Source organism: Pelobates fuscus, chromosome 4 (genome assembly GCF_036172605.1).
Source record: "Pelobates fuscus isolate aPelFus1 chromosome 4, aPelFus1.pri, whole genome shotgun sequence".
In the NCBI taxonomy this organism is placed as follows: Eukaryota; Metazoa; Chordata; class Amphibia; order Anura; family Pelobatidae; genus Pelobates; species Pelobates fuscus.
Window position 1 is genome coordinate 39,860,994 of NC_086320.1, and position 144,179 is coordinate 40,005,172.

At 40.2% G+C, this 144,179-nt stretch overlaps 1 protein-coding gene across 10 annotated transcripts; it reads left to right on the forward strand.

The window, feature by feature from the left end:
- Window positions 1-2,071: 2,071 nt before the first annotated feature.
- ENPP2 (ectonucleotide pyrophosphatase/phosphodiesterase 2) lies at window positions 2,072-115,835 on the forward strand. 10 transcript variants are annotated; one of them, XM_063451112.1, is made up of 28 exons: window positions 2,072-2,186; window positions 24,901-25,003; window positions 43,749-43,904; window positions 45,657-45,782; window positions 45,936-45,996; window positions 48,235-48,332; window positions 49,166-49,245; window positions 53,477-53,596; window positions 54,521-54,576; window positions 56,887-56,952; window positions 57,630-57,702; window positions 61,676-61,784; window positions 72,596-72,715; window positions 76,666-76,697; window positions 77,313-77,440; window positions 77,833-77,917; window positions 78,007-78,094; window positions 79,986-80,158; window positions 81,757-81,805; window positions 86,467-86,523; window positions 86,809-86,961; window positions 93,500-93,636; window positions 96,190-96,325; window positions 96,694-96,771; window positions 99,786-99,918; window positions 102,174-102,327; window positions 107,091-107,141; window positions 115,201-115,835. In XM_063451112.1, exons 1-28 carry the CDS (start codon window positions 2,166-2,168, stop codon window positions 115,369-115,371), a joined length of 2,814 nt encoding a protein of 937 aa, XP_063307182.1. In that variant the 5' UTR covers window positions 2,072-2,165; the 3' UTR covers window positions 115,372-115,835. The 10 variants fall into 10 exon arrangements, with proteins under 10 accessions (XP_063307182.1, XP_063307183.1, XP_063307180.1 ...); XM_063451113.1 differs by lacking the exon at window positions 2,072-2,186 and adding an exon at window positions 24,425-24,661 and having other exon boundaries at window positions 43,782-43,904; XM_063451110.1 differs by lacking the exon at window positions 2,072-2,186 and adding an exon at window positions 24,426-24,661.
- Window positions 115,836-144,179: the final 28,344 nt, after the last annotated feature.

Below are 144,179 nucleotides of genomic sequence, written 5' to 3' on the forward strand. Positions count from 1 at the left end.
CATAAATAGGTTATGGTCCAAGGGAAGCTCTTTTTTCGGACTCCCTGCTCACAGTTGCTTAAAATTGCAGCATGGTGATGATAGCACAATTGCTAACAAATGGATAGATTTCTTAAAAAGTCTGCTTAGCCAGGGTACTAAAGGAACGCGTGGCAGACATAATTCCATTTGCACACACATGCACTGGCAATAAAGCCAAATGTTGACATGATTCCAAGCAGTGCCAATCATAGCAGAGGGGCTGACTGTAGGAGCAAACCAGGGCTGGCATCATGGGATTGTTGACCGCAGTGGAGATGGGGTAAATATTTTATTGATCATATCTAAAGCAGGTATGCCCAAAAGGTAGATCCCCAGATGTTATAGAACTACAGATCTCATGGTGCTTTGCATTCCTTTAGAATGCGTTTAGAATGACAAAGCATCATGAAAGCGGTCGTTTAAAAACATCTGGGGATCTCCCTATTCGGTACCCCTAATCTAAAGCAACACAAATGTATCTTTAGGATTATATATTTGGTGCTCAGTAAAATGGTATCAGTTGAAGTGAACTTTTTCATGACTGCTTCTAGTTTATGTTCAAAGTGTTATGTGTACTTAATGTGCTATTCCAAGCAAGGTTCGTGCATTACCGAGACATATATCCTGAGAGAAACAGTATAGAATATTTAGAAATTGTAGCAGTGGGAGTTCTCGTTTCTACCATACAAAGTAGATGTTGTGAGTTATAGTTATTAATATAAAAAAGTATTTTTATACATCTCCCTGCTTGTTCGGCGAATATCCCAGCTAGCAAAATTGGCGATGTACAACACAGTACGTGGTACATTGGAAACTAAAAACAGATGCTTATTATATTAAACCAGTAATAAATGGAGAACTGGCAAAGGATATTCACCCATAGCAATATTACCCTCCTTATTACTAGATACTTACCACAAGCATATTCTCCACTGCCATATTTATCATCCCTATACCCACTCGCTGCTTTCTTTATTGCTTAATCTGCCCATACACATAGCCCCATTCCCAAAGCCATAAACAGCACCACATTGCATTATTTCCACCTTATCCTTATTCCTCATTCCCATGTGCCCACCATATCTAAACTCATCTTACAAGTCTATTGTTTGCTTAGCCTCATATACCCTACCATAGCCCCATAGTTGAAGTGTTCCACTGCTAGATCCTGTACCTATATCTCCTACCTCATGCCCCTGGTAGCCATATTCCCCAGGCCATCTGCAAAGCAATAGTTCCAAATAGACTTGTGCATGGTGAAAAAACAAATTGGTTTGTTTGAATAGATTCGTATAGGGGAAAAACATTTTTGGTTGGTTAAAATTTTGTTCATATGGCATTTCGGATTGGACGAATTTTGTTCAGAAAAATGGGATCCAGGGCGCCCGTAGCACCATAACCAGTTGTGGATCTCCACTAACGTCTAGTTTAGAGAAATGATTGGCCAGACTGGTACCAAAGAAACAAAAGATAAGGGAAATTATATATATATATATAGCTTGTGCCAAAATGTAAAATTACAAGTATGTGTTCATTGCATTCATACCTTCACTGTATGTATGAGTTCACTACATGCATGTCTTCACGACCCCTGCTGCCTTAGACACATGCACATAAAGCTTTCAGCCAAAGGATTCATCTGTGGTGCCAACCCTCATTAGCACTTTCCTTCCCATTATCCCCATTCTCCTCCCCCTGCCCTGCCTTCTCTCCCCCTTCTATGCTAAATATCACCATTTCCATGGCTCACTTAGTCAACAATCATGTGGGCTCATTAACAGTATAAAATAAAACACAGAAGTAATACATTATCCTACCTAACTTAAGAAAGGGTAATTACAATGTTAGAGCATTTGAATGCATTCTTTAATGTTCATATGTAAAAGTACTTTCTCGAGAGGCAGTAGCTCTGTTGTTCGGGGAACATCTGCCAATAGAAGCATTGTCTTCAGGGACAGCTGCCCTCCTGACTTCATCAGCATTACGTAAATTAGCTAGCTATCCACATAGAACAAACAAGCCTTGCCAAGATCACTGACCATCTCCCAATCTCCAAGCAGTGCTGGTTTCTTTGACACGGAGAGCAACGTATTTCTTTCTTTAAAATTTTTTTGACTGGAACAGAAAAATACATCAAACAATTCATGGAGAACTGGACAATAGTGGTACGGTAGGCTCCTTTCATTTTCTACAAACTCGAGTTCACCAATGTGTTGCATTAAGCATAGCAATACGCTAGTACTGTCAGTGCGAAATCGGATTTTCCTTAAATATAAAAAACACATCTTTGTAGAATGCTATGGTTATATACAGTGTATATTTCACATTATCAATCAGGATTACTGGAGTGGATTTTGACATTGTAACTTAATTTGCAGTAGATGCATCAGTTCTTGCAGCTTTGTACCAATGCAGATTTATTTTTAAACTTAAATAACCGTAATATTAACACTGACAATTAAATCTATGAAAATGTAGATTAATGCTATACATATTGATTGGTAAAACGCGAGTCCTATTGTATTGTACTGTGCTCATATAGTTACTGTATCTTAGTTTTTAGTTGTTTGGCAAATGATAATTCTTTTGAACATTCTGGACATTCTTTTTTTAAATATTATATGGTTCAATTCCAAACGTAAGAAATGGAGAATTTGGTATTCCAATACGGACAACTGGCTGTTACCTGTAGCATTTAATATTTTTTTACATGATCTCTTTAACAATGCATTGAGTATATTTTTCTATCACATTAGAAAACTACATGAAGGTTTACATACATACAAACAGGATCACATCCAATCCAGGTTTCACTCTTTTGGAGGGGTAATACCTCTAAGATGCACATTTCTCTGTAACGTCTAATGAACGTCCTTTTTCGGAAGCTTAAAAACCAGGCTTAACAGCAAATTACCAATGTCTTTGGAATTTAGTTTACGTAAATGATATAATTGTGTTCTAAATGACTTACCCAATTTTACAAAAGGCTGGTTTTAGGTCAGGAATCATGTGAAATGTTCTGAAATAAAAACTGCCATGTTTGCAGCCAAATCTCCTTAACCAAAAGAGGCCGGGTGCTTCCAACGTTTATGCTTTAGCAGTATTGTACCTAGGATTTCATGGCACCAGTGGCTTGTCAAGCCCTGATATTATTGTATATGTGATATATCCCAGATATGAAATGTTTGGAGGAGTCAGTTGATCATTGGACAGATGTCTTCTGCTTTGAGGTAGGGTAGGCCTTCTGCCCACTAAGGGATGTAAAACCTGCCTTCCCAAAGTGAGAACAGAAGTAGCTATAATGTGTCATTGTCATTCAGTGATTCACTGAGTTCCAAATGCTAATTAGAAAATTAATGTGATAAAGGGAAACACACACTGTGTCTTCTTTGTAGTCCCCAGCAGTGTTTTATTCAAGTGTAAATTTGGTGTTGCTCAAGTGAAAATTAAAGAATAAATTGAGTGTTTTGGGGGGGGAAGAGAGGAGATCATCTTCTCTTCTGATCTCGGATTACTAATCAGTTGTGCAAACAGAGGTATCAGTTTGTTTCTTATCTGTCATGGTGTACTTAAACTGTATATGGCCTCAGCCAGCCATTAAATCAATATGTGGCTTACAGCTGGGTTGGGGGCAGTACACTTCCAGTAATTTCTGCTCAAATTAGTGTTTCTCTGGCTGCAAGATGTAAGCCACAACATAGCAATCCTTGCTCAGTTACAGCCAGTTCAGGATCGTGCTCTCAGCATTTCGAGCTGTGCATTACAATAGAGTATCTATGCTGCATCTATTGCCTTGAAGGAGAATCAACAGGCACAAACACACACCACGCTTGTTATGTCAGTTTTGGGCCTTTTTTGGCACTGCTCCCACCTCTTTTGCCCTTTGACCTGCAACAACTAACAAAGGAGTCCTTAAACAAACTCAAGGTTTCACTGCTAATGTCTACACACACACACAAACACCCCCCCCCCCCCCCCCCCAAAAAAAAATACAAAAAAAAGTTACCTTTTGACTTTCTAAAAAGAAAACAGCCTATTGCTTTGCAAAAAGTTGCTCAACCTCTTTAGGCTTGGAAAGAAACTAGGAAGCTAAACAGCCAGGAAAACATCTTTAGTGACGCTTAGGCATTAATATTTCTATAACCAGTCATTTGGGGTTTTAGTGTCGTGTTGGTGCGCATGCAATATTTAGAGCCCGTAGGACCACTCAGGTTTATTCTCTAAACACCCTACAATTGCAAATTTAATCCGAATGGCAAAATCGAGCCTAAAAGAGCCAAGCTGAAATGAAAACCAAGTTATAACACCTCACATTACATATTTTGTAACAGTGCCATTTCATAACTCATATTTGATATTGAACAGACAGCACAGTTTGGGGCTATGGCTTTGTGTGCCGGTTAAGGTTGTATGTTTGGGGTTGAGGGGTTGTGTGCACAGTTAATATGGCATGGTAGGATTAATACAGCAAGCATGTGGTTAATAATGTGGGTGCAGGGTTAATACAGCAGGTGTGCAGTTTATAAATATAGGTATATATTTTGAGGCCATACAATTTATCCTTGGGCTGAAACCCCTGGTGTTACCACCTTTTTACCAGTGCTCCAGAGGTGTATGTCCAAACAAATAATTTAGTTCTCTGCAGAATTTAGACATTCACATACTAACTTTTCTATAGAAGTGACAGTACAAATCTCTCTCTCGCTTCAGGTAAACATTTATCCAGTGATAATCAGGATGGGCTGACATTGGGAGATTCAGTAAACTGCTCAGAGTATATCTAATTTTCTGTAAACTATATGGTAGCAAATGATCCCAGCCAGCTGTTAACAGGGCACACACACCTGTGTGCACACACAAGTGACCAGGCAGACACATCCCTGCCTTTAGTATAGGACAGGATCCTTCAGCCATATACATACACCTTGGGTCAGACAGTGTTTAAAAAATGACATCTAGTCTCTATGGTCTTCCTTGCTTCACTCCATGCACAGAAACAGGGAAGATCATAGAGTCCATAAACAGTCTGACCCAAGGTGTATGTATATGGCCGAAGGATACGGTCATATTCTAAAGTTAGGGATGAGTATCTCTTTTTTTTTTTTTTTTTTTTTTTTAAACAAATATGTCACTAACAAATGTCTATTTATTTTCAAAACTTAATGAAAGGATTTTTATATTAAGAAATAGCTTTGAGGTGACACTTGTCCTTTAAGCTCTGTAAACTTTAAAAAAATATATATTTGCTTTCAAAACTTAATAAAAAATATAATTCAATTAAGGAATACTTTTGAGGTGAAAGGTATCCTATAAGCAAAGTTCTGTTTCGTTTTCCAATCAAATTTAACCACAATCCATCAGCCAAAAGATTTCAACCGAAGGGCAAACAGCAGACACCATGACAGAGAAGGACAAAATGGCTGCACTGAGATATGGACATGTTGTGTAAACAAGAAAAGATAAATAAATATAAAGTCATAATGAAAGGAAAATATACAGGGGCCAAAAAGAAAAGAAAAGAAAATCAAACAAACAAACAAACAAACAAACATAATAGTGCTGCTTCACATTCCTACATCTAAGAATAATTCACCAATAAATACGCTAATTTGCTCAATAAATAAATACGCCAATGTAAATAAAATAATTTGATCTTATCAGGAATTATGTTTTAATTTACACTACAGACCCCAATTTCATTTATGTTATATACTTGGTTAGACAGAAATGAAAGTTCTACATTCCCTCAAACAAGTAGTGCTACTGCTTACAAGTGTAAATAGTGCAAAAGATAAACATAAACACACTTTGGTTCACAGCACTACAGGGCGATGTCAAACTTCACTGACAAAAGAAAATGAAACACAGAAGATTCAGATGTGCCAGTAACACTAAGAGTACTGCCCCCTGACCACACTTCCTATCAAACTCAATATATTTGGTTATATAAAATATTGTGAGAAACGTACACCAACTTTAAAACCCAATAAGGCAAGCTTGTTACTCGAACAACATATCTCCTGTATCGAAGACTAAGCTTCTAATGTTATCCTTAAAGGAACACTATAGTCACCTAAATTACTTTAGCTAAATAAAGCAGTTTTAGTGTATAGATCATTCCCCTGCAATTTCACTGCTCAATTCACTGCCATTTAGGAGTTAAATCACTTTGTTTCTGTTTATGCAGCCCTAGCCACACCTACCCTCGCTATGATTGACAGAGCCTGCATGAAAAAAAAACTGGTTTCACTTTCAAACAGATGTAATTTACCTTAAATAATTGTATCCCAATTTCTAAATTGAACTTTAATCACATACAGGAGGCTCTTGCAGGGTCTAGCAAGCTATTAACATAGCAGGGGATAAGAAAATCTTAATTAAACAGAACTTGCAATAAAGAAAGCCTAAATAGGGCTCTCTTTACAGGAAGTGTTTATGGAAGGCTGTGCAAGTCACTATACACCAAAACTGCTTCATTAAGCTAAAGTTGTTCAGGTGACTGTGGTGTCCCTTTAAGTACCAAATTCTGCCAAGTCTCAAACTCCTTCAAGATTAAATACAGACTAACAGGTCGTTGATTCATAGACTATGACAACCTGCAGTGACTCGGTTTAATGTGCCCTTACCTGCAATGTCAGGTGTTGTATCCAAAGTTAATTTATACAGGGGTCAAGTCCTGGGGAACAAAGTGTGGGAACACACCCAAGATCCACCTCCTCCCCCACAAAAAAAATGATACGCTTGTATGCATATATATACCTGGGTGAAGGGGTGACAATGTGTGGGGGCTGAAAGTGATTGGGGATGGTGACATTGTATGGAGAGGGGGTGATATTGTATGCAGTGTGTGTATGGGGATGATAGATTGTGTGTGAGGATGACAGGGCGTGTGGGGGCAGTGACAGGGTGCGTGTATGGGGGGAGTGACAGAGTGGGTGTGAGGGGGCTGTGACAGGGTGTGGACTGGAGGGGGGCAAAGGTGAGTTCTACTTACCTAAACCCGTTCCTTACGGTCTTGCCACCTTCTTCCAGTGGGTTCTCCTCAGCTCCTGGTGTTTCAGCACCAGGAGCCAGTGCCTTCTTTACTCTCATGCATGCGCAACCTCAGTTTTGAGGTCAATGGAGGATCCCACAAGACTGTAGGATCCTCCAGAGATAAAGTCAATTCTCTGTGGCTGAGGGGGATTTCCACTTCTAGACACCAGTAGCTCTGCCCAGTATCTAGAAGTATTATGCGAAGGATAGATACTGATAAAACAGTAGTCCCTACTTTTATTTATCTATGCTTAAAAAAAAAAAAATACATGCATTTGTTGGGTATTTGCTGAATATATAGAATTTTTTTTCACAATTTTGTGTGTTTTGCTGAATATATTTTCTAATTGTAAATGTTAATTCCCTTTTCATATCTGCATGTAAAGTGTTAAAAATAATCATGAAAAATTCAGGTTAAAAGCAATGCAATGGGTACATGTATATTATCTTTGGATTTTTCCCTGTGAGTTAGGAATTTATAATCTTTAGGCCACTAAGTATTTTAAGGAACTCAGTATATCATTTTACATGTACTGGCATGCTTTGTCCTTTGCCCTCAGCAAAAGCTACATTATGACTGATTTGGCATAGATAGAGTAGAGCTCTCTTTAAAGGCATACTTCAGGCACCTAAGATTCAATAATGTATCTGATATAGCATTGTGAACTGTATGTTAGATCTCTAACCTCATGAACTGTATGTTAGATCTCTAACCATCTTTAAAACCCTGGAATGACTTTAGCCTGCTGACAGTAGATTGCCAGAGTCTGAGGGCAAACACTAAAGTCAAACAACAACTTCCTCAACAAGACTCACTGCTTCAGCCACAAAGTAACATTTAGAGTTCTGGAAATCCATCCTGTTTAACATTAGTTATTAAAGAAATACTAGTGTTAGGAATATGAAACTGTATTCCTAACACTATAATGCCCCTCTGCCCCTGCGCAGGTAAATAAAGGGTTAAAACAAAACTTTTTAAAACCTACTTGTTTCCAACGCCAAGGTCTCTCAGGGCTGGTTTGGGCTCCTCCTTCACTTACATCATTGCGATCCGGAAACCCAATGTGCATATGCACACACTCCTATGCACGCACAGACAAATATGCAGACACATTTAAAAAGCTACGTCAGTGATTTAAAGTGGTCATGGTAGTAGAAGTCTGGATGTGCAGCATTTCTGTTTAAGACGCTGCGCATCCAGAGATACTTGCACTTGTGTGCAGGAGGCAAGTTACACACCCAGCACACGTGACCTTGGAAAAGAGTTCCAGGGTGCCTAATGCCAATTCAGTGCATATTTTATGTATTTTTTTTTGTCCACACTGCACGTTGACGACTTATGTTACAATCTTCTCCCTTGTAGGCATCGTGTCGGCAAGGGGAAGCGCGCTTTCCCCTCCCTCTGTGCGGTCCAACTCACCTTCTTCCATTACTTTTTTTTACAATTTAAAATCCCTTCCTCTTGCACTCTAAGATGGCAAAATGGTCCAATTGCAAGATTCTTTACGAGAAACCTGTGATTGGACCACGCAAGGCACTTGCTGATGTCAGATGACCCTTGCTGATACCTGCCCCCATCCCACTTAGTATGCTTATGCCTCTACCAAATGTAAAAACGATTACATTGAAAACATTAAAAACTAGTGACTATGCAGTCATGTAAGATATCGGGGGAACCTGTGGGGGACTTTAATTAATGATCCCATAGGTGGAGGCACGGGGGGGGGGGGGGGGGAGGGGCTTTCCAACAAAGCTGCCCAGTTGCTAGTTTTTAATGTTTAGTAAATTTGCTCCCAAATGCTTCATGGCATGTTTTTTTTTTTTAAATCGTTGCTTTATAAATATGCAGATTCCTATACTTTGTATGAGGTTCGGATGTGAAAAGCACATATTTTAATCCAGAAATACTAAATGCACTCGGCCAGTTAGCACAGATTCAGTCGGTTGGACAAATTCCAACCTGAATAAGCTTTAATTAACATAAAAATGCCCATTACGGTTGGAATTGTCATTTCCACCTCAGTCTTTACATCAGGATAAAATCTGATGTATAGTGAAAAACCGTGTCACTACGAATAGTCTGGAGTACCGTTAGTTATGAAGCCGAGATGCATTTATAATGACACTTTACATTAATGGCCTCTGTATGTTTCTGTCAAATTACCAAGCCAGCCATGTCCCATTCTCTCCTTGTAGCCTTGAGATATTTCACTTTCCATGTCACTCTATGTCTTCTCCCTCTTCATATCACTTTCCCGCTGTCTGTCAATCGCCCGTTAACCCTCATCATTCTTTCACGATCCACTTTACTTCTCCTCCCATTTCACTAGTTCATCCCCTCCTTGTCTCTCTTGCCAACTCCTTTCCTTAGTCCATAGCCTTTTACCTCCATCACTCAGTAATTGATGTTTTTCTAATTATTAGGCCCTCTTTGGCTGATCAAACTTTGTCAACGGGTGAGGCTTTTTTTCAGTTGTCTAGACAGCCTGCTGATTAAAGTGACGAATTCCACTGGTTTATGCTGTACTCAGAGTCCACTACACTGACAACCTTCGGGATCGGAGATCTATAGAATTCTGAAAAATGCTTTATAGCAACAGACTGGCTTGGAATACAAAGTTAACTTCCACCCAACATCCACATATCAGAAATGTAGCTGTGAAAATGAAAATGCTACAACCGCAGCTTTGCAGTCATTTCCTTGGTAGAAATTCAATATGTGTTTAAATAATTAGCTGTAATGCAGAAAATGTTTACCTTGTTTTTTTTTGTTTTGAATTCTTTATTTTTGGTGTGCAGGTGGTTACAGAGCATATTCAACACGCCACAACAGCGTACATAGATTCATACAGGATATACTGTGGTAGGAGTAAATGCACAATATTATTATTTTTGCTTAAAACAGGCCTAGTATTGACTGTTGCGTTCGGTTAAGTGGTTTAATCTAAACATGAAGCCATAATGAAGTTCCTATTAGTGTCTCGTGTTTACCAGGCAGATCCTGTGTCTTTCCAGTGTAATATAAGCTTGTATCCTGCAGTAATAAGTGAACAACTTGCGTCGTGTAGTAAGCTGGCTACATGCCTGTTATTGGGGAAGTGGTACGTGTTCATGACGTATGAGCAACCGGCTTGGTAATCGTTAGTTACCAGGAAAGGCCTTGTCATGGTTAAAACTGCACAGTTTAGGTAACCGTGGTAACATTCTGCGATATAACAAAAACTTTGCATGTGTGTGGATAAAAAGGAGAAGTTGAAGTTTGTCGTGTCTACGATTTTGCCCATTTGTAATAAACTAAAAAGTAAAAAGTAGAAAGTAAATATTGGTATAGCTACGGCCGTGCATGTATGTGCCAGTTAGGGTATACATCTAACCGTGTAAACGTTGTTACTTGAGAGATAGTGCTTTACCAAATTAGGCGAAAATAAACAATTTTATATAGGTTAAGGTTAGTAGGGTTTCCCGTGCAGTGCTCGTCAGTCAAATCAAGGGGGTACCTGTCGTGTGCATACAGGTTGAGAGCTCTAGAAGTGCAGGCTAGGGTGTTTTTAAGTGGTTACTGGCGGTGTGTTAAGCGGAAGTCGGGAAGTTATTGCGGGTACCACTGTATATTATTACTTAGAAGTAAGGGAACAAAAAAGAAAAATTAGGAAAAGCGCACGAGAGACAATGTCAACGGACAGTTCTGGTTATTCTCTCTGCGTATGAATGTTCTCAGCCGTTGGGTGGCAGGCTATGTTGTTGCCCGGGAAAAGGGGTGCGGGGAAGCGTCCCAGTAGGTCTCGCCCTTATTCAGGTTGCGGCGGCTGTATGCGGCCCTGCGGGCTGTTGACGTGGTACAAAGATCGGTGCTCCTGCTGTAATCTTCCCCAGGCTGCTTGTTGTACTGGCCGGTGGAGTTATGGCGGCCATTGCTCGCTGTGGCGGTCTCAGGTCCTCCAGTGTCCTTGTGGCCTCCTGCAGGTTCCGCACCACCAGAGGGCCGTTTGCGCCTTCTATATGTAGGGCGCGGCCTGGGCCCCATCGGTACTTGGTTTTTTGTTGCAGCAAGAAGGTCGTGAGCTCAGTGTGCCACTTGAAAGGTCAGCATAAAAGGACAGAGTCATGTCCTCAAACGGATAAGTTGTTAGGCCCTTGGTGGCTTCAAGAACGGCCCTCTTGTCCCTCATGTTTTGGAAACTAAGGATTATGTCCCCTGTGGCTGCTGGAGGTGCTGTAGCTGGTCGCGGTAAACGGAAGATGCTGTCTAACGTTATGGATTTGGCCACTTTTGGGGTCAGAAGTGTGGTTAGCAACCGCCTGATGTAGTGTGGAAGTTCGGCCTCTGGCACGGAATCAGCGACCCCCCTGAGCTTTAGATTACTTTGACGACGTTTGTCCTCTTGAGTAGCCAGTTGCTGTTCATGAAGTGAGGTTAGTTGCTTTAGGTCTTGTACTGCCGCTTTTAGCTCCTCTATCTGGTGTGTATGTCCATTAGAGGTGCATTCCACCGACCCGAGCTGTGCTGAGAGGCCTTTCAGGTCATCCCTTATCATGGCCACTTCTGCAGAGATTTTGCTATGGTGGGCGGCCATGAGCTCTTTGATGGCCTCCATGGTCACCGGTGTGGTAACTGGTGCGGGCACCCGCGGTCTGTCTGGCGGTGATGGGGCTTTTGCCGGTACGTAGCCCCCGTCTCCCTCATCAGACGAGCCGTCTGTAAAGTCAGAACATCCCCCGTGCAGAGACGCCATTGATGCTCCGGCTGTCTCATGGGCCTGCTTCCACATGTCCCCGATGTTCATTCCCAGACGGGGCTTGTCGGGTTTTTGTTTTTTCATTTTTCTGCCCATGTGGATCGGGTAAGTAGTGGGGCTCTCTGGGGAGCATTTGGGTCGTAGTTGGGTCCTGTGTGCTTCGGTTTACCACGCTTGGAGTCAGGAGCTCCGCGGCCATGCGACTGTCCTCGTCCGTTGCTAGACCGGAAGGGGAATGTTTACCTTGTTGACAAAAAATGTATGCAGTCACATTCTATTACGATAAACAAGAATGGGAACTACTGTGCTGCATTATACCTCTCAATTATACTATATTGATAGAGACCACTTGAAGAAATCTGTCTCCAATTTTTGTTGTTCAATTTACCTGTCAGAACGGGCTTTGCTATTTGTGCCCCTAGAGGTGTAATTATGGTGTGTGACAACAACAAATCAGGCTCTGCTTTGTACATCATCATGAGTCAAACGCTATTTGGCCTGTGATCATATTTACAATTCTTGCTAATTCTATATGCTTTAGGCAGTTTCTTTATAGAAATTATTTGCAACATTTTGACACAACCTTGTGGATGAGTTCTCACTAATTATGAGATGTAATCTGTATAATCACAAGTTCTGTCTTTGTGTAAATTGTGTGTGAGAAATGTTTGTTTGGGTTGTTTATAGCCTAAAGACCTGTTGTATTGCTTTGTGCTCTTTAAGTCTACCTAAAAATCTATAAGCAAAATATAATTTTGTGGGCACTCGAAAAAGTGAATTTTTAGGAGAGTGTTATAAATCCAGTCCTTCCAGAAGTAAAATAAAAAGGTTTAGTACTCTTAGAGATGAGAGTTTGAATTTCCTGACATTCAAAGTGAATTTTAAATTTCAGGCTAAAGTGGCCAAATTGCAAAACATTTCGAAGCCAGCTATGCTTTAAGTTCCGCTGTTTAGGATTAAGTTAAAATTCACTAGGAATTCACATTGCATTCCTGACGAATCACACTTTAATGAATAACGCTCATGGCTTTTGACTTTTTTTTATAATGGGAAAGAAAAAACGTGTCTGGGTAAATGGCTCTCTAAATAATATTGCTTATAGTTCAAAAAGAATGTGGGTAGCATCTTACCAGTGGCAGAACTAAAATCAAGAGGGTCCTGGTGCAAAAATGGTTTTTGGTCCCCCTCTATCACAAGGACGGCCAAAATGGAGATCTCTATCTGTCGTACAACTCCCACTTTGGGAGCTGGGGATGTATCATTTGCCCATCCTTGCATGGTTGCATTTAGCACTGAGCAGTGAATGTAAGCTTTTTGTATAGAGTATGTGAGAATGTAGGGGTGTATTTGTGTGTTTTTATGTGCTCTTCGCATTGGAAGACAGTGGTTGACTTTTATGTATTGTTTGCTTTTTAATTATGTTTGTGCCTGTATGTAGTGTAGATATTTGAATGCACATATACACACACGTACACGTACATATATACACACAGACACACACTCATACACACACAGCTACAAATACTGATACATATGTAGATACACAGGCACACATATACACACATGAAGATACACAGATACACATAATGACACTCATACAGATACAAACACAGACACACATACATACAGAGACACAGATAGATACAATGATACACATACAAACGCACATGCAAAATATACATATTTTTAGCCACATTTCAGCTTCCTATCTTTTTGGTGTAGGAGGGTGGCCTCCCTGGCATCCAGTCTCCTAGATGAGGTTAGATGAGATGAGTTAGTGTTTTCCTGGCACTGGAGAGTCCCTTTAACATTGCAGCACTAAGTGCAAAAGGGACACTGTACTTACATCACTTCAAGTGTCCCTTTAAATATTACCTCATAGCATTATGCAAGAATTGTTAGTAATTTTGGGCCATATGTGAACAAATCAGTGATATCCTATGTATGCACAGCCCTGATGGCTGTGTTGCCATGTAGCCTGGCACTCATGCATCAAAAGGGAAATCACTAGTGATAGAAATTGTAGTGCTAGAACAACTGAACAACTAAATGCCAGTTTGTTAAGCCCCACACCCCCTTTTTTTTTGGCTTTTCTTAGTTGTTTATTGAGCAGTGTTTCCATACAAAAAAAAAGGGCAAGGGTAAGTCAAAAAAAGGCACTAAAAACTATCAACTTATATTTTGTAAATAAAGCAATAAAAAAATATGCAAGGATTATAATAGACGCACTCTTATTTTATAAGATGTAAAAAATAATATTATGTCAGTTTTCATTAAATTTTATTATTAAGTATATAAACCATAGCTTAAATCTCTAATAAAAACAAAACCCAAACTATATAATTGTAAGTAAACCAGAAAATGTTTCTGCAATTTTAAAAGGTTTTGCATGTGAATTACTATGCAGGCATAAACATGGATAATCGTAACTGTGAAAAGATGTGTATAACGCAACTTCTGACAAGTACTGTTAATCCCTAAGTTATCTAAGAGCATCTACAGCTAGAGAGATAAACAAAGATGAACTGTAGTGAAAGCAATCATTATATCATCTGTTTAGATGATTTTTTACAGGGGCCCCTATTCTGTATCAGGAGACAAGATTTTCTGTTACACTAACAGCAACGAATGCTTGCAAAACTAATGTTCACAGTGGTTTTATATGAAATTAATTGCGTAATTAATAGGAACATTTAATATCATTTATAGCATTCAATATTGTGTGGAGAGCCGCAATGCTCGTTCTGAACTCCGGGGGTGATTTATCAATGTGTCATGATCTGAAGACTAGTGCAAAGTTTTCAATTCATCATTGGAATGTTCCATTAGTTTGCATAGTGTTTATCCAACTTTTTTTCGTGACAGTTCGATACATTTTTCCTGAGTATTCTGATATTGCACAATTCACCGTCAAAAATAAATAAATCTAATCATTCTTGAGAGATGAAAGAGGTGGAAATATACTGGTTCTATGTGCTCTAAAAAACATCGGATAAAGGTTGGGTAGCATTTACGCCTCATAGTTGGGCACGCCAAGGAAAGGGTTTGACTTCAATCCAGTCTTCTTATAACTGCTTTTGAATTCGTTGTGCAGTGATTGTTTATGGGGGAATTTAAACCTTGAAATCGGACATTATTTTGTACCATAGCAAAACAAACGAGCTTTGTTGACCTATTTTCCTTTAATACCCAGTGTCAGGGTACCTGTAGTCTCTACCCTTGAGACGGGTAGAGACTTAGACGTTTTTCCATCCAGACGGCATGATTCTCCCGTTCCTCGCGGTCCCCTCGCGCATGTAAACGCCGGCCGCGAGAGAGCTATGCCTTTTTGTAACGTGATGCTCAATAGTCGACGTCATGACTCTATTCTTGCCCGACCTGTCAGTCAAATCCCGGACACGAATCAGGTCTCGGCGGAGGCGTGATTAGTCTCTAGAACCAGGGTATTTAAGGGAGCTCTCAGCATTTGCTCATTGCCCTGTCGTGGTTCTAGCCAGCCTAGTCACACAGTGCTCCTGTTTTCTCTTGTCTTTTGGTTCTGACCCGGCTTTGTTATTACTTACCTGTCTTCTCTGTTATCCTTGACCCGGCTTATCTCTCGCTTACCTGTCTTCTCGTTCCCTCGACCTCGGCTTGTCCCTGACCATTCTATACGTAGTATTACGTTAAGTCCGGCCATTCTAAGGTCCGGTATACTTATCTGCTACTCTTTGTACTCTGCGTGTTGGATCCCTGTCCCGATCCTGACATTACGACAGGGCCAATGGATCCTGCAGGTACAAACTGTCAGCTTGGTTCTCCTGATCCTAGGTTTGACGCCATGGAGCATAGAATGGATCAGATGGCACTAGCACTACAGGCGTTACTATCACGTCCTATTAATCCACCTGAGGAGATGCGTAATACTTCTATTCCTCCTGTGAGTTCAGGGCTAGAGGTAGCCACTGTAGGTGCTTCTTCCCGAGTTACCCCACCTGTACGTTATGCTGGTTCTCCTGAAAGGTGTCGTGGCTTTTTGAACCAGATCAGTATCCATTTTAGATTGGCCTTTACCTAAGGGTCTCAAGGCCATTCAGAGATTTATTGGTTTCTCTAATTATTACAGACGTTTCATTAAGGGTTACTCCTCTATTATTGCTCCTATCACCAATATGACCAGACAAGGGGCTGACACTAAGAATTGGTCTACTGAAGCACTTCTGGCTTTTAAGACTCTCAAGGAGCTGTTTGCTTCCGCACCAATTTTAGTTCACCCTGATACTACTCTGCCTTTCCTACTCGAAGTTGACGCTTCTGAGACGGGTATAGGTGCCGTCCTGTCCCAAAGGTTGGGTGTGGATAAACCATTACATCCATGTGGGTATTTTTCCAAAAAATTATCGGGCACTGAGAGCAGATATGACATTGGTGACAGGGAACTCCTAGCGGTTATCATGGCTTTAAAGGAGTGGAGACATCTATTGGAGGGGACTTTGCATCCTGTTACCATTTTGACGGATCATAAAAACTTATCCTATATTGGGGAGGCTAAACGATTATCATCGAGACAGGCCCGTTGGTCTATATTCCTCACTCACTTCAATTACATACTCACGTATAGGCCTGGTTCTAAGAATTCTAAAGCTGATGCCTTGTCTCGCCAATATGAACCTTCTGCCATATCTGAGCCGGTTTTATCCTCTATAGTACCTAAGTGTAATATTATCGCTAACACAACTCTCAAAATCCATTCTCCGCTTCTTGATCAGATCAGGAGCTTGCAGCATCTGGCACCTAGACTGACTCCTGCGTCTAGACACTTCGTTCCTCCTGAACTCCAACTGGAGCTCTTACAGTGTCTTCACGAGAGTAAGGTGGCTGGTCATCCGGGCGTTCGCAAAACATATTCCTTGATCTCTAAGGATTTCTGGTGGCCTTCTTTACGGAAGGATATTAAGGATTTTATCGGAGCCTGTGAGGTCTGTACTAAGACTAAACTACCTCATTCGCTTCCTTGTGGTCTCTTACATCCCCTGGAAGTTCCAGAAAAACCTTGGTCCTGTTTGGCGATGGATTTTATTGTGGATTTGCCTGTTTCGAAGAAGCACACTGTTATTCTCACTGTGGTGGATAGGTTTACCAAGATGGCTCATTTCGTGCCTTTACCTAAACTTCCGACTTCACCTGAATTAGCGGAGATTTTTGCTAAAGAGATCTTTCGCTTACATGGGATACCTTCCGAGATTACTTCTGATAGAGGTTCCCAGTTTGTTTCACGTTTCTGGAGATCATTCTGTTCTCAACTAGGCATTAAATTGAATTTTTCTTCTGCTTATCATCCTCAGTCTAACGGAGCCGCTGAACGTACCAATCAAAAGATTGAACAATATCTGCGTTGTTTTGTTTCTGAACACCAGGACGATTGGGTCGGTCTGATTCCTTGGGCAGAGTTCGCACACAATAATCTTGTTTGCGATTCAACTCACTCTAGCCCCTTTTTCTTGAATTATGGTTTTCATCCTTCCATTCTTCCCTCGGTTACTTCTTCCCAGGGGGTACCGTCGGTTGATACTCATGTTGCCAATCTGAAGAAGTTGTGGGATCAGACTCGACAAATTCTCCTACATAATTCTATACTGTATAAAAAACACGCTGACAAACGCAGAAGGCCGGCTCCTACTTTTGTACCTGGTGATAGGGTATGGTTGAGTACTAGAAACATTCGTTTGAAAGTACCGTCTATGAAATTCGCTCCTCGCTACATTGGACCCTATAGGATTCTGAATCGAATTAACCCTGTTGCGTATCGCCTAGCGCTTCCCTCTGCCTTACGTATTCCTAATTCCTTTCATGTTTCCTTGCTAAAACCCCTGATCTGTAACAGATTCTCCTCCAAGGTCTCCTCTCCTCACTCTGTTCAGGTTGAGGGTCAGGAGGAGTACGAAATCAACTCCATCATCAATTCTCGAATCTCCCGGGGGAAAATCCAATACCTGGTTGACTGGAAGGGATATGGTCCAGAAGAGAGGACCTGGGTACCACAGGAGGATGTCCATGCTCCTCGTCTTCGCAGGGCTTTTCATTCCCGCTTTCCATCTCGTCCCGGTTCCTTCCGCCCGGTGGGCGTTTCTGAGAGGGGGGGTACTGTCAGGGTACCTGTAGTCTCTACCCTTGAGACGGGTAGAGACTTAGACGTTTTTCCATCCAGATGGCATGATTCTCCCGTTCCTCGCGGTCCCCTCGCGCATGTAAACGCCGGCCGCGAGAGAGCTATGCCTTTTTGTAACATGACGCTCAATAGTCGACGTCATGACGCTATTCTTGCCCGACCTGTCAGTCAAATCCCGGACACAAATCAGGTCTCGGCGGAGGCGTGATTAGTCTCTAGAACCAGGGTATTTAAGGGAGCTCTCAGCATTTGCTCATTGCCCGGTCGTGGTTCTAGCCAGCCTAGTCACACAGTGCTCCTGTTTTCTCTTGTCTTTTGGTTCTGACCCGGCTTTGTTATTACTTACCTGTCTTCTCTGTTATCCTTGACCCGGCTTGTCTCTCGCTTACCTGTCTTCTCGTTCCCTCGACCTCGGCTTGTCCCTGACCATTCTATACGTAGTATTACGTTAAGTCCGGCCATTCTAAGGTCCGGTATACGTATCTGCTACTTTTTGTACTCTGCGTGTTGGATCCCTGTCCCGATCCTGACACCCAGCACTTAAGTAGAGTGACTAGCTGGCTATTGTCACTGGTGACAGGGGGGTGATCTAAACACTCTGCCTGGGGTGTTGATATTATGGGGTGCATAAGGAAGCCTACAAGTTAAATAGGTTAGGTAATTTGTTCAAATCACAATGTATTGGTGTATACACAGGCCTACATCAGTTCATCTGTAGGACAAGATTTTATTTTATGATCACGAGGCAAGACGGGCCATGGTAAAATAACTTTATTCAAAAGCATGATTCTAAGTATGCATTGACAATTGTTCCTATCAGGGTATGTGCCACTGATAACTGGTATCTGTGTTTTTTTAGTGCATAAACCGGACACGAGACCAAAACAAGCTCACTATAAGAACTGGTATATTCAAATGCCAGGAATTAATGTAATGAATAAGACACATTCTAGGGCACATAATTAACTATAGGGCATCAGTTAGAAAATGGAAGACACTTAAATATGAACATGAGAAACCATATAGACTGGTATAATTCCTGCTGTACCAAAACATGGGTTGATTGACGCAATGAAAACTACCTCTATAGAATGACATTGGATAATGGCGCCATAAGTGGACCTAGTTTGGCAGCGTCCGACGTCAGGTGCAGGTATTGTGACACTTTTTTGTTTAATGTATAAAAAAAAAATGCTTCAAATTGTGAATGCGTCTTTTTTCAAAATAATATCACTTATTGGTCATATTTTATGTATGTGATCACTGGTAAAATTAACAGGAGAAAATGAAATCTGTAGTGTGACAGAAGAACGGCACCGATGTGTAATGTTAGAGTAACAATTTTATACATAAAATGGAGCTCAAATCTAAAACTAACATAAAAGTACAAGTAGTCGTTTTTATACATAATGCCCATTATTTTAAGACCAGTCATTTCAAAGTGAAAATTGTCAGATAGCTTATATATGGCTCATATTATTAATTACAATCAATCCAATAAGACTCACCCTTACAGCAACCTTTGTAATTATAGTTTATTTACTTCAAAGGTAAACAAGTGCTTCCATTAAACTGTATACTAACTATTTAAAAGTATATGATATAGGTGGCAAAATGGTGCCTGTAAGATAGAGACTGATTCACAGGGGTGAGGTGACCATTTGATTCAGCATTAATTATTAAGGTTTCACCTTTGACATTTAGTAACAATTGTGTGAAATATTAGTTTATCCTAGTCTGTAAGATTAGGCTGGCAAGCTCTATCCTCCAATCAAACTTCATTAAATCTCTCAGAGCCTCATTTCATTCTACAATTTGTCGGCTTCATATATTACTTCATGTTTACCCCAACCACTTCGTGTTACCCCAATCACTCAAAGTATAATTTCAGGTGAAGTACGGCAGCATTGGTGGACTTAATCTTACCCAAGTCATACGCCATTTTTAAGGCTTTTGCCTCCCATGAAACCGGGCAGTTTGTTCCTGTTGCCAAACTCTCATGACCTCACCCTTTGTTATTTCAGCAGACCACCCATGTCATAAAGGAAGCTAATGACATACAACTCTTTTGACATCGCTTAGAATCCCTGAGGTGATTACATTTAACTCGGGTGTCTCTGCATGTTCATAACATACCATTTAGGTTGCAGAAACCCTAAGGCAAAGGGATTCCCTTCCCAAGTGTTGAAATCGTTTACGCCTATCCACATACTTTGTCAAAATTCCACTCTTCAGTGTCTAACTTGTACCTGGATAACTGCACAGTTTTTGTACAGTAAAAACCATACCTCATAACCTCTTTCCTCCTCTTCCCCTGCACTACTGCCCTCATATTTCAAATTCCCTTTTAGTTATTTGTCTTTTTATATAACTATGGGGTATATTAACCATAGCTTACCATATGTGAGTCACTATATTGTATTTACTTTGCATGATTTCAGTGTATGTTGTGGTATGTAGTTATAATGTAGATAACATCATGTGAATTTTAAACTCATGTATTGTATGTACTAAACACATTTTCATATTTTACTGGCTAGTGAAAAAAATCAAAAAGTGAATACAATTTATCTATATATTGTATTATTAATTTATTACTATCTAACGGCATGTAGTGTTTTTTCTTCAATTTTCTCATATATTTAGAATTGTTCAGCACTTTACACTATGCTAACAGGCTATAAATAGGGTTGCGTGAAAACTAACATCTATTTGCAAATTGATGGAGATTTTGATAAATGCTGCTTAATGCCAGGCTGTAAGAAAATGTAACCATATATTTTTATCTTATAATCATTTACATTTATTTACTATTCGTGTTGTCTAATTGTTTTTAATGGTCCAGATAAAATACATTCAATCATTGTATAAACTTAAAGTAATAAAAAAACAAACCTATCCCTAGATGATGAGTAACTGTCCTGGTATGACATGCAAGGCAAGTCTTAGCATATTGATATACGTGTTGTGTAGGGTTATAATAAGTCTTCTGAGTCCAGAACATTTAGTATCCATCAGTTTTCTGCCATTTCCATGAATACTGTTGCTCATAAACAATCAAATGAGGGGGAACCTGTTAGCAGTCACGTTCATTATTAGTAAGCTCCACCTGTCTGAAAACCAGACCTCACGCTCACTCATTGTGATCACAGACATTACTCTTTTCCCACCAGGTTCTTTAGCTCTTCTTATCTAATTATGAAATTATATTTACCTCTTTGTGCATTGTACTTTCACATGATCAGAGAGATCAGAACAGCAGTTCCAATGATTTTTTTTTACTGACTTGTAGAGGATTTAAAATGACGCTGTAAGAATTTACTTTGAAATGGTTGGCTGCTAAACTTACCCAATTTGTACACGAGTTCATGCCAAAAATTTAAAGTTTAGAAACTAATTTGGTTTAACAAAAACCTGTCAATCCTCTGTGGTTTAGACAATAGAGATATATATGCAACACATGGCTAACTGCAGAACTGAAATTTGATTTAATAGACCGTGGCTAGAAATCTAGATTTTGATATACAAGTGAAGGAGATGGTTAGACTGAAGAGGATGTGTTTACATTACTTTATATAGGAAGATCTCCTGTGTAATTACTCACACAGTCCTCAACCATCTTGTGTGTCCCTGGAAAAAGAGCCATAAATCCCAACGAACCCTCAAATAAATTTACTTTATTCTAAGACTGCATGATTTGTGTCCTGGATCCCCTATAATCCTCAAATGCCATAACTCCATCCTAAAACCGCATGATTGGTATCTTGAATAACACTTACATATCTTCACTCCATCCAGACACTACATGACTGGTGTTCTGGATCCTTTAGAACCATCACATGTAATAACTCCATCCTGAGACTATATGACAGTTATCTTGGATCCGTTGGACCATTAAAAACCTCACTCAATCCAGAGACTGATGTTCTTGATTCTGAGGCAGAGACACTCCTGCCTGCAAGAAACCAGGCAAGGACAGACAATGATAGAGATCATGGCTAAGCTGCCTCCTAAACTACATTTTATCTCAGGTAGACTGAAGAAAAGGAAATATCACTAATTTTAAACAATCAAGGGCCTGAATATTGGTCCTTCAAGCAATTTCCATGAAACTAGTGTTAAAAAGGTAGAATTTTCATTTGTATAAATTGCCCAATATCATATTTTGACATATTTAATTATTTTTGAAGATGGTAGACTTGTACACAAATACATCTCAGCTGTGCTTGACAAATCAAACACCGTAAATCTAGGGCAAATGAATCGATTTGTTTGTGTATAGATATTGTAAATCTATGGCCTAACAAATTGATTCATTTGTAGATGACAGGCATTGTATTCGTTTAGCACAGCTGAAAGAGATTTACAATTACAATGATTTATATGCCGCCAACTAGAAGATTTTAAGAATTTGATTAGTTACCCAAGTTCCACATTAAAGAGAACAGTGTAACGAGCAACAGGGTACCATGATAGGGTGAACAGTGTTAGGGGAAATGAGGCTCCAGGCTAGTGGGGGAGATTTTAGGGTAGCAAGGTCTAATGTGAACATTAGCAGAGGTTGATGGTACAGGTAAGAGGGTCATGGCTTAGATGCCAGTTCAGTATAGGTTGTAATAAGTACCTGGTTAGGTTTTTTTTAAGTTAAAATGGGCCCAATGTTGGAGTTACCAGTGTTAGCTGGAGCAGAGTCAGAGGTCAGGTTTAGCTAGGTACTTGGAAGGCAATGACAGGCTGTCTGGATAGCACTTCTAGTGTTATTATTATTTATATAGCGCCATCAGATTCCGTAGCGCTGTACAAAGGGGTTGCCCTATGCTCACAAAAACCCTAAACCCTAGAATCGAATCTAAAAAAAAATAAAAAATAATCAAGTAATATAAACCACTGAGCAACATAAGACCATGAGACATAAGGTTGAGGACCTACTGTTATGTATATATCGCTCTTTATACTAATATAGCACTAATAGGGGTGTAGTTATGTTAGAGTTAATTGATCAACCACTTACAAAAATTATAAAATATCTTGCAAGACTAAAAAAAATCCACATGGCATACTCTAACTGAAATTTCCAAAGCAAGCAATGAAAAGATGCAATAAATGAAACAATAAAAATATTGTAACTTGTTGAAGCATTTTCCTAAAACACTTTTTGGTTAGAGTAACCCATACTGTGCATGCCACAAAGGGGGGTCATGCCGGGATTGAACACCTGCTGCCAGCATGCTGTGTTTGTTGACGGCGAAGTCATGGAGGAGACAGGGCTTCCTCCGCGATGGACCAATTCAATACTCCTTGTAGAGAAGCACTGGGGACGTCATGGTCATGCTTGCCAAGCACATTCAAATTTCCCCATAGCAGAGCATTGAGTAGCATGTGACTGAGAGTTCCTTGGACTGTGCAGCGGAAGCGCCTCTAGTGGCATTCAGTATTACAGCAACAAGAAGAGGTACTAAACCTGCAATGTTTTACATTGCAGGATTAAGGGGAAAGGGACCACCTAATTGAGATAAAGTGGCCTTGGTGACTATAGAGTTTATATAACATTAGCCACCCAGAACTATTGTTCTAAACTGGCTAATAACATCCCAAATATGTTGCCAGAATTGTTACACATCCAGCAGTAGAGGGGTTAAACTCTGTATATCAAGTGTTGGACATACATACTCCAAGCACTATGGCCACTTCAAATTACTCAAGTGTTCATGGTGCCTGGAGAAACCCTATTCATAAATACATTCCTCTAATATCAGGCAGTCCTGTGCCATTATTCACAAGGTTTCTGTGTATATAATATTTTTATTAAAAATCAAAAAGAGAAAATGCCTTTTGAACACGCCCATCCTTTATTCAAATGGTATGCTGATCAGCAGGTTGTGGTAAAGAGCAGTGAATGTAAAATACAAATGGTGTCCATTCTCTAAATGGAAATGAACTAAATTTTGAATGGTAAAAGGGAGTCTGTAACAGTCAAACTGTGGCAAAAAAAAAAGCTTGCCTTTCTCTTGCCATCTGGATTTCAGATCACTACAATTCAGAGTTTAGTGAATAAACCCCTTAAATCGAAAAAAAAAACTTAGTTAAGTTGTAACATTTAAGTAACAAAAAAATAGCTAGATTGGAAAAAGTCTTTAAAGTCAAATTGAATCACGGTTTGCTTAATTTAGCCTAAACGTTGCCATTCAGATTCCAGTTTGCTACAATTCTAAATGTAGCAAATAAACGAATTACAATATGTGCTGAATATGAAAATATCACAAAAATCTCTACCTCAGCTATAGCCCCTGGGTGCCTCTGCTAGCCATCTTTTTGCAACTAGATGCATTATTATTCACCACAAATTCGTGTTTAGTGAATAGGACACCCCCTTGCAGAGCACACTGGCTGGCAGTGCTGGGGAGAGAAAGGGAAACACGCAAAGTGTAAACTTACTGGTGTGTGAGCAGAGTGAGCTTGGAAGGGGGAGTTGAATGGTGCTTAGAGCAGCCTCTTACACTGGGAGCTGTGATTTGTGAGTCCAACATGATGAAATCTCTCTTTGGACAAATCAAATGAGCCTGTCAACTTCACCAGGTGGGATTACTTGCAGCTAATAGACTGAACCCGCTGGGTAAACAGAACAGAAGCTTTCAAACTAAAGAAAAAAGAGGATCTCTATTGAGTAGCTCAGAGAGGCTCCAGCAATATGGCAATGAAAAAAATATTCCATTTATATCAGGTAGGCAACTGCTTGCTTTTCTGTAACAGACACACTTCCCTGTTTCTCTGCAGACAGTTTATGTATCCTCTTTGCATGGAGAATCCAGACATTGCATTTTGTGATAATCTGAATTTGCAGTCTGTGACAGCAGATCTTGCTGCTTCCTAACACTGTACGCCTATAATGCACAGAATGTTGTGACATATTACACTACTCTCTAATGGATACAATTTGTAACATGCTATTTCTATTCCCAGATCATTTCCTTGGTAACCTTTAGCATTGGAGTAAATGTTTGCTCTGGATTTACTGCAAATCGTTTGAAAAGATCAGAGGATTGGGATGAAATGCCCCCATCAGGTAAGCAAGCTAGGAATTTTAACACATGCTCTTTGTTCTAGACCTAGATACTAATTTTTGTCAATTCTTGTGTTTTATTTATAGCTTCCACCTTCCATTTTTTAGTATGACTTTGTGTAAAGGGGCAGAGCAGTGTCACTTTGTGTTGAGTCAGTAAAGAGATCACATTTCTCTAGAAGGGTGACAAATTGTTAGAACTACAACTACCATAATGCATTGGTAGACTCATGACTGCAGCTCTGAAGTTGATATTCTCTCCAAGAACTTAATTTACTTATATTTCTTGCCACTCCAGCACTATGCTGCAAGTTGTTTTATTATTTTATTTTGATCCAATGACCTAGAATTGATGATCATTTTATGATTCCTATGGTTTAGTTCTGTATTGTGACAAATTCCTTGTTACCACCACTGTCATGCTTATTTAAAGGTGTTACTTTGTGATCAGTACAGTTACATCAATTATCAGTGGTGTATGTTTAATGTGTTCCATCATCTGATACAATTACATCTCTGCATTAAATGGATGCAGCACTCTGACAATGTCACCCTAAACAATGATGTTAATTTTGTTAAGAATACTTTTCTTGTGTTAATGTGTGGTAACAGTCAATTTGCATTACTGCATATCTGTGTTGATTAACTAGGGGGAAACTCTCTGGCAAGGTGAGATACATTTACACAAAATCCCCCAAAAAACTCTCAGTTGTAAAATGGGACAAAGACCACAAAATAATTGTGTAAGACTTGATTGTAATATTTGCATAGCTTTCAGTATCTATGAACATAAAGTGTCTGCATGATCCGACAATTTCCATTCAATTCAGTTGTCCATCTGACATTGGATTAAATCAGTTTTATTTTGTCTGGTTTTTGAATCTTCAAGGAGGAACCTTATTCGGTATTCCTCTTGATTTCTAAGTCAAGACTTTTGGTATCCTTGGGATGTACAGCAATAACATTTATAATAATGGTGGTACTATAGGTCTAAAATAAATGTAAACATTCTTACTAAAAATTGGGACAAATATGTATTGTATGGTTTGAGTCTATCATGGTTATTCAGTAAAGTGAGAATTTGAAGTGAATTTCAAATTTACAGACAAAACAGTTGAACAGGAACAATACTTTAATTCCTTAAATGCTTTATATTTGGAAATTCACTTTAAATTCTTACTTTTGTGAATAACCCTGTATACAAATCATGACATATATTGGGTTGTTTTGGAGCTGCAGGCTTTTTCCATAGAAATACATACAGGCTTTGTACCCTTCCTCAGTTGTCTGCAAAGTGTATTATGAAAAACTAGTTCCACAAAAACCAAAATTAGGAAACCCTCCTCCCCCTCGTTTTTAACTCCCTGAAGCAAGTTATCCAGAATCTCTGTTCAGTACATGCTACAGAATAAAATGTAACTAAATGCATATATTGCTCCCATGGTGACGTCACACAAGCATTGTATGTGTGTTTTAAATGTGTGTTTTTTGTTGTGAATGTATTATGTTGCTGTTCAAATAAGTCCGTAAACTTCACAAACTCCCCAATAATTTGCTATCAGAGGTGTGTCTGCCATGACATTTGTTAGAAAAACATAATTCATTAGAAAACTCATTACATCATAACTATTAATGTCATTATTTTTAAAAACCCCAACATAGTCCACATCACTGTACAATGGATGATCATATAAGCAAGTAAATGCCACAGGGGAGTTTGGGGATACAGTAACAAGGTATTGAGGTACCATCTGAAATGAGTGCTGGATTTGGTAATATTGATATATAAGACAGATGTTGACTGAAACATAGAATGTGACAGCATTCGGCCCATCTAGTCTGCCCAATTTTCTAAATACTTTCATTAGTCCCTGGCCTTATCTTATAGCTAGGATAGCCTTATGCCTATCGCATGCATGCTTAAACTCCTTCCCTGTGTTAACCTCTACCACTTCAGCTGGAAGGCTATTCCATGCATCCACTACCCTCTCAGTAAAGTAATACTTCCTGATATTTTTAAACCTTTGCCCCTCTAATTTAAGGCTATGTCCAATTGTTGTGGTAGTTTGTCTTCTTTTAAATATAGTCTCCTCCTTTACCGCGTTACATAGCTGAAAAGAGACACTTGCGTCCATCAAGTTCAGCCTTCAGCGTTGATCCCCTTTATGTATTTAAATGTTTCTATCATATCCCCCCTGTCTCATCTTTCCTCCAAGCTATACATGTTAAGATCCTTTAACCTTTCCTTTTAAATTGTATCCTGCAATCCATGAACCAGTTTAGTAGCCCTTCTCTGAACTATCTCTAAAGTATCAATATCCTTCTGGAGATACGGTCTCCAGTACTGCGTACAATACTCCAAGTGAGGTCTCACCAGTGTTTTGTGCAATGGCATGAGCACTTCCCTCTTTCTACTGCTAATACAGACCTGTATACAGACGTGTTATGTAAGTGTTCTTTTTTTATTTTGGGTCTTCTTAGGAACGGAATAAGCCTTTTAGAGGAGCAGTGAATCTCATTATTCCCCTTAGATTGCTTTTAATAGTAATTTGCTTCTTTACTTTATTTCCACATCTTTGTATTATTTTAATTGAACATTTTTCTAAGGTCATGTCCTCCCATGACATCACAGATTCAACGAATAAATCAATTTGCCAGAAGGACACTTGGCATGCATGCATTGTAAGATGCCAAATCACTTGGCTGGCCAAGGTCTTTAAGGGTGTATATTCTGTTCCTTATAGAAATCTGACCTATATTATCCTGGAAATAACTGGAGTTAAATACTAATTATTTCAGGTTAGCTACTCCAGTTATGTTCTTGTAGTGAGAGGTGGAGTGTCCATGTTTCAGTTTTTTTATGTTAGAACTGTACTGTGGAGAGTTCTGAAAATGGGAAGCTTGCAACATTCCCTTAGCTATCACATATCTGACAGTTTATATTAACTGAGCTGATAGCATAAGCCAAGAGTTTTATTCACCCAACACCACAAACAGCTGAGAAGAGATGCGGAGGCCGTAAAATTGGCATTGACTTAGAAAATCCAAATTCAATATCGATACGCTGGCAAAGAAGACCTTTAACTGAACATTTATCATTGCAATGCACAACAAAATCTGACTGTGGTTATTAACTTAACAAGGAATTATCAGAAATACAAACATGAAACAATATTAGGCGAGCTGGGAATATAGTTAACATTAGGCTTAACATTTTAAATCCTCTGTCAATTCACAGCAGGTTAGTGAATATTCCTGCAAATTATTTAATGATTTAAAAGGGACAGTGTCTGTTCACTACTGCTGGCTGTTCTAACACTGCCTCACAATTTAAGCCTTTAGGTCAAGGGATCCCAACCCAGTCCTTAAGTACCCCCTACCAGTCCAGGATTTAGGGATTACCCCGTTGTGTCTAAAGTGTTTTGTTTTTTTTTCTTCTAAAAACACCTTGGACACAACTGGACTGTTAAGGGGGTACTTGAAGATTGGGTTGGGAGCCACTGCTCTAAGAGTTGTCGTTTACTCCCATCTCTGTCCTCCTCTGCTTCAGTTACGGTGAATGGGTTAATAGTGTCAGTGTAAGATAGTGTCAGTTCCACTGAATTGCTGTAAGCAAGGAACATATAATTGCTTTGGACTCAGATACGTGGTTTGTGGGAGGGGAAATAGGGAAACTGTTGACAAACCATCAACAGATCAGTAATCCACATCTCTGTGCCAGAATTTTTTTTTTTTTTAGCTTTTCCTTACTTTCCATACACTTTTACACAGTAATCATAGTTCTTTCAGTTATCCTTTTGTAGAATGTTCCATGTTGCAAAAGGCCAGCAATAGTCAAAGTTCATGCACTGAGTGCACTACTGCAAGTTACGGAGAACATGTATATTAAATGACATTCACAATATTTTAGACAATGTATCGGACGTCAATATATTAATAATAAATTAAGAGATTTTCCTTGTTATGTTCCTTGTGATACTTGGCAAACTGATAATTCTCACTGGCATTTCAAACCTCAAATTGGAAACATTCTATTAATCAACTCTGAAATTTTTCCAGGTCAGGGATTTTTAGACATTTTTTTTTAGATATCTTGGTGTTTTCCAAACAATTCCTGGAGTAGTAAATATCCACAAAATGAAATCATAGAAATTTGTAGATGAAATTATTTTGAAAATGTCCTTTCACATGCTCCTACATAATCATTCTAATGTTTTAGGTGTTTGGGGATTTATTTATGTATGGGTTGCTTTTAAACTCCTCAGTGAATTGAAACCATTTTAAGGAGCCTTTACTACAAATCTAAGCAGACTCCAATATTTCATTTATTTGACCAGCAATTCCAATGCATTTGGCTACCGTTAGATAATAGGAATCTTGTGTATTGACTCCTGGATTGCCAAACAGGCCTTGTACCTGGCAAAAATTATGGATCTTATGATTGGATATGAGCTCTAGTTTTTAAATGCATTATGTAGAAAATACTTTATAATATATGCATTAAATGAGTACTCCTCATTGAACTTCATACTGCTTCTGCAATTGTGCAAGTAAAGGTCGGGCTACTTCCTCACTGAACAAGAAGTCAATCCATCCGTTGGAATTCTAGTGTCTAATTTTATTTTTTGACCCTCATAAACTCATTTTATAACGGGATAACGGGATATGCAGTGCATCATCCAACAGCAGTTCAGCAATTAATGTAGATGAATAAGATGAGAGCAACCATACAAAGGCTGCAATATGCTTACTGACTGCTCCAGTCACAGTGTTGTGAATGGACCATTGCACGGTGTTTGCCTTAACTGCTGACTACGCGTATGTGCAACTATGGCTTGTTTTGTTAAAGAATTAAAAAGGAAGGTGAAAAGTGACAGGGTGTGCACCGACACTGTGTGAGAACACAGAACAAATATTTGTACAGTCAAAAGAGGATGTTTAAATGCCTTCTTTGATGTTAGAGGGTTAATGGGCAGATTTCTAGAGGTATGGAATGACTTTTGGAAATGTCACAAGCAACTACTTGCAAGAAGGCCGAAACTAGAGCTCTCTTTGCGCTTTAACTTACAAGGCCAGAGTTGTTCCCTTTAAGGATTTTTTGATCGTTATTACATTACTATTCCTTAATTTTATTTATTTTTGAGATTTCATAATATAAACTTTTAAGAAACACAACACGGGTGGTAATGAAATACTCTATTTATTGTCACTGATTATACACAGGGGCCCAGGCCAAGTAATCTAAGAAAGTGTTAGAGGAGCTATCTACAAGGAGAATACATATCTTATTGCAGCTGTTCTACCCGAGGGCTATTACCTAGTCGTGTACTGCTAAAATGGAAACCTCCCCCTGGGGTAAAGAAGCAAACAGGGCTCAAAAGCAAAGGTTGTAAAAGGCTATGAAACCTGATTTTGTTGACCTTGCCTTTAATGGTTTTGCTGGTTATTTGCTCAGAATGTTTCATGTCCTTATAAATTAGATAATTGTCAGTAGCAGACACTGTGCTTGTTTGATAGATGGAAGTTAAGCAAATGTTCCATACCTTCTTGGTTTTGAGGTTTCCTATTCCAGTCATAAACATCAGGGAAAATAATGGCTTCAGGAGAGCACTGAGGTGCTCGGCTTTTCGTGTCAGAAAAATCAAAAGTAATTGCGCTTTGGTTTATGCCCGTGATCCAAAATGAATGCATCTGGTTTGTACAATATTTGTTTATGTTTACCTATCTGTGTGTAATAAGACCTTAAAACGTAGGCTTAGAAAAATACCATAATACAGATTTATTTTATAACAACAAAAAGTTACTTACCAGAAAATTACTTTTTTTTAAATTCATTTAATTTTTATTTTCTTATATAGCAATTTATTTCCAGAATGGGTTCTGTATTGAAACTGACTGTGCACTAAACATTTTATGAACACCGTTCATTTCACTAACCGTGTTTTTCGCTAAAGTGAAATTTCACTATAAAGAAATGTAAAGTAAATTTCATAATTTTATACACAAAGTAGCCAAACGATAGATTATCCAGTTCAGCTTTCGTAACCTTAAATTTGAAATTCACTTTTAATTCACTTTAAATTCTCACATTCGTGAATAACTGTGAATTGAAAAATTGTGGCAAATCCATAATAACTGCACTTGGAAAATGATTCCAGAGTATTTTGGTCGGTTCTACCAAGTTGTTTAGCAAATAGCTCTATATTTACTAAATCACTTTCCTCTGTCCCTGACATGATAAGAGGAGGAGGAATAGATAAGGCCAGTGTTTACAGATACTGGTGGAATCTCTGTGATTGCACCTTACAGAAACTACATCAATATCTCATTCTTTTTATCTGGGTTATATAATTCTCACACCACCCAATTTTGATTAACATGCATTTTGGTGCACTTGTTGTTTCCTGTAAACCTAGACCTTTTAGATGCATCTTCTCAGGCATGTGCATAGGTTTGTGGTTGAGATCATCATGAAATAATATGCTATTAGTGAGTTTTTAAGGTAAACTCATTCGCCCCATACAGAATCATAAGAGGTGGGAAATACAAGCTCAAAACTCATCATTTCATGAATTAAAAAAAAAAAAAAAAAAGTTGTCAATTAATCAGGGAAATATTATTTCCCTGCCTCTTATAGTGACCTATGACATGACCTGGGCCTGTCTGTGAACTTCTCATGGTGTAGTTTTGTGGAGGGTGATGCTTTGGGCCAGTTCTAAGCCCATCCATCTATCATAAAGAATGCATTTGAAGTGAACCATGCTTGCTTGGCTGTTGTCTGTGACTGGTTGGTTTTGTAAGCAGAATCTGCGATTTCAGGAGGAGGGTCAGAGATAAATGTTGCAGACAAGCCTAAAATCGTGTCCAGTATCTACTCGACTTGTGCACGACGTCCGTGGTTTTTGTTCAGAATTATTTTTGCTGAAAGATTTTAGTCACGATGTCCAGTGCTCATTCGCTTTTTAGTAGATATTCTTCAAGTGAAAACATGCACACTTTTATTCATTTTTTCGTTATGGGTATATCGAAAACCGCTTGTAAAAGCTGCACTTCTCTTGTGTGCAGCCTGTGCAAGCCCTCCCCTTCTAACTCTGCCCAGACTGTCCAATCACAGACTTCCCAATGCAGCTCAATGAGAACGTTTTGTAAGGCAGATGCTCTGGACAATTGCTGCCTCTTGAGTTTAGCTCCACTGACCAGGAAGTAACCGGACCAGTTGTCTGATTGACGCACTCTTCACACCAAGCACATTCAGCAAGCTTTGATGACTGCAAGCTTCTTTAAATTATTTTAATGATATTCACATGTGAAAGACCCTCTACCCGTGAGGGAGGCCATTATCCAGACTCGCCGACAAGCTTCAGAAGGTGGAATTGCATGGCTGAAAGAAAGAAAACGTTACTTTGTTATTGCCTAAGTAGACTCTTTTGAACTGAACTCTTTCAATGTTACTATCTCTGTGAGATCTCAATTTGGTTACCAAATAGGTCTGTCTGGCCTGTGAGCATCTACAACTGTTTCATTTTTAACCCTTTCATTTAAATACCATGTATTACTTATTCTGTGTTTTTTGTAAATATCCTTCCTATTCTTTAAGGGAAACTGCATTGTAGTCAAATGCTTACGTAGGTGTTTATATTATCATTAAAATAATTTAAAGAAGCTTGCAGTCACCAAAGCTTGCTGAATGTGCTTGATGTGAAGAGTGTGTCAATCAGACAACGGGTCCTGTTACTTCCTGGTTTGTTTAGCTGAGTGGAGCTAAACTCAAGAGGCAGCAATTGCCCAGAGCATCTGCCTTACAAAACCTTCTCATTGAGCTGCATTGGGAAGTCTGTGATTGGACAGTCTGGGCAGAGTTAGAAGGGGAGGGCTTGCACAGGCTGCACACATATAGGGTACAATCTCTTTATGCATACTTGTACTGATGGAGATAAGTTAGTTATTATATATATTATGACAATAAAAAAAATCCCACATGAGTGCTAAAGCATTTATGGAAACATCTCATTGCCACTGGAAAAATGGAAACAAATTGTTATTTTTGAATATATTGAGTTTGATAGGGTTTGTGTTGCTCCGCAAAATCGGAAATGACACAACGCCAAGATGGCTGATAAGTCCCTTCCGCTCTGGAGTATACCAACAATAGTCTTTTTGCCAGGACTTTGCCCTAACAAGATTTTGAATGGCTAAAGCAGTAATTCTAAGCAATAGAAATAACTTTGAAAGTGATTCTTGGGACAGGCAAGTTACTTTTCGATTGAAAAACCCTTGATTTGGCGAAATGCGACTCGGATCCAGAGGATTTTATAATGATTTTTATTGTTTTGGGTTCTCTTTGTGATTTTTTTTTTTTTAATCTTTGTTGTGCATGAGAATACATTCAAACACTTATTGCCACAGCAGCGAGAATTAATACACAGAAGAGCATAAAGTGAAACGGTTGCATGGCATTTCTATGTACTGCACAATTTCTTTTTAGTATTGTATGAACAGGCTAGCCCTTTAAGATGGATGTACTGCATTCACGGATAGAGCTAAATACAGCAGTTTGAATTTTTGCATTTTCATATAAACATATATAACTCCTTTCTGGCCAGATGCAGTGTCCGGTGAAGCAGGATGTCAATGGGCAGTGTAAAAGGGTGGGCCACTGACGCAAACTGCCCAAAGGGGCACTTCTTCCTGGGTACAGTTCCCTGGTGTCCGCAGATGCAGGGAACTAAAGCGGGACATTTGGGAGACATTGGATGTCACTTCTTACAGATTTCTCATGTAGCCCCCTTCTGCTCCACACTGGGCAGTAGCCTTGGGAACTTGGGGACCACTGGATGGGCTAGATAGGCAACAAGTCCCGAACCTACTCAGAGGTATAGGGAAATTGGGATCTAGTGATATTAAACAGGGCTTCAACCCAGTAATCAACATAAACTGATATATACCTTTTTAGCACTGGGACAAGGAAGACTCAGAAGCTGGAAATAAACAAACAAAAGTAACAAAACTTTACTTGCAACTTGATAGAACAATAATGGTGATTCAATATCCACTGGTGAGAGTTTCACTCACAGATAATTTAGCTCCCTATACCCACTACTCAGATAATACAGCACCTTATACATCCCACCCCATATAATACAGCAGTTTTTACCCCAAAACACAGAAAATGATGCACTCTATATCCCCCTGTATAATACAGCACCATATATCCCCCCACCCCCTATAATACAGCACCAAAAATCCCCCACCCCATATAATACAGCACCAAAAATCCCCCACCCCATATAATACAGCACCATATATCCGCCCACCCCCTATAATACAGCACCAAAAATCCCCCACCCCATATAATACAGCACCAAAAATCCCCCACCCCATATAATACGGCACCAAAAATCCCCCACCCCATATAATACAGCACCCCATATCCCCCACCCCATATAATACAGCACCCTATATCTCCCACCCCATATAATACAGCACCCTATATCCCCCACCCCATATAATACAGCACCCTATATCCCCCACCCCATATAATACAGCACCCTATATCCCCCACCCCATATAATACAGCACCCTATATCCCCCACCCCATATAATACAGCACCCTATATCCCCCACCCCATATAATACAGCACCCTATATCCCCCACCCCATATAATACAGCACCCTATATCCCCCACCCCATATAATACAGCACCCTATATCCCCCACCCCATATAATACAGCACCCTATATCCCCCACCCCATATAATACAGCACCCTATATCCCCCACCCCATATAATACAGCACCCTATATCCCCCACCCCATATAATACAGCACCCTATACCCCCCACCCCATATAATACAGCACCCTATATCCCCCACCCCATATAATACGGCACCCTATATCCCCCACCCCATATAATACGGCACCGTATATCCACCACCTCCTATAATACAGCACCCTATATCCCCCCACCCCATATAATACAGCACCATATATCTCCCACCCCATATAATACAGCACCCTATATCCCCCCACCCCATATAATACAGCACCCTATATCTCCCACCCCATGTAATACAGCACCCTATATCTCCCACCCCATATAATACAGCACCCTATATCTCCCACCCCATATAATACAGCACCCTCTATCTCCCACCCTATATAATACAGCACCCTATATCTCCCACCCCATATAATACAGGACCCTATATCCCCCAACTCATATAATACAGCACCTTATATCCCCCAACTCATATAATACAGCACCCCATATAATACAGCACCATATATCCCCCACCTCATATAATACAGCACCCCATATATCCCCCCACCCCATATAATACAGCACCCTATATCTCCCACCCCATATAATACAGCACCCTATATCTCCCACCCCATATAATACAGCACCCTATATCTCCCACCCCATATAATACAGCACCCTATATCACCCACCCCATACAATACAGCACCAAATATCCCCCACCCCATATAACACAGCACTATATATCCCCCACCCCATATAATACACAACCCTATATCCCCCACCTCATATAATACAGCACCCTATATCCCCCACCTCATATAATACAGCACCCTATATCCCCCACCTCATATAATACAGCACCCTATATCCCCCACCCCATATAATACAGCACCCTATATCACCCACCCCATATAATACAGCACCCTATATCACCCACCCCATATAATACAGCACCCTATATCACCCACCCCATATAATACAGCACCCTATATCACCCACCCCATATAATACGGCACCCTATATCCCCCACCCCATATAATACAGCACCCTATATCACCCACCCCATATAATACAGCACCCTATATATCCCCCACCCCATATAATACAGCACCCTATATCTCCCACCCCATATAATACAGCACCCTATATCTCCCACCCCATATAATACAGCACCCTATATCTCCCACCCTATATCCCCCACCCCATATAATACAGCACCCTATATCACCCACCCCATACAATACAGCACCAAATATCCCCCACCCCATATAACACAGCACTATATATCCCCCACCCCATATAATACACGACCCTATATCCCCCACCTCATATAATACAGCACCCTATATCCCCCACCTCATATAATACAGCACCCTATATCCCCCACCCCATATAATACAGCACCCTATATCACCCACCCCATATAATACAGCACCCTATATCCCCCACCTCATATAATACAGCACCCTATATCCCCCACCTCATATAATACAGCACCATATAATCCCCATCCCATATAATACAGCACCCTATATCCCCCACCCCATATAATACAGCACCCTATATCCCCCACCCCATATAATACGGCACCCTATATCCCCCACCCCATATAATACGGCACCCTATATCCCCCACCCCATATAATACGGCACCCTATATCCCCCACCCCATATAATACAGCACCCTATATCCCCCACCCCATATAATACCGCACCCTATATCCCCCACCTCATATAATACAGCACCCTATATCACCCACCCCATATAATTCGGCACCCTATATCCCCCACCCCATATAATACGGCACCCTATATCACCCACCCCATACAATACGGCCCCATATAACTCAGCACTATATATCCCCCACCCCATATAATACACGACCCTATATCCCCCACCTCATATAATACTGCACCCTATATCCCCCCACCTCATATAATACAGCACCCTATATCCCCCCACCCCATATAATACAGCACCCTATATCCCCCACCTCATATAATACAGCACCCTATATCCCCCACCTCATATAATACAGCACCCTATATCCCCCACCCCATATAATACAGCACCCTATATCCCCCACCCCATATAATACGGCACCCTATATCCCCCACCCCATATAATACGGCACCCTATATCCCCCACCCCATATAATACGGCACCCTATATCCCCCACCCCATATAATACGGCACCCTATATCCCCCACCCCATATAATACGGCACCCTATATCCCCCACCCCATATAATACAGCACCCTATATCCCCCACCCCATATAATACCGCACCCTATATCCCCCACCTCATATAATACAGCACCCTATATCACCCACCCCATATAATTCGGCACCCTATATCCCCCACCCCATATAATACGGCACCCTATATCCCCTACCCCATATAATACCTCACCCTATATCACCCACCCCATATAATACGGCACCCTATATCCCCCACCCCATATAACACAGCACTATATATCCCCCACCCCATATAATACACGACCCTATATCCCCCACCTCATATAATACAGTTTACCCTTACTGTGGGGCAGTCTGACTCGAGGTGATGAATTGTTATCTGCTTTTGCAGAAGTAAACAAACTTCGTACTTTAACAGTGTTGTCCTGCTTCCTCCCTCTCTCTCTTTCACCTGATAAACTTCCTGCCAAAAGGAGGGCGGAGTTACTTCAAGAGCTATCAATGAGGGTAAGGGGCAGAGCTAAGTCAAAGCACAATCTTGTATTTATTTTATTTTCATTGGAAACTGAAAGCCCATTACAAACCTATTGTTTTAGTTGATTTATAGTTTTTTTTTCTTTCTTATGTCTTTTTAAGCCGTGCTTTTTTTTCTTATGTTCTTTTTCAATTTTAGTTTAGTACATACTGTTATTGATCCCTGCTGGGGTTTTGAGTTTGGCCATTTAACCTCTCATCATCTTCTTCTAGTTTCCTAATTTTGTAATGCTTTTATTGCCATGCTCTTTTTATTTGTTTTTATTATCAGCCATGATTAATTTGACAACTTTAGCACATGGTTATCCTCATTCATGTACGATATGATGTTAGCTATATTCTATTTTATCTTTCAAGAGCACTATGGTGCCAGGAAAACAAACTCGTTTTCGTGGCACTATGTAGTCCTTAGGTCCCCGTCAGCTCATAGCCCCCCTCCCGCTGGGGAACTCTCCTTCTTCTGCCAATGTCTGGCCAAATGCGCATGAGCGGCAAGAGCCGTGCACGCATTCAAACCGCCCATAGGAAAGCATTACTCAATGCTTTCCTATGGACGTCTAGCGTCTTCTCACTGTGATTTTCACAGTGAGAATCACGGAAGTGGCCTCTAGCGGCTGTCAGGGAGCCAGCCACTAGAGGCTGGATTAACCCTCCGCTATGTTTTCAGCTGCAGGGTTAAAACTAGAGGGACCTAGCACCCAGACCAGTTCATTGAGATGAAGTGGTCTGGGTGCCTATAGTGGCCCTTTAAGTTGTTGTCTCCCTTTTTTTTTTTTTTGGTCAAACCATTTTGGAGCAGTTGTAAAAATCCTGCCTTGGCACTCTTAGGCTGTTGTCGCTGTCCGGGAATGTAAACACACCTGATAATTAAGAAACGTGGTCACTGCATTATCTAAAAGAGCTAAAGAGGCCGTTGGCAGCCCAGGTTTTTGGCAAACACTCCAAAATGGTTAATTTAAAAAAATGTAATAAAAAAAAAATTGTTGGATGGCATCCAGTTCATTTTAGCTTCGCAAACAATACAGTGAGCTGTAATGGTAATGCATGTAAATCACCATCAATTTGCCATTTGATCCAATAAGGCTTTATACTATGCAAAGTAACACTGATAAATAAAGCTTGCAGCCCTGTGCACAGAATGGCACATATATGAAGTGGTATTAGTAACGGGAGGGCTAGCAAACCGGAGCAGGTGAGCAACTGCTACCGGGGCCAAAGTCCTACAGGCATTTTTGACGGCAGTCTCTCAACATTGGATTAATAAAATAGGAGATACTAACTACAGTGTTAGATGACACTGTGTTTACGACATTCAAAAACTGACGATTGCCATCAGTTGCAGTGGAGTCGTGGGCAACATATTCTGCATCTCTTTTGCACCTTTGGATGTCTTTGAGTGCTCCTCCATGTTGTGTTGGTCAAACTAATAAAGGATGTGTTTCACTTCTCGCAACTTTTGCCGTGTCCGTCTGTCCAAGCCATATGTTGTATGGTTGGCATACGTAGAACCTTCTACACAGAGATCTATATGTTTTGTGTGCAAAAACCAGCCATATGTTTTCAGCCCTCCCCTAGCTTCGGTCTTGCTCTCAAATTTAAAACTACTGAGAGAAGTTTATACAAATTATCTTTATTTTTCAAACAGAAATCCCTCTAGATCCTTGAAGCCATAAGCCATTTTTTTTATCATAAAATCACTATAGGAGAAAAATCATATTGTGTTATCCACAAGATGTTCTTAATCAGCAAAATAGGATCAGCTCATAAAATTGGCAATCTCAGGAGCCAAGCAGAATATTAGTGAAACCACACATAAGGATCAGATGTCTGCCCAGATACTCTGCCAACAAAAAAAAAAAACATGTTTGGAAGATCAAACAGTTTAAGACAGTGAAAAGTGAAATGTAATGAAGATGAAAGCCACGTGTATATGGAAGAAATGATTTAAGTAATAGCATGCATAGTTCGACCAGTAATCAGAGAAATAGGCAGAATAATACCTTCATAACCCCATACTCCCTTTTCTCTGTCTTTTCATATTCTTTCCACTCATAGCTTATACATAACTGCCAAGTGTCCCAATTTAGGAGGAAAGTCCCTGCTTTGGACCCCAATCCCTCTACCAATCTTATCTACCCTAATATCTTTTTTTTTTTTTTTTTTTTAAATTCTTTATTTTGGGTGTGCACAGAATAAACAGGTAGCCGATATGCGCCACAACAGCGACATCCAGTAAAACAGGTAAACATAGGTAGTACAAGTAATGGCATACGTTATACAGGCACATTTTTATAGTTATTATAGTATTACGATAGTTTAGGTTGACGTTTTTTAAGATGTTCGCATAATGCACATGCCATGCAGAAATTGCAGAAATAGGTAGGAGAGTGACAAAAGAGGAAAAACATGGCTCGTGCAGAGAACGTACATACAAGAGCATTCTAACAATTAAGTTCTTAGTGTTAAATCACGCTTGTTGCCTATGCTGTGAGAGAGTGGGAATTCGTACATTTCGTATGATTTTAACTAGCTTAGACCACTATATTGTTAAAGTAAGAGCAAACAAAACAAGTGAGAGCACCCGATGGCCAACAGCTGTAGACTAGACACCCCATGACATATAAGGCTGTACACTGTCACAGCAAATTAGACAATGCTTATGATTGACCATGATCACATTAGGAGGAGAGGTGGTTGCCGTCTGGTCAGGTCTGACCGCTATTCAGGACATTAATTGCGTAATTAAACAGTGCAACTCTATAAGATGGAAAATACTACACATGGTTGTACACTGACCAGTGGCTTCCTCATCAGTGTGACTTTCAAGAGTATATAGGCTAGGTGTGGAGTGTGTAACATGGATGAAAGATTGGCTAGGTGAGGCTATATAAAAATCTCAACAAGCTGAGCTATGACCATGCTAGGCAAGAGTTCATGGAGAGGTGAACAACAGAAAAAATAACGAGACTCAAAATTAGCGTTGGAGTTGGGCTGTAACCTGACAAGTTCTAGGGTGGTGCAAGTCCCGGAGTATGTTCAGTGTACCGCACTCGGGGGGATGTGGTGCTATCAGCCAATGCCTCGGCTTGATGTGGTCGTGTGGCCCCCGTGCGCCGACGGCTGCAACCGGGTGTATTCCTGCGGAGGCTGTGGATGTGGGTCGGGTTTGCTGTCCCCCTTGCTCCATGTTGCGTTGTGGGCCTGTGTCAGTGCGTTCAAGGTCCGGTGCCTCCTGAGGGAGCTCGGGTCCAGTGCTCCTGGGGGCTGCCTGTGTCTGCGGTAGGCTGCTGGCATCTTCCTGCTTTGGAGCTGTGTAGAAGTGGGCGTCCTTGCCTTACGGGGCTGGGTTCTGGTACGACCCGGGGTTTTCCCCGTTGGGGTGGTGCGGTGTGTGTGTCTTCACCTGGTTTCTGGCTTTTGTGACTTGCCACCCCCTGCTGGTGCCACCCCCTTTGGTGTTTTACCTCCGATGCTCTCGGTGCGGTGTGGCCCCAGATTCGGGGTGGTGGAGGCAAGGGTGCCGAGGCGAATCGTGGGGGTTTCCCAGGCCTCCCCTCTATCTGTACCGTGCGTCTCGGATGTTCTTTGTTGCATGGCTCAGTTGGCTGTAAGAGTGCCGTTAACTTATCCCAGAACTCATCAAAAAGCCGGTCAATAGGGTCTTTCTCGGTTTTGTCTGTGTCCAGATTAGGTAATAGTTGCTCAGTTCGTTGTGTTAGGTCGCGCTTGTCCGCCATTTTGGAGGCCCCAAAGCCTGCCTTGCTTATAGGATTTGCGGGCTTGGTCCGGGGGCGTAGGGCAAGGGGTTCTCTGTCCGGCGGGGACCGGGATATCCCCCACCGGTCCATAGGGGGGGGGGGGGAGCGTGTCACCTTCGCATGTAGCTGGTTGCGATCGGAGGGAAAGCGGACGTCTTTCCTCTCCGCTTCCCGTGGTAGGCCTCAGCTCGCCGTAGCGGTGCCCGGTCAACCCGGGTGTCGAGTGCGGCATCTTTTGGTTCCAGCAGGGTTGCCTAATGCCGTGAGCCTGTTCACGGATGGTTTGGGGCTTTGCAGCTCTGGTAATGCTCAGATTTAGGGTACGTGTAGCAGGAGCTCAAGCAAAGCACGACCGTATATCTTTCTTTTCTAAGCACTCCATATTGTTTATTAGTAGTAGTATTTATATAGTGCCAACTTATTCCCCAGCGCATTACAATATTATCTGTTAGAGTGTATAATAGAGTTCTACATGAATAAAACTTTCAATGTGTCTTTAAACTACGATAACTGTGTTCACAAATCAGTCTGTGTATATAAAATACTTTTTTTTTTTTTCTCCTAAATTACATTTTAGTTGTATAAATCGTTACTAAAATTTATCAGAACAGCCTTGTCCCTGGCCACAACCTGTCCCTCTTTTTCCGTTTGAAATCTTGGGAGCTATGCTTTATAATTTAATTTGTTGATTGAGTTTTAATTTGTTTTTATATATTTGTTGAAACAATGAATATCAACTAAACTTAGAACACTATACAAGTAAAATGAAAATAACATTCCTGAACAGTTCAAAAAAATATACCATAGAAATCGAAGTTTTACATGTTGAGTATTGGAGCATCTTTCTTTTGTTTCTTGTATAATGGTCGTTTTAGCATATTTTGAGAAATAGCATACATCACGTAAATTAACAAAAACCACATAAAGTGCTATCTTCACTGTATCTTCTAAATGTATATGCTAGTTTTGTAAACCTTTTGTTTATATGTAATATCAACCAAAGGTTTGAGTGCTGAAATATATCAAACCATTCCTGATGAGTATTCCCAGACATCCTTGTATTATATTCTGTATTGGCAAGAAGATAAAGGCCAGGAAATGTCTTATGAGAATTGGCAAGAAAGAAAGAACAAGGATGTAAAATCTTCCTAAGACTGTATATGGCATATGTTTGCAACAAATGGAAGTAATTCTGTAGAACATATGCTAGAGAGGTTATGGAAAAAGAAGAACATATTGACATCTGTGGTGGACGTGCCCAACTCTACCTCTGTATTGGAAGCACCTAGCCTTTTGGCTGTCTATAGTGCTAGATAATCCTATTCGGCCTAAGCCTTTTGCAGGGGGAAGTTGCTTCCCAAGCCATTAGCATACTGAAATTATGGGCTGCAGTCTCGGCGTTGACTTAACAACGGGAGGCGTGTTGGGATGCCTGTTGGCAGAATACTAGGGGCAGGACATTTGTAAACCTAGCACTGAGTGACCAATAATCCCAGTGCTGGAAATTCTGGGAAGGTGTCCCAGAAGGTTGAAGTCTCCATGAGTCAAACCTGTATATTATTTATTCAGTGTGAGTAGGACAATTCACACTTTTCGAGATATGTGACATTTTGTTTGCAGAAAAGGACACTAGTTTGTATATGGCTTCTAGGCCACAGTTTGCTGCCCTCCTTGACATGAACCATGGGCATGAACCATGGGCTTTCTACTTTTGTAGACCTTTTGAAGACGTTAAATGGCTCAAAACAGTTATTCGGAACTACATTAACCCCTTAAGGACCAAACATCTGGAATAAAAGGGAATCATGACATGTCACACATGTCATGTGTCCTTAAGGGGTTAATGGGCAGAAGTTCACTAGCTAAGGAATGGAAACCAGGGCTTCTATCACCTTCAGTAAGATTTAAGAACTAGGTAAAAGTGGACATGAAATTGTTTAGTATTCAGTTAAACTACCCCTCTTGCATATCTTGTAACATTTAATCTCTATGCTTGGCACACCTGGTATTGCTGTAAACAATCTAGCTCATTGGCTGGACATCCTTTTCTGATTGATATCACTCTCTATATTTCTTTTCCTTCTTCTTTAACTTTATCTTCCCATTTTCCCTCCCCACATATGTTACATGGAAAATGTTTTTCACTAATTACAATGATTACAAATATTTACATTGTGGTAATAATGCTGTTTTCCTTCTTTTTGTCACATTGTACTGAGTTTAAAAAAAAAAACCTAAAACAAAACTCTAAATAAAAAGAACATTTATAAACACACAATGATGTGAAACAAACTAAGATTAAGGCTTAGAGGTTCAGAGTTGTGGAGTAAAGGTTGTATACCGCTGTAAAGTCTTGGGGAGTCTCTTAGAATGGAGCTTATGCTTAGGTGGTGTGCGGTAACTTCCACTTTAGATCTGTCTGTGATTTACACATTGTCTTAATCCATTAATTTTATTTATCTTTGACTGTATTCATTTGCTTGTTCCACAGTCCTTTCTGATTCACCGCTGAGTAATTCTTCAGGATCCTGTAAAGGAAGATGCTTTGAACTTGACCAGGCGGAATACCCAAATTGTCGCTGTGACAACTTGTGTAAAAGCAACAGCAGCTGCTGTTCTGACTTTGATGAACTGTGTCTAAGGACAGGTAAGTGACCATAATAGTAACACGTAAAATTGATGTAAGTCCTGCTTTTGATACTTAAAGGTAGAGCAATGTTGTTTTCTTTCTTTTTTTTTTATTATCTTCTTTTAGATCTTTGGCCTATTTTCAATTATATTTTTTTTCAGGAAATACAATTCATGAACTTCCCTCCCCCCCCCCCCCCCCCCCCCCCCCCCAAAAAAAAATAATGATCTCTTAGAAATGAGAGAAATTAGTGTAGGAATGAGGTACTTGAGCCCCGAATAGTGGTTGTTCTTCCTAAATCTGGACACTTGGGAGAGATGTTCAAGTTTGGCTTTGAAAATTACATTAATACCCGAACAAAACACAAAAATCTGTGTGCTTTAAAAGAAATGTCTATGTAAAAAATATTTTTTTAATTCCATTTAGGAGATTACGGCAATCTCGCTACCAGAGGACACTATTAAACATTCCAAGCCTTACACGTCTTATCTTTTTTAATGCAAATACAGCTAACCTCTTACCAAAATAAAATAGAAACCGCTAATTTGTTATGAAAATAATTCCGTGACAAGGTCTCGGGGGAAGCTGTTTGGGGGCATAAAGGGTTAATTTGAGTCAGTCATAAGTGTGGCTTAGAGATTCTGAATGTGGGAGGTAGTTGTATTTAATCTGGTTTGGGTCACCACTCTCTATAATTAAAGAAAACCACTTAATAAATGCATGTTAGTCTCAATGAATGTCACATTTTACGACGTTTTCACTGACATAGGGTAGAATATGAACGCGTTCCTTAATCAAACAGTATTGGGTTTGTTTGAGCATTTGTAAAAGGCTAATGGGACATAAGGAGATTTTGTTAGGCTAGATCTTGCTAAACTGGCTTGTGGCTTTTCCACTTATGTTGTTCTGCCTGTTCCAGAACACTGCTGTTTTTGTATCCCCCTAATTTTCCAGGGGTCTTTGCATTCTCTGCATGATGCTGCTTTTTAAGGATCATGTATGCATTCCTATATTCTCTTCAAGACCAATTTTTGTGATTTGTTAACTGTATGCCCAAGATATATTGGTGTTGAATTTTATAAGTTTGCTTTGGCTCATATATAGTTATATCACAGTGTGATTTATCAGTCTGAACATGGGCTGAGAAACCAGCAGCCCTTCTCCAGATAGGGTTAGAAAATTCACCATTTTTTTCTGGACATATTGCTTTTTCTTGCTGATAGGCAGCACATTGGAAGTAGTGTCCAATAGTGTGTATAAGTCATGTGCTGCAGGGAGAGAATTTTATTAAAGAAAGCAAGAACTGAAGTGGGAGACAGCAGGTAAACAAGTTTATAACTTCTAAAAGTATTTAAAATATCCTAATGATAAATGACATATTTGTTGCTCTGGGTGCTGTTATACACAGAGTCGAACCTGGCATGGAGCTAAACGACAAATCAAACATTCTGATTGGCTGCTGACATTTCTCTGCAACTATATTTTACTATGTTGTTTCATGTCAAAGCATAAAAATAATTTATAGGAACACTCCAAGCACCAAAACCACTATAGTATGTGATAGCGGTTTTGCTGATTGGAACGTTCCTTTAATTGGCTGCTGTTGATCAAATTGTGGGGCCATGAGCTATTGCGGTCTAAGAAAGGAAAGTTCTATATGTAGACCAGTTTTGTGTTACATGTAAGTGTTTGCATACCTTGAACACAAATGTAAATTTATGCACACAATAAAGTTAAATTTTTAATAAGCTAGTCCCACTTCTGATACAGCCCGGAGCTATAGCTGCACAAAGGATAGGTGTGGAGAAATCCGAAGTGATGACAGCGCTTGCCACTGCTCTGATGACTGCTTGGCTAAAGGAGATTGCTGTCCAAATTATCATGTGGTTTGTAAAGGTAATGGCTCCTCTGTCGTAATGCTTCGATTGTTTCTGTCGTAATGCTACCTTATTGCCATCACCTGCTGTTTTTTCTTTGCCCACTTTTCTTATACAGTCGCTTCTTGATTTCAAATGTCTAACTTTGTTATGTTTTTCTCTGACTTTCTAGGTGGCACCCACTGGGTGGATGACGAATGCGAAGAAATTAAATATGCAGAATGCCCATTAGGGTAATGTATTCACACTACTTTTTTTAAATTTTTTTATACTGAAACCTTTCAAACCTTTTCAGTTTCAGTGCTTGTATCGAAAATGTTTTGACATATAGTTTACAGAATCAGGATTATTATTTAAAGAGTAATTTATCAAGAATTCAAATCAAAATATATAATTTAGGACCAAAAAATACAAATTGAGCTTTTCCAATTCAACTACTTTGTCCTAAAATTTAAACTTGACTTTGAATACTTCGAATTTAAAAAGGGTTGATCACACAATCGTCATTATAAATGGTTTCCACCAATTTTGGCCTAGTTTTGAAAAATATTTTTAGATCGGTTTCTCAAATCATTTTTTTTTTTTTTTGCTTTATTTTGGTGTGCATAGAGAATACATATGTGCCGGCATTGCCACAACAGCAGATACCTGCGATTCTAGGTCAATAGACATAAAGTCAGACTGCACAATTTTTGTATATTATTCATGCTTGGCTCTTGGTTAAACGTTGATTATGTCAGTAAGCTGGCAACATAAATCATAGACAACTGGCATATAAACTGACATCAAGGGTAAGTATTTTGAAACCATAGTATACATATACATGCTTAGATTATAGGCTATGCAAAAATAACTTCAGGTACCGGTTGCTCTTCTCCGATTGAATTTAACCACCAGGGGTCAGCGAGTCACTAGACTAGCCGGATGTGTTATACAGGTTAAAACATACAGGTGGGCTCAGTCATCTACAGGTGATTTCTGTGCGGATCTGCAGGGTTAAGATCAACTGTGATATGCTCAAAAATAATAATATAAAAAATTTAAAAAATTAAAAATGAAATGCTGGCATAGAGGATATCCAGTGCTCTGCTAGACCTTTAATTGTAAAGGATTAGTAACCGCTTAGTTGTGTCTGCAGCTGTGCTGGTTCGGCTGGCGTCCTGGCTGTGCTCGAGTCCCTTATGTTTCACTTTGATCGCTTGGTAGCTTGGGTACTTGTTGGCCAGGAGTGCGACAGACCTCCCGTATTTGCTGGCATCAGCCTCTGGTTTAAAATTAAGTCTGTTCTCGTGCCGGTTTCTCTATGTTTGAGCAGGGTTGGAGTCCCCACAGCTCCGCCGTTAGCGGTGAAAGATGTTGCCTCAGGCAGTGTAAAGATGAACCGAGCCCACATGATGGACGTGTTTGCAGACCGCTGTCAGTGCTTGGTGGTCTGGTCTGCTTCGGTTTGTGGACAGTGCGCGGCCGTTGCTCTAATGCGTCCGCTTCTGTTCTTCTGCTTGTAATGGGCGCGGTGGCCATCTTGATTTTTGCCATGCGGTCTCTGTTTGATCTGATTTTCCTATCCAGTCGGTCCTCTCACACCTCGCCCCTCTGCCAGTCCTTACATTGGCTCCCTGTATCCTATAGGAGTCAATTCAAAGTGCTAACCCATACATTTAAAGCACTGAACATTTCCAGCCCCTCTTATATCTCTTCACTGATCCAGAGGTATGCCCCTCCTCGTACCCTCCGCTCTGCCCGCGACCACCTCCTGACTGCTGCTCGCACCCGTACGGCCAACTCACGCTTGCAGGACCTCTCACGGGCGGCTCCTCTCCTATGGAATAACTTGCCTACTGCCATCAGACTCTCCCCTAGTCTTCAATCATTTAAGAAGGGCCTTAAAACCCATCTCCCCCCCCCCCCCCCAAATCATTTTTGAGTATACGTTTAAAATAATTGAAAATTTTGAAAAATATATATATTTTTTTATTTTTTATTTTACTATCCACAAGAGTTATTATATCTAATGCCTTAAAAAAATCTTCTATAAGGACCTTTAAATCATAAATAATAGGATATTAAATCAGTCTGGGTAAACCAACAGTTTTAAGGATAGTTAACAGTCAAGGCTGTAGCATGCCATTGTTGGTTTATTTTAATACCTTTCATTCTGAATCAATGTGATTTGCATTTAAAATGTAGTACTTGGATACATTATGCAAATCTGCTAGTGGCATTCTATGTTTATCACGTAACAGATTCCCACATAAACTTCTGTACACACTTTTTTATTTAGCATATGATCAATAATAGGATTTTTTAGATATAGATTTTACTTTACTTTTTCTTTTACTACATTTTTTTGTGATGATTAATATGTGTAAAACATGTGTTCAATTAAAGGGAAAAAAGGAAAGATCAACACGGTGAATGAAAGTCGTTGTATTCATCGTATCTAATTCATACTGTTTCCATTCTGCTTTTAGCTTTGTCCGCCCTCCTCTGATTATATTCTCTGTTGATGGGTTCCGTGCTTCGTATATGAAGGAGGGGAGTAACACGTTGCCCAACATTGACAAACTAAGTAAGTCAGAGCAGCATTAAGGAACACTACATTGGTTCAATGTTCATAGTGATTAAAGCAGACCAGACATTCTTTTTGTCCGGAGATACTTAAAGGGACACTAGTTACCTGAACAACTTTAGCTTAATGAAGCAGTTTTGGTGTATAGAACATGCCCCTGCAGCCTCACTGCTCAATCCTCTGCCATTTAGGAGTTAAATCCCTTTGTTTATGAACCCTAGTCACACCTCCCTGCATGTGACTTACACAGCCTTCCATAAACACTTCCTGTAAAGAGAGCCCTATTTATGCCTTCTTTATTGCAAGTTCTGTTTAATTAAGATTTTTTTATCCCCTGCTATGTTAATAGCTTGCTAGACCCTGCAAGAGCCTCCTGTATGAGATTAAAGTTCAATTTAGAGATTGAGATACAATTATTTAAGGTAAATTACATCTGTTTGAAAGTGAAACCAGTTTTTATTTCATGCAGGCTCTGTCAATCATAGCCAGGGGAGGTGTGGCTAGGGCTGCATAAACAGAAACAAAGTGATTTAACTCCTAAATGACAGTGAATTGAGCAGTGGAATTGCAGGGGAATGATCTATACACTAAAACTGCTTTATTTAGCTAAAGTAATTTAGGTGACTATAGTGTTCCTTTAATGAAAAATGTACTTAGTTAGAGCTAATTAGGTGTAAAGATGTGAAGAGTGAAAGTGTGAATTAAGGCATATATCAGTATTGCTGAATATGTTAAATCAACTGGTATTCTCATTTGTTTATGCTTTATGTTAATGCTTTAGACTTGTCTTGAAAAGTTTCGTATTAATTTTATACTCTCTTTAACTGAAATAGGAACTTGTGGAACACATTCTCCATACATGAGACCGGTGTACCCAACAAAAACTTTCCCGAATTTGTACACGCTGGCAACGGTAACATATTTCTCTATAATAGTGCTTGCTAAAACACATTTGTGTACTTTAAGATAAATGTTATTTTCTGTAATTTGTTTTTGAAAGCCCCAAGCCACTTTAACAAGCCACCCCTCTTTCATTCCACCCATGTCCGAATTCCTTTTACGCCAATCTTTCCCATTCTCTATCTGAGCATAGGCAGAATAGGTAGTTACCCAACTTCGTCCACCAGAATGCAGCAGATTCCCTTGACTGAAAGTTGACAGTTTTGGTATGTGTGCTATGGAGACTTAATTGACATGAGAGATATGCTTAGTTCTTCACAGATTCATTAAATCCCCATTCTGGTCACAAAGACTGTCCTGTAACATAATATGAGATCCAAGCTTTAAAAATCCTGCCTACTTTAAAGGGACACTCCAGGCACCCAGACCACTTCTGCCCATTGGAGTGGTCTGGGTGCCAACTCCCACTACTCCTAACCCTGCAAGTGTAATTATTGCAGTTTTTTATAAACTGCAATAATTACCTTGCAGGGTTAACTCCACCTCTAGTGGCTGTCTACTAGACAGCCACTAGAGGTCACTTCCTGCTCTATAGCACAGGAAGCACCTGTGCTAGAGCGTCGCTGGACGTCCTCACGCTGTGTGAGGACCTCCAGCATCGCTCAAATCCCCATAGGAAAGCATTGAAATTATTTTTCAATGCTTTCCTATGGGGAGCGCTAATGCGCGGCATTGCCGTACATGCGCATTAGGTCTCCTCGGCCGGTGGGTGGGATCAGTCTCGCCCACCGGCCGACGCAATGGAGAGGAGGAGTGTCGCGGAGGAGGAGTTTTGAAAACGGATCGTTTTCCTGGCACTGGAGATTCCCTTTAATTGTGAAGGCAACTAAACATTTAAATCTAAACAGCAGTTGATTGGTCCATCAAGTTGGAAAGTCACAATAATATTATTACAGGGAGTGCAGAATTATTAGGCAAGTTGTATTTTTGAGGATTAATTTTATTATTGAACAACAACCATGTTCTCAATGAACCCAAAAAACTCATTAATATCAAAGCTGAATATTTTTGGAAGTAGTTTTTAGTTTGTTTTTAGTTTTAGCTATTTTAGGGGTATATCTGTGTGTGCAGGTGACTATTACTGTGCATAATTATTAGGCAACTTAACAAAAAACAAATATATACCCATTTCAATTATTTATTTTTACCAGTGAAACCAATATAACCTCTCAACATTCACAAATATACATTTCTGACATTCAAAAACAAAACAAAAACAAATCAGTGACCAATATAGCCACCTTTCTTTGCAAGGACACTCAAAAGCCTGCCATCCATGGATTCTGTCAGTGTTTTGATCTGTTCACCATCAACATTGCGTGCAGAAGCAACCACAGCCTCCCAGACACTGTTCAGAGAGGTGTACTGTTTTCCCTCCTTGTAAATCTCACATTTGATGATGGACCACAGGTTCTCAATGGGGTTCAGATCAGGTGAACAAGGAGGCCATGTCATTAGATTTTCTTCTTTTATACCCTTTCTTGCCAGCCACGCTGTGGAGTACTTGGACGCGTGTGACGGAGCATTGTCCTGCATGAAAATCATGTTTTTCTTGAAGGATGCAGACTTCTTCCTGTACCACTGCTTGAAGAAGGTGTCTTCCAGAAACTGGCAGTAGGACTGGGAGTTGAGCTTGACTCCATCCTCAACCCGAAAAGGCCCCACAAGCTCATCTTTGATGATACCAGCCCAAACCAGTACTCCACCTCCACCTTGCTGGCGTCTGAGTCGGACTGGAGCTCTCTGCCCTTTACCAATCCAGCCACGGGCCCATCCATCTGGCCCATCAAGACTCACTCTCATTTCATCAGTCCATAAAACCTTAGAAAAATCAGTCTTGAGATATTTCTTGGCCCAGTCTTGACGTTTCAGCTTGTGTGTCTTGTTCAGTGGTGGTCGTCTTTCAGCCTTTCTTACCTTGGCCATGTCTCTGAGTATTGCACACCTTGTGCTTTTGGGCACTCCAGTGATGTTGCAGCTCTGAAATATGGCCAAACTGGTGGCAAGTGGCATCTTGGCAGCTGCACGCTTGACTTTTCTCAGTTCATGGGCAGTTATTTTGCGCCTTGGTTTCTCCACACGCTTCTTGCGACCCTGTTGACTATTTTGAATGAAACGCTTGATTGTTCGATGATCACGCTTCAGAAGCTTTGCAATTTTAAGAGTGCTGCATCCCTCTGCAAGATATCTCACTATTTTTGACTTTTCTGAGCCTGTCAAGTCCTTCTTTTGACCCATTTTGCCAAAGGAAAGGAAGTTGCCTAATAATTATGCACACCTGATATAGGGTGTTGATGTCATTAGACCACACCCCTTCTCATTACAGAGATGCACATCACCTAATATGCTTAATTGGTAGTAGGCTTTCGAGCCTATACAGCTTGGAGTAAGACAACATGCATAAAGAGGATGATGTGGTCAAAATACTCATTTGCCTAATAATTCTGCACTCCCTGTATTGTTATTTATAAAGTGCCAATAAGTTCCGTAGCGCTGTACAATGGGTGGACTAACAGACACGTATTTGTAACCAGACAAGTTTGATGCACACGAACAGAGGGATTGAGGGCCCTGCTCAATGAGCTTACATGCTAGAGGGAGTGGGGTATATTGACACAAAAGGTAAGGGTAGGGTAGAAAAGTAGGTTGCTAGGATAGATTATGATCAACAGTAGCTGGAGATATTCGTTTATAATTTATAAGATGCAAACTTCAGTTTTGGTGGACATAGCTTGCCTACATAGATATTTTTGATTTAAATATTTGATTCCCATTATTACTTTTATTATTATTGCCATTTATATAGACAGTCTTCTTAGCACAAAGGTCCAGGTTTTGTCCATAACCTTATTGAAACAGATTATAGAAGTACCTAAATCCTGTTCTTTTGCTGTATTTTGATGAGTGGTTTGAAAACATTACCATACCATACCAATTCTTGTCTCACCTTAAAAGTAGTTATGTGTGTCTTTACCCGGTAGCCAAAAGTCATATAAATTGTTGATACACAATCTCCTTATCTAGAAAATAATTGGACATCACCATGAACATTACATTTAATTTTTGGTTTAGTAAATGTAGAACTACTTGTTATTTACCCATATTCTAAATAAGTTGGGCTCTGTTTGGAACTCCAAACCTTGGCCCCTAAAATAGTTCACACTAGAAGATTCTGTTCCAATTTTAAGTGATTTCTTGTCTATTTAGCATTGCCATCTTGATAAAAAGGGTGGAAAGGGAGGCATGTGAGCATCTTCATAGAAAGGCTATTAACTAGGACCTCAAGTCATTATTTTACAGACTAAAATATAAAGAGTGTTGTGTTGTTTCTTGGCAGCGTATTGCAGAAGTGAGCCATAATGGAGGAATTTTGCAAAGTCTTTGCTGACCAGAGCTGTGTAGGTTTTTACATGGGCTGCAAGTTTAGTAATCTTGTGGCCTGGACTGTACTAGTGGGTTTAGTGAAAGATTAAGATCCCACAGGGTTCTATGCAGGTTATCAAATTGAGCCCCCCTTTATTCTTCACATGGACAATATGGTTGAGTGTGAGTAGGGCCAAGTTAATTCATGCTTTCAGGGCCCTAATCTAACTCCTGTGTCGTGGGAGCCCACCTTATGTCACCATATGGCTAATATTGCTCCCCCTGGGATAGTTTATGGGAGAATGAGGAGGATGTATGGTGTCCCCAGAGAGGTTTGCAATAGACTGCAGGGTGAAATGTGAGACCGTGTTTATAACATTCATAACACATGTAGGTAGTCATTGGTGTATCTCTCTTGATCTCTGTAAATTCATCATCATTGTTTGGAGATCAATGTGATGGAGGTGTCACACTTCGCAACTCTATCAGCCACCATCTGTCATATCCATAAATCACCGTTACTCAACTCTACTGTATTAATTACATCCACATAGAGATCTGTGACCAAGAAACAGTTGTCTACCTTTCTCTGCCACCTGGGCTCTGCTCTCACTTTTTGTAAAATGAAAAAAGCATGACCGTAGAGGGTACATGAGTTTGAGTCGTTTTGATACTGTAAGTGCATTTTTAAACCCTTGACCATAATCTAAAATGGAATGAAGGAATATGTTTTGCAGTGTTGATTGCATGATGAATGTTATAATGTTTCTCATATAATGCTCGTTTTTAATAATTTTTTATTTTCTATTTTTTGTGTTAAGGGGCTTTATCCTGAATCACATGGAATTGTTGGGAATTCCATGTACGATCCCATTTTTGATGCCAACTTCAGCCTGCGATCACGTGAGAAATTCAATCATAGATGGTGGGGAGGACAACCAGTAAGTACATGGGGGAAAAAAACGCTATAACTAACATGTGAGGGTGGGGGGGTGGGTGGGGGGGTGGGGGGGGGTGCCGTCATTTCCAAATTATGGTATCCATGTTTTTAGAAAGCCTTGGCTTTTTGTAACTCATGCTGACTACCAGAAATGTGTTGTAGTACCATTTAAATCTTTACAGGAGGAGGTTATCTTTAATTGCTTCAAGGTTATCAGTGCAATGCATTTCTCATCTTTGTTTATTATTAGTATTTATACAGCGCCAAAATAAACTGATTCTGGTGCCTGAGACTGCGCTAATGCAATTGGGTGCCATTTATGAATTTTTGAGAATGATTCAGCATGTACACTTTTTTTTTATAGCAGATGTTTGCAGAAGCTGCTTGTGTTCCATCTCCTGTGCAATATTTTTGTTTAATAGGGTGTGTTTACTAAGCTCTGAAAGTGATTGAGTTCATCTGGGGTATTCACGAACATGAACAGGGCAGCAAGTCAAGTGGGCTTACCTGTTGCACTTGGTGGTTTTCCGAGAGATCGTGCTGAGTAAATAAAGTCTCTGAGTCTGTACACCCAATGAATGTAGCTAAATCTAGCAGCTGAGTCTGATGAAATCAACTGGGACAAAAAGTCATTCGAGCTTTTAGAAACTTGGCAAAAAAGTGAATTTGCTTACCGTGCGTCTGAACCGTCCCTGAACCACTGAACAGTCCCCAGTAACTGGTGCATACGATTTGTTAATCTTTCATCGGTTCATGGGGAAAATGTGTTTTTATTGCAGTCACATGGAATACCTATAAATAATTATAGATGATGTATATCCAGTGACCTGAACAAACAGAAACCTCAACAGTTTTTAATGCATTGCCCTCTATATTTGCAGATGAATATGCTGATTCTAAATATGCTGTTAATGTTTGTTTTTAGATATGGATCACTTCGGCAAAGCAAGGGGTGAAGGCAGCTACATTCTTCTGGCCGGTGTAAGTTATTTTGGACGCTAGGCAAGGCAAGGCTAATGATAATAGTGATCTTTTTTTATATTTTTTTTTACCTTCTGACCATTTCATAGTAAGATTGTCTGTTGAATTAAGTAGAATAGAATTAATTCCCAACATTAGTGATGTCCCGAACAGTTAGCCGGGAACCGTTCGCCAGCGAACATAGCTTGTTCGTGGCGAACGCGGCGGGTGAACATATGCGATAGTCGGTCCGCCCCCTATTTGTCTGGGAGGGAGGGCCTGCTGCTGATTGGCTGGAATGTGTCTGCTGACTGTGAGGTACGGGGTCAAAGTTTACTCAATGATGACGAATAGAAGGGGGGAACCGACCATCGCATATGTTCGCCCACCACATTCGCCACGAACAAGCTATGTTTGCCAGCGAACGGTTCCCGGCGAACTGTTCGGGACATCACTACCCAACATACTTTCTTGGAATTAAGTAGCTACATAATCTTTGGTTCTTGGCTCTTGAACAATCGTGAATGCGTCCTAACATTATTATTCTATTATTACTGCTTATTTATCAAGCACTCATTTTACAATAAGTAAAAGGTAAAAAAAATAAACCTAACTCTGACAGCCAGAAACAGACTGATACACAATGTGTATCTGTAACTTTTACAATCTAGAAACCAAATCATGTGAATTTTAGTGAATTATCTTAAAACCACAGAATTCTTGACTGGTCTGGTCATTAAAACCACAAAACTGTATAGTTTATTTTAATACCGGTACTGTGACTTCTATGTATACACAATATAAAAAAAATAATACTTATCTCATTATTTTATTTTTCATTTCTTTTCTGGTTTCCCAAAAATCTTAAAGTGAAGAAACCATAACATAGCATATGACACGAGTCATACCGTGAAGTTTTCCATGTTTCAGCATTATATGTGAAACATATTTATGCATCCTGTTTAAATAGCATCATTCTAGACTAACCAAGGCTGTGTACAGTTTCTAAGCTCTGCGTGACTTGACTTGTCTGACTTAAAAGAGCAGTATAGTGCCAGGTAAAAAAAAAACAACGTGTTTTCCTAGCATTATAGCGTCATTAGGTCCCCCCCACCCTCATGGCCCCTTCAGCCACTTACCTTTTTCCAGCGCTTGGCTCCCTTGGCACTGGGGAACTCTCCTCCTCCTGCCGATGTCGGCGCCAAATGCGCATGCTCAGCAAGAGCCACGCACGTATTCAAACAACCCATATGAAAGCAAAGTTTCTTTCAAAGAAAGTTTCTCTGAAACTGCTATGTTTTAAGCTGCAGGGTTAAAACTAGAGGGACCTGGCACCCAGACCACTTCATTGACCTGAAGTGGTCTGGGTGCCTATAGTAGTCCTTTAATTCAAACCAGGAATTCTGCAGTTGATGCATTGCAGTTGGTGCTCTAGCAAGAACATTCATGGACGCCATCATGTGTATGATGTGTATTTTCCTAGCCAACACCTTTACTCACGTAATAAATAATAATGTGACTTGACAAGCTACATGTAACATTTCGTACGAAGCTAAACAAATTAGAAGCAAATGTAAGTACTATAACTATTACAGCACTTTGTATTGGTTACAGTGGAAGTGTTTGACAAAAACCTGAGGATTCCTGCATCCAAAACCCTTCTGCTTGGCTTACTATGTCATGGGAGGAAGTCTCACATTCCTCATTGTGCATCCCAAATTTGTGTATGGATAAACAGAATCTGGGTGCAATGTATACCTGTTAATTGTTTTGGCACTGCCATATTGACACTGGCTGTCTGTGGTTGAATCTCGCTGAACCGTAAAAATATTATGGACACCTAAAGAGAAAGGTGAAACATCACCATGTTCATCCCATCTCAAGTGATGGAAGTGCATGGAATGTCCCTTTAAACAAAAAGTTCTTAAACTTCTGCACAGTGAATGTCAAAGGAACACGCTTTAACAATATAAGTACAAATATATACATATACTGTAGAGTATCCCGGACCCTGACCCCATTTAGGTTTCTCTCTTGTGTAAACCTTCTGTGCATGTGCAGCAATTTCCATGCTGTACCAGTAGGATTCTCTTCCTAGAGAAGAATTTTGGTACCAAGACCACAATATTAAACAGTAGTGGTTTTGTTCTATAGGGGTCCCTTTAATTCTCAACAGTGAAGCACGTAGTCATAGTTTTTTTTTTTTTTTTTTAATATATATTAAAGTACACATAACCTGTTTAAACCCCCCGTACCGTACTGGAGACTAAATTACCTTTCAGAATAAATTAGGCAAAGTACTTTATTTTTAATTTTTTTTTTATATTCTAGAGCAATTAGTCAAGAACGAAGAGTTTTAACAGTGTTGCAGTGGCTGCATTTGCCTGAACATGAAAGGTATCATATATGTTTTATGTATGTTTAAAGGGCAATAACTTTGCGCTTATACAGTAACATTTGCCATGTATTTACAGAAATCAATTGGTACTGTGTATATGTCTGTTATGAAACGTTGTATAGGATTGTTGCATGGTATACATTTTGATGGGTCAGTTTTAAAATAAATAAATAATATTAAAAAGCATAAACAATTCTAAAAAAAAAGTAAGAGGTGATGTTGGGGCATTTATAGACAATGGGAGCGGTGTGAAAAATGAAGGAGCTGTAGGATTTGGAAATTGAAAGGATGGTGGAATCCATGAAGGGGCGTTTATGACAAGAAGTAGGAGCTGTAATGACATGGGGGAAATCAGGTGAGGTATAAATAGGGGAATGAAGAAGGGAAACACTTTAATACTACCCACTACCCAAGCTGTTTTATCGGGAGCATCCAAGTATTTAAAGCATGCAACTTAGGGAAACTCATGCAAATGGTTAAATGGTAGAATCTTCGTATTGTTTTAGGTTGCTTGCATTACTCTGCGTTCTTGTTTCTTTGCTGCAGCTAAAACAATCTTTAAGGTTTAACAAATTTATTGACTCATAATTTCGTGTTTTTTTTTTTTTTTTTTTTTTAAATAAATTTTATTTTGCTCATTTTTGAAGCTGTTCAACAATAATTTGTTTAATTCCAGGCCATATGTCTACGCACTTTATTCTGAGCAACCAGATCAAGCAGGTCATAAACACGGACCCAAGAGCCCTGAGGTATGTAATGGCATAATTATTGTGATTATGATGATTTACTTTCAAATGCAGAGAGAGACCAAGCAGACAGGTTCTATCACGCTGCATTACATTTTATTGCAACAAGAACAGTATGACAATGTTTTCTCAGATCTTGAGATAGACCGTCCATATTGGACGAAACTTTGTCATATTATGCTTATTCCGATAAAAAGTCTCTAGTATAGTTCAATCTGTGTGCCTGGACCCTCTCTGCATTTGGAGTTATTCTAGGTGGTTCGCCATCTCCTGAGCCTTAATAACCTTATAGGATGTATACAGTAACTACTTGAAACATATTTGGTAACAAATGATGATTTACCTGACTGAAGAATTACAGCATAAAAAAGAGAGAAAATGAAGACAAACAAAAAGTTGTCAGTCTTTCACATTAAAGGGACACTATAGTCACCTGAACAACTTTAGCTTAATGAAGCAGTTTTGGTGTATAGAACATGCCCCTGCAGCCTCACTGCTCAATCCTCTGCCATTTAGGAGTTAAATCCCTTTGTTTATGAACCCTAGTCATGTGACTTGCGACTTGCACAGCCTTCCATAAACACTTCCTGTAAAGAGAGCCCTATTTAGGCTTTCTTTATTGCAAGTTCTGTTTAATTAAGATTTTCTTATCCCCTGCTATGTTAATAGCTTGCTAGACCCTGCAAGAGCCTCCTGTATGTGATTAAAGTTCAATTTAGAGATTAAGATACAATTATTTAAGGTAAATTACATCTGTTTGAAAGTGAAACCAGTTTTTTTTTCATGCAGGTTCTGTCAATCATAGTCAGGGGAGGTGTGGCTAGGGCTGCATAAACCGAAACAAAGTGATTTAACTCCTAAATGACAGTGAATTGAGCAGTGACATTGCAGGGGAATGATCTATACACTAAAACTGCTTTATTTAGCTAAAGTAATTTTGGTGCCTATAGTGTTCCTTTAACTATAAGATTATTAATTTACCAGATGGCCTTGCCAAAAAACTTGGGCCACTTCTACTTTTTTTTTTTTTTCCTTTCTGCCTGATCTTACATATTATTATTGCTTCTGAAATTATATTATTGTGATATCGGTCTGTTAATGTGTTTTTGTTTCATTTAAATTGAATTTGATATTAGATTTTTTTTATTAGGCAGTTCAGCAACATAACTCCTTAATATGCAAAGCGACAGGCATTGTTACATTGTTATAAGGATAAGGATGATTGGAGGGCTAGGTTAAAGAGACCCCTGAAGCCTGTTAGCTTGCTGAACTGCTTTGTGTGTGTTTTATTTTTTCCATCTTACAAATTTTCAATTGAAATTGGCACATTTATAAATTAACCTTTTAACATTCCCCTGGTTGTGAATCGGACAACAGGTCCTGTTACTTCCTGGTTGTTTAGCTCGGTGGATCTAAACTCAAGAGGCTGCAATTGCCCAGAACACCTGACTTGCAAAGACTTCTCATTGAGCTGCATTGGAAAATCTGTGATTGGACAGCTACAGAATGTCTTGGCGGGATTAGAAGGGCTTTCAAATGCAGCAGACAAGAGATTTGCAGCTTTTGCAAGATGTTTTTAGATATAACCCCAATGAAAAAATACAGAACTAAACTTGCGTATACTTTCAGTTTGAGTATTTATACTAAAACTGTTTTTATTTGGGCTGTGGACTGTTTGTTTAATGCAACAAGATGGAGTGTGTACTACTGAAATTACAGCAAAGTAAACTCTACTAAAATAAGTTGTATGGAAAAAGAGTATTTCTTAATTTTTTTCGAAAATTGTGATAACTATAGAATGAACTTCTGTTTATTGTATGTAGTGGTGTCTCCAACGTAAATTCAATCATATGGTCCCTTCAATGCCACCTGTTCATTCTAAGGATTTCAAGAATTCCCTGGATGAGAATGCATGAATCCAATCCTCTTATCTCAAACAAAGCAACTCAGATAAGGGAAAGTTATAGAACTGGGCTCGCTAAATGTTTTTTTTTCTCCTTTATCTGCCTTTAAAATATAATCTCTCACATTCCTGCTTTGTTTGAATGAGTCCATGCGATGGTTTAAAGTGTTTATAGTCTGGTAGAAAACGCTGAGTCTTCTGATTATTTTGAGTCTTCTGATTATTTTACTCAATGTCATTCCTAATGGAATTATATTAAGTGACAAGTGGGATCCTATTAACATTCTTACTTCGTCTCTTAGGAATCAAACATTCCTCGCAGTTACTTTTACTTTTTGTTTTCTTTCTCTGATCATCCTGACTAGTAACCCCACTCACAAAACTTTACACATTTCCTAATCTGCAACTTTTCCATGGTCTAAAACCATTTAGATGTGCCATAGTAAGCTGGCTTTTCATAGTGAAGAGTGTTGCACTTAAGTAGGCAGTTTTTCATAGAGCTAAACCATTTGTTCCTAGAGTTGAACTGATTTCACACACTCTCTGATTGAAGAATAGAAGGAGAGCAAACTGTGTGTGCCTTTGTCCAATGGGCAAAATAGGTTAAAAGAAATATGTATGCAAAAACAAAGAATCTTCACATTAATCATATTTGAATGTGTCCCTCTAATGTTTTCTAGTGCATATATAAATATAATATGTTATATAAACCATAAAATATTAAAATCAATAGCCCACTCAGCGAACACTAGCGTTAAATCCCCCAAAATGTAATAATAGTGCTTACAATTTTTGCTAAAATGATGGGTGTTTTATTATTGTACATGATCATACATTGCATAGGCCTGCCACAACGCCATTGTACCCAATTCTTGTCAGGTCCTATTCTAACAACCTCACGGTTGTGTTGTGCAAAAAATAAAAAAAAATAAAAAAGTTTAATGTTAAAAATATTGTCGTTTCCGGCATTACACCAATTTGGATTGACTAAAGAAATAATGGCACACTATTTAATCTTTACTCTTGATAATTTAACCAGGTTAGCGATATTCTTTATATATCATCTTTTTCTTTTCTTTTTTCTTTTTTTTCTGCTCTTTTCTGTTTATTGAATGCTCTTCTGAGCATATAAACATTGACCGAGATCAAAGTCCTCAAAATGAATCATACACCTTTATCTTATGTATAAAAAGTGAACTAAACTAAAAAAAACAGGGGATCCAAAAAAATATCTAAATTTTAAAAACAACACCTGTGTCCCGATGCTGCTTTTAGAATAATTGACATATGCAACGTATCATTTGTGCACAGCATACATGTCAATTCAGTGCAACTCATTTCAATATTCTACATCTGTTTTGCTATGCCAAGGTCATTGGCACCAACTGCTTTATTACTGAAACAGGATTCTGAGTTTGATGGTGTCTCATTCTGAATTAAAAACACTTCAAATATAAGCCTCGTACACCAGCCTTTTTTTTTTTTTTTTTATCTTCATCCTAATTTGTTTATCACTCCTGCTTATGTTATGGCAAACTTACAGAAACCAACTAACCTGCATTTAAAAAAAAAAAAAAAAAAGTAAACATTTTTTTCATAGATCCATTAACGTATAACCATTCAGTGAAGGGGCGACTCTTTAGTACAGAGGACTTTGTGGTCTTCTTTTCTTTTTTTTTCTTCTTTTATTTCAGAAAAAAACAGGCATGTGGCTTTATTGTCCATGAGCCATATTTACATTTAAACAAAATATGCAACTTTCTAATTGTAGGTGCCAGATGCTCCTTGACAATTTACATATTTATGACTTCCCAGCCTTTAGGCTGTCTGAGTGTAATGAGAATGTACTCCAGTTATTGTTACCATTTAAATAGATACATAGGAGGAACCCAGTAATCCGGAGCACCCTCGTCTGTAGACAGGAGGAGAACCTAGTAAATTGTAAAATATACTTATCAAAAATCAGCTTTTTCATACAGGGATGTATTGCTATTTTTCTTTCTTTTCACTTGGAGGAAGTAGTCTGTGAATTTAATTTACAATATCTGTATTTTTCTTTTTCCCCCATCACAGTTGGCAAATTACCTAAAGGACATTGATCAGATAGTGGGCATGTTAATGGATGGCTTGAAACAGATGAAACTACATCGATGTGTCAACGTCCTCTTTGTTGGAGACCATGGTAATGATATATATATATTTTTTTATTTAAATTTACCGAGGCTGAAAGGCTGGAATGGGCCCTTGTCTGTTTTTGTTGTGTAAATGTTTTGCTTTGAGAAAGATGTTGATACAGTTCCATTTATTTTACTGTATTTTCCGTAAAAGATTAAAATTAACATCTCGGTTGTGTTGTACAAAAAGAAAAAAGTTGAATGTTAAAAATATTGTCGTTTCCGGCATTACACAAATTTGGATTGACTAAAGAAATAATAGCAGACTATTAAATCTTTACTCTTGATAATTTAACCAGGTTAGCAATATTCTTTATATATCATCTTTTTCTTTTCTTTTTTCTTTTTTTTCCCTCCTCTTTTCTGTTTATCAAATTAACCCAATCTTCTGTAGCTGTGAATATTCCATCAGAATGGCCAGTTAGTGCATCATTGGTATTGTTACAATATTGCAATGTTAGCCAGTAAATCTTGCAATTCTTCAGTGTGTATACTTGCTGCAATCAATCAGGATCGCATCCGCAATTTACCAGTAGAGTTTGTAAATGATTCATTATGTCTGGGTTTGGATTATGGCTTTATCATTACAGGAAAAACTGAGATTTCGTTATTATGTATATCTTGTGTAAGGCCTGCTCATATGTCATCACTACTGCTTGTCCTTTAAATGTAAATACATAGAATATTAACAGTTACAAAGATGAGTTCAGATGTTGGCTAAGAAGTTTTTGCAACTAATCCCTACCCGTGGGTTAATCAGTAATCCAACCTGTGAACTGTTTGTTTAACAAACAGTAATGACCTGTGTGTTAATTGTCTTGTCGGGTAATCTACTCAACTCTTGCATGCTTTACCATTTTTATATGGATACTGTAAATTTCCTGATCTGTGCTATACATGTAGTATAACCGGGCTTCTCCTGCACATGCCTGTTGTCTATCATTATAATGTCAGTATATGTGAAAGAAATATGGCCAGTGTGTGCTCTCTTTAAATAACTCTGTAAGCACTATTACTGCATATGCCTCTTGCCTATGTTAAATCACAATAAAATGGAAGGGCATATGCTCACTGGGTTGGTGCATTTTATTAATGTCCTTCCCTACATTGACCAGAACTAAATGGTTCCATATCTAGCTCAATTCATAAAAGTATTACTGGTGCTATCAAGTACCACTGTTGAATATCAAACTACATATCCCATAAAACTCCTGATGAAAAGGAGTGTATGCAATATACTCAGATCACACTGCAGGATGGGATTTGAAACAAAGATAAGAAAAGCTGACTATGTTTTATTTTTAGCACATTATCTGTACTATGTCTACTGTTGTCTGTACTGTATGTGTACTATGTCTGTACTATTAAAATAAGTGCTAGCCCCTGCTAGGAGTTGCGCTTATTTAAGATCTCCTGTTTTTTGTTCAATTACCGTCTTTCTTCTGAAAATAAGACCAGTCTTATATTAATTTTTGCCCTAGGGCTTATTTCGGGGGATGTCTTATTTCGGGGAAAAACGGTAGCAAGCATGTCCAAGAAAGCAGGTCTAAATTCAGGGGAATTTCCCGGAACATAGACCAGTTCAATAGGGCATGGAATCCCGTGAATCTATGTTCGGGGAAGCTTTCCCCAACAAAGATTAGCTTACTAGTGCATGAAATCCTGCAAATCTATGTTCGGGGAAAATTCCCTGAGCATAGATTAGCGACTAGGGCTTATTTCCGCAGGATGTCTTATTTTTTGGGGGGAAATGGTAGTCATGGTGTTAACAGCCAGCCAGTTGTGCAGTTAATCTGAATTCCCATACACGTGGAAGCAATCACATTTGTGAATATTTTAAGCTGTTTTGTTTTATGTATTTTCGGATTAGGCAGATTGGACGACTACATGATATTTAAAGGCATTTTCTCAGTTTGATATAAACCATCTGGTTTATAATGAGTCACATGTAAAGTAGCTGATTTAGACATTTAGCCCCAAAACTAGTGTGTATATATACACGGTGGAATTGTGTTTTGTGAATGGCACAGTGCCTTTAAATATGTTATTACCACTGCGCAGTTAACATGACTAATAATTCTTGTCTTGGCTTGACAAAGTACAAAGAGATCACAAATTAATATTTGATCGTGTCCAAAAGCTTTGCTAAATCTGGTGGCTCAGACCTTTTACCTTGGTATATTACATGCTATTCATTTTCTTAACTCCTAAAGTCTGTGACATTTTGCATATATTGTAGGAAAGCTGCGCATTCAGCAATTTTCTAATTAATGATCCATCAAATGATTATCATTGTTTTATATGTTATATATTTTGACTTGCATTTTGTCTGAAGAATGTTTTAATGACTTTCTCAAAACACGTCTTAGCTTAATGCATATGATACTATCTCAATTGAGCAATGCTTAAATGTAAAACAATGTTTTTAGTTTATAAACTGGATGCTTGTTGAATTAGAATAGGTCATGTTTTTTAATACTCAAACATCACATTTGATACAATATTTTTTTTAGATAAGATAATATGCTAATATGCAACTATGATGTGTCTATATTATACTACATAGCATGTAAAAAGTTGACTTGGTATTTCAGTTCTCTCAAAAGGTTTTCTTTTTTCTAACTATCTTTACTAACTGTCGTTAATTTGTTTGAAACCAACGTTTAATCTAATTACGTATGTATAAAGTGGAGTGGCACTTGCTCAAATTTCCTCTCCAGAGTGCCGCCAGACCCAACCTATTACTCATCATGAAGATAGTTGTGCCGGGCACATACAGGTGGTGGTTTTAGGCAGATTTTGCCGGAAAACCATACATTTTGGGTCTTGCAGGAGCCTTTATCTAGCTAACAAAAACACTGAAAGAACTAATTCGAATAGTCAATTAATTAAGGTGCTGTATACAAAAAGATGGCCATGTGCAAAACAGTAGTCGCATTATTATGACACCACACAAAGTGAAATAAACTAAATACAAATATACCGTAAAACATGTGCGTATAATAGAACATCTAAAAACAATACCATTTTTTTATTTTATTTTTTTTTTGTAAATCACTAGAGAGTACTGCTGGGGAAATAAATCTCTCTGGCATATTGTGTTCTTGGTTGTTTATAGTATTTGTAGCCTAGATGTTGCAATTCTGTTTTCAATTTAGTACAAATCACGTTTAATAAAGGCTGTTGTGACGGACTTTGTGGTGGTTTGCATATTTATGTGCCTAGATTTAGTCATCGGTATCAAATTTCAAATCTTTCTTATGTTATGTGTACATTGAAAGTAATTAATACTTTTTTATTTTAATTTTTTTCATACAGAATATGACAATGTCATATTAACTTTTTTTGTACATTTTTTTAAAAATTTTTTTTTAATATTCTTTATTTTTGTTGTGCACTTAATAAACACATAAACTTGGTGCGCAACAGCAGCGACATCAGGGTAAATTGGCAAACATTTGCAATATGTTCGAAAGTTTGGCACATTTTAAGTTTAAAGAGATCGATATTTCCACCGTTTAGGTTCTCGTTTTGTGTGAGTAAGTTAGCAATATGCATATATCAGAAAAGAGTGGTCAAAGTAGTGAGCAAGAAGGAAAACATGATATATACAGTCATAACATAAACAAGGCAGTAGAATTAAGTATATGCTAGGCTGATTAGTGAGGCAGTTAAACATAACCCCTGTCTGGCTAGGTAGGGAGTGAGTGGTTGCTGTTGTGCTGGGCTTAAACTAGTAGTTAAGTAGCTGGAAGGAAGAGAATGCAGGTGTACACTGCTAGGTAAGAAATTAGAGCAGTTAAGCTCTGTGGCAGTAGTAGTTTGTTGCGGTGTATATTCATCTCTCCTAAGCATGTCTGACATTTCTGACCTAGCATATGATATCTGTCTTGTGTCTTAACGTAATTTTTGTGAGATAGATATTCTTATGTTAACCAATGAGTATGCGTGTTAAAATGTAGTATACATGTTAGGTGGTATTTGAGTGCCAGGGAGATATGCGGGTTAAGCCTTGCTGAGCATAAACTAATAATAAGTAACCCGTGGGGTAACTTTGAGCGCAGGCAATAGTTAGACACCTTTATTGCTATGCTTTACTAGGGGTTTGGCGTGATAACTGGGTGTAATGCTTTCGTCATACTGCAGATTATTCAGTTGTGCTTTCTTAATATTTCTCGTGAAAGTGGTCCCCTGGACGCCCCGTCCGAACACATCATGTGAGTGAACAAATGCTGATATTAAAATAAATAAATTAAAAATGAACGCTTAATCGGTAGGTGCATAGGATCGGTGTCTACATGAGCAGCTGTGTAGATTAGTGCCCTGGAGTGTGTTCGTTATGAGAGTGGGGTGCTTGTATAGGAGGACTCACGTCGCTTTCTACGTTTGAAAGCATGTGGGTGTACATGCATTGTTATTGGTGGTATGCCTTTTGTAAGTTCAGTTGACATTTAAGCAAACAGATGATAATAATAAGTGGAAATGCTAATGGTTCCCCCTCCCTTCTATCCCCCTTGCAAACGGTTTGTGAAGTCTCTGTAACCTATATTGAGTGCCTATGGTTATTTAATCTGGGTTAGGAAACATGCAATAGGCAGCTTGCCCGATAGTCTCATCACCTGGCTTCTGTCGGCCCTCGTCCTGCAGTTCTGATCGCGGTCCCACCGTGCAGGTTGTTGCGTCCAGCTCGGTGCCTCTTAGGGGAGGTGGAGCCAGGTCCCAAATTTGTGAGGATGTGAGCTCGGTGGAGTGTACAAAGTCCTCTTTTGCAGTTCTCCATGTTCGGTATGCCCCTTGTTTAAATGTGGGTTGTATATCATCTTGGGGCCCTCAGTAAAGAGTTCAAAATTGGGAAGTGTACAGTGAAAGCAAAAATAGTCTCATGAGTCCCAACAGGGTTCTGTTCAGCTGACCTAGCCGGGGCAGGGGAGGGGGTTGCCCGGCAGTGGGGGAAGTCCAGAACTTGGGGTATATATGTTGTGGTGTAAGGTAGTGTGGCATCTGTCTGTGTCTGCATGGATCCCTCCCGGTGTTCTCTGTGGTGTTGCGTTGCATCCTTGCCGGAGTCTGGTGGCGAGTTATAGACTTCTGCAGGTAAGTGGCTTGTGTTCTTAGGTTGTGATTGCGGCATATGCGTCAGGTGCGGAGCTCTGGGGGATGAATGGAGTGATCTGTTCTGGATTCCAGGTGTGGGTGCGGGTTGGGGAGCTGTTATTGTTGTCTGCTGGTCCTTCTGGGGGTAACGAGTCCTGAGGCAGATCCAAGGATTGCAGCATGGCCGGAGTGTCCTGGATATTTCGTATGGTATATATGTTCGATCCTCGTTGGACCATCAGTGCTCTGGAGGGCCGCCAGCGGTAATCTATCTTGTGGGCGCGGAGTACTGAGGTGAGTGACCTGAGCGATCTGCGCCAGGCCAGGGTGCCATTGGACAGGTCTTAAAACAAGAGATCCATGCTTTCAAAGCAATAGGGGGTTCTGCCGCGGAGGGAAGCCAGGATCGCCACCTTGTCCCTGCCGCTGCGGAGGGCGACAATGACATCCCTCGTGGCTGTGGGTGGTGCGCTTTTTGGTTTAGGGACTCTGAAGACCTCTTCTGGGGTGGTCATGGTGGTCTGTCTGTTTGGCAATATTGTCAGTAATAGGCGCCTCATAAGTTTAGGCAGTTCGGTCCCTGGGATGTCCTCAGGGACTCCCCTGATTTTGATGTTGGGGATCCGCCTGGCATCCTCCTGATTAGCGAGGCGGTGTTCGTATTGTTGGGTTTGCTGTTTCAGGTCTAGCATGGTGTGTTGCAGTGTGGCGATATTTTGGGCCTGAGATTGTGAGGAGCCCTCCAGTTTGGTGATGCGGCCTGTCAGGCCTCTTAGGTGTGCGCTGAGCGCTGTGACATCTTCGTGGAAGCTTTTCTTCAGATCCGCTAGCAGTGCTTTCACGATCGCTGTGGTAATCGGTTCTGAGTCTGCCTCCAGTCCTCGGTGTTTCATCTTCCGTGGTGGGTTAGAGGGCTGTGGGTGCTCTTCCTTCGCGTCGTCAGACATATCCTCCGAGAAGTCCGAGCACCCGCCATGTAACGCCGCCATATTTGTTTCAGTGACTCCTCGTGTTTGCCTCCACATCTCCCTGATTGTGAGTCCCGGGGTGGGCTTGTTTGGTACCGTTTGTTCCCCCCCTTTCTCCCCATGTGGTCCTGGGGTGTTTGCCTTTCGATTGGGGTGTGAGGGAGGCTATTCTGAGTGTTTTTCCCAGTATGAGTCTCGGAGCTCACCTTGCTTGCGACCGTTCTCTTCGGTGTTCAGGCTCTACCCCCAGTTTTGTTAACTTTTTTTTTGTTTTTTTAATTTACTTTATTCACAATCTGATTTATGAAGCCTTTTCTGTTGGGAGGGCATCTTGTTAAAGAGAAACACATTGTTTTGTATAGTTTTACTTCTCGCAGTTATCTTAATGCCTGATGATATGGAAGGCTATGAGGGCTTTGTTGCTTAAACTGTCCTTTTTAACATAAATGGCTTTTATATGGAAGAATACTTTCTTATGTCTCTACAAATTATTCCATGTTAATGCTGCAATATCCCTTCCTCCACCTTGCGATATAACCAAGGTTCTGTACAGGGGTTTTTTTTATGTATAATGCTGCCAATAAAAACTATTTTCTGCCACCCCCGGTTCTATGTAGCAAATTATGGAAATGAAGAATAGAGTATCTTTAATGTCATTTAAATAATTCATTTTCTTTTTTGTGTGTGTTTGGTGTCCAGTTCTGGTGTCCACTTCAGCCTGGAGTGTCCCTTTAAAGAATTACTAACTCTTTAGCCTTTGCAGACTTTTTATTCTCATTTGTTTTATTACACCACATGCCTTTGTTCATAAATGTCAAACTTTAATTTGTCATAATATTCTTTTTAACACGGAATTAACTCACCAATTTGTGTTCCGCTCATAATGTTCTGTGACTTCTTACATTGTTTCAGGATATCCAGCTGGGGCAACAAACTGTTTCGGAATTTCTTTTACGTCAGTAATTTGTTTTGGTTTTCTTTTTTCTTCTTATTTTTTTTTTTTATAAACAGATTGACATTTTCGATGATTTTTAAGCAGCTTCAATCTGTGATATATATATATATATATATATACATATTCCCCTATAGATGTTAACTGTTGATGTCGTTATTGAATCTAATTATTTTTTTAATATCTTTATAAACGTTATATAAACAAATAAATTGGAACAAACTGAACTCCATAGTTTACAGCACTTTTCCCCAGTGGAAAAACAAATAAGCTTTACAAGAAACAGAATTACATATTATTTTCCCTACATTGGAATAGTGCATCGTATTTATATGCCTTTTAGAATGTGATCCTTAAAGGAACACTGTAGTTTTAGTTATTCCTAACACTATAATGTCCCTTTGCCACCCCACATGGCATCAAAGGGTTAAATAACCCTTTAAAAACTCACTTATTACAGTGCCAAGTTTCCTCTGTGCTGACTCCTCCTCTGCCTCCTCCAACATCATCGCAAGTGGGAATCTAACGCGCATGCACGGTGACTACCACATGCGCATTAGGCTGTCCCCATAAGAAAGCATTGAATAAATGCTTCCCTGTGGGGGATTTAGAAGACGCTGGACATCCTCATGCAAAGCGTGAGGAAATCCAGCGTTGTTTCATGGATTAAACCTAGTGAAACCGCAGGAGAAGCGCCAATAATGGCTGTTAAAATCTATAGTTTCTCCATGTTGTCTGTATGATTTGTGTTTTTTTTACCCTCACAATCCCTTTTTTGTTTTATCTTCGATGTCTGCGGATCTGTTCAGGTGACCCTGACCAGTACATGATATTGTATCTGTAATCTCGGAACGTGTGAGGTTTGCTGATAGAGCTTTTTAACTGATTATCTGTTTCCAATTCATTTCCACGTGTGTGTGTGTGTTTTTGTTTGTTTGTTTTATTTCACGTGGTAATTTTAATTCTGGGTGAGAGACAAAAATGGACAGGTTTAAAAACACAAAACAAAATACAAAACCAGAAATACAGTTACTATCCAGGAATAAAGTGCTAAACAAAGAGCAATCACCATGGACACCAACGCTGTTGATATTCAGGACTTTGCGTCAGGATAACACCTGTTTTGTCATTGTAAAAATGACCCATATTGTCTATTTGCATTTCTTACAAAAATCTGACTTTTGCTTCAAGAGCAGTAAGCTCAATTTCTACCTACCCTGAAACTAGTGATGCAAGTTTGTGTAAGTAGCACAAAAATGCGCCTATTGGTGAACTGAAAAATGTATACACCAATATTATGTCTATATTTTGCAGTTCACTGATAGGTGCATTACTGTGCCATTTGGTTCTGAGATCCGGTGAGAACAGGTAATAAATAGGGTGAAGAAAAGGAGGAGCATTAAAAAAATCGATATGTATTCTATATTAAATATATAATATATGAATGAGGATTAATTTTTGTATTTTTTTGTTGTTGCCGTTTTTGCCTCCATTTTACCCTCTATTGGTCACTTCTTACTTGATCTGTGAATAAAATTAACATTTGGTGCCTGCCTGTCCTCTAATCATCAAAAACCTTTTCATACCTCTTGTTCTATTCTAGTTTTGTTTGATTCGGTCATATAGCAACTCTGACTTGGAGAATTCTGAAGACTCGTGATTGCCCGTAATTCGGCCAAATCACAATTCGGTTGACCCCAAATGCACAAGTCCACAATTTTCCTCCTTTTCATTTAAAAATCAACTAATCCTCTCCTAGAGCTTCGATAGCCGACTTTTGGCACTCCTGTTTCTTTGCCTTGGGGCTTCTATGATGCTTTGCATCATCCAGTTAACAAGACTTGCTATGAATAATGGGAACTATAATCCAAAACAGCTGTGATCCACAGAGCTATGTCACTTGTCCTTATACTAGATTTTAATGCAACCTATTTTTAAAGGAACACTATAGGGTCAGGGACACAAACATGTATTCCTGACCCTATAGTGCAAAACCCACTATTTAGGTGGCTTTCCCCCTATAAAAGATTAAAACTCACCTTATTTCCAGCGCCATGTGGGTCCGCCGGCACTGTCCCCGCCCCCTTGGTGACATAATCAGAATTGCTGATTTTTAGCCCAAGCATTTTTTTCCATAGGGAAAGCATTGGGTTGGCTAAAATCGGGAAGGGGCGGGGCCAAATGCCCTTTTGGCCAATCAGCACCTCCTCATAGAGATGCATTGAATCAATGCACTTCCATGAGGAAAATTCAGCATCTTAATGCAGAGCGTGGAGACGCTGAACGGCACTGCTGCCTACTGTGCAGCACTGAGCCAAGAAGCACCTCCAGTGGCCATCTGAGGAGTGGCCACTTAGATGTGTCACTAGGGGGCAATGTAAACACTGCCAATTCTCTGAAAATACTGTGTTTGCATGAATATGCCTGCATACAATGATTATACTCACCAGAACAACTACATTAAGCTGTAGTTGTTCTGGTGACTATAGCGTCCCTTTTAATAATATTGTTCTAGCAATGAGTCCCAGATTGGCATCATAGACTTATTATTTCTACTTGAGTTTTCTAATTCTTTCAACATGGGCCCCACGGCTCTATCACTTTCTCACCAGGTGTTTTGTATATATTCCAGTGTGACTCTGCAGGCTTGCAAATAATAAAATACCACTTAGAATGAATTCTTTGTCTCCAGAAGATCGGTCCTGGTGTTTTGGGCACCCTTACATTGCAGTGACATCAGTATAGTGCAGTGTCCAAGACAAACCACTAGGGTACTGCAATTTTGCCTACAATGTAGTGCTCCATGATCTCTTTTGCATACACCAGCACTGCAAGTTGCCCATAATGCAACATCTGCAGGCCTCCCATCAAAATTGGGTGTTCTGGATGTACAGTAACAAAGCTCAAGAAGCTTCCTGATGGGTCCCATACTTTTCTTATCTGCTTGGTCAGATTTTCTGTATGTACACTCACTACTTTAATCTATAGTTTGCTTTTTAGGAAGATGATTGATTTTCAGAAATATAGGTCATTTCATGTCATTTTCTTTTGGGAGATATCACACAAGTAGTTCCTTTTTCAGTTTGCCTTTTTTCTGTTTTAATTTCTTTTTTTCCCATCCTGTTTTCTTGTACGCACACATTTTTTTTATTTTTATTTTTTTCCCAAAAGCCTTGCTTCTGCCTCCAGTAGTTTTTCAAGTGTAAATGCTTTGGATGACAAGTTATGTGTGAGCAATATCTTAAAATGACCTTGTCATCTTTTGGGATCTTTACATATTTTGTCTTCACCAACTTGTGAGCAATGACCTTTGGGCGCCGGGAAAGGTAGATTTTATTAACATGAAATTGTCTCTTGTGGCCGCTGCCTTCTCCACCCGGTGGATCCTCTTCAGCTCCTGGCCCTTCACCTGCCAGGAGCCCACGTCTGTGCTATACTCTAGTGCATGCATGGGAGTATAACACTGATGTCTATGGAGAATCCCACGAGACCGCATGAGCCTCCAAAGACAATGCCTTTTTCCTTGGGGCAATTGACAAAACTCGACTGCAGTAGCTTCACCTTTTGTCATGTTTTGTTACACATGTGGTAAAACATCAGACAAAGTAGTCCCTACTTTGCATTGTGATCTCTTTTGACATGCGCTGGCATTTCAGTGAAATTCCAACATAGTCAATGTGAATGTGTCATAAAGATTTTATCTTTCTGAAATACTCCACTTTTTTTGAAGGCTGACAGAGCTGTTTTAACTCTAAACTATAATAATGGATGGGATTCTCACTAGATCTCTCCTCTCCACTTGCAGGTATGGAGGAAACTACTTGTGACAGAACAGAATTTCTGAATTCATACATAAACATGGATGATTTCATTTTATTGCCTGGATCTTTAGGACGTATGAGAACAAAGAACAATGCAGCAAAACGTAAGTTGAGTAGTTGCACGTTTGAAATAATGTGACAAAATGGTACATTATATGTATTTGTATCAATTCTACATAGGTTAATGAGAGTTGTACACACTTATAATTCATTTTGTAATGTTGTTGCAGGACAGGCATATTACTAAAATTATGAAATATAATGTCATCTGTTGTACTTTAATTCGAAAATTGCAATTTTTAAAACATTTTTTTATCACCGTTGTTTTTAAAATACTTAGAGGATAAAAATGACTAGTTTAACCCCTTAAGGACACATGACATGTGTGACATGGCATGATTCCCTTTTATTCCAGAAGTCCTTAAGGGGTTAAACATATATAATGAAAAACATGTTATTCTTCTTGATCAGAAGATAATGCTAACTATGATATATATTATATAAAATTGACACCATTTACTATAGAAGTTATTTATCATTGAGTATAGCATATGTAGATAATATATAGTCATACCTAGTGGTAATATTGACAAAAATGGAAACTACAAATATAAACGTCCGCAAAGCTTTTTGTGAGAGTGCTGTATAGCATCCACATACATCAGTGTTTCTCAACCTTTTACAGAAAAGTACCACTGCTGGCCTTAAAAACAATTCTAAGTAGGGAAGTGCCTACTCTGCCTTAGCTCATAGCTCTTGCCGTACCCCCTGCTTTCGGTGCGCTGTACTACAGGTTGAGAAACCAGGACATACCTGACCCAGATACAAGTAGAAAAATATAAATAAAATAAACCATCTCCTTGGCTGAGATTGTTACTCTCAGGGCTTTATTGATGCATGCAGTGCTTCCTCTGAAAGCAATGAGAGGACCATAACTGGTTTAGTGATCTCAGCCAGTTCCTCGTCTCCGCACTCATTGTTGCAGTAGGAATATATTCTTGATTGTGCTGTAAATAAAGGACATTCAGTAGTGAGTAGATTGTATTTATGTATGGATTTTTTTGTATGCATTATACAAATGGGGTGAACTTGAACCTAAGCGACCTTTTAAGTTACTGAATAGGGTTTGTCTCCTTCGGTTTCCTCCCCCTCGTGTCTCATGGTTCTTATTCCCTTCTGTAACTTTTGTCCCAAATTAAATTTTAATTTATTTAATTTTGTCTCTTCCAGTTACCAATTTACTTTACATTGTGAATTTTACTCCCATCCTAAACATTTTTTTTTTTTTTTAATCTCACTTGACCAAACTACAGTACTGTCTCGTTCCCCACTTTCGTCTCCAAATAATTTTTGTGTTCCATATATACCTGGCTGAGTTTTTTCAATACCCATCCTCTGCTTACATTATATTGCTGAATACATTCTATCCAGAATTAAAAGTGGTTTGATTGCTGCTAAATCCCAAGGCCACTCTATAACCTCCACTAATTCTTCATCGCTCTTTATCGATATGCTCATCTGTCAATCCTTGTTGTGCAATTAAATCCCATTTTGTGATCTTTCAGCTGGAGCGGTTCTACACACTTCCTTAAAACTTAGAAGCTCTTTCAATTTGTTCCCTCATCATTTTTTCTTCCCATATGCCTAAATTTGGTTCATTGATTGCATTTTTTACCCACAGTTCAGAACTGCAGAAAATAGTGATTGTTTCCTCACTGACCTTGATTGACATGACAATAAAAGCTGTGTCTTCCCTTTAATTAGCCCTATGGATTAACTGCCCCTACAAAACAAGTGTTGCAAATGATACACTCCATATTTGGTTTAACCAAAAGACAGGGATGTGGAACTGCACTCAATCCCGTCAGCGATAAGAATCTGGGTGTAACCAGGCCGGTCCCAGTACCAAGAGACCAATTGCTTGATAGAATAATGTAAAGAAGGTCCAGGCACTCCAGAGTCCAAAAAAAATAAGCAGCAATTTCTTTAACCCATGCCAAGTCACAACGTAACGTTACGACTTATACGGTCTTTGTCAAGTTTGACAAAGACCGTATAGGTCGAATCGTTGTGACTTGGCTGTGGGTTAAAGAAATTGCTTTTTTTGCATGGACCTTCTTTACATTATTCCATATTTGGTTTAGACCAAATCACGGTGGTCATGCTGGCTTCGCCATTCAACCTGTATAATGGACTTGACACGATTTTTAGACTCAATTAGGAAATGTGCTTAATAGAATCCAACTAATATTACAGTCTACACAATTATCTTAATCTTAAAAACTATACTTTAAGTTACTCTCCTTATTAGATCAAATGCCACTTGTGTTATACCAGTACGTTTTGCCAATCTATAGTTCCAGACACACAAATGTAGTATTCCACATTAATGAAATGAATCTGTATGGTATAGGAACAGGTGGAACTGGACACTCACATTCTGAGGAATAGTTCCTAGTATCAAAATCCAAACCAAGAAAAACAGTTAATGCATCTAATGTTTCTTTTAATATTGGCAAAAGTTACTAACCTATTTTCCTTCACTTTGAAGCACAGAGTCATTCTTGACTCTCGGTGTAGATAATAAACTGAACCTCATCTTGACACGTAAAATTGAATTTTCCTTTAAGATATCAATGGTTTATTGGACACAGTGCTTTATGGAGCACAATCCCTCCTTCTTGATTAAAATTAATGGCCCAATCTAAAATAAAATTCCTGCAACTTGGGTCCCGATGAAACCACCAAGCTCATCCTGATGGATTCTTCAGTAATGTTTCTTTGGGTTCCAAATACATGTAGGAAGTACTAAGCATTATACAAAGTAATTGTACTATAGAAGTAAACCACTACTTTTACATTTCCCCCATTATCATTTGGCATGCCTTTTCATATATTTTTAATAAATAAAATTCCTTCTACGTCTCATGACAGTACACACATTCCACTAGCCGTAGGACAGGATGAACCTGGAGAGGCAGATTATACTATAAGCAGGCACTTCCTATTCCAGGTCACTGTTGCTCTAAAGCGGTAGAAAACAAAAAGAAGAGACAATTTTCAGGCAGTCTTGATGCTCATACTTATGGAAACAAATGCAATCTGGTTTGGAGAAAAACACGTGTGTACTGTCATGTGTGGACGAGAAGAAATAAGCCTAGCGGTAAGTGACACCTTTCCATTTTCAATGCATCCCCAAGATGTGGAGCAATGCATTGAAAATGGAATGCAAGTTACAATGTTTGTCATTCTATAAACCGAAACGGACATTGTAACTATGAACACATACCAGTAGTGCAATATGTGGTCATGTGATTATTTATTTATTTTGCATTTGTGTGTGTATACATTGTATATGTACATGGATATTTTTGTAAATGCTGCTCGTGGGATTTAGTCTCACTTTTCTCTTTACTGCTCTGTTAGTATCGTTACCCAATAACTTGCAAAATCCATCTTTATCTTTTTAACCAAGACTTGTCCTTTTTAAATTAACTTCATATAATCGAACCTCTTCTTTGGCTTAAAAACCTTGTAGCATACTTAGAGTTCAACACACAGGGGGGATATTTTAAGTAGTGCAAAAATATAAAATGGGCAGAGTCACCAATGAAACATGTCAGCTGGTTCCGCAGATCTTTATGATGATTGCCCCACTTTTGGTACTTTTCACCATTTTTTTTTAGAACAGAACACTTCGAGAAATAAGACTATTAGAATTTATAAGAGCAATAGTGTGCATTTAAGTTAGTCAGTAGCCCTATTGAAAATGTATTTGGATGCTAGAAATAGCTGATTTAATTACATGTTTTAAAAAAGGAAAAAAAAAGAAACCATTTTCCCCATAACATTGTAAGTAGAACAAAGCAATATTACCAAATGACCCTCATTTCATAGTTTCACCATTTCCAAATTGCCTGGAGAACAATAAATCTTATGTCACCATTCCCTCTAAATGAAACCGTATACATTTCTAAATTCATTCTGCAGATTCTATAAATCATTGCCAGCTACTTATAATTATGTTTTTTTTTTTTTGTTTTGTTTTTTATAGAGGATCCCAAGGCAGTTGTTGCAAATCTTACGGTATGTTTATTTTACTCTATTAATATATTGCTGGCCTTCAACTAGCACTTGCAAATTGTTTGTCTGATAGATTTAACCACTCCAGGGCTGTTGATGGGTTCATCATTACCTTTCAAAGGGCAAAATAATTGATGTGATGAAGTGCCATTGATCAACTCAAAACACGTCCAACTATTTTTTTCGTTTTCCTTTTTTTGATGGTCTCCCCATTAATCTTTCCTCGAGTGCAAACTTTTTGGGAATTTTAGTTGCACTCAAATGGTTTAATTGTATGTGCATGCTCTATAATAAGCTTACACTGTGTCATGGAATTGTTTCATGGCACTTTTTATTGGATACCAGATGAGTACTGTGAAATACTTCCAACTTCATTTTAAAGGTTAACTGTTACTTCTATGAAAATCAAACCACTCCATAAAACATTAGTATTGTTATTATTTATATAGCTGTGTGCCTATCATTTGCTATTCGTTATATCCTCTATATACTGAGTGTTGTCCTGGCAAACAATGCCATTTTCGTGAAATGTACATACCGTAGAAATCTCAGCATTTGTTAATACATGTTTCAAATAACTGTGAGTGTCTAATGAAACACTCAATCTCTCTTTAACAGTGTAAAAAGCCAGAGCAGCACTTCAAGGCTTATCTGAAGCAGCATCTTCCCAAACGCCTCCACTATGCAAATAACCGAAGAATTGAGGACATTCATCTGTTGGTGGAAAGGAGATGGCATGTTGCTAAGTAAGTTAATTTATATAGTCCTTTAATGAGCCAGTGGCGATAATAATATGTATAATTTGTACGACCGTTTAATATGTTGGCACCGTGTAATAAAAATTATTTTTTGCTTCACCTCAGTTTACAAATTAATGGTACACAGAGTTAGATATCTGTTTAATTTCTAAATGTATTTTTTGTATAAAGCAGTTGATAAAAGTAGTGCTGTTAATATTGTTTTAGTACTCCATTCTATATGTGTTTTAATGTATGACCATTATATTCTGACAAACTTAAAATTCAGTATTCTGACAGCCTGAGTATTATATTTTCATCTTTCTTTCTGTATACTTTGCATTTTGTGTTTTTGTCTTATTGATGTATATCAATGTGTTTTTTTTCTTTTCAATATTAAGGAAGCCAATGGATGTCCACAAAAAGGGAGGAAAATGTGCATTCCAAGGAGACCACGGATACGACAATAAGATCAACAGCATGCAGGTAAATTGCAGTAGAAACATTGTATCTTAGAACATCGTGGTACCAAAAACTCTACGTCTGCTAACAGTCTTTTCTCTTTTTTTTCATAGACTGTCTTTGTAGGTTACGGGCCAACATTCAAGTATAAAACAAAGGTGCCACCATTTGAAAACATTGAATTGTACAATGTGATGTGTGGTAAGTTCCTGACTCTCTTTCTTCTCTGTATATATTAAAAAAAAAATAATAATAATAAAAAAAATTGTAAAGCTTCGCAGCATAGCATTAGTGCTTAGATTTTTATTCAGTATTTACAAATCAAATTGTCAGTATTCTTTCCATTTAACATATGGAACATTCCACATCCAGAATCAGCAGCCAGTTTACATTAAAGGGCCACTATAGTGCCAGGAAAACAAACTCGTTTTCCTGGCGCTATAGTGTAATAGGTGCCCCCCACCCTCATGCCCCCCCACCCTCACCGGGCTCTAGGGGAAAGAAGGGTCTAAAGGCTTACCTTTCTCCAGTGCCGGGCTCCCTCCGCGCTGGGTACTCTCCTCCTACTTCAGATGTCATCGGCTGAATGCGCGTATGCGCGGCAAGAGCGGCGTGCGCATTCAGTCAGTCCATAGGAAAGCATTCTCAATGCTTTCCTATGGACGCTGGCATCTTCTCACTGTGAAAATCACAGTGAGAAGCGCAGAAGCGCCTCTAGCAGCTGTAAATGAGACAGCCACTAGAGGCTGGATTAACCCATATGTAAACATAGCAGTTTCTCTGAAACTGCTATGTTTACAGCAGGCAGGGTTAACCCTAGATGGACCTGGCACCCAGACCACTTCATTAAGCTGAAGTGGTCTGAGTGCCTATAGTGGTCCTGGTCCTTTAACCATCCTATGTTTTGCTTTGACGTGGAAGAGGAGGGGTTATTAATGGGCAGGTATCCTAGGAGACCCGTGGAAGAGAGGGAATTGATTGGTTAATGTCTGCAGTGAAGATATGTATTGTTGCTGGCCTTGAGAAATGAGATAACATTCTTCCTCTCATTGGGGGAACCCTCAAAAAAAACAAAACAATCAAATTGCCTGGAGCATCTGCTTCATGGTGAGCTTGTGTGCTGTGTTAATTTCAGTCAGAATAATGGGGAACGTCATTGCACCAACACATTATATAGTGCATCACTGAAACATACGTTAATTGGATTTATCCAAAAGAACATGCAACAGTTATAAGAGTGTGCAGTATGCTATCTGACTGAAAAGTATCACAAGCAAGCGAATAAGTAACCAGCACCTCAATGATTTTACTCACTAAACAATAGTGTCCATTCTCACGGATCCTGCAAAACTAGGCAGTCCCTACCATTGCTGTACTTGGTGCTCTTAGCATTTTTGGATAGTGGTAAGTGTCATTAATAAAGTATTGAAGGGAATAAGTTGCTCTTCTTGCTCTTCTGGCTTGAATGGTTCATAACACATTTTGGACATGGTTGTGGCTGCTCAATTCCTATAGCATTTTTTTCTCTGCTGGAGACCTCTGCTATGAACTTTGTGAATGGGTCTGCTCCTCATATTATTATTATTATTATTATTATTATTGCCATTTATAAAGTGCCAACAGATTCCGTGGCGCTTTACAATATTATGAGAGAGGGGATTTAACTATAAATAGGATTATTACAAAAAAAAGAGGACCCTCCTCAAACGAACTTACAATCTATAAGTAAAAGGGTACTTCTGGCTTGGTGAGTTTTGTTGCATCCTTCCAGACATAGGAAATGCCTAAATGAGTCAACCAGCACAGTGTTTGTGATGGGTAACCATGGCTTCAGATGAATATTCTCCTGCAGCCCATGGGCTAAACTACCATTTTGAGGGTGTAAATCCACCTTCTGTCAAATAAATCTTGCAATGAAGATAGGAAGAAGGCAAATGTGCCGCCAAACCTTAACATTAGAGTCCTGCGTCTGGAACTTTATTCCATTAGATAGCTGGTTTCAATATATTGCATATTGTACTCATAACTTAAAATGCCATAAGAAATCAGTAATCAGTGCCTTGATTTTTTTTCTCCTTTGGACTCTGTTTAGATCTCCTTGGATTAAAACCTGCTCCCAACAACGGAACACACGGAAGCTTAAACCATTTATTAAAAGTTGCTTCTCATAAGCCAGCAATGCCAGATGAAGTTTCCAAACCTCTGCCAATAACTATGGTACCCTCCACTGTAAACGAAGAGCTGGGGTGCTCATGTGATGACAAGGTCAGTGGTGCCTCTAAAAAAATAGCTTCATATTTTTATTGGACATTTGCTTGTTTGCAAAAAAGGAAAAATTAATTGGTGAAAAAATATGTAATTCCATTTGATCAAATCCTCCCATTCTCTGCTTTTGTACCACCTTCATGGAGCCAACTTTTAATGAAATTTTAATGAAGTCAATGAAAAAAAAACGATGGTTGCAATTTTTATTTTATTTAATTATAACTTTTTCTTTCTTTTTTTTTTTTTTACCGGGAAGTATACGTTGAGGCATATACATAACAATTATGAATACGTTTTACACATACAATAAACATGCAATTACAAATATAATTTGACAATGAGTGCAGTTGTTTTTTAATTCAAGGGTGAAGAATGCAGATGTTTTCAGAACCTTTAATATTTTGACAGATTTGGTATTATTCAATGTATGTATGGTGCTAGTCAATGTATGTGGAGTTCTAGATTAGGGTTATATTATTGCTAGTGTTGTTAGTGTAGATAATTCCTGATTATCCTTGTGAGTACTGTTATCTCCTGATGCTATCATGAGACACAATGCCCTCTCTTCCCTGCAAGAGAACCATTGCTTTCAGTTCTCCATAAGAGCATATTAAAGGAGCTTTACAAAGTACCATAATCACTGCATATCATTTTAGTGGTTATAGGAGTGGCAGTGGGAAAAGGTCCTCTGGGTAGTGGGAAAAGATCGTCTGGGCCATCACTACCATTAGGGGAGGCACACTCAAGGTGTTTATATACATCAGATTTTGTGAATGCAATTAAAGGGACTCTCCAGTGCCCGGAAAACATATCTCCCCCCACCCCCCATCCCATGTTGCCCCTTCAGTGACTTACCTGGTCAGGCTCCGCAATGGCTGCGCGCACGCATTAGACCTTCCTATAGGGAAGCATTGTTCAATGCTTTCCTACGGGGATTCCGGTGACGCTGGAGGTCCTCATGCATAGCGTGAGGACGTCCAGCGTCGTTTAAAACACTTTTTATGTTTTAAGAACACGAAAGGCAGAAAAGGTCTGGGTGCCTGGAGTGTCCCTTTAAGCAATGTGCCACTGTTTAATGTTGTGACAATATTACTCTACTTACTGATAATTTCTCCTTTTAGATTGTGCAGCTGTATCCCCCCTTTTCTCATATATATATATTTACACATAGATATATATTTAATTTAATAATAATGTTTTTAAAATATTAAGTTATCAAAAAATATGTAACAAATATTACAATATTAAAATATTTTTCACATTGTTTAAAACTTTTTTTAAACCTTTTTCCAAAAAATTACATAATTTAAAACGCTTATCCAAAAATATTAAATCAGTGGCCATAGTTACAATATTGTATTGGAATGCTTATAGTCATATATGTCCTACAAATGTGCAATAGCTTTTTTTTACTTTGCAGTAAGTTAGCAATTTTATAATGGCCAACATATGGCCTTTTAAATTTCTGTGCAAGTTGACGTTTGCATACTGGCAGCCTGAAGATTATTTTGTTGATTTATTTATAAACTCATATATATTATTAAATGCTGCAAAATAATGTTTTAAAAATGTTTTTTTTTTTTTCATTATATGGTCAGAATAAAGCAGAGGAGCTGAATAAACGTCTTCATCCCAAAGAAGGTAAGGGTAAGCAAATGTTTAATGAGTTGGCTAAATGCATTCTTGTTAGTATGTTGTTAGAAAAAAAGTTAATCTTTTTACTCAAACTTAAAGTGATACTCGGATACTCTAGACGCCATAAACATTTCATTTCATTAAAGTGACTATGGGGCTTTGAGTCCTTTAGCTCTTCCCAAAATTTAATGTCAATCAAATTTTTATTTGTTTGGCACTGACCGTCTCTGGACACCTGTGGCTCTGCCCTTTGCTGAGGTTATAGTTAATTCTTAGTTACACTTCACTATAACCCTACCATGTCACGCCAGCAATGGGCGGCATTGATAAAGTAAGAGCACTCTGCTTACACTCTCAGCTTATTACTGTGCCTATTTCTGTTTTGGGCTAATGCAGAAGCTGAAGGGGACTAGGGGCAACGGGGATCTCTCTTTCAGTGTTAAACTGTACAGAAACAATGAAGAGAGGGATAATGCTATGGGACTCGAGGAACTATAGCCACTTCAATGAGATGAAGTGGCTGGAGTGCCTGCAGTGTCCCTTTCAATTTATCTTAAGGGGTGGATTTTCCTAAAGAAAAATCTGTGTTCTGTCAATAATATGTAATAATGTTGATGCTGTTGGGCTGGTAGTGGTGTTGCAGCTAAATATTCACTCTATTACACGCAGGCCTTGACTGACCATCGGATAAACCTGCAAATGCCCGTGGGTCACAATGACCAGAGACTGAGGCCAAGATGGAGATCAAAGGATCTCCATGACCAGGCCACGCAGAAGGTGCTGTGTATTTTCATGGACCGGTGGGGAGATGAAAGATCCCACTGAATATTGGCATCATGCACAGTACTGCAGTTAGGGCTCCGGGAGACTCTAGACATTGTATACTCTACCTGCTTGCTCTGGCCATTCGGAGCATTGCTGCAGGTTACCACTGCAATGCTCTAACACTATCACAGTGCCAGAGCTTGGGAGTAATGCGTTCAGTTGGCATCTGACACAGGTGTTGGCTACAATCTTTTACCACCCGACCACCAGGGTAATACATGTCACCCAAAACTAAGAATCAGGGATTGGGGGAATAAGCTTGTTTTTCTCTTTTTAATAAAAATATTAATAATAATAATAGAGCATATTAAATTGCCCGCCCCCTCCTATCCTCTCCTGATCAAGTACACATACTTAAAAGCCCCTATTAATAATTTTAATGCTGGTTGACCTCTTTTATACACTCTCACAGACCAACAACATGGAGCTCCTGGAAAAGAGCTACACTAGGGTAGAAATTGGGATTTGAGTTCAAACTAGGGACTATCTGTACTAAACAGGGACACTTGGGAGATACGCTAATTATATAGGGACCTAATTATATAGGGAGGAGGCTGCAGTAGTATCAAATGGCCTACATATCTGTCTGCTCTGTAGGAGGTTGTGTTTGTATTGACTACTACTCCAATAGGGGTGTATTACAGAGGGGCCTGCAGTACTAGTAACAGGTTTTCATTCTAGATGAGAGGAAAAGGGATTTTATAAATGTGTCGATTTTCTGTTGAAATTGGTAATTTTATAAAATGTAAAATCGAGAAGCAAGCTGAAATACTTGATTCACTACTTGGTAATACTTGGTATTCACTGTGTTACTTTAGTATCAAAGTCACCAAATGTTTGTAATAAAGTCTGTATATCTGAAAACGTCTGACTAGTTATATTTGCATGTGCAGGAATTTTGTCATAGTGTAACAAGTCTTTTATAGTGCTATGTGTGAAATCTAATGTTCTGTAGTTGTAAATCCCAGTCACAGAGGCTTGCCATATGGTGTTCTACCAATACTTAGTACTCAATCTTGATATTGTCTGATAGTGAATGTGTTCCTCTAGTGGCTAGTTTCATACCTTATTGGCTCATTTTGGTAAACTTATGGTTAAGGGAAATAGGTTTTCCTATGGTTCCTGAAATATATAAAGGGTTACTATAATCCATTTTTTTTTTAGCAATACTTTTTTCCTCTTTAAAATGCCATGTTAAGCACTACTGACCCTATCTACCCTTTATTTCATTTAAAAAAAAATCTATAAAATAGGTTAACTACTTACCTAGAATCCAGTGCCAGACGAGGTTCTCCTCTCTTGTTTCCACTTGTGTAACATTACGCCATGTATCGGTGGTCCAATAAAATACTTAATGTTGTGGGGATGGAATGAAAAGGGGGGTTTCTTAATATATCTTTTTTTTTTTTTTTTTTAAAAGCGTGGCTAAAAACAGAGGGGTGGGGGGGAGTGGAGGAGGGAGTAAGACGACATATTCTTGCCAAAAAACTACTTAAAGGGCCACTATAGGCACCCAGACCAGATCAGCTCAATGAAGTGGTCTGGGTGCCAGGTCCATCTAGGGTTAACCCTGCAGCTGTAAACATAGCTATGTTTACCTATGGGTTAATCCAGCCTCTAGTGGCTGTCTCATTCACAGCCGCTAGAGGCACTTCCGCGCTTCTCACTGTGATTTTCACAGTGGGAAGACGCCAGCGTCCATAGGGAAGCATTGAGAAATGCTTTCCTATTTGTCTGATTGAATGCACGCGCGGCTCTTGCCATGCATGCGCATTCGGCGGATGACGTCGGAAGAGGGAGGAGAGTCTGCTGCGCCGAAGGAGCCTGGCGCTGTAGAAAGGTAAGAATTTAACCCCTTCCTCCCCCTTCAGCCTGGGGGGGGGAGGGAGAGAGGGGGGGCTGTTTCCTGGTCCTTTAATAAAAATAATAAACTTATGCAGCTTTATTATATGTATACTTTCTATTATATGTTTAAAGGGGCATCATAACCAACTCTGATTATTGTTGTGATTAAAATTTATGTAGGTGTAACCTCACAGTTTTTTGTTGAACTGTTTTTGAGTGACAACATCGAGGGTTCTTCTGCACCCATGGCCTGACCCACCTACAGCTGCTCAAATACTGTTCCAGATGGGTCGTAGTTTTTGTGAAATTGCACACGTTGACAAAAATGGGGAGATGCCACCATAGACAGCAATAAGCTGTACATATTTTATGTGCACATTATAATTTATTTATCTATAGACAAAACAATCTTTGTTAAGTTGGACAAATTAAAGCCTGTAGAGAAAATGATAAGGATTAAATACCTTGCAGTAATTGTTTATGAAGAATGATTATAGAAACAGATTCACAAATTGCAGTGACTTGTGAATAGGGTCGCATGTTAACAATACTATAGCCAGACACAGGGATACGCTGAAAAATAAAAATTCAGATTAATTTTGGTTAATTTATGACTATGAATTAATTTGTGTGGCGCTGTTTAGTTTAACACCTCTATTAAACAGGTCTGTTAGTGGATGGAGAATTAAGGAACTGTTCATTAAAAGTTGGTAAAAGAGGAGTTACTGTGTCATTCATCAGTTTAAGAATAACCTAAAAAAGTAGTTTATCAGAGAAGTGAATTAGGACTAATCTGAAATTTAACTATTTTTGCATGCTTAATATTACATAATGTAGCCATCATTCATAGAAGGAAGTGCCCTGAATACCATTTCAGACCTGAATTGTCTTGGAGATGAGAGAAATTGATTTGGTGAAAGAATTTTGTAAAATATCTCCCATAATTCCTAATAAATGGGGGAAAAAAAGCTCATATGACCCAAAACTTGTAGGACATGCAGTTGTTGACCACAACATGCATTTGAAGGACACCATAATAGTGTAATAGATCTGTGTAGTAGTTATTGTGCAAGTAATTTGACAAAATAATAGGGCAATAATGAGGCTCTCCCAAAACCCTATATCGCTGGTGTAGCTCGACTTATGTTCTGTTATCAGGACCATCAAGGGACATCTAGAAAAATAAGTGTTTATATACTTTCCATTTGGAAGGAATGGAAGGTGAAATGTAAGACTTATAATTTCAGACAATTGTTAGTTTAATATGATAAACATGACATTAGTATAGTAAAGTGACCCATCAGAAGGGTAGTCCATGTAACGCTCCTCTTTCAAACTCACAAATGCCCCTAAAGTAATGTGACTAGGGATCCTGACCAGTTTTGTAACTACATAGTCAAGCTACATTAAGTAGTAACTGAGACAAAGGCAGTAGGCAGTACTATGGGGTCAAACTGAGCACTATACACCATCATTAGGTGTGCACGTTTTACCTACTGTATAGAATTTTGTACTAAACAATGTCCCTAGAAGACAACTTGCTTATCTCCAGCTGTTGATATCCACAAATAATACTTTCTCATTAGTACAAAGTCTGCTGTAATTCTAGATGTTGATTTAACAGTAGATCCTACAATTCTGGATCTGCAAGTAATTGTAGATTCCTGATTCTGGAAGGCCAACTTCAATACTGCAACTAAATCTGGAGAGCAATCTCTTTATTGCTCCCTTTTCAAGTCATGCTCGTCCCCCTCAAGAGAACTTGAGGAACAATCACTTGATATACAACAGGGAATGGCTGGAACATTTCCTTAATGATTTGTGAGGTTTTATACCTTTTTGTGTTCGTTGTGGACAGTTCAAACACTGCTGTAAATTTACTGTCGGATTACAGACAATGGTGAGTCTGGCACTTACACATTTAATTGTTTAGGTATACACAATGCTATTTGTGTATTCACTCCAGTGGTTGCAGTAATTCTTTTATTTGTTTGTATTAACAGAATTGGCAGTAGACGAGCTTAGCAATGAAATTAAGGAATTGCCTTCCAGGACTTCAGGTTTGTGTACTCATTATTGATGTAGAAATCATGTGGTGGTGAACTCAATACATTGTTACTGAGGTCAATTTTGTAACTGTCCTGTATTACTATGCTATGTAAGCAGGAACATAGCCTGAACAATATTCCTATTCACTGGGAGAAATCACTACTGGGTTTCAACCTATCAGCTGTATTTTCACTCGACAAACTAATACTCAATTGCTTGTTGCCTTCTTTTCTTTTCTTTTTTCTTTTTCTTTTTTTTACCACTATTTTTCCTTTTCTTCTTCAATGGCCGATCAGCCCAAGAAATGCACAGTGAAGTTGAGGATGAGATTAAAGGGTCCTGGAAATTAAAATGGTTAAGTGGCAGCTCAGAAGAGGCAGCCCTAACTGTCTCTTCAATGGAAAGGACTTCTGTGACAGAGCAAACAGAGTCACTCACAGGCAAAGCTGGTGAGCTTTTGAAACCATTCAATCTGTAGGCTTTGCTCTTAAAGGAAGACTGTCACCTATTTCAGTATTATCTCAAAAGCTTACATGTATCATATCCTTGGTTTGTAATATTTTGCAATGCATACATGTAAGTTAATATCTCTTTATAATGCTTCTCTTGGATTACCATTTCTATGTTGGCGCAGCCATTTTTTACATTCTCTTTGGTCAGAAGAATAGCTTTTCTGAACAAAAGCCTTGTGGATTAGGAGGAGCTGGTATACACTCTGTAGAATGCACTCTGGCACTGTTCCAGACATTTAATTGTGCATGGCCATAACAGATCAATGGTGCTTCTGACCATAGATGGTTTAAGATGACCGCCCCATGGTGTAAGGGTAAACCAAGAGATTAATTGAAATGTTAAGTTTTATTTATTCCATAATGATACAAACAAGACTCTATTATAAATAATCTTTATTATTTTTTTTCAGTAATAATAAAAATAATGGAAGTTTTTCTTTAAAAGATTGATTAATCAATGGATAATTCTCACTGAATCATAGAATGTAGACTTTTGTATAGGTCTAGACCAGGCATTGGCAACCTTGACATTCCGTATTCCATAGGAGATGTTATTCTCAGAATCTGGACTTGCAGTGGATGCCAATGCTTGGTGTAGGCATGAGGCCATGAGCTTAGTGGCTCAGTAACACAGTTCACCCTGCAGACAGATCAGCCTCTCCAGATTGAAGTGACCGTTCCAGGTTCCATTCTAGTGGACTACTCCAGTAATAAACAACACCTTAATAGAATAAAATAAAATGATAGCTATATAGCGTATTAAGCAATTAATTTGTTGTGTTAAAAGCTTATCAAGGTCCTATATTATATATTAAAAAACAAGTACCTTTCCAATAGCTATTAATGATAAATGTGGACCATTAATAACACAAACCTTTACCTCTAAAAACCTAATTCTGAAACATCGTTGGCACATTTTCCTCATGGAATGGTACTGAATATCCTGGTGATACTGGAGTTCTATGTCCTGGTAGTTAAAGATGAACTGACACTTCTCTGGAAATTATATAACTGGAAAGAAAATCATCACCTATAACTTGTGCTAACCTTTATTTTTTCTATTTTTTTTTTCTCTTCCTTCATGAGATGCTTCCATTTTCTTTTAAATATATTCTAAACTTAACAATTACATCACAATCCAATTCACACAAGGCACAGGCAGGGCAAACATTTCAAATGAAAATGAAAAACCGAAACATTGTTTAATTTCTCCTCTTCTCTCTATGCTTTCCCGATGCTGACTGCCATTGTAAATATAATAATCTGTTTTCTCATCAGTCCCCCTTTAAATGTAAAATCACAATATGTAGTATGGGAGTAACCATATACACACTTTTAAAGGAAAAACATGCTTGCTTAAAGCTGGAAAAAGACCCGAGTTAATATGAAGGGGAACTGGTCTTGCTGGCTAAAGTATTACACTTTAAATAGACACTTCTCTGCCCACATAGAAATAAATGATTTTTTTTTTGTTATTTTTTTTTTCTTAATTATGGCTTTATAGAAATACCCTAATAAAAACAAATGCATGTAAAAAACAGAAATAAGTGCTCTCTATCTATAGATGAGCTGCAATTCACCAACAAGGTGTTCCCCCAACCTTGTGAAAAACAAGACAGGTTTATAAAATAAAAAGGTGAACAGCGCTAACAATATAAAAAATGTATTACATACGTAGTTGAAGATACTTGTCAATGGTATAGCTTCAAAGAGAAAAACAGAATAAAATAATAGTGCAATATATTACAACAGTGAAGTGAATATTGAAAGAATATATGATCCACACTCACACTTTGGAGAGCTATATAAGCTCAATTGTAAGGGCCTGGACAGAATAATCCCCGTCTAAGAATTTCTTGATATGTGGTCTTCCTGGTGGACTTGTAGATATGGGTATAGGTAATATATAAGACAAAAAGGAAAAGAAAGAAAATGGTATAGATTGTAAGTATAGGTGTAGCGCAGATAAAAGTAATCCTACTTACATATACTAGAGCAATGAACCTGCTCTAGTGTAGACAGCTTCAGGTGGAATAATCCCCACCTAAGGATATAGTGGACCCAAATGTAGCAGCAGCAAGATGAAATAGGAAGTAGGACTGAGAAAGACTGGGTTTACATAAAATGTATATACTTTATTTTAACAAATATTTAAAAGTGAAATAACAAATAAAATTATAAAATACCAGTCAGAATAAAAAAAGTCTGTATTTCTTCCTTTTTATTTATTCTGACTGGTATTTTATAATTGTATTTGTTAAAATAAAGTATATACATTTTATGTAAACCCACCATGCAGTTGTACTCTAGTGTATTAAAGTGCACATTGTTTTAATTTCAGAGATTGTGTGTATATATTATACACTAAATATATTAATATACTAATATATTTGCACTAGTGCATTACACGATAAATGGGAAACAAGACATGAAAAATATCTCTGCACTCCAGCAGAGTTGGTTGCTTACAAATGATTTTTGTAAAAAAATCCTCTTTATTAGGAACACATTGAGATGTCTGCTGTTGCACATGTTTTTCTTAATATAGAGATTTTTCTATAACTCCCATGTGTGAGCAACAATCCCTGCTACACTGAGAAGCTTTCTCGGTTTTGGTTGATGTGTTGCTGTCTATGTTAAAGTGCCACGCGCAGCAGGGAATGTGTGCGCAAAGGATGCTGTGTGTAATGGGTGCTGTGTGTAAGAGAGAGAGAGAGAGGGGTGCGTTGTGTGTGAGGGGTGTAATGTGTGTGAGAGGGGTGCTTAATTTCAATTGTATTTCTATGGTAACATATCTCGGTTAGCGGCATATTTTATTTTTGCACAAGACATAGTGACTTTTACTCGATACAAATTGCATTTATTTTTTTGTTTACATTTGTCAGGAACGTACTTGGGAGAGAGCACATGTTTTATTTAGCTGTTTGCAAACCAGTTATTCTGCATCTAAAATATTAACAAATGTGTCAGTGTGTTCTCTTGTCCTACTTACTTAGGAGTGTGTGCCTAGCAAACCCATTTGTGTGGTTGATATTTGTACTACCTCATTTAACGTTCAGTCCATGTAAAGTAGTTTTGAGTTCAGAGATGAAGAACTAAAGATGCTGTTCACAATTAACTTTAGTAATTTACACAAACTCTAGGACACCATTAGAATCCAGGTGCTCCAGACCCAGGGCCTGCAGACCCCAATATAGTAGACAAAAATAAATCGGGTCCAAGCACTCCGGATATCACATATGGCAGCTTTACTACAACAGAAAGAGCAGCAACGTTTTCACCTACACAGAGGCCTTTGTCAAGCATTCAGCATTTATTTTTGTTCACAATTAACTTGTCACTAAGCATTTTCTTTTAAAGTGGATTTAAAAAAAAAAAAAAGAAGCAAACCTTACCATTAAAATAACACTATTAATTTTGATATATGTATATAAATGTATGTTTCTTTCTTTCTAAGATCGCGTTACTAACATTTATACATTTTCATACTCTCTTGTGCATGTGTAGGGAAACTTATGACAGTTTATAGCTGGGGTGGTGGGGCTGTAATCTGGAGTGACATTTCTCCACTCAAATATTCCATCCCCATCACTAGTACTGAAATGGTTACTCTCTGTTTGGGGCTGGTAACACACACTAATAAGGGAAAGATAGGAGATCTCCAGAGGCAGCAGATTGGCAAAGTTATCGTTTTGGAGATTTCAATGGTTGTTTATTAAGGTAGAAATCTAGTTCTTACCGGTAGGGTATGTAGAATATATATATATATATATACACATACACACACACATGGCAGAGGAGTGTAGATGATAGTCTACAGAACAAAAACACAATACAATAGTGTAGTACTGTAAATAAACAATATGACTGTGCCAATATAAGAAGAACTCACAAGATATAGATAATAGGATCGCCTTAGATGTTTGGGGGGGGGGGTATAATCCAGAACTCCCTCAAAACTGGTTGGTGGTGTCTTCACAATATGGAAGCCTGGACTCAGGAAATGGTAAAAAGCACTTTAACAGCCCTACCAGGCCCTTTGCTTATCGGCATCCCAGGAGGAAGTGTGTGCCTCGAGTTACTTCCTCCCAGAGACTGCAGTTGCATGGGAAGGTGGCTGTGAGGAGGGGGCCAGGCTGGGAGAGAGACAGGAGCCAGGGAAGTAGGGGGTCCTAACATACTCAGGCTGCAGACTGGACATCAGGGAAGCCACTCTAAAGCAGCCAAGGTAGGAAACTGGAGGGTGGCTATAAGAGTATATTTTGACGTGCATGTCTATATGTATGTATGTATGTATGTGTCTGTCTGTTTGTCAGTGTGTATGAATCTGTATGTTTGTCTCTCAGTATGTTTGAATCTGTATGTCTGTCTTTGTGTCTGTTTGTCTGTATGTCTGTCTGTGTGTGTATCTGTATGTCTGTTTGTGTGTGTATCTGTATTTTTAATATTTTTTTTGGCCCCTTCCTAATGCCAAGTTGTGCAGTTCTGCTGTAAATGTAAAGACACCTGTAAGCCTACATTTATTCATTAAACAGTGCTTTGACAAGGGCCTTTCAAGACCACAATGACAGAACTGGGAAACAGGAGATATAAGGAGGGCGATGGTACAGACTCTAAAACCTGTTAATGGGCTACAACATCCATTTTTTAAAGTCCGGTTCATATGTTTGTAAATAAGATATAACCTTGCTACAGCTTTGTAGCTAATAAGCATCTTAATCTCCAATATGATCACTGTAAAAGAACACAGCAAAATGCCACTGAACACTTCAAGAGATTATTCCACTATCAAAACATTGTATAAGAAATGATATAACCTGATGTTAAAATTAAGTCAGAAATTCTTCAAGAGAAAGAAATTATGGACAATAATATTAATTTGTGCCTCCTCTGTCACTGTTCATCCCAACAGCATTAATCCACATTTTGCAATTTAATTCTCAGTTTGCTCGAGTTCTCTGTCTGGGGAATTAATTCCAATCACTTTCTTAAGAATTTCTATTCGAAGCAGATTATTTTGTTTTTGTTTTTTCTGAAGAGCTACAACCTCATAACTAACTAAATTCCACGCACGCATTTTCTTTGGTATTTTGTTTCACTCTATGCATAATTATTATCTTAAATGCATACAGAAAGTGATTGGTGCACATATTGACACACAACTTAATGAAGAGCTATCACATAAAATACAATGTTCAGAGCAGTAAAAAAAAATGGATCTAGACTGGAGAAAGACATGAGTGAGGCAATGAGGTGTTTAGGTCATCATTTGCTAAACGATAAGTCTTAATTACTATATAAAGCAATTTCATTATGATGTCTGTATAAGGAAAATACAATGAATGTTTACATTTCTCTTCGATGAGGCAAGTTTCAAAATCTTCTTTAGAATGCTTCTGGTAATTTTTCAAAAAATGAAAGCAGGAAAGGTAAAACGCAAATGATTCTAACAAATTGCTGACAATAGGCATTTACTTTCAGGTCATGCCTTCCTTTAGACGGGATAAAATAAGCTCATAACAAGATAAATTATAGAATTGTCGAGGTCAAGAAAAAAGGCTAAATTAGAACATGCCGATAAAAATAGAAAAAAAAATCAAAGGAGACACAAACATAGATACTACTTAAATTGTACATTTAATAAAACAAACTCCCCAGAAAGAAATGTGTAGTTGTAACTGCACATGGCTTTTCACACACAAATGTAAAATGATTAATATTACCTAAAGACACATTATAGACACCAAAACAACTTTAGCTTAATGAAGCAGTTTTGGTATATAGATCATGCACCTGCAGTCTCATTGCTCAATTCTCTGCCATTTAGACGTCACTTGCACAGATTTCCTAAATACTTCCTGTAAAGAGAGATCTATTGTTTAAACATCCTTTTTTGATGTTTATTTAAAAATGTTGTATCTCCTGTTTTGTTAATAACTTTGTAGGCCCTGCAGGAGCCTCTTGTGTGTGATTAAAGTTCAATTTACATAGCAGGAAATGAAAACGTATAAAGCAAGTTTACATCTGATTGAAAATGAAACAATTAATTTTCTCATGCAGGCTGTGAGCCACTGACAGAGGAGGTGTGGCTAGAGCTGCATAAACAGAAACACAAGTATTTTAACACCCTAATGGCAGATAATTAAGCAGTGAGACTGCAGGCACTTGATCTATACACCAAAACATCTTCATTAAGCTAGACTTATTTTGATGCCTCCAATATCACTTTAATTACCTTAATAGAGGTACAGTACTAAAAAGACAAGTCGGTTTATTCATATCCTGCTATACTATCTCTCCAGTAACACAGAAGGCAGGCATGCTAGAATCTATTGATACACTTTACTTGTCAATAAGTTAGCATTTTTCTTTGATCTGTTGTAATTATGTCTTCTGCATCGGTGACCATACAAACTCTGTTTAATACAACATGCTGTGCAATTGTGTAAAATTAGTTGTTGTTTTTCATTTGCAGATAAAAATGTCCTGTATGGAAGACCTGCAGTGCTGTACAAGACGAAATACAGTGTTTTGTATCATACTGACTTTCAAAGTGGCTACAGTGATGTATTCCTAATGCCTCTCTGGACATCATACACCGTTTCAAAGCAGGTTAGTGCATTCCATTCCTAATGTTTAGCTTCTATTTAAGCTATTATAATAAGAGATTAGATGATTCCCTTTTGTAATTTCCATTTAATTGGATTTAACATCAAATATTGTCAAATACACTGCTCAAAAAAATAGAGGGAACACAAAAATAACACATCCTAGATCTGAATGAATGAAATATTCTTCTGAAATACTTTGTTCTTTGCAAAGCTGAATGTGCTATCATTCACAAAGCTATTTGGTCCAGTCAGTGAACAGGTTGTTAGCAGGTTGATTTACCTATCCAATAAGCTTAAAAGGATGCCGATTGGAAAATTCTCTTCCTGGCAGGGCCGACGTGCCCGGTAGGCCGATTAGGCAGCCGCGTAGGGCGCTGCTTAATCGGGGGCGCCGGCAGCAGTTTTACTGCTGGTTTGGGCCGTCCCTCTATATGGGTCAAATTGTGTTTGGCGTGCCACAGGTGATGGCACCGGGCGCTAGGGAGCACTTACATGGCTCCAGACTAGCGCCCGGTGCTATCATCCTCAGCCAGCCAGAATCACAGAGCCGTCCCCCTTAGACACTTCCTATGCCACAGCGCATGGGCACATCGTACAATCTCTCCGCCTCTTCCCCTGCACTCAGGGTAAAGTGGGTTGGAGTACAACAGGTGAAACTTACAGAGAATGAAGGCAGACAGGACTGGACTGGACCTATGGAGAGACCATAACAAATAAAGGCAAGTGGGGGACATTATGGTGTGTGTGTGTGTGTGTGTCAGCTTGTTTCAGTCAGGGAGCAGAAGTGTGGGGAGGGGAGTGGAGGAGGGGTTGCCAAACACAGGATCCACCCTGGGTACCAAATGTTCTAAGTACACCCCTGGGGTTACTTACATTTATCAAGATGCAAGTCTACCTCTGCACTGCTTGCCTCCTTACCTCGCTCAATGTCACTAATGGGACAACGCTGGTTCAGTCCAATGTTCCTCATACAGGAGTGGCAAGCGCTATACACTTCCAATGCTTCTCGTAGTTAAACATGGCATTGTAGCAGAGGTGTCTCTAGTGGCTGTCAGTGTGACAGCTACTAGTGTCTTGTTTAACCCTTCAAGGTAAGGCAATGTTTAATCTTGTGGGATTAAACCTACATGAACACTGTGGGGAGAATGGGGCGGCAAATTTTATTTATCCTAGGGTGGCAAAAATCCTTGCACTGGCCCTGCTTCCTTGATTGAGAAGGGTTTACATGCTTCTTTTACATGATTTCTATTATTACAAGGAACAAGGATTCATTACAATGAAGCTGTGTCATTTTATGCATGAATGGGTTGTTTTGTTTGTGCAGTTTTTTGTTTTTTGTCTTTTTTTTTTCCATAAAACATTGTAAACTTTTAAGTACAACAGAAAAAATGGGTGTCGGGATTACTTTACGGAACACCCTGATATATTTTTATGTACAGAAGGTGAAGATCAAACTTCAGTAGCAGACAGATAAAACAATATTAACATAAACGGTGTCATGGTCGACTCCAAATAAGATAGTTGGTGAATTGAAAGGTTTTGCAAATAAGAGACAATTCAGAGAGTTGGTAAAGGGTTAAGCAACACCTGGCGTTACTATGTAAAAACTGAATATACAAGAATATAAAAATATATAGGGTAACAGCTTATTGATTGAAGGAGAAATCTGACTGCCAACTTGGAGTCAATAAAGAGGTTTTCCCTGTGTTGCACAATATAACATTTCTTCAAAGTGGCTTTTCTTTTGGATTAACAGTAATACAGATGTCTGAAAGGCTAAACTTGATGCACTTGAGTTTTTTTTGTTTTTTTATGGCCTGTATTATTATGCAACTGTTAACTGTGTAACATTTATTTTTGTTTGCCTGCATTTAATGCATTAAAGGAGCACTATAGGGTTTAGGAACACAAACGTGTTCCTGACCCTAAAGGGTTAAAACCACCATCTAGCCACCCTGGTCCCCTCATGCCTCCCTAAATATATTAAAATCTTACTTGTATTCAAGTCTACAGCTGCTTACTTAGCCCCTATTTCCTTTAGACCTGCCCACTGCCTGCTGACATCATCAGAAGTGGTAGCCTCATCCAATCACAATGCTTCCCCATAGGATTGGCTGAGACTGACAAAGAGGCAGATCGGGGCAGAGCCAGCACAATTCAAACACAGCCTTGGTCAATTAATATTTCCTCATAGAGAAGAACTGAATCAATGAATCTCTATGAGGAAAGCTCAGTGTCTGCATGCAGAGAGAGGAGACACTGAATGTTTGGATGCAGCCATGACCCAGGAAGGATCTCTAACAGGCATCTAAGGAGTGGCCTTTGAAGTTATCACTAGGCTGTAATGGAAAAGACAGTGTTTACAGCAAAATGCCTGAAGGTAATTATTCTACTCACCAGAACAAATTCAATAAGCTGTAGTTGTTCTGGTGACTATAGTGTCCCTTTAACTAAAAATTCAAGTTGGGCTTTCGTCCAGCCTATAGTTACTGTATAAACTTACTCGATTCCATACTGATACTGAATATGCATGTAATGCTGTTTTCAAATACAGGCAGATTCATCTGGCATTCCTGAGCACTTGGCAAACTGTGTCAGACTTGACCCACGCATTTCTCCTGGAAATAGTCAGAGCTGTTCAGCATACAAAACAGATAAGCAGATGTCTTATGGATTCCTTTTTCCGCCACGTGAGTTCATATCTGTTGTCGTGGTTTTAAAATATTTGTCTTTTTCACTTCATTATCACGTTGAAAAATTATGAAATTGCATTTATTCCCTTGTGCCTATTTTGTCTGTTCACAGTCTGTACTGCCTAATCTGTAACCTTGGAAACTAATTTATGTTCCCTCTAAAATTGCTACAAAGTGTGGAAATGTGTGGATTGAAAGGTTTAGATACTCCCTTACCCCCATTATTCTACAAAGGGCACTGTGTATGCAAACCACTAACAGCGTTTCAATAGTTTGTTAAAATAAGTTTTACAGCTGGTGATAATATAGATTTGCCAAAATGTATAGCTTTTCACGACTCAATCTAAAAGTTTTTTTTTTTATAGCACTGAGCTCCTCTGCTGATGCCAAATATGAAGCTTTTCTTATAACAAACGTAATTCCAATATATCCTGCATTTAAAAGTAAGTTCAATAGAGAAGCAATGTGGTTAATATATATAATATTGTATTATGAAAATATTCCTGTTGTGTATAATACCTGCTATTGGTTTCCTGCTGCAGATGTCCCTTAGCCCACCATTGCGGTCCTGCCACTTCTGTTGGCTCTGTGGGGTTAACAGGAGCAGAATAAAAGCTTCCTGGTTGTCGCTCATAAAGGTTTCTGCCCCCAATTATAAAAGTGTTAATTTCTATTGAAATAAGCACAAATAAAGCACTTCACTAAGCTGAAATGTTTTATGTACGTGAAGTGTTCATTTAAGTCACTGTAACGCAGCACACTTTACTAGTATCACTGGATGCTTGATAGCATATTGGCCAAACACCTTGCTAGATTAATTTACCTTTACCTTTCACATGTATAGAAACTCTCCTATTACATGTATAGAAAGTATGGAGCCTCTTAGAGACGTAACCACCTAGTATAGGCCTCGATTACAGATCAGCCATTTACGTGTATCTGCAGTTTTTCTGTTCCCAATAAGTATTCCAATCGTTTGAATTGATTTAATTACAGCAGTAAAATGCTGATCGGAAGCAGAGAAATATCAGATTGCATATCGAATCCATAACCTTATTTTAAATAGAAAATCTATGTGTTGGCAATTCCGATCCACTGGGCCTATCCGGTTCGAACGATAGACTGTTTGTTTGTTTTTTAAACTATTTGCCCACTATCGACTGGTGGTAACAGTTAGCAAACAGTTGAAAATAAAGTTAAATGGACTCTCCAGGCAGCCGAATTTACTCACCTGGTTCCAGCACCGGGAGCCTCATGAAGCCATGCCCCCTATTTCGTCAAAATGACGAAATAGGCGGGCGCGAGCAGGGAGCAATCAGACGCTTCCATTTGGAAGCGTCATTGCTCCCTTGTGCGCATGCGCGGCTTCGCCACACATGCACAAATACTTCAGCGGGCGGCATTCATGCCGCCCTCTGAAGTCCTGAGCGCAATACTGCGCATGCGCACGGTGTGCGCGCCCGTGAGCTGAGCTGACTGACAGCTCAGCGTGCGGTCTTTGCCCGCCCCCTCCTCTGCTGACAGGCTGGAGAGAGAAGGCGTGCACACAGTGCCTTCTCTCTCCTAGACACGTCAGACGTATTTTAATACGTATTTTAATACGTCTGACGTGTACAGGGCCTTTTTAGGGCCCTGCATGATAGGTAGTCCCTCTGGTGGCCGTCTGAGTGACGGCCACTGGAGGTATTCCTATCAATCAATGTAAACACTGTATTTTCTCTGAAAATACAGTGTTTACATTAGATTGCCTGCAGGGAGCTATAGATCATACCTGAACAACTACATTAAGCTGTAGTTGTTCAGGTGACTATAGTGTCCCTTTAAAAAAAAAAAACCAATACGACCCCCTTATTAGTAAAATGCTGCTTGAACGGGCATGTTACATAGAATGTGACGGCAGATAAGAACCATTCGGCCCATCTAGTCTGCCCAGTTTTCTAAATACTTTCATTAGTCCCTGGCCTTATCTTATAATTAGGATAGCCTTATGCCTATCCCACGCATGCCTAAACTCCTTTACTGTGTTAACCTCTACCACTTCAGCTGGAAGGCTATTCCATGCATCCACTACCCTCTCAGTAAAGTAATACTTCCTGATATTATTTTTAAACCTTTGTCCCTCTAATTTAAGACTATGTCCTCTTGTTGTGGTAGTTTTTCTTCTTTTAAATATAGTCTCCTCCTTTACTGTGTTGATTCCCTTTATGTATTTAAATGTTTCTATCATATCCCCCCTGTCTCGTCTTTCCTCCAAGCTATACATGTTAAGATCCTTTAACCTTTCCTGGTAAGTTTTATCCTGCAACCCATGAACCAGTTTAGTGGCCCTTCTTTGAACTCTCTCTAAGGTATTAATATCCTTCTGAAGATATGGTCTCCAGTACTGTGTACAGTACTCCAAGTGAGGTCTCACCAGTGTTCTGTACAATGGCATGAGCACTTCCCTCTTTCTACTGCTAATGCCTCTTCCTATACAACCAAGCATTCTGCTAGCATTTCCTGCTGATCTATTACATTGTCTGCCTACCTTTAAGTCCTCAGAAATAATCACCCCTAAATCCCTTTCCTCAGATGTTGAAGTTAGGACTCTATCAAATATTCTGTACTCTGCCCTTGGGTTTTTACGTCCAAGATGCATTATCTTGCACTTATCCACATTAAATGTCAGTTGCCACAACTCTGACCATTTTTCTAGTTTACCTAAATCACTTGCCATTTGGCTTATCCCTCCTGGAACATCAACCCTGTAACATATCTTAGTATCATCCGCAAAAAGACATACCTTACCATGAAGACCTTCTGCAATATCACTAATAAAAATATTAAAGAGAATGGGTCCAAGTACAGATCCCTGAGGTACCCAACTGGTGACAAGCCCAAGCTTCGAATATACTCCATTGACTACAACCCTCTGTTTCCTGTCACTCAGCCACTGCCTTACCCATTCAACAATATTGGAATCCAAACTCAAAGATTGCAGTTTATTGATAAGCCTTCTATGTGCAACAGTGTCAAAAGCCTTACTGAAATCTAGGTAAGCAATGTCTACTGCTCATTAAACTGTGCTGTCCTTAAAAAAAATATTCCCAGCCCAGACTTTCTGTGGCTGTCCTATCACAGTCTTCCCAATGCAACTAAAAGGGACGTCTTTACAAGGCAGGTGCTCTGACCAATTGCTGACTCTTGAGTCTAGCTCACCTGAACTAACCAAACCAGGAAGTAACAGGATAAGTTGTCTGATTGACAGCCAGGGGGTGTAACAAGATTAATTTATAAAAAATGCCAATTCCTACTGAAATCTGTACTTTTTGTAAAATGAAAAAAAAAAGATGACTCACTCTTTACATAGAAAGCACTTCAGCAAGCTAAAGTGTTTTAGGTGTCTAAAGTGTAGGTATCCGATGGCAATTAGATATTTGTAATAAAATATTTATTTATTTTTGTATTTATATTACAGAGATATGGAATTATTTCCAACGAACCCTGGTAAAGAGACTTGCGTCAGAAAGAAATGGAGTCAATATTATTACTGGGCCTATCTTTGATTATGACTATGATGGTCTATATGACTCACCAGAGAAAGTTAAGACGTAAGGAAGACATTTCAATTCTCTTTGTGGACTTTTAATACTGCTCTGTTTAATATAGTTTAAGTTGCACAATGTTGCAGAATTCCAAATAACCCAAACTGAAGAATTGTAAAAAGAAAAAGATGTGTACATGTAATTCAAAAGCATAGTAATTTGTTTGTACAAAAAGTATGTTTTGCCTGGAACAAATCTGCTTTTTCACAATAAACTGCTCCTTGCATTGACACAGAGCTGCCTCTTCTAAAACCTGTTCCCTCTCACTGGACATTTCACTGCAAGAACCCATATTTCCAACATCTTGATAGACAATTTATTCCAAGAACCATGATCTGCTCCTTTAGTCTAGAACATACACTCCAGGAGCCCAGATATATTCCCTCAGTCTGGACCCTTCACTGGAGGAGCACAGATCTGATTTCTCTTTCTGGTCCAATCGATGGAAGAGAACAGATCTGCACAGCACCTACCTCTCTAATATGAGATCACTCATTGCATGGCACAGATCATCTCCATAATATCAGATCACTCATTGCACGGCACAGATCATCTCCATAATATGAGATCACTCATTGCATGGCACAGGTCATCTCCATAATATGAGATCACTCATTGCATGGCACAGGTCATCTCCATAATATGAGATCACTCATTGCATGGCACAGGTCATCTCCATAATATCAGATCACTCATTGCATTGCACAGGTCATCTCCATAACTCATTGCATGTCACAGATGATCTCCCTAATATGAGATCACTCATTGCATGGCACAGGTCATCTCCACAATATCGGATCACTCATTGCATGGCACAGATCATCTCCATAATATCAGATCACTCATTGCACAGCACAGATCATCTCCATAATATGAGATCACTCATTGCATGGCACAGGTCATCTCCATAATATCAGATCACTCATTGCATGGCACAGGTCATCTCCATAATATGAGATCACTCATTGCATGGCACAGGTCATCTCCATAATATGAGATCACTCATTGCATGGCACAGGTCATCTCCATAATATGAGATCACTCATTGCATGGCACAGGTCATCTCCATAATATGAGATCACTCATTGCATGGCACAGATTATCTCCCTAATATGAGATCACTCATTGCATGGCACAGATCATCTCCATAATATCAGATCACTCATTGCATGGCACAGGTCATCTCCATAATATGAGATCACTCATTGCATGGCACAGATCATCTCCCTAATATGAGATCACTCATTGCATGGCACAGATCATCTCCACAATATGAGATCACTCATTGCACGGCACAGATCATCTCCACAATATGAGTACACTCATTGCATGGCATAGATCATCTCCCTAATATGAGATCACTCATTGCATGGCATAGATCATCTCCCTAATATGAGATCACTCATTGCATGGCACAGATTATCTCCCTCACACAAGATCACAAGCTGTAGGGTCACTGCTCCCTCATACTAACCCACTAATGTCCTTCTGTTGATTTTCCCATCTTTCATGAACCATACAAGATAGGATCTAGGTAATCTAGCACCTCTTAAGAGAGGATCTATGCATTTATTGCATTGATATAGGCTTGTATACAAGAGTGTACAGTGGGTTCACAACCCAGTGATGTGAGCAAGAAAATTGCAAAATCCTAAAGCAACCCTGGAACCCAGTAGAATTAGGGTTTCAAGGTTGCTTTAGGGTTTGGTAGTTTTCACACCAGAAACGCAAATTATTTTTGGCGTATTCAGTCACTATGTTCCTGGTGTGATGAATATTGTTTATATTAGGGTTAATCCAGCCTCTAGTGGCTGTCTCATTGACAGCCGCTAGAGGGTTTGCACGCTTCTCACTGTGAAAATCACAGTGAGAAGTTGCCAGCGTCCATAGGAAAGCATTGTAAATGCTTTCCTATGAGACCGGCTGAATGCGCGCGCGGCTCCTGCCGCGCATGCGCATTCAGCGGAGGAGGCGGAGAGGAGGAGGAGAGCTCCCCGTCCGGCGCTGGAAAAAGAGGTAAGTTTAACCCCTTCCTCTCCATTCAGCCCGGCGGGAGGGGGTCCCTGAGGGTGGGGGCACCCTCAGGGCACTATAGTGCCAGGAAAACGAGTATGTTTTCCTGGCACTATAGTGTTTCTTTAAAGGGATTTTTAAAGAAGTATACCATGTGTGTGTAACATAGTTTAACATAAACTTTTTTATGTTTTTACTATGCATTTATATATAACCTGTTTTTTTTTAAATTTTGTTTTCATTAATAGCTACGTTGATAAATCCATACCAGTACCAACACATTACTACGCTATCATAACTAGCTGTATGGATTTTAACCAGCCCGCTGACAACTGTGACGGCAGATTATCGGTTCTTTCTTTTATAATTCCTCACCGCCCTGATAATGACGAAAGCTGCAACGTAAGTATAAATCCTGAATTTTATGAACGTAAATATGAACTATTTTCAAGCACATAAGAAATATGTAATGATATAATGAGCCATAAACAATTTGATTGGAACTCAAAGCTACTTTTTGATACAAGTTATATATGACATTCCATTATTGTGCATTTCAATTCATTTTATTATATCGGCTAGTGATGGCTAAAATTTGGTAGCCGTATTTTCAGATGTTCATTTAGCAATAAGAAACCTCTATTTTTTAAAGGGACCCTGTCATAGGCAAAAAGACAAGAGTCCTGTTTTAATCCCAAAACGAACTAATCTATACTTTGTCCTAGAAGATGGCTACAAAATGTAAAGATTTGCAAATATATGCAAATAAAATATTTACCGGTTGACAGCTAGCAACCAAAGCAAGGAGGTCCCAATGCGTTCCTCTGATCACTTGACACCTTTTCTGCCATTTCCTGAAATGTTTTGCTTTTGAAAAGTACCAGAGCCAATGCCGTCATAGAACATCCATGCATTCATGTTCCCCTAACACTTGGATGGGGCATTGGCTAAATATTTTATTTTGCAACATAACTGCAAATCTATCAATCATCTGGCTATGCACCGAGCATAATGTAGAATTTGAATTTTTTTTTAGCTAGCAAACCGTTTATGGATAGGATATTTTATCATTTCTGTAGTTTTTTTGCATTTTTAATTCTCTTTGAGCAAATCCTTCTCTTTTACAATTTCTCTGTCTAAAGATCTTGGTGAATCAGGTAATTCCAGATATAAATCATTTGTAATTTCATTGATCTCTGCATGGTGCATTGTGGGCTGCCGGCTTTAATCTGCTATACATGAAGCTAGTGTTGGTCCAGTAACCATCACCATCGCTACTGTGCAAATGGATGAGGAGAGGAATACATGTATGTGTATTACTCAATGGTTTAGAGACAGTGCTGTTAAACATTGAAAGATGTTTGATGCACAATCTCCTGGTTAGGAAACTTTGGTTCAATGCTGTTCATTCAAAGTTTGAGGGAACTAAAGGAAAACAATTAAAGAAAAAGGTTTGCTTATGCATTAGTTGATTGTGGATTTATTATACAATTGTTCTTGTTTACGTGACCTTTAAAGAGAAATGTTCTCACTTTATCAAGTCAGGAGAGAATTTCTGATGAATGTTTATCTCCACTCCTACACCTATGAATATGTGTTGCATTCAATGGTGCACAGAAAGACCAACCAGTTCTTACTATCCAGCTCTGGCTGCTTTGCTGTGCAGGTGATATGGTTTATGACCTACACGATGTTTGATGATGCCTAAGGCATTGTAAGCTGAGTGAAGGTGGTAAAAATAGAAGGAAGATTGAAAGTAGATTCCCTAAGGTTGGAATGTTTATTATTTTAGTATTCGTCATGCTACAAAATGTAAAACATTGGGTTATCTAATTTAAGTTTAATTAATTCCTTATTAAAGGGTTGTAATCCATAGGCTGACTTAACTAGAAAATCAGTAGATGTTTAATTTTTTTTTTTACTTCAAAGGAGAATTATGGAATCTTGATCCTTTATAAGTATTTTTTTAGATAAAAAAAAAAAAAATCTGTATTGAGCCCCTTCTACTAAATTGTACACTTTGCCATTTGTATTTGTGAAGATCACACACTGTATAACAGGACAGAGCATGTAGAACATAAACATTAAACATTAAATGATAAAATTGTGATTAGACTTTTTTCTTCAAAATGCTGATACTTACTGGTGACCTGTCATTGCTGGTTACTTGTGATTGCTTTGCCATCTTCCAGCTGGAGCAAGCCAATAATTGGATATTTAAATGTCCGAAAACAACAAAGTGCTTGTTCCAGTTTATGGCACCCTACAATAATGCTCTAAGGTGACTTATTGTTCACCTGATTGTTTTATGACCTAGGAAGTGATGTGATAAAACATCAGCTCATGCATCCCTAGCTTGCAGGAGATGGATATAATTTGTATTTGTTTTAGGGGCCCTGAATTCTAGGTTAATAAACACCTGAAGTAGGAGAGAGGGGGTGAAAGGGGGAGGGTAGTGAAGACGGGGAGGCAGCTTACAGCCACCAATAATTAAAATTTTCAGCAAGCTGCAACTTTTAACCCATTTTGGTGCATTTTAATTAATCAGCGCTGCATGACTTTATAGAGCAAACTTGCAATTAACCAATCTAAATATATAATATTACATACTAAAATGTAACTTGTATGTGCTCCGTACATTCCGATGCTTTTCCGCATGTTAAACTGCGTTTGTTAACTCTTACGTTCATGTTTTTCTACTTTCCTTGTGTTTACTTTTACTACAACCCACAAACCTGTCTCTCTACTCTTTATTTTTTGTCATTTTTTGTTTGTTTGTTTACATGTATGTTTAATGTGTCATGAGACTGTTTGTTTGTTATTTGAGCCACTTTCCTGGATAAACCTTGGTTAGGTAGACTAATAAATAGTTTAAATTAAATAGTGGTGTAGTGACGATGTTAAAGAGATATTTCATGTAGAGATTTCTTTACTGCCTAGTCAAAATATTAAAAGCGTTCAATCATTTTCATTTGCTTGTGGACTTTAAAGTAAATAAACTGTACACATAATTTAAAAAAAAAATAATATAAAATGATCCAGCCTTCTTATGTTATCAGTAATAATTGAACTATATAGCTAGGGGCACTTGACAACTGACTCCCCAGCAATGTATTGAATTCTATCAGACACGATGAGGGCAGGTTCTTAAACTGTAGAGTGAGCCACCGCCACAGTCATGGGGAGTTAATAAACGTGTACGTCAATTCTACAAACTAGTTGTGTTTGATTCTGCATACGTAGCAGACAACAGATAACAGCTTTAGTTTTCTTACCGGGTTACACATAAAATCATATCCCGGTTATTCACTAAAGAGAGAATTCAAAGGGAATTTTAAATTTAACGCCATGGTAGCCAAACTGGAAACTGGAAACCAAGCTGACTTAGAGCATGTTTTCAGTTTGGCCATTTTTACTTAAAATTTATAATTCAACGTGGATTCTCATTTCAGTGAATAACCCTGTTAATATTTAGTGCAAGAGTAAATTGAGATCAAAGCCATTTTAGTGTACAAAGCATGAAAATAATATGCTTTGCATAAAAAGCATACTCTGTGTATAGATGCAGAGCTATTCAGTTTGTATTCACATATATTTCTGGGAGACTTGGGCACACTGCTAGTTTGTGCTCTTGTGCCTGTAGGGACGTGCATTGCAGTCTGCCTTTAAGTGCTTTTCCAGGTAGAACAGGTGGCAATGCTTGTTGGAGCACACACATTCTTGTAGACCAATGTTGCAGCTAGACCTGCAGATGTCTCACATGTTGAAGATTAAAACTGAAATACTATAACCGTGGTTACAGGTGTTCTTGCCATCTGGCTGATACAAGATACAAATGTAAAAACGAAGGAACTTAAATTCAAATTTTCTGCAACTTCTTACAACTTTGGAGGAAATATTTCCATGATACTACGTAGACCTGAAATATCATAACCAGACACATTCTGTCTGCACGTAGGAACCACTAATCATTTTTAACCATTTAACCATTTTTTTTGCTATAGGTGAGTCTTGCTTATTGTAAACTAATGTTGACTTCTCTCGGGTCATAATTGCAACTGCTTGGATCAAACATAACAATAACCCCCAACAGTACACCTCAAAAGAATAGATAGATTGTGTCAAGGTAAGTCTAATAACCTACCATGCACAGCTCAAACTTAATCTATTCAAGGATATAGCAAAGGAGAGTAGCGTATCACCTGTCCTATCGGTAGTTAGACTTAACACAAAGCATATTGTGAGCAAAAACCACAAGGTCAAAATATAATCCAAAGTCAGGGAGTTACACAAAAACAAAATGCCAAGCCTGGTCAAAGAGTTTAGAAGACTGGGTAGTCAGACAATGCAGAGTCAGTAAATAGAGTATCACACAGTACAAGGTATGCACTATTCAGAATCACAAAGAAACCACAGCATGGCTTTACATACGAGCAGGGCAGGCCCTTATATAGGTCTGGACTGGACCCTTTAACCTTTTAGCCCTCACATCACTCATGTGCGTCAAAAATGTGCGTGCGTGTTTGCACCAGGAAGACATAGGGCCGTTAGCAGTCAAATTTGATTCATAGCTGTGTCTATAAAATGAGCACCACAGCAGTGTTCCCCATCAATATTAATGCAAGACTGAGTCAGGAATCTGGATCAAAGTGGCGTCAACAATGATGTGGTTATGGTAAGGATCGGGGCATTTTAAGTCTTAGTGCTAACTTTGACACGACTGAGGTTGGCGCCACTTTTGATGCGATTATGTCATGGAGTAGAAGCTGAACAAATGTCGCTGAGGAGGACTTACAACATTAACAGTCTAAAAGAATTGGTGTGAGAATGATGCTTAGATGAGGAAGAAACTACAGGGAGCATTAAACATTGCAGTGTGTACAAAGTCCACATTTTCTAAATTTAAAGAACACTTGCTTGGTGTCCACATCAGGTTTAAACACAGAGTAATTTCATAAAAATCCCAATTGGAGAAATTATAATTCTAGCAAAGTCTTGCTATACAGAAGATGTCCATGAAACTATTAAATAGCCACCATCATGCAACTGCTTGTAATATTTTGGCTTGGCAGTGCCCTTTTGCATGTTTTACATGTGTACTTTTAAATGTGAGCACTATTTACTGAGAAGAAAATGTTGTGCTCTGTTTCTTTTTCTTCTTGTAGTCTGCCAGGCACAACACGCAGATCTCTTCTAAAGTCAGGTCAAAGGGGATGGTCAGTATATTTTCTCCTCGGTTTTACTCATCATAAATTTGTTTTCAAAATTTAGCTTGGAGTTGTCCAAACCGTGGGTGATGAGGTGAATTTAGTTCAACGGCAAGTCCCTGTGATTATCCCAAACTGGTGGTTAGTAAGAAATAGTATTCCTGTTGCGGCTAACACTTTAAACAGCAGATGATTCAAATAAAATCTTAACTGTAGCCTTCAGCACTGGCTCACGTCCCTTCATCTGTTCCTCGTGTTCCACCAGTTATTAGTCTAATGTTTGGGATTACCAACTGTACAATAGTTACGGATGCTCTTGGGAATGTTTTGATAACTGTTACTGTTTATATGTTTATGTTTATATGTTTATGTTTAGATGTTTTATGTTCTGAGTGTGTCTTAAAAACATTCATTTTTTTTTCTCTTTACAACTTCCTTTCTGTGGTTTTGTGTTATTTGTAGCTTTATATGTGTGATCCTGCACTAAAACAGAACACAGTACATACAAAATGAATAACTGCATTATTATTATTATTGCCATTTATATAGTGCCGACAGATTCCGTAGCGCTTTACAATATTTTGAGAGGGGGGATGTAACAATAAATAAGACAATTACAAGAAAACTTACAGGAACAATAGGTTGAAGAGGACCCTGCTCAAATGAGCTTACAGTCTATAGGAGGTGGGGTATTAGAAACATTAGGATAGGAAATATCAAGTAGGAGTGAAGCAGAGCTGGAGGAGAGAGCAAAGCACTATCCCATAGGAAAGAGCAAGAGACAGGTATGTAAGGGAGAGATTACTCTGGGAGGCCATACGCTTTCCTGAAGAGATGGGTTTTAAGGCCCTTCTTAAATGATTGAAGACTAGGGGAGAGTCTGATGGCAGTAGGCAAGTTATTCCAAAGGAGAGGAGCTGCCCGTGAGAGGTCCTGCAAGCGCGAGTTGGCCGTACGGGTGCGAGCAGCGGTCAGGAGGTGGTCGCGGGCAGAGCGGAGGGTACGAGGAGGGGCATACCTCTGGATCAGTGAAGAGATATAAGAGGGTCTGGAATTGTTCAGTGCTTTAAATGTATGGGTTAGCACTTTGAATTGACTCCTATAGGATACAGGGAGCCAATGTAAGGACTGGCAGAGGGGCGAGGTGTGAGAGGACCGACTGGATAGGAAAATCAGTCTAGCTGCAGCATTCATTACAGACTGTAGCGGGGCAGTACGGCTTTTGGGGAGACCAATCAGGAGAGGGTTACAGTAATCCATGCGGGGAATTACTAGAGCATGGACAAGCTCCTTGGTAGCATCTTGCGTAAGAAAGGGGCGGATGCGGGCTATGTTTTTGAGTTGGAACCTACAGGACTTGGCAACAAACTGGATGTGAGACTCAAAGGTGAGACCAGAGTCAAGTATGACGCCAAGACAGCGCGCTTGTAGGGATGGACTTATGTGGATATCACTGACTTGAAGGGAGAGTGAGAGAGGAGGATCAGTATTAGGAGGAGGAAAGTTCAGTTTTAGAGAGGTTAAGTTTGAGAAAGCGTGACGACATCCAGTCAGAGATGGAAGAGAGGCAAGCAGTGACACGTTGCAGGACGGCCGGGGAGAGGTCCGGTGAGGAGAGGTATATCTGAGTGTCATCAGCGTACAGGTGGTAGTTGAATCCAAAAGAGGCAATACGTTTTCCAAGAGAGGCAGTATAAAGAGAAAATAGAAGGGGACCAAGGACAGAGCCTTGGGGAACTCCAACCGAGACAGGGCGAGGGGAGGAGGTATCCTTGGAAAAGGAGACACTAAATGAGCGTTGGGGGAGAGAGAGGAGGAAAACCAAGAGAGGACAGAGTCACAGAGACCGAGTGATTGAAGAGTTTGAAGGAGGAGAGCATGATCAACTGTGTCAAAGGCAGCAGAGAGGTCAAGGAGAATTAATATGGAGTAGTGACCTTTGGATTTAGCGGAGATTAGGTCATTAGTCACTTTGATAAGAGCGGTCTCAGTAGAGTGGAGAGGGCGGAAGCCAGACTGAAGAGGGTCAAGGAGAGAGTTGGAATTAAGGAAGTGAGACACACGGGTAAAGACAAGTCTTTCCAAAAGCTTTGATGAGTAAGGGAGCAGGGATATGGGACGATAGTTAGAGGGGGAGGACGGGTCAAGAGATGTTTTTTTCAGGATAGGTATTACAGTGGCATGTTTAAGGTCAGCAGGAACAGTGCCAGAAGAGAGAGAGCAGTTAAAGATGTGTGTTAGGATAGGCACAAGACAAGGGGAGAGAGATCTGATGAGGTGAGATGGGACAGGATCAAGTGGGCAAGTGGTGGGGCGAGAGGAACGGAGAAGTGCAGCCACCTCTTGTTCAGTAGCTGGGGAGAAAGTCTGAAGGGTAGGGAAAGCATGATTTATGTGTGGTTGAGAAAGAGAACAGCAAGGAGGGGAGAATTGTTTCCTTAGCTGTTCAATCTTGTCAGTAAAGTAATATGCAAAGCTATTAGCTGTAAGGTTAGTTTGGGGGGTGGCCACAGCAGGGCGGAGAAGGGAATTAAAAGTGTCAAAGAGATGTCTGGGATTGCGGGAGCATGAACTAATGAGAGAGGAAAAGTAGGACTGTTTGGCGAGGGCAACGGCTGCGCTGTATGAAAGCAACATGAATCTATAATGAAGATAGCCTGCCTGGGTGCGGGACTTCCTCCAGAAGCGTTCAGCACAGCGGGAGCAACTCTGCAGATAGAGTGTTGATTTATTATGCCAAGGTTGGGGTCGTGTTCTCCTCGAGGTGCATGTTTGGAGTGGGGCTGCAGTGTTCAAGGCAGATGTGAGGGTAGTGTTATATGTGGAGATGGCCAGTGAGGGACAGGAGAGGGAAGGGATGGATAGCAGTTGTGAATCAATGTCAGCCGACAGCTGCTGGAGGTCAATAGAGTTAAGGTTCCTCCTGAGCTGAGGGGGGTTAGGCTGAGGTTGTTGGGTGAGGGGGTAATTGAGAGCAAACGATAAGAGGTGGTGATCAGAGAGAGGAAATGGAGTATTGCAGATATTAGATAATGTACATGAATAGGAGAAAATAAGGTCGAGGGTATTGCCAGCTACATGAGTGGGAGAATTAGCCCACTGCAATAGTCCAAGGGAGGAAGTAATTGAAAGTAGTTTAGAGGCTGCTGGGGTTAAAGGTGGGTTAATGGGAATATTGAAGTCTCCAAAAATTAGGGATGGAATGTTGGAAGAGAGGAAGTAGGGTAGCCAGGCAGCAAAGTGGTCAAGGAAGAGGAGAGGAGAACCAGGGGGACGATATATGACGACAATGTTAGCAGAGAAGGGTTTGAAAAGGCGAATTGAATGAATTTCGAATGATGGGAAAGACAGGGAAGGGGGGGGGGGTGGGTGGACAGGGTTTTAAAGGAGCAGTGGGGTGAGAGAAGAAAACCTACACCGCCACCTTTAATCTCCGCTTGTCTTGGATTGTGGGTAAAGTGAAGACCACCAAAGGACAGTGAGGCAGGGGTAGCAGTATCCGAGGGAGAGAGCCATGTTTCTGTTAGTGCAAGTAGGTTTAGGGAGTGTGAGATAAATAGGTCATGGATGGAAGTAGATTTAAAGGTGCTGCACACAGAGCGTGCATTCCAGAGGGCAGCTTTAAAAGAGGAATTATAGTGAGAATTACATGGAATGGATATGAGATTGTTGTGGTTTCTGGTGTTTGAACCAGGTGGCTGAGTAGTGGAGGGACCAGGATTTAATAGTACGTTTTACCATTTTATTGGGTTGTGGTGATAAATTTCAACTTTTGTATCTTTAAACTCTTTGGTTAGTTCATGAAGTATACTTCTCATCTAGCCTTTTCTTTTGTTGTGTTTTAGTATATGGTTGGGGATTTGTGTACTGCATTCATATGATGCCTATATCACGGCACACGTAACACCTAGTCATATGCATCATATTTAAAATAACATAATTTTTTAAAAATACATCTCCTAAATATCTAAATAGGATATATAAAATATATGGACATATAAAAGATCTACCTCATGGAGTTTCAATGATCATGAGAACGGTGAGGAATCAGCCCAGAACTACATGGGAGGATCTTGTTAATGATCTCGGCAGCTGGGACCATAGTCACAAGAAAACAATTGGTAATACACTACGCTGTGAAGGACTGTAATCCTAAAGCACCCGCAAGGTCCCACTGCTCAAGAAAGCGTTGTGGTCAGATGAGCTCAAAATCAAGCTCTTTGGCATCAACTCAACTCGCCGTGTTTGGAGGAGGAGGAATGCTGCCTATGACCCCAAAAACACCATCCCCACTTTTAAACATGGAGGTGGAATCATTATGCTTTGGGGGTGTTTTTTTGCTAGCATGACAAGCATGACAATGACCCCAAAAACACAGCCAAGGCAACAAAGGAGTGGCTCATGAAGAAGCACATTAAGGTCCTAGTCTCCAGACCTTATTCCCATATAAAATCTGTGGAGAGAGCTTAAGGTTCAAGTTGCCAAACGTCAGCCTCGAAACCTTAATGACGTGGGGAGGATCTGCAAGGAGGAGTGGGACAAAATCACTCCTGAGATGTATGCAAACCTGGTGGCCAACTACAAGAAACATCTGACCTCTGTGATTGCCAACAAGGGTTTTGCCACCAAGTCGAAGGGGTCAAATACTTATTTCACTCATTGACATGCAAATCAAATTATAACTTTTTTGACATGTGTTTTTCTGGATTTTTTTTGTTATTCTGTCTCTCACTGTTAAAATACACCTACCATTAAAATTATAGACTGATCATTTCTTTGTCAGTGGGCAAACGTTCACAATCAGCAGGGGATCAAATACTCTCCCCCTCCCCCCCCACCGTAAGTCTAAATATGTGGTGTTCCTTTCATCCTCCTTTAACCTCATACAAAATTCACATTTACAGTGAATACATTCTTACCTACATCTTCAGCACTTATTTTGGTTGAAGCTCTGATCCAGCGCTCACTTACATAATGTTTCTTTTATGATACAATTTCCTATCATGGTCAATTCTGTTTGTTGAATCTGGACTTTCATATTCCAGTGTTTCCTCCCGTTTGATCGTTTTTTTTTCTCCACCTTCTTAATCATCAAAGCTTAAAGGACCACTATAGTCAGCATATAAAAGCAAGAAAGACAGGTCCCCTAGCCTTCTTTCTTGCTTTTTTATTAGTTTGTCATAAAAAAAAAAATCCAAGTGCTTTTTATCAGTATATAAAGTTAGCTCCATTCCTCCCCCTTTTTTGTCAAAATAACGTGTCCTGATAGCACTTTTGATGTCTTCAGCCAAGCGTGAAGACATCAAACGTGATGAATGAGAATTAGGCAGCAGTTTACTCGGAAGTCCCTCTGGTGGCTGTCTGAGTGACTGCCACTGGAGGTGTTCCTAGCTTCCAAGGTAAACACTGTATTTTCAAAGAAAATACAGTGTTTACATAAAAAAGGCTGCAGGGAATGTGTCCCTTTAACCCCTTAAGGACGGAGGGCGTCCTGTGCTGTCCTTGGGGACCCAGTCCCATGCGTGCGATCGCGGTGGGGGGACTCACCTGGCATCCCAGGGAGTCCCCCTGCTTCTGATCCGGCCTTCCTGGGCCATGTGATCGCGAGGTCCTTACAAGGACCTCACGATCACATGGACAGCATAGCCGTCCACAGCATTGCCAGCAGGAGGAATGCTGGCTGTAAAATTTAAAATAAAAGTTAATAACAAAAAATTTTAAAATGAATATTTAGGATCCCTGCACGGTGGGTGGGGGCCCTAAATATCAATAAGGGGGGAGACCTATTGTCATCCCCCCTGGCCCCCACCCCTCCATGGCGGGTGGGTGCCCTAAATAACAATAAGGGGTGGGGGACCTACTGTTCTCCCACCCCCCTCCCGGCCCCCATCCCTGAGCAGTGAGTGGGGGCCATAAATAAAAATTGGGGGGGGGGGGGACCTAATGTCCCCCCCCGGCCCCCACCCCTGAGCGGTGGGTAGGGGCCCTAAATAAAAATGTATCCCCCCCAGGTGACTAGGGGTCCCAAAACCCCTAGTCACCCCCTTCTCCCCAAAACAATTATCCCTGCCTACTCACCTCATCCTAAAAATAATGAGAAATAGACTTGCCATTTGATGCCTTTTTTCTTCTAAAATCTTCTTTTTTCAGCCCCCAAAAAAGGCCAAATAAAAATCCATAATAACCGATCAATTTTCACCCATGGAGGGCCCCGCGCAGACTGAGCTCTGCAGGGCGGGGGAAGGCTTATAAAGCCTTGCCCCGTCCTGCAATTAGGCTCAGAACATTCTGATTGGTGGGTTTAAGCCATCAAATCAGAGTGCTCTGACAGGTAAATGAAGAGACTGACAGGTAAGTCTCTACATTTACCTGTCAGAGCAGTCTGATTGGATGGCTTAAACCCACCAATCAGAGTGCTCTGAGCCTAATTGCAGGGCAGGACAAGGCTTTATAAGAAAATATATGAAATATTTTTTTTGTGTGTGCTTTTTTAGATAAGGGTCCCCCCTCATTATTTTTAGGATGAGGATTCTTATTTATGGCCTCCACCCACCGCTCAGGGGTGGGGGCCGGTGGGGGAGGACAGTAGGTCCGTCCCCCCAAATTCGTATTTATGGCCCCCACCCACCGCTCAGAGGTGGGGGCAGAGGGGCGAGGACAGTAGGTCCCCCCCCCTTATTGTTATTTATGGCCCCCACCCGCCATTCAGGGATGGGGGCCAATAGGTTTTTATTTTTTTTACTGGCTGCTCACTGTTTAGTAGACATGCCCCTACTCATGGTATAGCGAGTAGGGGCTGAATTTACTAATACTAAGTAATCTTTAGGTCTTTCAGCCTTTTGGTAGATAGCTCACATGCTGCACTGGCCAATCACAGCCATGCCATTAGTAGGCATGGCTGAGATGGCTTCTAAGGGCACACAGGTCAAACGCTTGTTGATTGGCTGCCTTTCAAAACACGCCATTAAATCTCTGAACACCGAACTTCAACCTGAACATACAGTGAAATGTCCGTGGGTCATCTGGGGGGGTAACTTCTTATTTATGGCCTCCACCCACCGCTCAGGGGTGGGAGCCGGGGGAAGGACAGTAGGTCCCCCCCCCCAATTCTTATTTATGGCCCCCCACCCACCGCTCAGAGGTGGGGGCCGAGGGGGGAGGACAGTAGGTCCCCCCCCCTTTATTGTTGTTTAGGGCCTCCACCCGCCACTCAGGGGTGGGGGCCGGGGGGAGGACAGTAGGTCCCCCCCTCCACATTCTTATTTAGGGACCCCACCCGTTGCACAGGGGTGGAGGCAATAGGTTGTTTTTTTTTTTTTGTTTTTTTTACAGTGAGCAGCCACTGGCTGCTCACTGTTTACTAGACACGCCATTCCTACTCGCGGTATAGCGAGCAGGGGCTGAATTTACTAATACTAAGTAATCTTTACTTAGTATTACTAAATGTGGCTGAAATACCAATCTAGGTCTTTCAGCCTTTTGGTAGATAGCTCCCTAATACCGTGGGAATTAGGGAGTTATCTACTAAGCGGCTGCTTATTTTATGTATTTTATGTTATTTTAAGTGATTTCCCTATCCACATGTCTTTGTTTTTTTCGTGGTAGGACCTATTTACATATTCAGTTTGCAAACTCACCTGAAATATCAAAGTAAACACAATAACATTTAAGTATGTATATGTCTCAATCAGGATAAATATATCTGAATAGCTAAGCTAGGTACTGGACCTAAGCTCACTCCTAATTTAGAGTATAGTTCCTTAATTCTTTATATTGTTTTCTTCAATTATTTTCCACTTAAAAATGAACTTCAACGAAAAGTGTCAAATGGACCTCATGCAAAATGTGTTTAGTTGTGTAGAAAACAAAGTTTATTTTATAAACCAAAAAGTTAAATTTGTAAGATTTGTGATATAACAATGCGAGGCTTCATAATTGTACCATCGTTAATAGAACATGTCTGTGTTTCTCTTACCAAATGGTGCTGAACTGTGCAATATGTATTTTTTCTTCTTTAACGTTTTTCTAACAGAAAACATGTTTGCTTTTTCTCCATCCCATACTGTAGAACTCTGAAGACGAATCCAACTGGGTGGAAAATCTTTTAAAGATGCACACAGCACGTGTCCGTGACATTGAACACCTTACTGGCTTGGATTTCTATCGGAAAACCAACCGCAGCTACACAGAAATCCTTTCATTAAAGACATATCTGCATACGTACGAGGATGAGTTTTAACTCTGTCAGTGCTCTGTATGAGTGCTCTCATGTGGTGTATATTTTTATATTTGTTTTTTGTTTATGTTTTTTTTTTTTTTGTATTTATTAATTTTTAAACCAGGACACTTAAATATATTAGTATTTTAATCCTGTATTAGATATTAAATGTCATTTGTTCTTTAAAGTTTAGGTGCCTTGTGTTTTTTTTTTTGTTATTTTTTTCTTTGTTTTTTTTTTTTTTAGTAAAACCTGTATGTCTGCAGCTAGTCTCACTAAGTTTTTTTGGAAGGTGCTGCAGGCTTCACACATGCATTAGGAGCCTCCATTCTAGTGCATTGATGATCTGTTGGTAGTCCTTTAAGTACAGAAATATTGACTATGTAAAAATTACTTATTAACTGGAAATTGTGACCAAACATATTTATGCTGTATGGATTAATGCAAGCTCATATATAATAAACCACACAAATTAATTTTTTTAATGTTGCCTCTTTTTATTTTTGATGGGGTATTTGAACAGTATATACTGTATATAACTCTTAGAATTAGTGCTTTTCGCCAGAGGCTGGGGAAGGTTTTGTGGACCTCATAAAGTAACATGGAAATATTATTGGTTCCCCCTCCTCCTAAGCTCAACCATACTTAATAAGCCCAAATTCACATGTACACTCTTAATCATATATACATTTGGCCCCACTACCCAAATTACCACATTAAACACAGCTGTGTTATATTTGTGCTTTTACTGTTGTATTATCTAAAACTGTTCCAACTATTTTTCTTCAGAATGTGATCTGTTTTAACATTCTATCTACAGTATAGAAGGAACTCCATGATCATAGAGGCTTTCTTTTAAAGACACAGTAAGGCTTAATCAGAATTATGAGCCCTAAGGACGGAAGCAATTGTCCAAGTTCTGAGCTAGACCTAGAATTTGAGGTGTAGGTTTGTACCACGTAATTTAAGATTTTCCCTTTAAGTACACCCCGACCTACATTATATACTGTGTTTTTAAAGAATAGAACAGGGTTTCTTTTACTATACTATATGCAGGGCCGGATTAAGAGCCCAGTGGGCCTGGTGCTGATAATTATGATGGGCCTAATTACAAAATCTTATTGACCAAAAACAGTCCTACATCCTAAGCGTCATGTATCTGATGGAGATGGTGCTGGAGGGAAACTCATAGGATGCAACTATGAGAAAACACAAACCCTTTGCTAATCTCACGCTTTCATCTTTAAAGTAAACCCATACCCCCTAACAGAGGTGTCCAGTAAAGCAGGAAGTCTATGGATGCGGTAAAAGGGTGGCGAACGGCCAAAAGGGCGAACATACACAAAAAGGGCGCATGTCTGTGTCCCCATGCCTCCCAGTCCCTTAGTGTCTGTGTCCCCATGTCTCCCAGTGTCCCCATGTCACTAGGACACTAGGGGACATTGGGACACTGGGAGACATGGGGACACAGATACTAGGGAACACTGGGAGACCTGGGGACACTGAGACTCTTGGGGACACTGGGAGACATGGGGACACAGGGTGACAGACACGAGGGGACACTGGGAGACATGGGGCACTGAGACACTGTGATATATGTAGGGGGCACTGGAGACTTGATAAAGACCTGGGTACAGGTCAAAATGTTGCAGTGTCCAATAAACCTGCCTAAAGCTATCACAGTGAGTGCCTGAGATTTTTTTATTTTATACTAGGGGACACTGAGACACTACAGGCACTGAGAAACATCGGGCACTGAGAGACATGGGGCACTGAGACACTCTGATACATAGGGGACACTGATACCTAGGGGACATTGGAGAATTGATCAAGACCTGGGTACAGGTCGAAACGTTGCGGTGTCCAATAAACCTACCTAAATCTATTACAGTGAGTTCCTGAGATTTTTTCTTTTATACTAGGGGACACTGAGACATGGGGACATTGGGAGACTAGGGGACTTTGGGAGACTAGGAAACACTAGGGACACCGGCACACTACAGACACTGAGAGACACCAGGGACACATGGGGATACTGATATACTAGGGACACTGGCTGGGAGACGTGGGGACACTGGGAGTGCCCCATGTCTCCTAGGTCTCAAAGTCGCCCAGTGTCCCCATGTCTCCCTGTGTCCCCCAGTGTTTCCATGTCTCTCATTGTCCCCTAGTGTCTCAGTGTCCCCATGTCACCCAGTGTCCCCTAATGTTTGTATCCCCATGTCTTCCAGTGTCCCTTAGAGTCTTTTTCCCCATGTCTCCCAATGTCACTAGGACACTAGGGACACTTAAAGACATGGGGACACATGGGAACACTGGGAGACATGGGGCCACTGAGACACTAGGGACAGTGGCTGGGAGACATGGGGACACAGACTAGTGACCACTGCGAGACATGGGGCCACTGTGTCCCTAGTGTCTCAGGGTCCCCATGTCTTGGAGCTGCTGTCTGGACTCTCTGTGCAGAGCTGCTCCCCCACGGATCAGAGAGTAGAGACAGTGGTGTATCCTGGTTTTGTGCTGCCCTAGGCAGGACAAAACTCAGGCGCCCCCCTCCCACCCACGCCACCCTCACCCAACCCTCCCCCCCCCACCCGCGCCACCCCCACCGAACCCTTCCCCCGTCCCGCCTTCTAAATACACACACACACACACACACATTCACTGACAAATACGCATACACTAGGTAACAGAAACACACTCACTAGCAGACACACACACAGTCTAACAGACACACACACAGTCTAACAGACACACACTTACAGACACACACACTGACATACACACACACTAACACACACACACAGACCCACACACATACAGACATACACACACACACACACATACAGACATACACACACACTAACAGACACACACACAGACACACTAACAGACATACACACACTAACAGACATACACACACACAAACACACACACAAACTAACAGACACACACACAGACCCACTAACAGACATACACACACTTACAGACATACACTTACAGACATACACACACACACTAACAGACATACACACACACACACACTAACAGACATACACAGACATACAAACACACTCAATCACTCACATATTTAATACATTTTTTTTTTTTTTAATTTAACCCCCCCAGCCTCCTTACCTTTGGGAAAGCTGGGGGGGGGGGATATCTGTCTCCCTGGTGGTCCAGTGGCTGCTGGGCAGTGCGGGTAGGTGGGCGGCCGGCGAGGGAGCACTTCCTCTGAGCGGTCTGCTCAGCTCCCTCGCGCGCCGCAGAGTGATGCTGGGAGGCGGAGCCGGAATATGACGTCATATTCCGGCTCCCAGCCTCACTCTGCGGCGCGCGAGGGAGCTGAGCAGACCGCTCAGAGGAAGTGCTCCCTCGCCGGCCGCCCACCTACCCGCACTGCCCAGCAGCCCGCCGGCCGCCCAGCATGCCTTGTTAGCCGCAAGGCTAACAAGGCATTTGCCCTGGGCATTTGGGGGCGGCTTTTTTTGCCGCCCCCTGAAAAATGCCGCCCAAGGCAAATGCCTTGTTTGCCTAGCGGCAAATACACCCCTGAGTAGAGAGAGGCAGGGAGGGAGATGCCGTAACTTCTTATCACTGCCTCTATCCACACAAACAGCGACCCCTACTGGCCGGCGCTGGTACTGCAGAATAATCTCTGTTTATATTGAGACAGACATTTGTATTGCCGGTATTACTGCAATACCGGCACTGGCTAGGCAGCCTCAAATAGCTGAGACATACTTCTGAGAAATACCTGGCAACCCTAAGAAATACATGAGAAATACCTGGCAACCCTAAGCGTAGTGTGTAAAAAAAAAAAAAAAAAATGTAAAAAAAAAAAATGTAAAAAAAAACTTTTTTTTTTTTTTTTTTTTTAATCAATGGGCCTATTCCATGGGCCTGGGCCTGGGCCTGGAGCTGCAGCTCCATCAGCCCCTATGTTAATCCGGCCCTGACTATATGTATACCCAACACAACACTAAGTGTGAATAAAATTTTAAAAATGGGAAACAATGGGCACAAGTGCATTTTTTTCCACATTTTTGTTTATATACATGCTTACACATACAGTGCAACTAAAGAAAACTAACTCAAAAAATATGTTTTATGTCAGTCCTGATTATTACATGCTTTACATGTCATGGATCTATAGTCCTTATTGGTGGCCAATATCCCCCATAATTCAATTAAACATAGCCCAAATCTAGTCATGTTATCTTAATTTTTGGATTTAGATTTTTATCAGATTATGATGGACCTGCTCTCAAATCCAAATCCGTTTATCGGTTGTCTTAATTGTGCTTGATAGTATTGATCTTTGTAAATAACATATCACTCCAGATATTGAAATTCGATCAGAAGTTTGTTCTCATTTTTGGAAGTTAACACTAATCCTGTACCATCCCTCAAGACAGGGCCGGTGCAAGGATTTTTGCCGCCCTAGGCAAAAAAATATTTGCCGCCCCCCCCCATTGTGTGAGCGTAAGGGATGCATTGTGTGTTTCGGGTGTGTCTGTGTGTAAGGATGCATTGTATGTTTCTGTGTGTGTGTGTGTGTGTGGGGGGGGGGGGTGAATTATGTATGTGTGTAGTGTAAAAGAGAGGGTTTGTGGGGTAGGATAGGGACTGAGAGGGGAGCAGCTCTTTATTTAAAAACAAAAATGTCATAGTGCTCTCCCCTCCTGGCAATTAGTGATTTCCCCTTCCCTCCTGTCCCTCAGTGTTCTCCCTTGGCCCCCTGTCCCTCTGCAGTCCCCCCTTGGTGGTCTTCTCACTCCCCCCTCCCCCTCTTAGTGGTTCTCACTCCCCCCTCCCCCTCTTAGTGGTTCTCACTCCCCCCTCCCCCTCTTAGTGGTCCTCCCTCCCTCCCTCCCTCAGTGGTCCTCCCTCCCCCCCTTTGGTGATCCTTCCCCTCTTCCCACCTTAGTGGTCCTCCCTCTGGCAAACCCCTAGTGGACCTTCCCCCCTCCTCCCTCAGTGGTCCTTACTCCCCCCTCCTCCCCCAGTGATCCTTAGTCCTCCCCCTCCTCCCCCAGTGATCCTTAGTGTCCCCTCCACCCCCCTTGTGGTCCTTAGCTTAGGTCCCCCCCATCCTCCTCCCCCCCCAGTGGTCCTAAGTGTCCCCCCTCCCTCCTCCACCAGTGGTCCTTACCCTCCTGCCAATGTAGCGTGGCCGGGCGGCGCGGAACGCGGGACAGGAACCTTTGTTTCCTGTACCTGGCCGCCGGCGGACTGAAAGGAAGTGAGCACTTCCTGTCAGTCCGCTGGCGGCCGGGTATAGGTGTCAGGGTACCTGAGGTCTCTACCTTTGAGAAGGGTAGAGACTTAGTTGTTTATCCGTCTAGACACGCCATATCTCCCGTTCCTCGCGGTCCATCCAGTCATTCTAACGCTGGCCGCAAGGGATCCGCTTCCTTTTCTAACATGACGCTCGATACGTGACGTCTTGACGCTATTCCGAGCGACCTGCCACTCTATTGGCTTTATCCTATCAGCACTCAGCTGAGGCGTGTCTACTCTCCGGACTCAGGGTATTTAAGCTTGCTTCACTCGTCAGCTCATTGCCCTGTCGTGGTTCTAGCTTGTCTAGTCACTCAGTGCTCTTGTATTCTAGTATTCTCTTTGGTTCTGACCCGGCTTGTTGTACTATTCTGCTTATCTCTGTTATCCCTCTGACCCGGCTTGTCTCTCGCTTACCTGTCTTCTCGTTCCCTCGACCTCGGCTTGTCTCTGACTATTCTCTGTTATTCTCTGTACGTTAGTCCGGCCATTCTAAGGCCCGGTATACGTACCTTTCTACTGTTAGTACTCTGCGTGTTGGATCCCTGTCCCGATCCTGACATTACGACAGGGCCAATGGATCCTGCAGGTACTAACAGTCAGCTTGGTTCTTCCGACCCCAGGTTTGATGCCATGGAACACAGGATGGATCAGATGGCCCTAGCACTACAGGCGCTTTTGTCTCGTGCTAGTAACCCACCAGAGGAGACACGTACTCCTTCGATCTCTCCTGTAAGTTCAGGTCTAGAAGTAGCTACTGTAGGTGCTTCTTCTCGTATTACTCCACCAGTACGTTATGGCGGTTCTCCTGAGAAGTGTCGTGGCTTTTTGAACCAGATCAGCATCCATTTCGAATTACAACCCCGCTCCTATCCTACAGATAGAGCGAAGGTTGGATTTATTGTTACGTTACTCATTGAGAAGGCTCTGAGATGGGCTAATCCTTTATGGGAGAATGATAACCCGTTAGTCTATAACTATAATGCCTTTGTAGCTGCTTTTAAAAGAACTTTTGACCCCCCTGGTAGGAAGGTCAATGCAGCTAGATTACTGTTGCGCCTTAGACAGGAAAATCGAACACTTGTGGATTATGCACTAGAGTTCAGATCCTTGGCGGCAGAAGTTAAGTGGAACGAACAGGCTTATATAGATGTATTTTTAAATGGGCTATCAGATGTAATCCTTGACGAGGTCGCTACTAGAGAGCTCCCTGAGAGTTTGGAGGATTTAATTTCTTTTATCTCTCGCATTGATGAACGCTTAAGAGAGAGGCAGAACACTCGAGATAGGACTCGTAGACCCTCCTTTAAACTAGCTCCTGCATTTCGAAATTCTGAGATCGAAACCTCACGTTTCCCTGAGCCTATGCAGATAGGTAATACTCACCTCACAGAGGAGGAGAGACAGTACAGGAGAAGGGAGGGTTTATGTATGTACTGTGGAGTCAGAGGTCATTTACGCCTAAATTGTCCCAATCGTTCGGGAAACGCTCGCACCTAAGTTTCTCTAGAGGACAGGCCTTGGGTGTATCTATTTTGTCCTCTGTTCACAATTATAAAGATCACAGGCTTCTGTTACCCGTTTCTTTGACTTGGGAGAAGGGAGTAGTAAAAACCATGGCTTTGATCGATTCTGGAGCCGCTGAGAGCTTTATCGATCAAGTTTTTGTTAACAAGCATACTATCCCATCCCAGTTAAGGGAGACACCCCTGGCCGTTGAGGCCATAGATGGTAGACCTTTACTTGAGCCTGTTATTTTCCGTGAGACCATACCTGTTAATTTAACTGTTGGTATCTTGCATGAGGAAGACCTATCCCTGTTGATCATCTCCTCTCCTTCTATTCCCATAGTCCTGGGGTACTCCTGGTTAAAGAGACATAACCCTATCATTAATTGGGAGTTAGGGGAGATAATCTCATGGGGGCAGAGTTGTCAGGAGAAATGTTTGCGGAAGGTCTCCCCTCTTTGCCTGGCGAACACGTCGGCTAACTCCTCTAATCCTACAGAGACTCAAATACCACCTCAGTACCTGGATTTAAAGGCAGTATTTGATAAAAAGAGAGCCGATACTTTACCTCCACACAGATCCTTTGATTGCAAGATTAACCTACTCCCTGGTACCATGCCTCCCAGGGGTCATGTATACCCGTTATCTACTAAAGAGAATTCAGTTCTAGAGGAGTACATTCACGAGAATTTAGACAAGGGATTCATTAGGAGATCCTCCTCCCCTGCCGGGGCTGGATTTTTTTTTGTTAAAAAGAAGGATGGTTCACTTAGGCCTTGTATTGACTATCGAGGTTTGAACAAGATAACCATTAGGAATGCTTATCCCATTCCTTTGATTACCGAACTCTTTGATCGTTTAAAGGGTTCTACCATTTTCACCAAGTTAGATCTCAGAGGGGCATATAACTTGGTGAGAGTCCAGCAGGGACACGAGTGGATGACGGCGTTCAATACTCGCTACGGTCATTATGAATATACTGTTATGCCTTTTGGGTTATGTAATGCACCGGCTGTGTTCCAGGATCTGATTAATGAGGTTCTTAGGGAATTTCAGCAGGAGTGTGTTATTGTATACCTGGACGATATACTCATACATTCTAGAGAGATTGAGACTCACCACGATCAGGTCAGAAGGGTTTTGCACAAACTTCTTCAACATGGGCTGTACTGCAAATTGGAGAAATGTAGTTTCGATCAATCCCAAGTAAATTTCCTCGGTTATGTGATCTCTGGGGAGGGATTTAAGATGGACCCGGATAAGCTCCAGTCCATTCTGGATTGGCCTCTACCCAAGGGTCTCAAGGCCGTTCAGAGATTTATTGGGTTCTCCAATTACTATAGGCGCTTTATTAAGGGTTATTCTTCTATTATTGCGCCCATCACCAATATGACCAAACAGGGGGTTGATACTAAGAATTGGTCTACGGAAGCTCTCCTTGCTTTTAAAACTCTCAAGGAGCGTTTTGCTTCCGCCCCAATTTTGGTTCACCCTAATACCACTCTTCCTTTCCTACTTGAGGTAGACGCCTCAGAGACTGGCGTAGGTGCTATCCTATCCCAAAGGCTAGGTGTGGATAAACCATTACATCCATGTGGATTTTTTTCTAAAAAATTGTCTGGTGCGGAGAGCAGATATGACATTGGGGACAGAGAACTACTAGCTGTTATCAAAGCTTTGAAAGAATGGAGACATTTATTGGAAGGGACATTACATCCTGTTACTATTTTAACGGATCACAAGAACTTGTCCTATATTGGAGAGGCCAAGCAATTGTCTTCCAGGCAAGCTCGTTGGTCGTTATTCCTCACCCATTTCAACTACGTTCTTACTTATAGGCCTGGTTCAAAGAATTCTAAAGCCGATGCTCTATCTCGCCAATATGAACCTTTGGCTTCTTCTGAACCGGTTCTGTCCTCTATTGTACCCCAATGCAACGTTATTGCTAACACAAGTCTCAAAATCCATTCTCCGCTGCTTGCCCAGATCTTGAACTTACAGCATCTGGCACCTGGACAGACTCCTGAGGGAAGAAAATTTGTTCCTCCTGAACTCCAACTGGAGCTCTTACAGTGTTTCCACGAAAGCAAGGTGGCTGGTCATCCTGGCATTCGCAAGACTTATTCCCTGATCTCCAAGGATTTCTGGTGGCCTTCCTTACGAAAGGATATTAAGGAGTTCGTCGGGGCTTGCGAGACTTGTACCAGGACTAAACAGCCTCACGCATCTCCCTGTGGTTTGTTGCTCCCCTTGGACATTCCTGAGAAACCATGGTCCTGTTTGGCCATGGACTTTATTGTGGATTTACCTGCCTCCAAGAGACAGACTGTTATTCTCACGGTGGTGGATAGATTCACTAAGATGGCTCATTTTGTACCGTTGCCTAAACTTCCCTCGTCTCCTGAATTGGCGGAGATTTTTGCGAGAGAAGTTTTTCGCTTACATGGGATACCTTCTGAAATCGTTTCTGATAGAGGCTCTCAATTTGTCTCACGATTCTGGAGATCCTTCTGTTCTCAATTAGGCATCAAATTTAACTTTTCCTCTGCATATCACCCTCAGTCTAACGGAGCCGCTGAGCGTACTAATCAAAAGATTGAACAATATCTGCGCTGCTTTGTTTCCGAACACCAGGATTATTGGGTCGGTTTGATTCCTTGGGCAGAGTTCGCACACAATAATCTCGTTTGTGATTCTACTCGTTCCAGCCCCTTCTTCATGAACTATGGCTTTCATCCCTCCATTTTTCCTTCGGTCTCTTCTTCCCAAGGAGTACCGTCGGTTGATGATCATGTCGCCAATCTGAAGAAGTTGTGGGATCAGACTCGTCAGATTCTCCTGCATAATTCTATGTTGTTCAAAAAACACGCTGATAAACACAGAAGGGCGGCTCCAGTTTTTGTCCCTGGGGATAGAGTATGGCTGAGTACTAAGAACATTCGTTTAAAAGTTCCCTCTATGAAATTTGCGCCTCGGTACATAGGTCCTTACAGGGTTTTGTCTCGTATCAACCCGGTTGCGTATCGCCTAGCTCTGCCGTCGGCCTTACGCATTCCCAACTCCTTTCATGTGTCCTTGCTGAAACCACTGATTTGCAACAGATTCTCCTCTGCGGTTTCCTCACCTCGTTCTGTTCAGGTGGACGGTCAGGAGGAGTACGAGGTCAACTCCATTATCAATTCCCGATTGTCCCGGGGAAAATTACAGTATCTGGTCAACTGGAAGGGATATGGTCCTGAGGAGAGGAGTTGGGTACCTCAGGAGGACGTCCATGCTCCTCGTCTCCGCAGGGCGTTTCACTCCCGCTTCCCATCTCGTCCCGGTTCCTTCCGCCCGGTGGGCGTATCTGAGAGGGGGGGTACTGTCAGGGTACCTGAGGTCTCTACCTTTGAGAAGGGTAGAGACTTAGTTGTTTATCCGTCTAGACACGCCATATCTCCCGTTCCTCGCGGTCCATCCAGTCATTCTAACGCTGGCCGCAAGGGATCCGCTTCCTTTTCTAACATGACGCTCGATACGTGACGTCTTGACGCTATTCCGAGCGACCTGCCTCTCTATTGGCTTTATCCTATCAGCACTCAGCTGAGGCGTGTCTACTCTCCGGACTCAGGGTATTTAAGCTTGCTTCACTCGTCAGCTCATTGCCCTGTCGTGGTTCTAGCTTGTCTAGTCACTCAGTGCTCTTGTATTCTAGTATTCTCTTTGGTTCTGACCCGGCTTGTTGTACTATTCTGCTTATCTCTGTTATCCCTCTGACCCGGCTTGTCTCTCGCTTACCTGTCTTCTCGTTCCCTCGACCTCGGCTTGTCTCTGACTATTCTCTGTTATTCTCTGTACGTTAGTCCGGCCATTCTAAGGCCCGGTATACGTACCTTTCTACTGTTAGTACTCTGCGTGTTGGATCCCTGTCCCGATCCTGACAATAGGAAACAGAGGTACCTGTCCCGCGTTCCGCGCCGCCCGGCCACGCTACATTGAGTGACCGGCAGGAGGGAGCGCTCTGCTCTTCCCTCCTGCCGGTCACTCAAATCCGGCCACCCCCACGCAGCAGTGCTGCGCCACCTGGGGCTTGTTAAAGCGCTCAGGCGGCGCAGGATGAGGAGACGCACCGGTGATGACCGGGTGCAGGGATCCGGCGCCCCCTGCTAAGTTGCGCCCTAGGCAGCTGCCTAGGTCGCCTTACAGGTGGCGCCGGCCCTGCCTCAAGACTATACCAACCCTACACCTAACACTATGATTACACCAACCATATACCACATGTACCCTAACCTTAATCCTACACTATCCTAATACTAACCCTACCCATATTTATACATCTAACCCTACATTAAGTAATACCCTCTGCTAATATCAGTATTTATATCCTCATCTAAAACAGTTTAGGGTGGTCTGTGACTGCCACCTACTGGCTGTTTTCAGCATGACAAGCAGGTCTCCTGCACGAACCTCCAACATGCTCTCCCAGTTGATTACATAATCCGCAGGGGTGTACACAGGAAGACAGTGGGGTCCTCGCTTGGCTGGCAGCTGACAATCCCCGCTGCTGAGCACATTCCACTCAACCACGGAGTTCTGAATGGATTGTACTCATTTTGAGCATTGAGCTCATTGGTCAATATATGTGGCCTCAGTTATTGACTGCTACCTTGTTCTCCCTGGTATGAGCATGGATTTATCCCTGCTCACATCAAGTTGTAAGGCATAGAAGATGGGTTTGAGCTTTCATGACTACAGAAATGGAGCTAGTGCTCCCAAACAAATCATCTGACACATGCACTCACAGAAACTTGTCATTAGTGACGCATTCAACCTCCTCTCCGTTTATATGAATAGGGGTGTGTGTGTATCTCCACGCAGTGCATTGGAAATCTACAATCAATTCTTTAGTTTTTTGGGGGGATATTGTGAGCCACTTTGTTATTCGCGCACCCATCCGCTAATGGGTACCGAATCTCATTGCTGCATGCCCTTTCATTTTCATTGATAATAAGGCCAATCACGATAGTATTATCTGCAAACTTGATTATTGCTTTGGAATCCTGAACAGGAGCACCATCATGGGTGTGCAGAGAATAGTGGAGAGGACTGAGCACACATCCCTGTGGAACACAACCACTCAATGTCAAAGTAGAAGAAATCATATCGCCAAACTTCAGTCTGCTGCCTATCTATAGGACAGTCCAATATCCAGATACAACGAGAAGTACTAATAGTCAACTGTGTGAGCTTACTTATTAACTCAATTGCAGCAACCGTGTTAAAAGCAGAACTAAAATGACAAAATAAGCGTTATTGTTATATGCAAAGGAGCCAGGACATAGTGAAGGGTAGAGGTAATAGTCTTCTGCTGACCCATTAGGACGATAAGCAAACTGATGGGTGTCCAGAGTAGGAGAAAACTAGAATTAAATGACCAGGGATACCACCAGGACCTGCATCCTTTCGTATAATCACCCTGCTTATGGTGTTATACACACTGCTAACAAGAAAGCAAAGCAAGACCTCAACCAATGAGACACTGCCGTTACCAGGCACTGTATGATTGCCTTTATCAAAATGAGCATAGACGTTATTTAATCTCAGGGAGGAAAAGCTCATCAAGATGAGAGCCAGGTGGTGTAAAATCTGTCAGAATTTGAACTCTGTGCCACATACGGCAAGGATCATTGTTCACAAAATGTATCTCCACTTGCCGTTTAAAAACATATTTGGCTTTTTAATTCCTTTTCTCAGATTTGCTCCGGCTAAATGATAAGAATCCTGATCTCCACATCTAAAAGCAGCATCCCACTCACGTAATAGAGATCTAACTTATTTGTCCATCCACGGCTTTTGGTTTGGAAATATTTTTTATTATCTTTGATTATTATCTTTTGATGATGTTACTGTCTCAACACAGTTATTAATATGATCCAGAACAGTATTGGTACATAAATCAATATCGGTGTAAGAATTCACAGTAACCTGTGCACAAAATCCTGTCCAATCAGTGTGTACAAACTGATGCTGTAATAAAGCATTTGATCACTCTTACCACACTGTCATTGTAATTACAGATGGCTTCAGTAATTTTACAATTGGAATGTATTTAGACGACAAAAGAAGTGATATGAGGTCTGATTTACCACCACGGGAAAAGGGAATAGCTTTGTAAGCTCCATCAATATTCGTATTAACCAAAATATTATTAGAAATAAACCAACAGTATTGTGGTGTATTGGTAATTAACACTCAAGGAAAAACATGAGAAAAAAAAAATGTATATACTTACACTTATTTTTCTTGGTATGGAGTCTTAAAATCCACGTAAATTTCATATTCATGGATATTCAGTTCTTCCAATCTTTAATCACTTTAAATTCATACATAATAATCACAACATAGTGTAAAAACATAAACCCCAATTTAATAGAAAATAAAGTATTGCACTCACAAATACTGGACCACTGAGAGTGGTCACAGAGGCGTGTAGATAGGTCTGCAAGTCCTGCACTGTGTAGCTGGTGGTGGTGTCACAATCATAAAATCAGTCTGCAGTCTATCACTTGTAAAATGTTCAAATTCATTCTTATGAAGTGGTTGGTGCAGAAATCCAGACTGGAGAAAAAAGGCTTCAGCTGCTCCGGTATGCCAACCGGTTTCGTCTTTGTAGACTTTCTCAAGGCAGAGCTGCGTTAATTATCAATACACCACACCATTTTTCTGTTTGGTTATTTCTGATATATTACAGTTTTCAGAGTTTACCGAGGTGTTGGTGGTTAGGGTACCACTATTGTTTTTGTATTGGATTCTAAAATATTATCAAATAATATTCCTCACATTAGAAAAGAAACATTCATGTAGAATTTGGTCAGCGCAGACCTCGGTTTAGCTTGGTTAAACAAACTCTGGATGTATAGTTTGCAATTTGTTAATCCAAATGCTCAGTTCTTACATTGCTATTTTAGAATTAGCCTCTGGAGGAACATAAACTGCAATCACAATAATGCAAGAAAATTTACGGGGCAAATAATATGGATAATCTGCATTTAATCACACAGAATCCCAGTCCAGCACAGCATTTAATTTCACCTTGCTAGTAACTAATTGGGACATGCATGGAAATGCATACCTCCCAACATTCCCATTTTTAGCAGGACAGTCCCACTTTTAGGGCAATTTGACACTTAAGAAATAGGGAGCTTTAAGATGCCTCACCGACTGGAGGCTTCAAACTCTTTAAAGGCCATACATACAAAAAACAAATGTCTGGTCACTCATTCCCAAAAGTAGACCTTTATTGGAGCAGATGGCAACTGTGTGCCCAAACAGTTTAAAAACAAAAATATTATTATTATTTTATTATATAGCGCCAGCAAAGTCCGTGGCGCTGTACAATGGGTGGACTAACAGACACGTAATTGTAACCAGACAAATGGATGCTAGAGGGAGTGGGGTATAGTGACACAAAGGGTATACGTAGGGGTAATGAAATAGGTTGCTAGAAAAGTATTCACTGAGAACTTAGTAGGCTATTTTTGACAGTTGCAGGAGAGGAGTCATGGGGTAGGGGAGAATGAAAACCCAATAACAGTTTAAATAATATTCTATCCAAAAGAAGTGTGTTTTCAAAGATTTTTTGAATTGAGTGGAGACTGGGTGAAGCTCTAACGGAGAAGGGAAGGGAGTTCCACAGAAAAGGTGCAGCCCTGGAGAAATCTTGGCGGTGAGCTTCAGATGTGGGAGTACAGGCAGAGGATAGACGTAGGGGCCTCAACGGGACATATTTGTGTATTAGGGAGGATAGGTAGGTTGGAGCAGCATTATGTAGGGACTTGTAAGCAACCACGAGAATCTTAAATAAAATGAGTCTCGCCGCCGCATTCATTATAGATTGCAGTGGTGCAATCTGGGAACACGTAGGACCACTGAGAAGGGGATTGCAGTAGGCATGGCAAGAAAGAACAACGGCATGGACCTGCACCTTAGCTGCATCTGGTGTTAGATAGGGGCAGATGCGAACTATGTTTTTGAAATGGACACGGCAGGATTTGGAGTCAAAGAGAACAGCTAGGCAGCGAGCCTGCAAGGTTGAGGTGATGGTGGCGCTGTTGACTTGGACGGAGACAGACATGGGAGTAGCATCACTTGAGGGAGAAAAGACCATTAGTTCTGTTTTGGACAGGTTAAGTTTAAAGAAGTGAACAGCCATCCAGTGGGAAATTGCAGAGAGGCAGTCAGATACACGAGAAGGTGGGCAGAGAGAGATCAGGAGAGGACAGGTAGATTTGTGTGTTATCTGCATGTAAATAATAATGGAAGCCAGAGGAGCTAATGAGTTTACCAGGGGAGGCAGTATATATGGAGAACAGTAGGGGACCAAGGACAGAACCTTGGGAAATGCCAACAGAGAGGGGTTGGGGAGAAGAGGCAGAGCCTGAGAAAGAAACACTTAAAAAGAGCTGGGAGAGGTAGGAGGAGCACCAGGAAGAGCAGTATCTCGTAGACCTAGATTACAGAGAATGAAAAGAAGCTGTTGATGATCAACAGTGTCAAAGGCAGCAGAAAGATCAAGGAGAATTAGGATAGAGTAATGGCCGTGAGATTTAGCAGCAATTAAATCATTGGATACTTTGGTCACAGCTGTTTCAACAGAGTGATGAGTGTGGAATCCAGACTTAAGTGGGTCAAGCAGAGAGTTGGATTCGAGGAAGTCTGTCAATCTCGCATACACAACTCTCTCAAGGATCTTGGAGGCAAATGGCAGTAGCGATATAGGGCGGTAGTTGGATAGGGAGTAGGGGTCAAAGTTGGGCTTTTCCAGAATCGGCGTTATAGTTGCATGCTTGAAGGGTGAAGGAAATGTGCCGGAGGAAAGGGAGAGATTGAACATTTTAGTGAAAGGAAGAGCAAGAGAGGGAAACAGAGTGCAGATGAGATATATGAGGGAATAGGATCTAGGGAACAGGTGGGGGGTGGGAGGATCGGAGCAGAAACCTCTTCCATTGTAATAGGTGCAAATGAGCATAGAACAGTGGAGTGAGTGGGGTTGGGTGATGTATTTGAATATGTATTGGAAGGGGAGGGAGAGATGTTAGAGATTTATTCCCTGATTGTAGAAATCTTCTCAGTGAAGTGAGTTGCAAAGTTTGAGGCAGACATGGTGGTAGGGGGAGCAACAGGGCGAAGGAGCGCATTAAAAGTTTGAAATAGGCATTTGGGTTGGCAGGACAGTGTGCTTATAAGGGTGTTGAAGTAATTTACTTATGCAGAGGAAAGAGCCAGAGTGGAGGAGCGCAACATAAATTTATAGTGGAGGAAGTCCAATGAGAATTTCTCCAACAGCGTTCAGCAGTTCTGGAACATTTTTTAAGATATCGGGTCAGCTTGGTGTGCCAGGGTTGTAATTGGGAACACGTGCTGTGTTTAAATGTAGGAGGTGCTATAATGTCTAGTTGAGAGGAGAGAGTGGAGTTGTGGAGTGAGGTTGCAGAGGTTCGGGCAAGTAAGATTTGAGATGGGTAAAAGGAGAGTTTGGAGTTTGGTGGAGAAATGCTGGAGATCAAGGCAATAGAGGTTTCTGTGAGATTGGAGAGTTGAGGTGAAATTTAGGTATAGGGTACGCCGATGTCAAGGGTCAGCAGATGGTGTCAAAAGTCAGCAGATAGTGGTCAGAAAAAGGAAATGGAACATTGGAGAGATTAGAGGTGGTACAGAGATTGATGAAGATGAGGTCAAGAGTGTTTCCTGCTGTATGAGTTGCTGAAGTAGACCACCGTGTGAGGCCAAAGGAGGAGGTTACAGAGAGCAGACGGGAGGCATCAGGGCAGTTGAGGTTGTTGTTTGGGATGTTAAAACCCCCAAGTATGAGGGAAGGAGTGCTTATATGAGAGAAAGTGGGGTAGCCAGAAAGAAAAGTGTTCAATGAATAGCCTAGAATAGCCTAGAGGGGCAATAGATGATGTCAATTCTTAAAGGAGTGGGGTTAAATGCAAACAGTGTGAACTTCAAAGGAAGTAAAGGATAGGGCAGAGGCAGGGAGGATAGGTTGAAAGGTACTTTGAGGGGAGAGAAGGATGCCTACACCGCCGCCTTTACAGCTGAGTCTGGGAGTGTGAGAGAATTGTAGTCCACCAAAAACATAAAGACACCTTCAGGGTCCTGTCCCACCATCATGACTTTGTTCTCTGGTTTCTCACTTTTGAGTACACCAGAAAACTGTCCCCAAATAGTGTAGTGCGAACAATTCATTAGACGCTCTTGCATTATGATCTGGGCAATTGGACGCTGCAAAGAGCCCTGGAACCTGGGGGCTATAAAAATAATGAGGGTGGGGACCTACTTTCCCCCCCCCACCCCCACCCCTGAGTGGTGGGTGGGGGCCCTAAATAAAAATCTCCCCCAATCAAAAGTGACTAAGGGTCCCCAAGCCCCTAGTCACCCACCCCCCCACCCCAAAAAAAGTTACCCCCTACCTACCCCCCTCACCCTAAACAATAGTGAGCGGGGAATAAAATAACTAAAAATAACTAAAAATTCAACTTACCATTTGACGTCTTCTTTTTTCTAAAATCTTCATTTTTCAGCCCCAAAAAAGGCCAAATAAAAAGCCATCATACCCGTCGAATTTAAAATAAAAAAACCCGAGCGCAAAAAAAAATCCAGACGAAAAAGAAAAAACCCGACGCTAAAAAAATTAATCCATCTTCACCAATGGAGGGCTCCGCGCAGACTGAGCTCTGCAGGACGGGGGAAGGCTTATAAAGCCTTGCCACGCCCTGCCATTAGGCTAAGAACACTCTGATTGGCTTCCAAAGAATTTTCCCACGCTGTGTAATTTGACTCATAACACTCTGATTGGTTACTTACCCCGCCCTGCAATTAGGCTCAGAGCACACTGATTGGTGGGTTTAAGCCATCCAATCAGAGTGCTCTGACAGGTAAATGAAGAGACTGACAGGTAAGTCTCTACATTTACCTGTCACAGCACTCTGGTTGGTTGGTTTGAAATCCACCAATCAGAGTGTTATGAGTCAAATTACACAGCATGGGAAAATTCCAAAGAACTTTCCCATGCTGTGTAAAATGACACAGAGCACTCTGATTGGTGGATTTCAAACCAACCAATCAGAGTGCTGTGACAGGTAAATGTAGAGACTTACCTGTCAGTCTCTTCATTTACCTGTCAGAGCACTCTGATTGGATGGCTTAAACCCACCAATCAGTGTGCTCTGAGCCTAAATGCAGGGCGGGGTAAGGCTTTATAAGCCTTCCCCCGCCCTGCAGAGCTCAGTCTGCGCGGAGCCCTCCATGGGTGAAGATGGATTATTATTTTTTGCGCTCTTTTTTTTTTTTATTGCGTCGGTTATTATGATTTTTTATTTGCCATTTTTTGGGGCTGAAAAAGAAGATTTTAGAAGAAAGAAAACATCCAATGTGTAATACAGAGATACTGAGTGTAATACAGGGATACAGTGTGTAATACAGAGATACTGAGTGTAATACAGGGATACAGTGTGTAATACAGAGATACTGAGTGTAATACAGGGATACAGTGTGTAATACAGAGATACTGAGTGTAATACAGGGATACTGTGTGTAATACAGATATACTGAGTGTAATACAGGGATACTGTGTGTAATACATGGATACTGTGTGTAATATGGAGATACTGAGTGTAATACAGGGATACAGTGTGTAATGCAGGGATACAGTGTGTAATACAGAGATACTGAGTGTAATACAGGGATACTGTGTGTAATACAGAGATACTGAGTGTAACATAGAGATACTGTGTGTACTACAGAGATACATGCCACAGTCCAGGTGTTAGTCCCCTTGAAACAACTTTTCCATCACTATTGTGGCCAGAAAGAGTCCCTGTGGGTTTTAAAATTCGCCTGCCTATTGAAGTCTATGGCGGTTCGTCGGGTTCGCCCGTTCGCGAACATTTGCGGAAATTCGCGTTCGCCGTTCGCGAACTGAAAATTTTATATTCGCGACATCACTATTTGTATTCTGAAAAAAATAAGGTAAAAGGAAATATACTCCTAATGATCAGAATTTAAGAGTTAACAATGTATCTCAACAAGAGATTCAAATTCAAATCATTTATACAACATTTTGTATTAATCCATTGTCTGCCTGGTGTCATGTATTTTATTAAACTGGGTAAACCTTGCATTTAAATAACATTTAGTGGTTTACCAGACCCAACATGGTCAAACAATACAAATAATTCCTCATCTTCTGCCCCTGAAATAGAAAACAAAAATACAAAAAAAGTCATAATACTGCTGTGCTGAGCTCCATATTTAGTGTTTTCTTACCATCTGGTTTGTGTAAATATCTTTCTGAAAGTTTTTGAAACACATCCACAAGTACCCCTATTGTTCATAGGTTAAAATATTTTTCTTAATGCTATCTATTTATTTACATAATTAAAGAAAGTAACAACGGTCTACATCAGTATCTGCGAGGAGAGCTCTTGACAAGGAAAAGTTATCCCTGATGTACTAACCAGAATAAAAGGCCACAGAATCAGACGAAAATAAGGCCATAGTGGTATATCGCATATTGCTTAAATACAGGGATCCTCTAAGGAGCAAAACTGCCGCTACAATAACATATGGCTTAACATAAAAGAAAACCTGACAAAATCAGTATTCTTGAGGGTGGAATCAGAGGTGACTCTCTAATTAGATGACATAGGCAGAAGACTGATATGCTGGGTCCTTGGTCTTGCCCTTTATGCCGCTGGGTGCGATGACCCTCCGCTCAGTCTGCCTATTCAGTCTGCCTGCTTAGTCTGCCCAAAGACACTGATTCTGACACTTCTCGAGATCACGAGACACTTACCATGTGGGCTGCAGCTCTGCACCCGACGAGAAAGCCACCCCACCGGACCACCAGGGAATCGATTAAGAAAAAAAATACACCCCATCCACACACTCTGTCACCTCACACACACCCTGTCACACCCACCGACACACACACACACACACACACACACCCACCCACACCATGTCACCCCCACCTATGCCCTATCATCCCCACACACTCTGTCAACCCACAAACACCCTGTCACCCCACACACATACACCGTCACCTCAACCCTATCACCCCTTCACACATTGTCATCCCCTCCACTCACATTGTCATCTGCTCCACACACATACTGTTGCCCTCACACACACTGTCATACCACCCCTACGCACACTGTTACCTCCTACACATACACTATCATGCCCCACCCACTCTGTCAAACATTTACCTTCCCTCACCCTGTCACACTCACACTCCCTCCTCCAACTATGCCATATTCAGCCCAAGCCTGTGATACTTACCTTCAGAACCATGCCACACTCACCTTGCAACACTCCCTCCTCCAACTATGTCCTGTCACACTCACCATGCCACAGTCAGGGATGTATCTACCGCAAGGCAAACAAGGCATTTGCCTTTGGCGGCAATTTCCAGGGGGCAGCAAGAAATGCCGCCCCCATATTCCCAGGCAAATACCTTGTTTGCTGGCCACCTTTGAACTCCCCAGGGGCAGGCGGGTGGTTGTTTCCCGGGCCGGCGGCGAGGCAGTGAGCTCAGGGGAAAGTGCTTCCTCACTGAAAACTTAGAGCGCCCACCTGCACGTCTGGCCATCTCCCTGCCCAGCATCCCCACTGGAGCCCAGTGATTGTATCACTGCTATACAGAAAACAAGGGTGCAAGCCATGGAGTTTACCCTCACGTCCATCCACTCTATTAGTCAAGCCACAACCCCTTTGTTTATTTTTCTTTAGGGTGTATTTGCATCATAGACTGGTAAGTACATAACAAGCAAGGGTTTGGGTGTGGACTGCTATAGAAATATATACCCACACATTACATATCTATTATGCAGTCATCCATGATACAAAAGAATATAAACTGCTTTCCTTATGCCATTGCGGACAAAGAGTTCTGTATGGAAAAATATTTTTAACATCTAAGGTTCGGCTGCTCCTTGATGTTTTATACCATCTAAATGGTCCCAGGTGTGTGCATTATTCTTATTATTAAACTGATTAAATAGTAGAAAAAATGAAGACATAAAACAAAGGGATGACTTATGCAATTGTTATTGATTCTGCCAAAAAAATAATAGGGAATTATTCCCTAGAAGCAATATATTTATTACCAACTCACAGTTCAAAGTAAAAAATGTTTCACTGAAGTTATATGTTTTTCTCGCTAACTCTTTCGATGTGCTTGTGGCAAAGTACATAGGAAAGTATTATTTGTATAATAGAAAAAGAATATTGCTTCCAAATAAAGATTCTCATCTGTAGAAAAACAAACATATTGGAGGCCCTTACTTACCCCTTTTGTCTATTAAAAGCATGAAGGAGAATGGTGGGAGACTGGTTCTTTTGTAGTCACATCTCGGCTATTCTTGCCTGATTTTTTCCATTCTGATTTAAAAAAAAAAATTTGTTTTAGTAAAAAAAAAAAAGTAGCATTCACTATACAGTGACTTGTAGAGAATTGAAAAATGAATTGCAAAAATGTAAAGAAATATAGCTGCTATAAAAAAAATTAATCTCAAACTCTGTTCAAGATACAATTTGGCTATTTTAACCAGAATGTTGTAAATTAGTTTTGAATAAACCGTGACTCCCAGTTTTTGGAAATAAATCCCATAGCCTGTTCCTAGGAGCTTGCAATCTGCTACATTAAGTAGCCCTTCCAGTTAAGAGATCCCTATAGTCCGATGGGGATTAAGGAAAATCCTGTTCATACATAAGCAGGGACTTCCTTCAGTTTTTCATTGTCGCGAACAACATTAAATCCCTCTGGTTGGAATCCAACAATAGCTGTCATGTTGATTTACCCAAGTCATTTGTGGTTTGCTGTTCAAGCTGAATCATGCAACGCCAAGTACATTTTTAAATTAGCAACGATAAATGTTTTTGTAATGTTTTTCCGTGTACAAAATCCCTTTACAATGCCCATAAGAATAGGCAAGGTTTAAATAAAAGTACCATTTAACTGACATTTTGTTTAGTACAGGGATTTAGCAGTCGTAAACCAGTGAAATCCTGTTAAATGGTTTAAATTAAGATTTTTTGTGTGCATATAGCAGTATTGGTTTCATGACGTTTTTTTAAGTAAATATCAATATAGGTAGCAGGCATTCTAAAGAAAAACTTCCAAAGAACTTCTAATCGTCCTAAAGAAATGGAAATGGCAAAATAGAAAAAAGAAAGAAAGAAAAATGTCTTCACAAAGAAAGTAACTGACACCCGTACGTACGGTAAGTGGGCTCTTCTTTCTGATCACAGTCCACAATGGTCATTGAGATACGCCTCATTACTAGTTTTAGAGGGACAGAACTTCCAGATGTCTTTGCTCCTGGTTTTTCTTGCTCTTGTCCTTAAATGGATCCATTCAAATTTTGTCTCCTATGAAGGATGGTAAACACGCTGACTCTAGAGGATATTTCAATGTTTTTTTGTTTTTTTGTATTGTTTTGTTTTCAGTAAAACAAGACTTTTATGTCTAGTTAGATCAGTGATAAATCACTGCCTCACACCACCTTACCAGTAAGACACAACGATATACACTGATCAGCCCCAACATTAAAACCACTGACAGGTGAAGTAAATAGCATCGATTATATCTTTATAATGGTACCTGTAATGGGGTGGGGTATATTATACAGCAAGTGAACAGTCCGTTCTTTCATTTCATATGTTGGAAGCAGGAAAAATGGGACATCAAAAAGATGTGAGTGACTTTGACAAGGGCCAGATAGTAAGGACTAGATGACTGGCAAGTCTTGTGGGGTGTACCCGGCACTAAGAATGGTGCAAAGAAGGACAATCAGTGATCTGGCATTAGGATCACAGGCACCCAGAGCTCATTGAGGAGTGATGGCTGGCCCGTCTAGTCCAATCACACAGAAGAGCTACTGTAGTTAAAATTGCTGAACAATTGAATGCTGGCTATGATAGAAAGGTGTCAGAACACACTATGCATTACAGTGTGCTGCGTATGGAGCTGCATGCCTGTCAGAGTGCCAACCATGACGCTTGTCCATTTCCAAAAGCGACTTCAATGGGGACGTGAGCGCCAGAACTGTACTATGGAGCAACGGAAGAAGGTCGAACGGTCTGATGAATCATGTTTTCTTTTAGATCAGGTGCATGGTCGGTGCATGTGCATCATTTATCTGGGGAAGAGATGGAAGTAAGATGCATCTGAGCATTGTTCTGCTGGGACAACGTTGGTCTTCACATTCCTGTAAATGTTACTTCGACACATACCCCTTCATGGCAATGGCATTCTCTGATGGCAGTGGCCTCTTACAGCAGGATAATACCCTCTGCAACACTGCAAAAATGGTTCAGGAATTGTTTGATGAACATGATAAGAATTCAGGTTGTTGCCTTGGTCACCAAATTCTTGAGATCTCATTCTGAATGCACATATGTTGGTCGTGCTGGAACATCAAATCAAATCCATGAAGGCCTCACCTTGCAACTTGCAGAACTTATAGGATCTGCTGCTAATGTCTCGGTGCCAGATACCACAGGACACATTCAGAGGTATTATGGAGTCCATTTATCAATGCATCAGAGCTGCTTTGGCAGCATGATATGGACCTAAACGATATTAAGGAGGCGGTGTTATAAAATAAAAAAACAAAACAAAAAAAAACCCTACACACTATCCCATATTCCTATGCACACATAAATAACTAGAGTTTTTTTAGTAACACTCCAAAGAACATTAAAGTGTAAGCTCACCTGCCACTAGTGATGTCCCGAACTGTTCGCCAGGAACCGTTTGCTGGCGAACATAGCTTGTTCGTGGCGAACATAGCTTGTTCGTGGCGAATGCGGCGGGTGAACATATGCGATGGTTGTTCCGCCCCCTATTCGTCATGGAGGTGGGAGGGTCTGGGAGGGAGAGTCTGCTGCTGATTGGCTGGAATGTGTCTGCTGACTGTGAGGTACAGGGTCAAAGTTTACTCAATGATGACAAATAGGGGGCGGACCGAACATTGCATATGTTCGCCCGCCACGTTCGCCATGAACAAGCTATGTTCGCCAGCGAACGGTTCTTGGCGAACAGTTCGGGACATCACTACCTGCCACGTCAAGGCAAACTTCTTAGGTGAGTCCTACACTAACAATTTACCTGGCTGATTTCAGCTAAAAGGCAGAATCTCTAATGAGACAGAAAGGGGTGTGAAGGTAACTTTTTTTAATTTTATGTATTGGGCTGATGAGTGATATAGTCATTGCTACCGCTCTGAGCTAACGAAAGCAGCAGGAAACCTCCTTGGTTTTATTATTATTATTATTATTATTATTATTATTATTATTATTATTATTATAGCCAGGGGTGTTGGTTGTTTTTATAGCCAGAGGTGTTGGTGGTGTTTCATTAATTTATTATAAAATTGCTGTTTCTCATAGAATCAGCACATTTATATAGTGCCTCTGACATTGTACACTGCAGTGCTCAGTGCTTACTCCCTGTAAGAATTTATATTTAAGATTTTTTTCAGTGACAATCCAGTTCAGACAAGAGGCTCTGTATGTGCCTCTTCCCAGTCTTTAAGTGCAGTCCCAGGCTCGGAGGGAGCAGTGTGCCAAGTGATTGGAGAGAGGACAGGATATATAATGTTTAGTTATGTCCACATTCCCTCCCCATTACTCACATTGTTGCAATCAGGGACTGGAGCTGCACTGACAGACTGTAATGTAATTGACCATAATCACACTTCAATGAGGAACAGTGTGGGGAAGGATTGTTCTGGGCCCCTTTTCTGGCCTGTCATCTGTGGAAGACCACTCCTCTCCCCTTATTATGATGCTACTTATGCACACAGTGCATTTTATTACATGACAGTAACCAGGTGTTTTAGGAAAGGAGAGTGAAGACTCTTTAAAGGAGCACTATAGGGTCAGAAACACAAACATGTATTCCTGACCCTATAGTGTTAAAACCACCATCTAGCTCCCGTGGCCCCCTTTGCCTCCCTAAAAATAGCAAAATCTTACTTGTTTTCAAATCTGGAGCTGTTAGCTCTGCTTTGTTTCCTTTAGACCTTGCTGCCATCAGCAGAAATGGTAGCCTGATCCAATCACAGTGCTTCCCCATAGGATTGGCTGAGACTGACAAAGAGGCAGATCAGGGGCAGAGCCAGCATGATTCAAACACAGCCCTGGCCAATCAGCATCTCCTCGTAGAGATGAATTGAATCCCTGAATCTCTATGAGGAAAGTTCAGTGTCTGCATGCAGAGGGATGAGATACTGAATGTTTGGATGCATTTTAGGCAGCCATAACCCAGGAAGGATCTCTAACAGCCATATAAGGAGTGTCCAGTGAAGTTATCACTAGGCTGTAATGTAAACACTGCATTTTCTCTGAAAAGACAGTGTTTACAGCAAAAAGCCTGACGGTAATGATTCTACTCACCAGAACAAATTCAATAAGCTGTAGTTGTTCTGGTGACTATAGTGTACCTTTAACTGCACCCTCCCTGACATACCCTCTATCAAGCTTTAATATGAGAGCAATGCCTTGTGCATGAAACATGAAGCCTCTTGCCTAAAAACAAGTTGGTTGGATTGGGGAGATCCAATAATCCAGTTTGCCTGTGGAGAGATTATTTGAGTTGTTTGTTAACGTCCCATGCTTATATGCTCTAGCTGGTCCTTTAGTCTATGACTAGACAGCCGGTCCCCTTCCCAAATGTTCCATGTTGCTACTACATGACTTTTCAGAACAAGAGATTGTTATTGTGCTAGTCAGGCATTGAAAACAGAGAAAGGAAAACAATACATTATTACAATGACAAACTTCTTTTGTAATTATTATAAACACGAATGAATAATTATTTGGACATAGAGCTGTGTCTGCTCATATAATGCTTGTATTTTATTTTTATTTTCAATGTGATTCAAATAGGCCACTTAACTAAATTGCAAAATTGTTAACTTTACATACGATATCAATGTAATGATTTACAGACTTGTTCAACTACTAGATTTTTTCTACTTCCATTACAAAAGTAAGAGGATTGCAAGCAATTATTGTTTCGACTGAAACTGTTAAAATTAATCTTGCAAACATGACGTGTTATAATGACAAGATGCTTCCTTATGAGCTGTGAGTGTACTCCAAGTAAGTTCTAAATGATTATTTAAGCTGGAGAACCTTCTTCTACCCAGAGATTCTTTTATTTCAACAATCTAGGCACCATAACCTCACCTCAATTACGTTCTTATGGTGCCAGGAGATCCCAGGCAGTGTGTTACCTTAACCCCTTAAGGACCAAACTTCTGGAATAAAAAGGAATCATGACATGTCATACATGTCATGTGTCCTTAAGGGGTTAAAGGGTTTAACCATTTACAAACGGTTTAACCATAAAGTGGCAAACAGGGGACCCATCTGCTCTGCCTAGCTCTTTACAGTGATGGTCCAAGGCTTCAGTCAGAAAGCCTTGGACAGGGCACTGCTGATAGGCTGAGAGTGTCAGCTGTAGGGTTAAGGGACATGGAACATCCAGACTTAATGTGTTGAAGTGGTCTGGGTGCCAATAGTGTCCCTTTAAACAACAAGTACATTGCATATTTTAGATCAAAATGCTTGAGCTGGAAAGAAAGCTACTTAGAGCATTCTCCAATTTCCTATTTCCTTTGTTAAAGCTCCATAATTTTCAATTTAGAGAATTATGGAGCCTTCTGAAAAAACAATTAATGGGAATAAGAGGAGGAGCAGTATTTTCTTGCCCCTTTCGGTTCGTCTGATTCAGCCGCAATTGAAGCGTTCCAAACCATATTCTTTTTTCTGGAAACATAGTTCAGCTGTGCTGAATTATTTTACCGAGCACAAGTCTACATTTTAAAAGAAAAACAATAGATTGATTTTGATAGAAAGTTGTATTATGGGTAAAAACAAAACAGCAAACAAAATGCTTTAGGGCGACAATTACAGACAGTATGTTTCCTCAGTTTTGAGTTCCTTATATAGACTATACACATCTTCTGCCGGACCTTACACCAGGCAAGTCAGCTTTCAGTGGAGCCAAGCCTATCATACTGACCCCTGCCCAGCTGGGACATTTATCACAAAGGACAAATAAAATCTCTGCCCGTTTTGTAAATGGAACTACGAGACATAATTGCATGTCAACTGTTATGGCAACCATAGTGGAGGTCAGAGTTTTTATAAAATGTGCACACTAATCAAAGTTTTTGATGGCCAGATCAGGATGAACAGTCTGTTGATTATGGTGCGGACTCTATACAGGGAGACGGGGCAGTGTATGGATTGTGCCTTTAAGTCTTCAGGAAAATTGTTATACCCCTAGCTTCCCTCATAACTCAAAGCTCCTCGTTACATGAGATCATTGCTCTAATAGAACCCATGTTTCTTGTTATTTGTACTGTTCCACCGGCCATCCATTAATACAGTTGGACCAACGTGCTAAACCCGGCCAAGATTACAACATAAGTAACTAATAAAGTGCTTCATAAGTTTGTTTGGATTTTTCCATTTGAATGACTTGTGCACAAATACTGATGAATTGAGTTTAAATGTAAATACAAGAGAACTTGTATTAAATGGGGTCAAGCTCATGTCATCGTGTTGGGAGTTTAGGTTTGACACGCACCACATATCCCTTGCTCACGCCGAGCGCTCTTAAATCTATTTTTCCCATTAGTTTGTTAGTAGAATCTCCAAAGTAATGAAGACAACATGACAGGAACGCACTTCAGTGGAAATAAATGTTTCACTTCTATTCCTTTCCTAGTTATAAATATTTATGCACTAGTTTCAAACAGATAACATGGAGACAATAAAGCGATTTTCCATCGCCTCAGCCATGACTACAGTGAAACAAAAAACACATTGTATTTTATTAAACTCTGTTGGTATCCAAGCGTAGGTAAGCTTAGATGCTCCTGAATATTTTGTCAAATCACTTTTTCCTGAATGATTAAAGGGACACTAAGGGCACCCAGACTATTTCATATCAAGAGGTCTGGGTGCAGTGCCCATTTTTGTTTAGTTCTGCAGATACAGTGACAGCCACTAGAGCAGGGGTTTCAAACTCGTCTCTTCTAAGGGGCCAAATTGTCCACTGAAAGAATTATGGAGTGTCGAATACATAGTAAAATAGCAGGCACAGAGAACAATTTTACATAATGTCATAAATGTAATTTATTACTTTCTTATAACAATAAAAATGTGTATTTGTGTGTAATGTTGGCATTTAAATGCAGTTGTGTGTTTGTATGTACTGTTGCCATTTGACACACTGTTACACACATATATGCTTTAAATGTACGGGCTGGGTCACATGCAGCCACATGATAAGTGGTTCTACACTTGCACACCCACATAGTGGTAAACGGATCGCAATACGGCACTACATTACATGTACCACAGACCACGTTATTCATATGATCACTAGGGATGTGCATGGGAAAAAAATTGGGTTCGGTTCGGACTTCTGAAATTCTGGACTTCGGCAATTTGGAACTTCGGCGATTCGGGACTTTGGCACTTCGATTTGGTTCGGCACTTCAAAAATTCGGGACTTTGGCAATTTGGGAATTCGGCAATTTGGGACTTCAGCACTTCGGTTTGGTTCGGCACTTCAGAAATTCGGCACTTTGGCAATTCGGCAATTCGGCAATTCAGGACTTCGGCACTTCAGGAATGTCAATGTGTTTCATTTTTTTTTGCCTTAAAATTATAAATCCGATAATGTTGTTGCAAAAGTTATAAGATTTTGAGACTGATATGGCACAGATTGCATATTCTGTTCATTTCACCATCTGTCACTATATTTTCTCTTATACACATTATATATGTTTTCACTTCTTTCTACTTTTTATGCTTGTGCCTCAGTTTTCTTTAGACTCTTAATCCTCCTTCTCTTACTTGATTGTTTTTATATTCATCACTGTCTCCTCACGTACACTTTTTTCAGAGTCACTTATTGTTTTCGCTGGTGTCCTAGTAACCATGTTTGTATCCGCGAGCGTCACA

What these genes read in the sequence shown, in the direction of transcription:
- ENPP2 (XM_063451110.1), top strand. Translation starts at nt 24,629, where the DNA reads ATGGCAATGAAAAAAATATTCCATTTATATCAG. An exon ending in ATTTGTACACGCTGGCAACG is followed by an intron (nt 49,246 to 53,476) that starts GTAACATATTTC and finishes TTTTGTGTTAAG; the next exon opens with GGGCTTTATCCTGAATCACA. An exon ending in AAGTCAGGTCAAAGGGGATG is followed by an intron (nt 107,142 to 115,200) that starts GTCAGTATATTT and finishes CCCATACTGTAG; the next exon opens with AACTCTGAAGACGAATCCAA.